The sequence below is a fragment of the Triticum aestivum genome, chromosome 2B (genome assembly GCF_018294505.1).
Source record: "Triticum aestivum cultivar Chinese Spring chromosome 2B, IWGSC CS RefSeq v2.1, whole genome shotgun sequence".
In the NCBI taxonomy this organism is placed as follows: domain Eukaryota; kingdom Viridiplantae; phylum Streptophyta; class Magnoliopsida; order Poales; family Poaceae; genus Triticum; species Triticum aestivum.
Genome location: NC_057798.1, coordinates 148526807 through 148670985, shown reverse-complemented (window position 1 = coordinate 148670985; position 144179 = coordinate 148526807). Strand labels below are relative to the sequence as shown.

Here is a 144179-nt window from a genome sequence, read left to right as displayed (position 1 = left end):
AAGACACAAATCAATCAAAACCCTAATGTCACCTAGATACTCCAATGTCACCTCAAGTATCCATGGGTACGATTATACGATATGCATCACACAATCTTAGATTCATCTATTCAACCAACACAAAGAACTTCAAAGAGCGCCCCAAAGTTTCTACCGGAGAGTCAAAACGAAAACATGTGTCAACCCCTATGCATAAGTTCACAATGTTATGGAACCCGCAAGTTGATCACCAAAACATAGATCAAGTAGATCACGTGAATATCCCATTATCACCACAGATAAGCACATGCAAGACATACATCAAGTGTTCTCAAATCCTTAAAGACTCAATCCGATAAGATAACTTCAAAGGGAAAACTCAATCCATTACAAGAGAGTAGAGGGGGAGAAACATCATAAGTTCCAACTATAATAGCAAAGCTCGCGGTACATCAAGATCGTACCATCTCAAGAACACGAGAGAGAGAGAGAGAGATCAAACACATAGCTACTGGTACATACCCTCAGCCCCGAGGGTGAACTACTCCCTCCTCGTCATGGAGAGCGCCGGGATGATGAAGATGGCCACCGGTGATGGATCCCCCCTCCGGCAGGGTGCCGGAACAGGGTCCTGATTGGTTTTCGGTGGCTACAGAGGCTTGCGGTGGCGGAACTCCTGATCTATTGCACCCCTGGATGTTTTCGGGGTATATGGACATATATAGGCGAAAGAGGTCGGTTAGGGGAGCCACGAGGGTGGGGGCATGCCAAGGGGGGGTAGGGCGTGCCTCCCTGCCTCGTGGCTTCCTTGTTGCTTCCCTCATGTCTACTCCAAGTCTCCTGGATTGCTTTTGTTCCAAAAATAACTCTCCCGAAGGTTTCATTCCATTTGGACTCCGTTTGATATTCCTTTTCTGCGAAACACTGAAATAGGCAAAAAGCAACAATTTGGGTTGGGCCTCCGGTTAATAGGTTAGTCCCAAAAATGATATAAAGTGTATAGTAAAGTCCATAAACATCCAAAACAGATAATATAATAGTATGGAACAATCAAAAATTATAGATACGTTGGAGACGTATCAAGCATCCCCAAGCTTAATTCCTGCTCGTCCTCGAGTAGGTAAATGATAAAAATAGAATTTTTGATGTGGAATGCTACCTAGCATATTTCTCAATGTAATTTTCTTTATTGTGGCATGAATGTTCAGATCCAAAAGATTCAAGATAAAAGTTTAATATTGACATAAAAATAATAATACTTCAAGCATACTAACAAAGTAATTATGTCTTATCAAAATAACATAGCCAAAGAAAGCTTATCCCTACAAAATCATATAGTTTGGCCATGCTTCATTTTTGTAACACAAAATGCTCCCCTTATGCATAACCCCGATGACAAGCCGAGCAACTGGCTCATACTTTTTAACGCGCTTCAGCTTTTTCAACCCTCACACAATACATGAGCGTAAGCCATGGATATAGCACTTTGGGTGGAATAGAATATAATGATAGGGGTTATGAGAGAAGACAAAAAAGGAGAAAGTCTCATATTGACGCGGCTAATCAATGGGCTATGGAGATGCCCATCAATTGATGTCAATACGAGGAGTAGGGATTTCCATGCAACAGATGCACTAGAGCTATAAATGTATGAAAGTTCAACATAAGAAACTAAGTGGGTCTGCATCCAACTTGCTTGCTCACGAAGACCTAGCGCAATTTGAGGAAGCCCATCATTGGAATATACAAGCCAAGTTCTATAATGAAAATTTCCGCTAGTATATGAAAGTGACAACATAAGAGACTCTCTATCATCAAGATCATGGTGCTACTTTGAATCACAAGTGTGGTAAAAGGATAGTAACATTGTCCCTTCTCTCTTTTTCTCTCATTTTTATTTTTTTATTTGGTGGGCTTCTTTGGCCTCTTTTCTTTCTTTGGGCTTCTTTGGCCTCTTTTATTTTTCCTAAAGTCCGGAATCTCATCCCGACTTATGGGGGAATCATAGTCTCCATCATCCTTTCCTCACATGGGACAATGCTCGAATAATGGAAATCATCACACTTGTATTTATTTACAACTCAAGAATTACAACTCAATACTTAGGACAAAATATGACTCTATGTGAATGCCTCCGGCGGTGTACCGGGATATGCAACGAATCAACAGTGACATGTATGAAAGAATTATAAAGGTGGCTTTGCCACAAATACGATGTCAACTACATGATCATGCAAAAGCAATATGACAATGATGGAGCGTGTCATAATAAACGGAACGGTGGAAAGTTGCATGGCAATATATCTCGGAATGGCTATGGAAATGCCATAATAGGTAGGTATGGTGGCTGTTTTGAGGAAGATATAAGGAGGCTTATGTGTGATAGAGTGTATTGTATCATGGGGTTTGGATGCACCGGCAAAGTTTGCACCAACTCTCAAGGTGAGAAAGGGCAATGCACGATACCGTAGAGGCTAGCAAAAATGCGGAAAGGTAAAAGTGCGTATAATCCATGGACTCACATTAGTCATAAAGAACTCATATACTTATTGCAAAAGTTTATTAGCCCTCGAAGCAAAGTACTACTACGCATGCCCCTAGAGATATAGATTGGTAGGAAAAGACCATCGCTCGTCCGCGACCGCCACTCATAAGGAAAACATTCAAAGAACACCGCATGCTTCAAATTTGTCACATAACTTTACCATACGTTCATGCTATGGGACTTGCCAACTTTAACACAAGTATTTCTCAATTTCACAATTACCCAACTAGCATGACTCTAACATTACCACCTTTATATCTCAAAACAATTATCAAGTATCAAATTATCATAGTGTTCAATGCACTTTTATATGATAGTTTTTATTATACCCAACTTGGATGCCCATCATATTAGGACTAGTTTTATAACCAAAGCAAATTACCATGTTGTTCTAAAAGACTCTCAAAATAATATAAGTGAAGCATGAGAGATCAATAATTTCTATAAAATAAAACCACCACCGTGCTCTAAAAAGGTATAAGTGAAGCACTAGAGCAAATGACAAACTACTCCAAAAGATATAAGCGAAGCACAAAGAGTATTCTAATAATTATGTAACTATGTGAAGACTCTCTAACATTTAAGAATTTCAGATCTTGGTATTCTATTCAAAAAGCAAGCAAAACAAAACAAAATGACATTTCAAGGATAGCACACATCATGTGAAGAAGCAAAAACTTAGGTTCAACCGATACTAACCGATAATTGTTGGAGAAGAAAGGTGGGATGCCTACCAGGGCATCCCCAAGCTTAGGTGCTTGAGACTTCTTAGAATATTATCTTGGGGTGCCTTGGGCATCCCCAAGCTTGAGCTTTTGTGTCTCCTTAATTCCTCTCATATCACGGTTTTCCTAAATCTCAAAAACTTCATCCACACAAAACTCAACAAGAACTCGTGAGATAAGTTAGTATAAACCAATGCAAAAACCTTATCATTCTCTACTGTAACAAATCACTATTATTCAACATTTCATACTAAATTTCTCTGCATATTTAATACTCATATCCTCAAATAGAATCATTAAACAAGCAAACATATGCAAACAATGCAAACATAACAGCAATCTGCCAAAACAGTATAGTCTAAAAAGAATGCAAGATTCATCATACTTCCCTAACTCCAAAAATTATGAGAAAAATACTACACTGTATAAAATCTATTAGATATTATGTTTCAAAAAGTTTCAACAATTTATCATATTCTGAGTTTTCTAGGGAATGTTTTCAACATCGATAAACTTTCGGTTTTCAAATAGCAACAAGTATACTTGCAAAATAAGCATGGTAAAGGCCATCATTGACATTTTTATTGAAAATAGAGATGCAAAACATTATTATAAATAACAGAAAGCAAAAACTAACAAAAGAAAATGACGCTCCAAGCAAAACACATAACATGTGGTGAATAAAAATATTGCTCCAAGTAAAGTTACTGATGAATGAAGACGAAAGAGGGGATGCCTTCTGGGGCATCCCCAAGCTTAGGCTCTTGGTTGTCGTTGAATATTACCTTGGGGTGCCTTGGGCATCCCCAAGCTTAGGCTCTTTCTACTCCTTATTCCGTAGTCCATCGAAACTTCACCCAAAACTTGAAAACTTCACAACACAAAACTCAACAGAAAACTCGTAAGCTCCGTTAGTATAAGAAAATAAAAACACCACTTAGGTACTGTAATGAACTCATTATTTATTCATATTGGTGTAATATCTACTGTATTCCAACTTCTCTATGGTTCATACCCTCCGATACTACTCATAGATTCATCAAAATAAGCAAACAACACATAGAAAACAAAATCTGTCAAAAACAGAACAGTCTGTAGTAATCCGTATCATTCGATTACTTATGTAACTCCAACAATTCTGAAATAAATTGGTGGACGTGAGTAATTTGTCTATTAATCATATGCAAAAAGAATCAACCTAAAATCACTCTCTAGTAAAAAATGACAGCTAATCTCGTGAGCGCAAAAGTTTATGTTTTTTACAGCAAGATCATATAGACTTCACCCAAGTCTTCCCAAAGATTCTACTTGACACAAACACTAATTAAAACATAAAAATACATCTAACCAAAGTATAGATGAATTAATTATTACTAAACAGGAGCAAAAAGCAAAGAACTAAATTAAAATTGGGTTGTCTCCCAACAAGCGCTAACGTTTAACGCCCCTAGCTAGGTATGATGATCTCAATGATGCTCACATAAAAGGATAAGAACTGAAACATAAAGAGAGCATCATGAAGAATATTACTAACACATTTAAGCCTAACCCACTTCCTATGCATGCATAGGGATTTTGTGCGCAAACAACTTATAGGAACAATAATCAACTAGCATAGGAAGGCAAAACAAGCATAACTTCAAAACTTTAAGCACATAGAGAGGAAATTTGATATTATTGCAATTCCTACAAGCATATGTTCCTCCCTCATCATAATTTTCAGTATCATCATGAATTAATTCAATAATATAACCATCACATAAAGCATTCTTTTCATGATCTACAAACATAGAATTTTTATTACTCTCCACATAAGCAAATTTCTTCTCATGAATAATAGTGGGAACAAACTCAACAAAATAATTATCATGTGAGGCATAATCCAATTGAAAACTAAAATCATGATGACAAGTTTCATGGTTATCATTATTATTTATAGCATACATGTCATCACAATAATAATCATAGATAGCAACTTTATTCTCATAATCAATTGGAACCTCTTCTGAAATAGTGGATTCATCACTAAATAAAGTCATGACCTCTCCAAATCCACTTTCATAATTATCACAATAATATTCCACATCCTACAAAACAGTGGGATCATTAGTTCCTAAAGTTGACACTCTTCCAAACCCACTTTCATCAATATAATCATCATAAATAGGAGGCATGCTTTCATCATAATAAATATTCTCATCGAAACTTGGGGGACTAAACATATCATCTTCATCAAACATAGCATCCCCAAGCTTGTGGCTTTGCATATCATTAGCATCATGGGTATTCAAAGAATTCATACTAACAACATTGCAATAATGCTCATCATTCACATATTTTATGCCAATTATTCTATGTAATTCTTCTTGTAGTACTTGAGCACAGTTTTCCTTCCCACCATTTTCACGAAAGACATTAAAAAGATGGAGCATATGAGGAACCCTCAATTCCATTTTTTTGTAGTTTTCTTTTATAAACTAAACTAGTGATAAAACAAGAAACTAAAAGATTCGATTGCAAGATCTAAAGATATACCTTCAAGCACTCACCTCCCCGGCAACGGCACCAGAAAAGAGCTTGATGTCTACTATGCAACCTTCTCCTTGTAGACGTTGTTAGGCCTCCAAGTGCAGAGGTTTGTAGGACAATAGCAAATTTCCCTCAAGTGGATGACCTAAGGTTTATCAATCTGTGGGAGGTGTAGGATGAAGATGGTCTCTCTCAAACAACCCTGCAACCAAAAAACAAGAGTCTCTTGTGTCCCCAACACACCCAATACAATGGTAAATTGTATAGGTGCACTAGTTCGGCGAAGAGATGGTAATACAAGTGCAATATGGATGGTAGATATGAGTATTTGTAATCTGAAAATATAAAAACAACAAGGTAACAAGTAATAAAAGTGAGCATAAACGGTATTGCAATGCTAGGAAACAAGGCCTAGGGTTCATAATTTCACTAGTGCAAGTTCTCTCAACAATAATAACATAATTGGATCATATAACTATCCCTCAACATGCAACAAAGAGTCACTCCAAAGTCACTAATAGCGGAGAACAAACAAAGAGATTATTGTACGGTACGAAACCACCTCAAATCCTTTCTAATCGATCTATTCAAGAGTCCGTAGTAAAATAACACGAAGCTATTCTTTCCGTTCGATCTATCATAGAGTTAATACTAGAATAACACCTTAAGACACAAATCAACCAAAACCCTAATGTCACCTAGATACTCCAATGTCACCTCAAGTATCCGTGGGTATGATTATATGATATGCATCACACAATCTCAGATTCATCTATTCAACCAACACAAAGAACTTCAAAGAGCGCCCCAAAGTTTCTACCGGAGAGTCAAAATGAAAACGTGTGCCAACCCCTATGCATAAGTTCACAATGTTATGGAACCCGCAAGTTGATCGCCAAAACATACATCAAGTAGATCACGTGAATATTCCACTGTCACCATAGATAAGCACATGCAAGACAAACATCAAGTGTTCTCAAATCCTTAAAGACTCAATCCGATAAGATAACTTCAAAGGAGAAACTCAATCCATTACAAGAGAGTAGAGGGGGAGAAACATCATAAGATCCAACTATAATAGCAAAGCTCGCGGTACATCAAGATCGTACCATCTCAAGAACATGAGAGAGAGAGAGAGATCAAACACATAGCTACTGGTACATACCCTCAACCCCGAGGGTGAACTACTCCCTCCTCGTCATGGAGAGAGCCGGGATGATGAAGATGGCCATCGGTGATGGATCCCCCCTCCGACAGGGTGCCGGAACAGGGTCCCGATTGGTTTTCGGTGGCTACAGAGGCTTGCGGCGGCGGAACTCCCGATCTATTGTGCCCCTGGATGTTTTGGGGGTATATGGACATATATAAGCGAAAGAAGTCGGTTAGGGGAGCCACGATGGGCCCACGAGGGTGGGGGCGCGCCCAGGGGGTAGGGCGCGCCTCCCTGCCTCGTGGCTTCCTTATTGCTTCCTTGACGTCTACTCCAAGTCTCCTGGATTGCTTCCGTTCCAAAAATAACTCTCTCGAAGGTTTCATTCCATTTGGACTCTATTTGATATTCCTTTTCTGCGAAACACTGAAATAGGCAAAAAAATAGCAATTTGGGATGGGCCTCCGGTTAATAGGATAGTCCCAAAAATGATATAAAAGTGTATAGTAAAGCCCATAAACATCCAAAACAGATAATATAATAGTATGGAACAATAAAAAATTATAGATACGTTGGAGACGTATCAAAGGGCAGCAACAACCCCTTCCCTGGCGCAGCCCCTCCCTCCTCCAACACCTCCTCCTCCTCCGTAGTGCTTGGCGAATCCCTGGAGGAGAACCACAAGCTCCACCATCATGCCGTCGTGCTTTCGGAGCTCTCCCTCAACTTCTCCTCTCCCCTTGCTGGATCAAGAAGGAGGAGATGTCCCCGGGATGTACGTGTGTTGAACGCAGAGGCGCCGTCCGTTCGGCGCTAGATCGGATCTTCCGCGATTTGAATCGCCACGAGTACGACTCCATCAACCGCGTTCTTGTAAGGCTTCCTCTTAGCGATCTTCAAGGGTATGAAGATGCACTCCCTCTCTCTCTCGTTGCTAGCATCTCCTGGATTGATCTAGGTGATACATAGGATTTTTTTTTGAATTATTACTACGTTCCCCAACAGTGGCATCATGAGCTAGGTCTATGCGTAGATTCTATGCACGAGTAGAACACAAAGTAGTTGTGGGCCATGATTTGTTCAATTTTCTTACTGTTACTAGTCTTATCTTGATTCGGCGGCATTGTGGGATGAAGCGGCCCGAACTGACCTTATACGTACGCTTACGTGAGACAGGTTCCACCGACTAACATGCACTTGATGCATAAGGTGGCTAGCGGATGTCTGTCTCTACCACTTTAGTCGGATCGGATTCAATGAAAAGGGTCCTTATGAAGGGTAAATAGCAATTGGCATATCACCATTGTGGTTTTGCGTAGGTAAGAAACGTTCTTGCTAGAAACCCATAGCAGCCACGTAAAACATGCAACAACAATTAGAGGACGTCTAACTTGTTTTTGCAGGGTATGCTATGTGATGTGATATGGCCAAAAGGATGTGATGAATGATTTATGTGATGTATGAGATTGATCATGTTCTTGTAATAGGAATCACGACTTGCATGTCGATGAGGATGACAACCGGCAGGAGCCATAGGAGTTGTCTTAATTTATTGTATGACCTGCGTGTCAATGAAAACGCCATGTAATTACTTTACTTTATTGCTAACCGTTATCCATAGTAGTAGAAGTAATAGTTGGCGAGACAACTTCATGAAGACACGATGATGGAGATCATGGTGTCATGTCGGTGACGAAGATGATCATGTCGCGCCTCGAAGATGGAGATCAAAGGCGCAAGATGATATTGGCCATATCATGTCACTTTATGATTTGCATCTGATGTTTGTCATGTTTACATCTTATTTGCTTAGAACAACGGTAGCATAAATAAGATGATCCCTCACTAAAATTTCAAGAAAGTGTTCCCCCTAACTGTGCACCATTTCAAAGGTTCGTTGTTTCGAAGCACCATGTGATGATCGGGTGTGATAGATTCTAACGTTCGCATACAACGGGTGTAAGCCATTTACACATGTGAAACACTTAGGTTGACTTGACGAGCCTAGCATGTACACACATGGCCTCGGAACACGAGAGACCAAAAGGTCGAACATGAGTCGTATGGTAGATGCGATAAACATGGAGATGTTCACCGTTGATGACTAGTTCATCTCACGTGATGATCGGACACGGACTAGTCAATTCGGATCATGTATCACTTAGATGACTAGAGGGATGTCTATCTAAGTGTTAGTTCATTAAATAATTTGATTAGATGAACTTAATTATCATGAATATAGTCAAAAGGTCTTTGCAAATTATGTCGTAACTTGCGCTTTAGTTCTACTATTTTAGATACGTTCCTAGAGAAAATTTAGTTGAAAGTTGATAGTAGCAATTATGCGGACTGGGTCCGTAAACTGAGGATTGTCCTCATTGCCGCGCAGAAGGCTTATGTCCTTAATGCACCGCTCGGTGTGCTGAACCTCGAACATCGTCTGTGGATGTTGCGAACATCTGACATACACGTTTTGATGACTACGTGATAGTTCATTGTTTAATGCTAAACGGTTTAGAATTGAGGTGCCGAAGACATTTTTTGAAATGTCGCGGAACATATGATATGTTCCAAGGGCTGAAATTGGGATTTTAGGCTCGTGCCCACGTCAAGAGGTATGAGACCTCCGACAAGTTTCTTAGCCTACAAACTAAGGGAGAAAAGCTCAATCGTTGAGCATGTGCTTAGATTGTCTGAGTACTACAATCACTTGAATCGAGTGGGAGTTAATCTTCCAGATGAGATAGTGATGGTTCTCCAAAGTCACTACCACCAAGCTACTAGAGCTTCGTGATGAACTATAACATATCAGGGATAGATATGATGATCCTTGAGCTATTCACGATGTTTGACACCGCGAAAGTAGAAATCAAGTAGGAGCATCAATTGCTAATGGTTAGTAAAACCACTAGTTTCAAGAAGGGTAAGGGCAAGAAGGGATACTTCATGAAACGGCAAATCAGTTGCTGCTCTAGTGAAGAAACCCAAGGTTGAACCCAAACCCAAAACTAAGTGCTTCTTTAACGAGGGGAACGATCACTGAAGCAGAACTACCCTAGATACTTGATAGATGAGAAGGCTGGCAAGGTCGACAGAAGTATATTGGATATACATTATATTAATGTGTACTTTACTGGTACTCCTAGTAGCACCAGGGTATTAGATACCAGTTCGGTTGCTAAGTGTTAGTAACTCGAAATAAAAGGGCTACGTAATAAACGAAGACTAGATAAAGGCGAGGTGACGATATGTGTTGGAAGTGTTTCCAAGGTTAATGTGATCAAACATCGCACGCTCCCTCTACCATCGGGATCGCTGTTAAACCTAAATAATTGTTATTTGGTGTTTGCGTTGAGCATAGACATGATTGGATTATGTCTATCACAATATAGTTATTCATTTAAGGAGAATAATGGTTACTCTGTTTATTTGAATAATACCTTCGATGGTCTTGCACCTAAAATGAATGGTTTATCAAATCTCAATCATAGTGATACACATGTTCATGCCAAAATATATAAGATAGTAATGATATAGTACCACCTACTTGTGGCACTGTCATTTGAGTCATATTGGTCTAAAACGCATGAAGAAGCTCCATGTTGATGGATCTTTGGACTCACTCGTTTTTTTTTTGAAAAGTTTGACACATGCGAACCATGTCTATTGGTATATACGCATGAAGAAACTTCCTGCAGATGAATCGTTTGGACTCACTTGTTTTTGAATCACTTGAGACATGCAAATCATACCACATGGGCAAGATGACTGAAAGGCCTTGTTTTCAGTGAGATGGAACAAGAAAGCAACTTGTTGGAAGTAATACATTTTGATGTGTGCAGTCCAATGAGTGCTGAGGCACGCAGTGGATATCGTTATGCTCTTACTTCACAGATGATTTGAGTAGATGCTAAGTATATTTGCTTGATGAAACACAAGTCTGAATTATTGAAAGGTTCAAGTAATTTCAGAGTGAAGTTGGAGATCTTCGTGATAAGAGGATAAAATGTCTATGATATGATCATAGAGATGAATATCTGAGTTGCGAGTTTGGTACACAATTAAGACATTGTGGAAATTGTTTCACAACTAATACTGCCTAGAACACCATAGTGTGATGGTGTGTCTGAACATCATAGCTGCACCCCATTGGATATGGTGCATACCATGATGTCTCTTATCGAATTGCCACTATCGTTTATGGGTTAGGCATTAGAGACAACCACATTCACTTTAAATAGGGCACCACATAATTCCATTGAGATGACACCGTATGGACTATGGTTTAGAGAAACCTAAGCTGTCATTTCTTAAAAGTTTGGGGCTGCGATGCTTATGTGAAAAGTTTTAGCCTGATAAGCTCAAACCCAAAGCGGATAAATGCATCTTCATAGGACACCTAAAATAGTTGGGTATACCTCCTATCTTAGATCCGGAAGCAAAAGTGATTGTTTTTATAAACGGGTCCTTTCTCGAGGAAATGTTTCTCTTGAAAGAATTGAGTGGGAGGATGGTGGAGACTTGATGAGGTTATTGAACCATCACTTCAACCAGTGTGTAGAAGGGCACATGAAGTTGTTCCTGTGGAGCCTACACCAGTTGAAGTGGAAGCTGATGATAGTGATCATGAAACTTCAGATCAAGTCACTACAAACCTCGTAGGTCGACAAGGATGCGTACTACTTCAGAGTGGTACGATAATCCTGTCTTGGAGGTCATGTTGCTAGACAACAATGAACCTACGAGCTATGGAGAAGTGATGGTGGGCCCGGATTCCGACAAATGGCTCGAGGCCATAAAATCCGAGAGAGGATCCATGTATGAAAACAAAGTGTAGACTTTGGAAGAACTAATTGATGGTCATAAGGCTGTTGGGTACATATAGATTTTAAAAGGAAGACGGAAAATGATGGTAAGTGTAACCATTAAGAAAGCTCGACTTGTCGCTAAGATGTTTTCCGACAAGTTCAAGGAGTTGACTATGATGAGACGTTCTCACTCGTAGCGATGCTAAGAGTCTGTTGGAATTATATTAGCAGTTACTGCATTATTTATGAAATCTTGCAGATAGGATGTCAAAACATTATTTCCTCGATGAGATGCTTGAGGAAAGTATGTATGTGATACAACTAGAAGGTTTTGTCAATCCTAAAAGATGCTAACAAGTATGCAAAGCTTCAGCAATCCTTCTAAGGACTGGAGTAAGCATCTCGGAGTTGGAATATACGCTTTGATGAGATGATCAAAGATTTTGGGTTCATACAAAGTTTGTGAGAAACTTGTATTTCCAAAGAAGTGAGTGGGAGCACTATAGAATTTATGATGAGTATATGTTGTTGACATATTTTTGATCAGAAATTATGTAGAATTTCTGGAAAGCATATAGGATTGTTTGAAAGGTGTTTTTCAATGGAAAACCAGCATTAAGCTACTTGAACATTGAGCATCAATATCTATAAGGATAGATCAAAATCTCTTGATAGTACTTTCAGATGAATGCATACCATGACAAGATTTTGAAGGAGTTCAAAATAGATCGGCAAAGAAGGAGTTATTGGCTATGTTATAAGGTGTGAGTATTGAGTAAGACTCGAGACCTGACCACGACAGAAGAGAGAGAAAGGACAAAGGTCGTCCCCTATGCTTAAGACGTAGGCTCTATAGTATGGTGTGCTGTGTACCGCACCTGAAGTGTGCCTTGCCATGAGTCAGTCAAGGGGTACAAGAGAGATCTAGGAATAGATCACCGGACATCGGTCAAAGTTATCCCTAGTAACTAGTGGACTAAGGAATTTTCTCGATTATGGAGGTGGTAAAAGAGTTCATCGTAAAGGGTTACGTCGATGCAATCTTTGACACTAATCCGGATGACTCTGAGTAGTAAACCAGATTCGTATAGTGGAGAAGTTATTTGGAATAGTTCCAAATGGCCCGTGGTAGCTGCATCTACAAGATGACATAGAGATTTGTAAAGCACACACGGACCTGAAAGGTTCAGACCTGTTGACTAACAACCTCTCTCGTAAGCATAACATGATCAAACCCTAGAACTCATTGAGTGTTAACCACATGGTGATGTGAACTAGATTATTGACTCTAATAAACTCCTGGGTGTTAATCACATGGCGATGTGAACTAGATTATTGACTCTAGTGCAAGTGGGAGATTGTTGGAAATATGCCCTAGAGGCAATAATAAAATGATTATTATTATATTTCCTTGTTCATGATAATTGTCTATTGTTCATGCTATAATTGTATTACCAGAAACCATAATACATGTGTGAATACATAGACCACAACATGTCCCTAGTAAGCTTCTAGTTGACTAGCTCGTTGATCAATAGATGGTTGTGGTTTCCTAACCATGGACATTGGATGTCGTTGATAATGGGATCACATCATTAGGAGAATGATGTGATGGACAAGACCCAATCCTAAGCATAGCACAAGATCGTGTAGTTCGTTTGCTAAGAGCTTTTCTAATGTCAAGTATCATTTCCTTAGACCATGAGATTGTGCAACTCTCGGATACCGTAGCAATGCTTTGGGTGTACCAAACGTCAGAACGTAACTGGGTGGCTATAAAGGTGCACTACAGGTATCTCCAAAAGTGTCTATTGGGTTGGCACGAATCGAGACTGGGATTTGTCACTCCATATGACGGAGAGGTATCTCTGGGCCCACTCAGTAATGCACCATCATAATGAGCTCAATGTGACTAATGAGTTAGCCACGGGATCATGCATTACAGAACGAGTAAAGAGACTTGCTGGTAACGAGATTGAACAAGGTATAGGGATACCAACGATCGAATCTCGGGCAAGTAACATACCGATGGACAAAGGGAATTGTATACGGGATTGACTGAATCCCCGACATCGTGGTTCATCCAATGAGATCATCGTGGAACATGTGGGAGCCAATATGCGTATCCAGATCCCGCTATTGGTTATTTGCCAGAGAGGTATCTCGATCATGTCTGCATGGTTCCCGAACCTGTAGGGTCTACACATTTAAGGTTCGGTGATGCTAGAGTTGTTATCGGAAATAGTATGTGGTTACCGAAGGTTGTTCAGAGTCTCGGATGAGATCCCGAATGTGACGAGGAACTCCGAAATGGTTAGAGGTGAAGATTAATATATTGGACGAAGGTTATTGGTGTCCGGAATTGTTCTGGGGGTACCGGGTGACAACCAGTGTGACCGAAAGGAGTTTCAGAGGCCACGGCAAGTGTTTGGGGGGGCTTATGGGCCAAGGGGAGGGGGCACACCAGCCCACTAAGGGGTTGTGCGCCCCTTCCACCCCATCTCACGTAACCTGGAGAGGTGGGGGTGCCCCCCCTAGGGCAGCCGCCCCTCCCAACTTGGGGGGCATGTTTCCTAGGGGTGGGGCGCCCAAACCATCTAGGGTTTCCCTTGGCCGCCGCCCCCTCCTCTAGATCCATATAGAGGGGTCGGCCGCCTCTCCCCTTTCCCCTATATATAGTGAGGGGGTGGGAGGGCAGCAACAACCCCTTCCCAGGCGCAGCCCCTCCCTCCTCCAACACCTCCTCCTCCTCCTCCGTAGTGCTTGGCGAAGCCCTGCAGGAGAACCAAAATCTCCACCACCACGCCGTTGTGCCGCAAGAGCTCTCCCTCAAATTATCCTCTCCCCTTGTTGGATCAAGAAGGAGGAGACGTCCCCGGACTGTACGTGTGTTGAACGCGGAGGCGCCATCCGTTCGGAGCTAGATCGAATCTTCCGTGATTTGAATCGCCATGAGTACGACTCCATCAACCGCGTTCTTGTAACGCTTCCACTTAGCGATCTTCAAGGGTATGAAAATGCTCTCTCTCTCTCTCTCTCTCTCTCTCTCTCTCTCTCGTTGCTAGCATCTCCTAGATTGATCTTGGTGATACGTAGGAAATTTTTTGAATTATTACTACGTTCCCCAACACATACACCCAATGTTGATGGTTTATTGAATCCAAATCATAGTGATACACATATTCATAATATTGATGCCAAAATATGAAAAGTTGATAATGATAGTGCAACATATTTGTGGCACTGCCGTTTGGGTCATATTGGTGTTAAGCGCATGAAGAAACTCCATGCTGATGGGATTTTGGAATCACCTGATTATGAATCATTTTGATACTTGCGAACCGTGCCTTATGGGCAAGATGACTAAAAATCTGTTCTCTGGAACAATGGAACGAGCTAATGACTTGTTGGAAATAATACATACCAATGTATGCGGTCCGATGAGTGTTGAGGCTCATGGAAGGTATCATTATTTTCCGACCTTCACAGATGATTTGAGCAGATATGGGTATATCTACTTAATGAAACACAAGTTTGAAACATTTGAAAAGTTCAAAGAATTTCAGAGTGAAGTGGAAGATCATAATAACAAGGAAATAAAGTTTCTACAATCTGATCGTGGAGGAGAATATTTGAGTTACAAGTTTGGCCTTCATTTAAAACAATGTGGAATAGTTTGACAGCTCACGCCACCTGGAATACCACAACGTAATGGTGTGTCCAAACGTCGTAACCGCACTTTATTGGATATGGTGTGATCTATGATGTCTCTTACTGATTTACCACTATCATTTTGGGGTTATGCATTAGAGACAACTGCATTCACGTTAAACAGGGCACCATCAAAATCTGTTGAGACGACACCGTATGAACTGTGGTTTGGCAACAAACCTAAGCTGTCGTTTCTTAAAGTTTGGGGCTGCAATGCTTATGTGAAAAGCTTCAACCTAATAAGCTCGAAGCCAAATCGGAGAAGTGTGTCTTCATAGAATACCCAAAAGAAACTGTTGGGTACACCTTCTATCATAGATCCGAAAGCAAGATATTCGTTGCTAAGAATGGATCCTTTCTAGAGAAGGAGTCTCTCTCGAAAGAAGTGAATGGGAGGAAAGTAGAACTTGATGAGGTAATTGTACCTTCTCCCGAATTGGAAAGTAGTTCATCACAGAAATCAGTTCCAGTGATTCCTACACCATTTAGTGAAGAAGCTAATGATGGTGATCATGAAACTTCAGATCAAGTTACTACCAAACCTCTTAGGTCAACCAGAGTACGGTCTGCATGAGAGTGGTATGGTAATCCTATTCTTAAAGTCATGTTACTAGACCATGGTGAACCTACAAACTATGAGGAAGCGATAATGAGCCCAGATTCCGCGAAGTGACGATCGGAAATAATGTAGAATTTTCTGGAAAGCATAAAGGAGAGTTTTAAAGGAGATTTTCAATGAAAGGCCTCGGTGAAGCTGCTTACATATTGGGCATCAAGATCTATAGAGATAGATCAACACACTTGATAAGACTTTTCAATGAGTATATACCTTGACAAGTTTTTGAAAGAGTTCAAAATGGATCAGTCAAAGAAGGAGTTCTTGTCTGTATTACAAGGTGTGAAGTTGAGTAAGACCCAAAGCCCGACCACGACAAAAGATAGAAAGAGAATGAAAGTCGTTCCCTATGCCTCAATCATAGGTTCTATAAAGCATGCCATGCTATGTACCAGACCAGTTGCGTGCCTTGTTATGAGTTTGGCAAGGGGGTACGATAGTGATCCAGGAGTGGATTACTCTATAGCAGTCAAAGTTATCCTTAGTTACCTAAGAGGACCAAGGAAGTATTTCTCGGTTATGGAGCTGATAAAGAGTTTGTCGTAAAGAGTTACATTGATGCAAGCTTTTACACTGATCCAGATGACTCTAAGTCTGAATCTGGATACAAATTGAAAGTGCGGGCAATTAGCTAGAGTAGCTCCATGCAGAGCATTTTAGACATAGAATATTTGCAAAATACATACGACTCTGAATGTGACAGACCCATTGACTAAACTTCTCTCACGAGTAAAACATGACCACACCTTAGTACTCTTTGGGTGTTAATCACATAGCGACGTGAACTAGATTATTGACTCTAGTAATCCCTTTGGGTGTTGGTCACATGGAGATGTAAACTATGGGTGTTAATCACATATAGATGTGAACTATTGGTGTTAAATCACATGGCAATGTGAACTAGATTATTAACTCTAGTGCAAGTGAGAGACTGAAGGAAATATGCCCTAGAGGCAATAATAAAGTTGTTATTTATATTTCCTTATTTCATGATAAATGTTTATTATTCATGCTAGAATTGTATTAACCGGAAACTTAGTACATGTGTGAATACATAGACAAAACATAGTGTCCCTAGTTGCCTCTACTAGACTAGCTCGTTAATCAAAGATGGTTATGTTTCCTAACCATGGACATGTGTTGTCATTTGATGAACAAGATCACATCATTAGGGGAATGATGTGATGGACAAGACCCATCCATTAGCTTAGCATTATGATTGTTACAGTTTCATTGCTACTGCTTTCTTCATGACTTATACATGTTCCTCAGACTATGAGATTACGCAACTCCCGAATACCGGAGGAACACCTTGTGTGCTATCAAACATCACAACGTAAATGCCTGATTATAAAGATGCTCTACAGGAGTCTCCAAAGGTGTTTGTTGGGTTGGCATAGATCGAGATTAGGATTTGTCACTCCGTGTTTCGGAGAGGTATCTCTAGGCCCTCTCGGTAATGCTCATCACTATAAGCCTTGCAAGCAGTGTGACTAATGAGTTACTTGTGGGATGAAGTATTACAGAACGAGTAAAGAGACTTGCCGGTAATGAGATTGAACTAGGTATGATGATACCGACGATCGAATCTCGAGCAAGTAACATACCGATGACAAAGGGAACAATGTATGTTCTTATGCGGTTTGTCCGATAAAGATCTTATAGAATATGTAGGAGCCAATATGCGAATTCAGGTTCCGCTATTGGTTATTGATCGGAGATGTGTCTCGATCATGTCTACATAGTTCTCGAACCCGTAGGGCCCGCACGCTTGACAGTCGATGACGATATGTATTATGAGTTATGTGTTTTTGATGACCAAAGTTTGTTCGGAGTCCCGGATGAGATCACAGACGTGACGAGGAGTCTCAAAATTGTCGAGACATAAAGATTGATATATTGGACCATGTTATTCGGACACCAGAAGAGTTCCGGGTGGTTTTTGGGTAAAAATAGAGTGGCGGAGGGGTTACCAGAACCCCCGAGGGAACTAATGGGCCACCATGGGCCTTAGTGGAGAGAGAGGAGGGCCGCCAGGGCAGGCCCCCCCCCCCTTGCAGTTTGAATTGGACAAGGGAAGGGGGCAGCACCCTCCTTTCCTACTCCCTCTCCCTCTCCTTCCTTCCCCCTCTTTTCCTTGTGGACGAATCATACTAGGACTAGTAGTCCTAGTAGGACTCCCTCTCCTTGGCGCGCCCCCTAGGGCCGACCGGCCTCCCCCTCCCTGCTTTATATACGTGGGCAGAGGGGCACTCTAGGACACACAAGTTTCTCTTAACCGTGTGTGGTGCCCCCCTCCACAGTTACACACCTCGGTCATACCATGATAGTGCTTAGGCGAAGCCCTACGCCAGTAACATCATCATCACCGTCGCCATGTCGTCGTGCTGATGGAACTCACCCTCGTCCTCAACTGGATCAAGAGAACGAGGGACGTCATCGAGTTGAACGTGTGCTGAATGAGGAGGTGTCGTACGTTCAGTACTTGGATCGGTTGGATCGCGAAACGTTCGACTATGACAACCGCGTTAACTAGACGCTTTCGCTTTCGGTCTATGAGGGTACGTGGACACACTCTCCCCTCTTGTTGCTCTGCACCTCCTAGATATATCTTGCGTGATCATAGGATTTTTTTTTGAAATTACTGCGTTCCCCAAAAAGAACCACCTACTCATGTGTTGAGACCAAGACATTCCATTTCAACCACAAGAATCTTGATCTCTAGCCTTCCCCAAGTTGCTTTCCACTCAAATCATCTTCCCACCATAGCCAAATCTGTGAGAGAGAGTTGAGTGTTGGGGAGACTATCATTTGAAGCACAAGAGCAAGGAGTTCATCATCAACACACCATCTATTTGTTGGGGAACGCGATAATTTCAAAATTTTCCTACGATCACGCAAGATCTATCTAGGTGATGCATAGCAACGAGAGGGGAGAGTGTTGTCTATGTACCCTCGTAGACCGAAAGCGGAAATGTTATGACAACGCGGTTGATGTAGTCGTACGTCTTCAAGATCCGACCGATCTTAGCACCGAAGGTACAACACCTCCGCGATCTGCACACGTTCAACTCGGTGACGTCCCACGAACTCTAGATCCAGCCGAGGTCGAGGGAGAGTTTCATTAGCACGACGGTGTGATGACGATGATGATGAAGTTATCGATGCATGGCTTCGCCTAAGCACTACAACGATATGACTGAGGTGGAAATCTGTGGAGGGGGCACAACACACGGCTAAACAATCAACTTGTGTGTCTATGGGGTGCCCCCTCCCCCGTATATAGAGGAGTGGAGGAGGGGAGGGCCGGCCCTCTCTATGGCGCGCCCAAGGGGGGAGTCCTACTCCTAGTAGGAGTAGGTTTCCCCCTTCCCTAGTTGGAGTAGGAGAAGAAGGAAGAGGGAGAGGGAGAGAAGGAAAGGGTGGCCGGCCCCCCTCCCAATTCGGATTGGGCTTGGGGGGTGCCCCCACCTTGGCCGCCTCCTCCTCTCTTCCACCATGGCCCATTAAGACCCATTAACTCCCCAGGGGGTTCCGGTAACCTCCCGGTACTCTAAAAAAATGCCTGAACCACTCGGAACCTTTCCGGTGTCCAAACATAGCCTTCCAATATATCAATCTTTATGTATCGATCATTTCGAGACTCCTCGTCATGTCCGTGATCACATTCGAGGCTCCGAACAGCCTTCGGTACATCAAAACACATAAACTCGTGATACAGATCGTCATCGAACGTTAAGCGTGCGGATCCTATGGGTTTGAGAACTATGTAGACATGATCGAGACTCACTTCCGGTCAATAACCAATAGCGGAACTTGGATGCTCATATTGGTTCCTACATATTCTACAAAGATCTTTATCAGTCAAACCGCATAACAACATACGTTGTTCCCTTTGTCATCGGTATGTTACTTGCCCGAGATTCAATCGTCGGTATCTCAATACCTAGTTCAATCTCGTTATCGGAAAGTATCTTTACTCGTTCCATAATACTTCATCCCGCAACTAACTTGTTTTTCACAATGCTTGCAAGGCTTATAGTGATGAGTATTATCGAGAGGGCCCAGAGATACCTCTCCGAAACACGGAGTGACAAATCCTAATCTCGATCTATGCCAACCCAACAAACACCTTTGGAGACACCTATAGAGCACCTTTATAATCACCCATTTATGTTGTGATGTTTGGTAGCACACAAAGTGTTCCTCTGGTATTTGGAAGTTGCATAATCTCATAGTCTGAGGAACTTGTATAAGTCATGAAGAAAGCTGTAGCAATGAAACTGACACGATCATAATGCTAAGCTAACGGATGGGTCATGTCCATCACATCATTCTCCTAATGATGAGATCCCGTTCATCAAATGACAACACATGTCCATGGTTAGGAAACATAACCATTTTTTATTAACGAACTAGTCAAGTAGAGGCATACTAGGGACTATATGTTTTGTCTATGTATTCACACATGTACTAAGTTTCTAGTTAATACAATTATAGCATGAATAATAAACATTTATCATGAATTAAGGAAATAAATAATAACTTTATTATTTCCTCTAGGGCATATTTCCTTCAGTCTCCCATTTGCACTAGAGTCAATAATCTATATTACATAGTAATGATTCTAACACCCATGGAGCTTTGGTGCTGATCATGTTTTGCTCCTAGAAGAGGCTTAGTCAACGGGTCTGCAACATTCAGATCCGTGTGTATCTAGCAAATCTCTATGTCCCCCTCCGACACTTGATGACAGATGGAATTGAAGCGTCTCTTGGTGTGCTTGGTTCTCTTGTGAAATCTAGATTCCTTTGCCAAGGCAATTGTGCCAGTATTGTCACAAAAGATTTTCATTGGACCTGATGCACTAGGTATGACACCTAGATCGGATATGAACTCCTTCATCCAAACTCCTTCATTCGCTGCTTCCGAAGCAGCAATGTACTCCGCTTCACACGTAGATCCCGCCATGACACTTTGCTTGGAATTGCACCAACTGACAGCTCCTCCATTCAATAAAAATATGTATCCGGTTTGCGACTTAGAGTCATCCTGATCAGTGTCAAAGCTTGCATCGACGTAACCATTTACGACGAGGTCTTTTCCACCTCCATAAATGAGAAACATATCCTTAGTCATTTTCAGGTATTTCAGGATGTTCTTGACCGCTATCCAGTGCTCCACTCCGGGATTACTTTGGTACCTCCCTGTTATGCTTATAGCAAGACATACATCAGGTCTGGTACACAGCATTGCATACATGATAGAACCTATCACTGAAGCATAGGGAATGACTTTCATTTTCTCTCTATCTTCTGCAGTGGTCGGGCATTGAGTCTAACTCAACTTCACACTTTGTAATACAGGCAAGAACCCTTTCTTTGACTAATCCATTTTGAACTTCTTCAAAACTTTATCAAGGTATGTGCTTTGTGAAAGTCCAATTAAGCGTCTTGATCTATCTCTATAGATCTTGATGACCAATATGTAAGCAGCTTCACCGAGGTCTTTCATGGAAAAACTCTTATTCAGGTATCCCTTTATGCTATCTAGAAATTCTATATCATTTTGAATCAACAATATGCCATCAACATATAATATCAGAAATGCTACAAAGCTCCCACTCACTTTCTTGTAAATACAGGCTTCTCCAAAAGTTTGTATAAAACCATATGCTTTGATCACACTATCAAAGCGTTTATTCCAACTCTGAGAGGCTTGAACCAGTCCATAAATGGATCGCTGGAGCTTGCACACTTTGTTAGCACCCTTTGGATCGACAAAACATTCTGGTTGCATCATATACAACTCTTCTTCCAGAAATCCATTCAGGAATGCAGTTTTGACATCCATCTGCCAAATTTCTTTATCATAAAATGCAGCAATTGCTAACATGATTCTGACAGACTTAAGCATCGCTACGGGTGAGAAAGTCTCATCATAGTCAAGTCCTTGAAGTTGTCAAAAACCTTTCGCAACAAGTCGAGCTTTGTAAATAGTAACATTACCGTCTGTGTCGGTCTTCTTCTTCAAGATCCATTTATTTTCTATGGCTTGCTGATCATCGGGCAAGTCCACCAAAGTCCACACTTTGTTCTCATACATGGATACCATCTCAAATTTCATGGCTTCAAGCCATTTCGTGGAATCTGGGCTCATCATCGCTTCCTCATAGTTCATAGGTTCATCATGGTCTAGTAACATGACTTCCAAAATAGGATTACCATACCACTCTGGTGCGGATCTTACTCTAGAAGACCTATGAAGTTTGGTAGTAATAACTTGATCTGAAGTTTCATGATCATCATCATTAGCTTCCTCGCTAATTGGTGTAGGAATCACTGGAACTGATTTCTGTGATGAACTACTTTCGAATAAGGGATAAGGTACAATTACCTCATCAAGTTCTACTTTCCTCCCACTCACTTCTTTCGAGAGAAACTCCTTCTCTAGAAAGGATCCATTCTTAGCAACAAACATTTTGCCTTCGGATCTGTGATAGAAGGTGTACCCAACAGCTTCCTTTGGGTATCCTATGAAGACACACTTCTCTGATTTGGGTTCGAGCTTATCAGGTTGAAGCTTTTTCACATAAGCATCGCAGCCCCAAACTTCAAGAAACGACAACTTTGGTTTCTTGCCAAACCACAGTTCATAAGGCGTCGTCTCGACGGATTTTGATGGTGCCCTATTTAAAGTGAATGCAGCCGTCTCTAAAGCATAACCCCAAAACAACAGCGGTAAATCAGTAAGAGACATCATAGATCGCACCATATCCAATAAAGTACGGTTACGATGTTCAGACACACTATTTCGCTGTGGTGTCCCAGGTGGCGTTAGTTGTGAAACTATCCCATGTTGTTTCAAATGAAGACCAAACTCGAAACTCAAATATTCTCCTCCATGATCAGATCGTAGAAACTTTATTTTCTTGTTACGATGATTTTCCACTTCACTCTAAAATTCTTTGAACTTTTCAAATGTTTCAGACTTATGTTTCATCAATTGGATATAACCATATCTGCTCAAATAATCTGTGAAGGTAAGAAAATAATGATACCCACCACGAGCCTCAACACTCATTGGACCGCATACATCAGTATGTATTATTTCGAATAAGTCAGTAGCTCGTTCCATTGTTCCGGAGAACGGAGTTTTAGACATCTTGCCCACAAGGCATGGTTCGCAAGCACCAAGTGATTCATAATCAAGTGATTCCAAAAGTCCATCAGCATGGAGTTTCTTCATGCGCTTTACACCGATATGACCCAAACGGCAGTGCCACAAATAAGTTTCACTATCATTATTAACTTTGCATCTTTTGGCTTCAATATTATGAATATGTGTATCATCACTATCGAGATTCAACAAAAATAGACCACTCAGCAAGGGTGCATGACCATAAAAGATATTACTCATATAAATAGAACAACCATTATTCTCTGATTTAAATGAATATCCGTCTCACATTAAACAAGATCCAGATATAATGTTCATGCTCAACGCTGGCACCAAATAACAATTATTCAGGTCTAAAACTAATCCCGATGGTAGATGTAGAGGTAGCGTGCCGACGGCGATCAGATCGACCTTGGAACCATTTCCCACGCGCATCGTCACCTCGTCCTTAGCCAATCTTTGCTTAATCTATAGCCCCTGTTTCGAGTTGCAAATATGAGCAACAGAACCAGTATCAAATACCCAAGTGCTACTACGAGCATTAGTTAAGTACACATCAATAACATGTATATCAAATATACCTTTCACTTTGCCATCCTTCTTATCCGCCAAATACTTGGGGCAGTTCCGCTTCCAGTGACCAGTCCCTTTGCATTAGAAGCACTCAGTTTCAGGCTTAGGTCTAGACTTGGGTTTCTTATCTTGAGTAGCAACCTTTTTTCCATTCTTCTTGAAGTTCCCCTTCTTCCCTTTGCCCTTTTTCTTGAAACTTGTGGTCTTGTTGACCATCAACACTTGATGCTCCTTTTTGATTTCTACCTCCGTGGCCTTTAGCATTGCGAAGAGCTCGGGAATAGTCTTGTTCATCCCTTGCATATTATAGTTCATCATGAAGCCTTTATAGCTTGGTGGAAGTGATTGAAGAACTCTGTCAATGACACAATCAACTGGAAGATCAACTCCCAGTTGAGTTATGGTACACAGACATTCTGAGTATGTGTTCACTGATAGAACTATTCTCCTCCATCTTGCAGCTATAGAACTTATTGGAGACTTCATATCTCTCAATCCGGGCATTTGCTTTAAATATTAACTTCAACTCCTGGAACATCTCATATGCTCCATGACGTACAAAACGTCGTTGAAGTCCCAGTTCTAAGCCGTAAAGCATGGCACACTGAACTATTGAGTAGTCATCAGCTTTGCTCTGCCAGACGTTCTTAACATCATCAGTAGCATCTGCAGCAGGCTGGCACCCAGCGGTGCTTCTAGGACGTAATTCTTCTGTGTAGCAATGAGAATAATCCTCAAGTTACGGACCCAGTCCGTGTAGTTGCTGCCATCATCTTTCAACTTAGCTTTCTCTAGGAACGCACGGGCCATTGATCTACAACAACATAGACATACAAAATACTATCTGGTACTAAGTTCATGATAAATTAAAGTTCAATTAATCATATTACTTAAGAACTCCCACTTAGATAGACATCCCTCTAATCATCTAAGTGATCACGTGATCCAAATCAACTAAACCATGTCAGATCATCACGTGAGATGGAGTAGTTTTCAATGGTGAACATCACTATGTTGATCATATCTACTATATGATTCATGCTCGACCTTTTGGTCTCAGTGCTCTGAGGCCATATCTGCATATGCTAGGCTCGTCAAGTTTAACCCAAGTATTATGCGTGTGAAAAACTGGCTTGCACCCGTTGTATGTGAAGGTAGATCTTATCACACCCGATCATCACGTGGTGTCTCGGCACGACGAACTTTAGCAACGGTGCATACTCAGGAAGAACACTTGTACCTCGAAATTTAGTAAGGGGTCATCTTATAATGCTACCGCCGTACTAAGCAAAATAAGATGCATAAAAGATAAACATCACATGCAATCAAAATATGTGACATGATATGGCCATCATCATCTTGAGCTCATGATCTCCATCGTCGAAGCATCGTCATGATCTCCATCGTCACCAGCACAACACCTTGATCTCCATCGTAGCATCGTTGTCGTCTCGCCAGCTATTGTTACTACGACTATCGCTACCGCTTAGTGATAAAGTAAAACAATTACATGTCGATTGCATTGCATACAATAAAGCGACAACCATATGGCTCCTGCCAGTTGCCGATAACTTTGTTACAAAACATGATCATCTCATACAACAATTTATATCACATCATGCCTTGACCATATCACATCACAGCAAGCCCTGCAAAAACGAGTTAGACTTGCTCTACTTTGTTGTTGCAAGTTTTATGTGGCTGCTATGGGCTTCTAGCAAGAACCGTTCTTACCTACGCATCAAAACCACAATGATTTTTCATCAAGTGTGTTGTTTTAACCTTCAACAAGGACCGGACGTAGCCACACTCGATTCAACTAAAGTTGGAGAAATAGACACTCACTAGCCACCTGTGTGCAAAACACGTCGGTAGAACCAGTCTCGTGTAAGCATACATGTAATGTCGGTCTGAGACGCTTCATCCAACAATACCGTCGAATCGAACTATGACATGTTGGTAAGCAGTATGACTATTATCACGCACAACTCTTTGTGTTCTACTCGTGCATATAGCATCTACGCATAGACCTAGCTCGGATGCCACTATTGGGGAACGCGATAATTTCAAAAATTACCTACGATCACGCAAGATCTATCTAGGTGATGCATAGCAACGAGAGGGGAGAGTGTTGTCTATGTTCCCTCGTAGACCGAAAGCGGAAGCGTTATGGCAACGCGGTTGATGTAGTCGTAAGTCTTCACGATCCGACCGATCCTAGCACCGAAGGTACAGCACCTCCGCGATCTGCACATGTTCAGCTCGGTGACGTCCCACGAACTCTAGATCTAGCTGAGGTCGAGGGAGAGTTTCGTCAGCACAACGGCGTGATGACAGTGATGATGAAGTTATCGACCCAGGGCTTCGCCTAAGCACTACAATGATATGACCGAGGTGGAAATCTATGGAGGGGGCACCGCACATAGCTAAACAATCAACTTGTGTGTCTATGGGGTGCCCCCCTCCCCCGTATATAAAGGAGTGCAAGAGGGGAGGGTCATCCCTCTCTATGGCGTGCCCAAGGGGGGGAGTCCTACTCCCAATAGGAGTAGGCCCCCTTCCCTAGTTGGAGTAGGAGAAGAAGGAAGAGGGAGAGGGAGAGAAGGAAAGGGTGGCCGGCCCCCCTCCCAATTCAGATTGGGCTTGGGGGGGGCGCCCCCACCTTGGCCGCCTCCTCCTCTCTTCCACCATGGTCCATTAAGGCCTATTAACTCCCCGGGGGTTCCGGTAACCTCCCGGTACTCCGGAAAACTGCCCGAACCACTCGGAACCTTTACGGTGTCCAAACATAGCCTTCTAATATATCAATATTTATGTCTCGACAATTTCAAGACTCCTCGTCATGTCCGTGATCACATCCGAGACTCCGAACAACCTTCAGTACATCAAAACACATAAACTCATAATATCAATCATCATCGAAAGCTAAGCGTGCGAACCCTACGGGTTCGAGAACTATGTAGACAAGACTGACACTCACTTCCAGTCAATAACCAATAGCGGAACCTGGATGCTCATATTGGTTCCTACATATTCGACGAAGATCTTTATCGGTCAAACCGCATAGCAACATACGTTGTTCCCTTTGTCATCGGTATGTTACTTGCCTGAGATTTGATCGTCGGTATCTCAATACCTAGTTCAATCTCGTTACCGGCAAGTCTCTTTACTTGTTCTGTAATACTTCATCCCGCAAATAACTTATTAGTCACAATGCTTGCAAGGATTATAGTGATGAGTATTACCGAGAGGGCCCAGAGATACCTCTCCGAAACACGGAGTGACAAATCCTAATCTTGATCTATGCCAACCCAACAAACACCTTCGGAGACACCTGTAGAGCACCTTTATAATCACCCATTTACATTGTGACGTTTGGTAGCACACAAAGTGTTCCTCCGGTATTTGGGAGTTGCATAATCTCATAGTCTGAGGAACTTGTATAAGTCATGAAGAAAGCAGTAGCAATGAAACTGACACGATCATAATGCTAAGCTAACGGATAGGTCATGTCCATCACATCATTCTCCTAATGATGTGATCCCGTTCATCAAATGACAACACATGTCCATGGTTAGGAAACATAATCATCTTTGATTAACGAGCTAGTCAAGTAGAGGCATACTAGGGATTATGTGTTTTGTCTATGTATTCACACATGTACTAAGTTTCTAGTTGATACAATTATAGCATGAATAATAAAAATTTATCATGAATTAAGGAAATAAATAATAACTTTATTATTTCCTCTAGGGCATATTTCCTTCACTGTTACCTTTTGGAGAGTGGTGTCTCCTAGATTGGTTAGGTGTCACTTGGGAGCCTTCGTCAAAATTGTGGAGTTGAACCAAGGGTTTGTAAGGGCAAGGAGATCGCCTACTTCGTGAAGATCTACCCAAGTGAGGCAAGTCCTTCGTGGGCTATGGCCATGGTGGGATAGACAAGGTTGCTTCTTCATGGACCCTTCGTGGGTGGAGCCCTCCGTGGACTCGTGCAGCCGTTACCCTTCGTGGGTTGAAGTCTCCATCAATGTGGATGTACGATAGCACCACCTATTGGAAACACGCCAAAAATCTCCGTGTCAACATTGTGTTTGGTCCCTCCAAACGCCTCCCCTTTACCTTCATATGCAATGATTTACATTCCGTTGCTATACTCTTTGAATTGCATGTGTAGGTTGACTGCTTGACTAGTGCTAAGTTGCTAAAATCTGCCAAGAATTAAAATTGGGAAAATGCTAGGTTTTTATTTGGTCAAGTAGTCTAATCACCCCCCCCCCTCTAGACATACTTTCATTCCTACAAGTGGTATCAATGCTTTGGTATCCATTTTCCTTGATCTTCATAGCTTTGGTGATCATAGCCTTGGTTTCACAACCTTGGAGAGTATGGCGTCTAGCGAGGGAAATTACCACCGTAGAGGTCCTTACTTTGATGGTACTAATTTTTCTAGTTGGAACCATAAGATGAAAATGCATATTCTTGGACATAACCCCGCCGTTTGGGCTATTGTGTGTATTGGTTTGCAAGGTGAATTCTTCGATGGGAGAGAACCGAATCGTGAAGCTACCATGGAAGAATTGAAGATGTTGCAATACAATGCTCAAGCTTGCGATATACTCTTCAACGAATTGTGCCCCGAAGAATTCAACAAAATCAGCCGTCTTGAGAATGCGAATGAAATTTAGGATACTTTGATTGATATGCACGAAGGTACCGACTCCATCAAGGAATCCAAGTTCTTTGTGCTTCAAAGTCAACTTGACAAGTTCAAAATGAAGGATGGTGAAGGTGTCACTGAAATGTACTCTAGGCTTGCTCTCATCACAAATGAGATTGTCAGCTTAGGAAGTGAAGAGATGATCGACAAATTCATCATCAAGAAGATCCTAAGAGCCTTGGATGGAAAATATGATACCATGTGCACTTTGATCCAAATGATGCCAAATTACAAAGATCTCAAGCCAACCGAAGTCATTGGAAGAATTGTTGCTCATGAGATGTCACTCAAGGATAAAGAAGAGCTTCACAACAAGTCTAGTGGTGCTTACAAAGCCTCATGTGATGCTCCTACATCATCAAGTGAGAAACAAGCCTTCAATGAAGAATTGAGATTAATGGTGAAGAACTTCAACAAATTCTACAACAGTAGAAGAAAGGAAAGAAGTTCCAAGTCAAGGTCCTACAATGACAAAAGATCTTCTAGTCGTGAGCGAAATTGCTACAATTGTGGAAGACCCGGACACTACTCCAATGAGTGTACGACACCATACAAAAGAAGAGAAGACTCACCTAAAAGGAGAAGCAAAAGGGAAGAATCACCTCCAAGAGAGAGAAGGAGTAGGGATGATCACTATGAACTAAGAACCTCTCGAAGAAGCAAGGATTCGGAAAGGAAGGACAAGTCATCAAGGAGCTACACAAAACAAAGACATCAAGATCATGTTGGTGAATGGGTATCCGGTTCCGACTCCGATCACCACTCAGAGAGAAGTTATCCCTCCGACTTCGAATATACTCAAGATGAAGGTGTTGCCGGTCTAGCACTTGCGTCAACCAACTCCTATGACATATTTGAGTCACCAAATGAAGGATTTGGAAGATGCTTCATGGCTAAAGGCCCCAAGGTATCACACCCCGATTATGTTGATTTCAATAGTGACGAAGATGATTTGCTAGGTGATGATGATTTACTTGTTGACAACTCCACTGATGAATATTATGATTAAAATTCTATTATTCATGCTAATCAAGATGAAATGAATGACAATGATAAGGAGATTGAGCATCTAACTAAAGAACTAAACACACTTAAGTTAGCTCATGAAACTACTTTGGAAGATCATCGAGAACTTTTAAAAACTCATGAGAAGCTATGCTTTGAGAAGCTCAATCTTGAGCAAGAACATGAGTTCTTAAAAGCCATCAACGATGATCTTCGAAATAAAAGGCCGTCTTACATTGTCAAGCGTTTACTCTTGTCTACTTACATGCCACAAGTAAAATCTAGCAATAAGAGTAAGAAAGATTCTTCTTCTAGTAGTAACAATATTCATGCTAAATCCAATATTGTTGCTTCTAGTAGTTCTATTTATTCCGCTAATGATTCTCTTAGCCAAGTTACACTTGAGCAAGAAAATAGCTTATTGAAGGGAATTATAGATAAAGGTGTTTACAAGAGCCTTACCGGAAGTAAACAATTTGAGGAAATTGTACGCAAGCAAGGAAGGCACCGGAAGAATCAAGGTGTTGGTTTTGAACGAAAGTTCAATGCCAATGGATTTGAGTGGGAAGAAGATCAATACACCAAGACGAAGTTTGTTCCTCAATAAGAGAAGTATGATCCTACTCTCTTCAAGGGAACACAAGCTCAAGATGATCTTACACCACAAGACCACAAGCTAAAAGGCAAGGACAAGCTTCAAGAGGAGATTGCTGCATTTGAAGATGCTCCGAAGGCCTTGGTCAAGTGGGTTCCCAAGTCTACATCAAGTTCTACTTCATCAAGTACATCTACAACCCCAAGGAATCCCATCAAGATGATGTGGATCCCGAAGAAGAAGAACTAGAGAGTTCTTGGGGTGATTCCACCAACATACTTCACTCATATTCATTTTGGCAAAGACAAGTTCAAACAACTTCCACATCTTGCACTAGTTCAAGGAGTCACAAACCCTCTTGTTGGTAAGACAAGGGACAAGGTAATCTAATGCATTCATGAACATCCATATGTGTGAGCTTCACTCTATGTCTCTGGATATCTTGTAGCTATTGAAAGTGTAACTCACTCCAATGGATTTCTCCAAATGATCTACATCAACAATAAGCATACACATCTTCAACATCTACATGAAGTCATCATCAACAAAACCCAAGGTTAGTTCATCCCTCTTAGGGGGGATATCACATCTAGGGAGAGCTTTACTCTAAGAATTGGGCTAAAGCAACTCTAATGGTGTGAACACAACAATGCTTTATGTAAAAGTGGTAACCCCACTTGTGCTTAAACGATGAGTATGACCTATGATCAAATGTTCTCATTTGACTCCTAAGTCAATATACTCATATATAGATGACCTAGTCATCGCCAATTGTTTGATAGATGCTAGAGTGATTGTGCATGCTTTACCACATATTGCATTTGCCATTTTATTGTGTGAGCATGTTGATTGCATACTTTTTAAGTCAATATACTCATATATAGATGACCTAGTCATCGCCAATTGTTTGATAGATGCTAGAGTGATTGTGCATGCTTTACCACATATTGCATTTGCCATTTTATTGTGTGAGCATGTTGATTGCATACTTTTCTCATTCGGGGACATCCATTTATTGCTTTGATTGTTTGGCTCTTCTTATTTTGCCAAATGGATGGACAAGAATGCCTAAGAACTTTCTCTAGCTATCTATGCTTTTCTCGTCTCAAACTCTATTCATGCTACATCATAAAGTTTGATCAAGTTAGATTCGAACCCTCTGGGTGAGGAGCACTCGGACTCACCGATTCGTCATAGACTTAAACTTCCAAAACCTCTCGTGCATTTCGATCTGACCGATTCATCCTTTTTGGTCATACCGAGTTCACTGTGTTGATCTAGGTTTTCACTCTCGGTGCAACCGATTAGAACCATTCGGTCACACCGAGTTGCAGTAACCAGTTGCAATTTTGCATCTCGGTGCCACCGAGTTGTTCCACTCGGTCACACCGACAGGGTCAGGATATATATACCGATAGGTCAAATTTCGTAAATTTCTCTGAAACCTATTCACCCGCGCGTATCCTGCTCTGCCGACTCGGGTCTTCGGATCGTCCTCTCATTGCCAGCGACCTCCCGCCGGTGGTCTCCGTCACCGTCAACGGAAATCTTCCCCTATGTTGCCGCCATAGCGAGCTCATCGTCGAGTTAGGGTATGAGTACGACTCTTTGTGCAATATTTTACCTCTAATTCTTAGCACAAAGACAATGCCATGATTCTTACCTCGTATGAGATCAATCTATCCAGAGAAAACTTCCTTTAGATTAGTTTTGATTCAAAAATTTAGGGTTAGGTTTCCGCCGAACTCATCTCGGACCGACCGAGTTGTAGAAATCGGTCTCACTGATTTGGCTTAGGCCATTGCGCTTGTAATTTTCGGTCTGACCAAAAACTGCAAATCCTTGTGACCAAGTACGAATCTGAGTGAAACCCTAGCAATCTCGAGTCACCGAACTGTGTCTCGGTCTAACCGATTCCACTAGTTTAGACTCCAGAGTTGCTTCAGTGTCACCGACTTTAACAAATCGATAGCTCCAAAATGATTTTTGTGGAAAACTAAAACTAAGTTTTTTGACTCATTTGTTTTGCAAAAACTCTACGTGATGCTCATCCACTCTATCTCATCTATAACTATTCACAGGGTCAGTTCTCAGTTTGCAGTGACAAAATGTCTGATTAGAGTGACAGCCAGAATAAGTCCGAGGAGCAAGTGAATCTGAGTGAGGGCACTAGTCCCTCTGGAAGCTATGATGAAGGGAGCAGGAGCACTCCCAGCAACCTGCCTAAGGCAACAACAAGGCAGAGGAAGAAGAAAACCTTAGATTCGGAGGATGGGGATTTTGAAGTTGAGGAGGTAACCTCAAAGAAGAAGGTTATCAAGAAAGAATTTGGCACAACTGCTTCTACAAAGCCAGGTCAGAACAAGAAGGCTCCTGCCAGAAGAGTGCCAATGTCAAAAGCCAGAGCATCAACACAAGAGACTATGGAATTTACTCTTGAGACCAGAGAAGATGGAGATGGAAAGAAAAGAAAGGAAAGGGTCGGGAAAACTATTGCCAGAGTGATTGGAAAGCCATCAATGGTGAGAGATTCTACAGAAGAGGAGGAGGAAGAGCAAGATGCATGTCCTGCCAAGTCTCAAAAGCTGATGGGGGTGCCATCAAGTCTGGGGTTGTTCCTTCAAAGCCCAAGACTGCTCCCAAAGCTCCAGCTCAAACTTCCAAGTCTGCACCAAAGAGAAGCACTAGAAACATTCCTGCTGCAGAGAAGAACAAGGCCCCAGTGCCTGAGATTGAAGAAGAAAAAGAGGAAGCCCAAGTGCTCAGAAAATTAAAGCCAAAGATACCAGATCATGATGACAATCATCCAGTAGCTGAGAATATGAAGGAGAGAAAGGATGCAGGTCTCAGATTATGGAGACGAGCAGATCCCTATGTTGTGAGGAGAAGAATTGTTGTGGACTACATGTTTCACACCAAGGAACAACAGAACTTCTATGAGACTGTGCTCCTAGATAAGAAGCCCATTGCGTGTGACATGAAGTGGGTGACTGGAAAAACATTGATGCCAATGAAGACCATTTTCCAGGAGTGCATGAGAGCTTCAGACTCAATGGAGTTGACACATTTGTGGGTCACAAATTGACCTAGTGGAATGATGAGCTTATCATGCAGTTCTATTCAACAGCTCACTTCTACCCCAATGGCAAGATTGTTTGGATGTCTGAAGGTACTAGGTATCGGTATTCTGTTGTTGAGTGGGCCAAACTCACTAATGCCCCTAAAGAAGCTGAGGAAGATATTGATGTCTATGCTGAGCCCAAGAAAGACCACAACTCCATGGCCAACATGTATAAGGAAATACCTGACAAAGCCTTGGAGACACATAAGCTAGGCTCAGTGTACTATCTGATGTCGGGATTTGGCCACCATGAACACCATTTTGAGGCACACCTTATTGCCCAAATCAGGAGTTCACATGATGATCAGAGGCCACTCCATCAACTTGCTTCAGCTATTTAATTTGCCCCAGAAGTTTAAAGTGATGAGTTTGATTGTTGAGACCATCAAGAGAACAGATGCTGACCAGAAAAGATCATGTGGGTATGCTCCACACATCCAGATGTTGATTAACTCCAAGATGAGCAAAGGTGTATATTTGTTGGGAAAAGAGCACCTTCCCTTGAGGCCTAACTTTGAGGACAACACTATTGTCATGAATGCTAAAGATCCCACATCAGTAGAGGCTCAAGAGAAGATGCAGACAGCAAAAGCTGAGAAGGCAGCCAAGATGCCAAGTCCTGAAGAGGCTTCACAGGTTTTCCTCAAGTCAAAGCAAGATCAACTTGGATATCTTATTCAAGCTACTTTGAGGATTGAGAAAGGTTTGGCCACCCTGACTCGGAATCAAGAGAGCTTGGAAAGGATCATTGAAACAAAGTTCTATGATCTTGACTTGACACTGGTACGCATTGGTGCTATACAAACGGTTTTTAACCCCTTTCCGCGAGGGCATTTGGAACCGTCGCCAAGTGAGTGTGGGTGATAGGCGGGTCCTTCCCACAGGACCTAGAAACCGTCAGGGATATGCCCTCCTGGCACACACGTTCGGCAAAATGAGGTCGTGTGCGACCGGCGAGCGAGCAAATATGGATATATGTACAATAGTGCTAAAAAACAATTATACAGGAGGGACATAAGTACATCCCACACAGTCAGCCCCTGCTAAACGTTTCCGTTCGTATGTACATTCCACACAATCCATCCAAGGAATACGTTTCTGTTAGTATGTACATCCCACATAGTTAATCCAAGAAGTACCAAACGTTTGCGATGTGCACAACATCACAAACAGTCAATAATTTTGAAGCATGTGTGATAAGGTGATTATCACAAACATTTAATAAGAAAGAACTGTGTGTGATGCTGTTGTTAATCGCACACGTTTTTTCTTGGCTAATCGTGTGTGCAGTTGAGATTGATCGCACACGTTTTTTCCTGGCTGATCGTGTGTGCGGTGGAGATTGATCGCACACATAGTGGATCCTAGAAACGTGTTTGGTCTCCACGTCTATCGCAGACGTTTCGCTTTTGCAAACCGTGTGCAGTGTAATCCCTAATTTAAAAATCACATTTTTGAATTTGAAAGTAGGCAATCACTTATTTCATATCCAACCAGGTTTATTACAAATATAGGTTCAACCACGAATGAATAATTCGATGCACGGGTACATATATTGAAGAACTACATAAGCACCAAGTAAAGAATGATGAACCACAGTTGTACTAAAGACTGTAAAGAGAGAGGCGAAAGACATTCTGGTTGCTGGAGAAGCTGAAGCGGAATGCCCATATTGTGCCCTCCTCCATGCGTAATGTGCGCACGACTCTAGGCCAACCCCTTGTGATGGCTGCCCATCCATCCTTCACTGTCTTCATTACGACTTCTCGATGTTCATTGTAGTCTGGATGAAATACTTTAACCTTCATTGCATGTCCACCAATCATGTACTTTGTGAGGTAATCTTGAGTGAACTGCTTCAGGAACCACTGTGAACCAAAAAGATTTAGACATTGTTGTCAAACAACTCATTATGGGCAGTAAAAAGAGAAGGATGCAGAGTTTGTAGTTACCATTCTACATCTCACTGTTGTGTTGGATAGAGCATAAACAAATAATTTGCTTGCCACCATTCGTATCTTTTTGCTAATAATCCTTATCAGTTTCCTCACTTGATGCTTGTTCATGAATATCTCATTGCCCCATACGCAAAAAGGGTCGATGTGTGGATCCTTGCCAAGGGCATGTGTACCTACAAGCAACAAGTCAATATTAGAAGCTAACAAGTGTCCAGGCCTGGATCTATATGCACTACATTATGGAACGACGGGGGAGTACAAGCCGAGGGATGAAGCTAACCTCGGCAGAAAATGGTGGCCACTCCCGTTGTTGTCCTGCATAAGTAGTGGAAAGGCATGATAAGTACGGCAACCTTAAAATCAAACAAATATAGCAAAGGTAAACAATATCATATCCAAATGATAGCTTGAATGTGTTGTTTTCAGCATGCTATTAAAGCATATATAAAATGGAAGGCAATGTTACCGACAGCAGGCTTAATAGCCGTCAAATATTGCAATTGAAACTGGTATTGTTAAAAATGAATAGAACGTAGGTAATGCTTAAACATCACTAGATAAATGTGTAAAACTGAAATAAAGGGCATGTGTTAACTACACCAGGCATAACTGGAACCAAATATAGCCGTTCAAACTGGTATTGATGCAGTCGAGCGGCACAGTTCCGACTTGCACATAATGAACAACACATTGTGAATGACTGAAATAAACAAGGCATAAATGATCAGTATAACAACCAAATATAGCCATTGAAAACTGGACAGAGTCTCACTGGAACCAACCTAACAAGAAAATAAAGATAAATAGGGCATATGCTTGAAAACTAGACAAATGCTCACTGCAACCAACCTAACAAGCAAATACGGATAAAAAAGGCATCTGCTTGAAAACTGGACAAATGCTAAAAAAAGCAACCTAACAACCAAATACAGATAAACAAGGCATATGCTTGATAACTGGACAAATGATCACTGCAACCAAACTAAGACAAAATACATATAAACAAGGCATCGACTCGATAACTGGAAAATGCTCACTGCAACCAACCTAACAACCAACCACAGATAAACAAGGTATCTACTCACTATAAACAACCAAATATAGCCATTCGTGAAACTGAAGTGGACAATTCATACTTAAACATCACATAGTCCTATTAAACAATACATTTTTGCATAACTGAAATAATTAAACATGGCACAGTTATAGCACTGCACAACAAACGCTACTACAACAAAGGGTACGGGTTGGCAAGCTAGAAAAGGTAAGATTTGCTGATAGGATGTTTCCTCACATTTCATGGACGTGATCCTTCCAGTTGGAAGAGCACAGACCCATGGTGGAAGAACCTTTGTGGGTGCCCTCCCCATGGTCGTGGTCGTGGTCGATGAGATCTGACTTGGCAATTGAGGATTCCAAGCCGCCGCCGTAGAACGTGTCCTTCAGAAATGACAAAATGGGCTCAATGGCGTATAAGGATTGCAAATCCTTAACTGCTTGGCGGAGGAGATCGGTGGCAGGGCCGTCGAAGAGATCAATGGTGGTTGAACCAGAGGGGTTGGGGATGGACCATGTAACCAGTGACATGGCCTGCGTGAAGCCGTCGCTGTCGACGAGCTTGATGTCGTAGCCGCTTTCCTGAGATACAGTAATACGCAAGCCCGCTGACATGAAGCCTTCGACATGGCAACATAGTCAATGTCTTCGCCGGCTTCCACGGTGACGTGTTGCTCCGGGATCGACAGGTCGGGGCGAACGGCAGCCACCTCGCCAACGTCAACCGGAGTGGCCATGATAAACCACTTCTTGGCCGAACGCTCGTCGAGCTCCCCGGGATACGTGGTCGAGCTTAGGCTGTGACATTCTGGAGTAGGGGATGTGGATCTAGCGGGGAGGGACACCGCATGCCTCATCTAAAAACTCAGGAGAGTGGGGCGATGGTATGGGAATTGCTGGGTAACCTGAACTTTATTATCTAAGCTAGGAGGAACGAGCAGACCGACATGGGTTGGCGGCGGCACCGGCACTGGCGGCGAGCTAGGGTTCAAGGGGGGAGGGGCGTGTGGGGGACTATGGGGGGGTTGTGGTGTTTGAGGATACGCCACGGCTACTAAAACTTTTAGTAATGGTGGGCGGAGATGGTGGTGGACGAGGGAGGGCGATGGTTCAAATGCCTCGGCTACTGCAGTTTTACTATAAGGTTAGTGCTGGAAGAGTGTGGGTGACGGTTGAAGTATGGCGGCTACTAAAATTTGGGTAAAGGAATTGATGCGTGGCGGGAGTGCCCAAGATCGCGCACGGTCCAATAAGAATATGTGTGTATGATAATAAGGAAAAGTGCCGGAACCGCCGATTTTTGCAACGCTCAAGGCAGGTAGTTTGTTTTTAAATTTCTAGCTAGCTGGTCTATCGCAGATGGTTCATCCTAATTTCTAAATAAACTCACCCACCTTTAGCTTGCACAGTCGTGGTGATTTTACAGCGCACTTGCATCGCACACGGTTAAGCCAGTACCTCCACCATTTGCTCGCACTTGTGCAGTCGTGGTGATTTTACAACGCACTTGCATCGCACACGGTTAAGCCAGTACCTACACCATTTTGCTCACACTTGCGCAGTCATGGTTATTTTACAGCGCACTTGCATCGCACACGGTTAAACCAGTACCTCCACCATTTGCTCGCACTTGCATAGTCGTGGTGATTTTACAGAGCACTTGGATCGCACATGGTTAAGATAGTACCTCCACCATTTGCTCACGCTTGCGCAGTCGTGGTGATTTTACAGTGCACTTGCATCGTGCACGGTTAAGCCAGTACCAGCACCCTTTTGCTCGAGCTTGCGTAGTTGTGGTGATTTTACAGCGCACTTGCATCGCACACGCTTAAACCAGTACCTCCACAATTTGCTCGCGCTTGTGTAGTCGTGGTGATTTTACAGCGCACATGCATCGCACACGATTAAGCTAGTACTTGCACCATTTAGAAACTATGTGCGATGGCTGGTGTGTCGTCGCCTAGCCTTCAATGAGCACTGGCACTGGTAGCGGGAAACCGATGGGAGAAGAGGCGGGAAATCGATTAGGGGAGTGGCGGGAAACGGTAGCCTGTTTAGAAAACATGCAAGAGAAGGAAGCGTGAGCTAGCACGACGCATGCGCACAGTGCTTACCCATGTACTGCATGTGCTGCCAAAAGGACTGAGGGTTGCCGTTCAATCTAGGAGCATCCAACTAAAGGAAATATGCCCTAGAGGCAATAATAAAGTTGTTATTTATATTTCCTTATTTCATGATAAATTTTTATTATTCATGCTAGAATTGTATTAACCAGAAACTAGTACATGTGTGAATACATAGACAAAACATAGTGTCCCTAGTATGCCTCTACTAGACTAGCTCGTTAATCAAAGATGGTTATGTTTCCTAACCATAGACATGTGTTGTCATTTGGTGAACGGGATCACATCATTAGGAGAATGATGTGATGGACAAGACCCATCGGTTAGCTTAGCATTATGATCGTTACAGTTTCATTGCTACTGCTTTCTTCATGACTTATACATGTTCCTCAGACTATGAGATTATGCAACTCCCGATACCAAAGGAACACCTTATGTGCTATCAAACGTCACAACATAAATGGGTGATCATAAATATGCTCTACAGGTGTCTCTGAAGGTGTTTGTTGGGTTGGCATAGATCGAGATTAGGATTTGTCACTCCGTGTTTCGAAGAGGTATCTCTTGGCCCTCTCGGTAATGCTCATCACTATAAACCTTGCAAGCAATGTAACTAATGAGTTAGTTGCGGGATGAAGTATTACAGAACAAGTAAAGAGACTTGCTGGTAACGATATTGAACGAGGTATGATGATACCGACGATCGAATCTCGGGCAAGTAACATACCAATGACAAAGGGAACAACGTATGTTGTTATGCGGTTTGACCGATAAAGATCTTCTTAGAATATGTAGGAGCCAATATGAGCATCCAGGTTCTGCTATTTGTTATTGATCAGAGATGTGTCTCGATCATGTCTACATAGTTCTCGAACCCGTAGGGTCCGCACGCTTAACATTCGATGACGATATGTATTATGAGTTATGTGTTTTTGATGACCTAAGTTTGTTCGGAGTCCCGGATGAGATCACGGACATGATGAGGAGTCTCAAAATGGTCGAGAAATAAAGATTGATATATTGGACCATGTTATTCGGACACTGGAAGAGTTCCGAGTGGTTTCGGGTAAAAACGGAGTGCCGGAGGGGTTACCGGAACCCCCAGGAGAACTAATGGGCCACCATGGGCCTTAGTGGAGAGAGAGGAGGGCCGCCAGGGCAGCCCCCCCCCCTTGCAGTCTGAATTGGACAAGGGAAGGGGGTGGCGCCCCCCTTTCCTACTTCCTCTCCCTCTCCTTCCTTCACCCTCTCCTCCTTGTGGAGGAATCCTACTAGGACTAGTAGTCCTAGTAGGACTCCCTCTCCTTGGCACGCCCCCTAGGGCCGGCCGGCCTTCGCCTCCCTCCTTTATATACGGGGGCAGAGGGGCACCCTAGGACACACAAGTTTCTCTTAACCGTGTGTGGTGCCCCCTTCCACAGTTACACACCTCGATCATACCATCATAGTGCTTAGGCGAAGCCCTGCGCCGGTAACATCATCATCACCATTGCCATTTTGTCGTGTTGATGGAACTCACCCTCATCCTCAACTAGATCAAGAGCACAAGGGACGTCATCGAGCTGAACCTGTGCTGAATGCGGAGGTGCCGCACGTTCAGTACTTGGATCGGTTGAATCGCAAAGACGTTCGACTACATCAATCGTGTTAACTAAACTTTTCTGCATTCGGTCTATGAGGGTACGTGGACACACTCTCCCCTCTCGTTGCTATGCATCTCCTAGATAGATCTTGCGTGATCGTACGATTTTTTTTGAAATTACTGCGTTCCCCAACAGTGGCATCCGAGCCAGGTCTATGCGTAGATGTTTTATGCATGGGTAGAACACAAAGAGTTGTGGGTGATAATAGTCATACTGCTTACCACCAACACCTTACTTTGATTCGGCGGTATTGTTGGATGAAGCGGCCCGGACCGAAATTGCATAACCGCATTCATGAGACTGGTTCTACCGACGTGCTTTTGGACATAGGTGGCTAGCGGGTGTTTGTTTCTCCAACTTTAGTTGAAACGAGTTTGACTACGGCCGGTCCTTGTTGTAGGTTAAAACATCACAGTTGACAAAAAATCGTTGTGGTTTTGATGCGTAGGTAAGAACGGTTCTTGCTAGAAGCCTGTAGCAGCCACGTAAAACTTGCAACAACAAAGTAGAGGACGTCTAACATGTTTTTGCAGGGCTTGTTGTGATGTGATATGGTCAAGACATGATGTGATATAAATTGTTGTATGAGATGGTCATGTTTTGTAACAGAGTTATTGGCAACTGGCAGGAGTCATATGGTTGTCGCTTTATTGTATGCAATGCAATTGCCATGTAATTGTTTTACTTTATCACTAAGCGGCAGCGATAGTCGTAGAAGCAATAGTTGGCAAGACGACAATGATGCTACGATGGAGATCAAGGTGTCGTGCCGGTGACGATGGAGATCATGACGATGCTTCGATGATGGATAATCATGAGCACAAGATGATGATAGCCATATCATATCACATATTTTGATTGCATGTGATGTTTATCTTTTATGCATCTTATTTTGCTTAGTACGGCGGTAGCATTATAAGATGATCCCTTACTAAATTTCAAGGTATAAGTGTTCTCCCTGAGTATGCATCATTGCTACAATTCGTCGTGCCGAGACACCATGTGATGATCGGGTGTGATAAGCTCTGCGTTCACATACAACGGGTGCAAGCCAGTTTTGCACACATAGAATACTCGGGTTAAACTTGACGAGCCTAGCATATGCAGATATGGCCTCAGAACACTGAGACCGAAAGGTCAAACGTGAATCATATAGTAGATATGATCAACATAGTGATGTTCAGCATTGAAAGCTACTCCATCTCATGTGATGATCGGACATGGTTTAGTTGATTTGGATCACGTGATCATTTAGATGACTAGAGGGATGTCTATCTAAGTGGGAGTCCTTAAGTAATATGATTAATTAAACTTTAATTTATCATGAACTTAGTCCTGATAGTATTTTGCAAATTATGTTGTAGATCAATAGCTCGCGTTATAGCTTCCGTATGTTTTTATATGTGTTCCTAGAGAAAACTAAGTTTAAAGATGATAGTAGCAATGATGCGGACTAGGTCCGTGATCTGAGGTTTATCCTCATTGCTGCAGAGAAGAATTATGTCTTAATGCACCGTTAGGTGACAGACATATTGCAGGAGTAGATGCAGACGTTGTGAACATTTGGCTCGCTCAATATGATGACTACTTGATAGTTTAGTGCACCATGCTTTACGGCTTAGAACAAGGACTTCAAAAACGTTTTGAATGCCACGGAGCATATGAGATGTTCCAAGAGCTGAAATTGGTATTTTAGACTCATGTCCGTGTCAAGAGGTATGAGACCTCTCACAAGTACTTCGCCTAAAATATGGAGGATAATTGCTCAGCTAGTGAGCATGTGCTCAGAATGTCTGGGTACTACAATCACTTGAATTAAGTGGGAGTTAATATTCTAGATAAGATAGTGATTGATAGAGTTCTCTAGTCACCATCACCAAGTTACTGGAACTTCATGATGAACTATAGTATGCAAGGGATGACAAAAATGATTCCCGAGCTCTTCGTGATGCTGAAATTGACGAAGGTAGAAATCAAGAAAGAGCATCAAGTGTTGATGATTGACAAGATCACTAGTTTAAAGAAAAGGGCAAAGGGATAGAAAGGGAACTTCAAGTAGAATGGCAAGCAAATTGTCACTCCCGAGAAGATGCCCAAAGCTGGACCCAAGCCTGAAACTGAGTGCTTCTACTGCAAAAGGAAATGGTCACTAGAAGCGGAACTGCCCCAAACATTTGGTGGATAAGAAGGATGGCAAAGTGAACAAAGGTATATTTGATATACAGGTTATTGATGTGTACCTTACTAGTGCTTGTAGTAACCCCTGGGTATTTGATGCTTGTTCGGTTGCTAAAATTAGTAATTCGAAACAGGAGTTGTAGAATAAATAGAGACTAGTTGAGGATGTAGTTATGATGTGTGTTGGAAGTAGTTCCAAGATTGATATGATCATCATCGCACACTCCCTATACTTCCGGGATTAGTGTTGAACCTAAATAAATGTTATTTGGTGTTTGCGTTGAGCATGAATATGATTAGATCATGTTTATTGCAATACAATTATTCATTTAAGACAAAGAATAATTATTCTGTTTACATGAATAAAACCTTCTATGGTCATACACCCAATGTTGATGGTTTATTGAATCTCGATCATAGTGATACACATATTCATAATATTGATGCCAACAGATGCAAATTTGATAACGATAGTGCAACATATTTGTGGCACTGCCCGTTTGGGTCATATTGGTGTAAAGCGCATGAAGAAACTCCATGCTAATGGGCTTTGGAATCACCTGATTATGAATCATTTTGATACTTGCGAACCGTGCCTTATGGGCAAAATGCAAATAAAAGTAGATTGGAAGCAAATATGATAAGAGATAGACCCGAGGGCCATAGGTTTCACTAGAGGCTTCTCTCGAGAGCATAAGTATTACGGTGGATGAACAAATTATTGTCGAGCAATTGATAGAAAAGTGAATAATTATGACGTTATCTAGGCATGATCATGTATATAGGCATCACGTCCATAACAAGTAGACCGACTCCTGCCTGCATATACTACTATTACTCCACACATCGACCGCTATCCAGCATGCATCTAGAGTATTAAGTTCATAAGAACAGAGTAACGCTTTAAGCAAGATGACATGATGTAGAGGGATAAACTCAAGCAATATGATATAAACCCCATCTTGTTATCCTCGATGGCAACAATTCAGTATGTGCCTTGCAACCCTTTCTGTCACTGGGTAAGGACACCGCAAGATTGAACCCAAAGCTAAGCACTTCTCCCATGGCAAGAAAGATCAATCTAATAGGCCAAACCAAACTGATAATTCAAAGAGACTTGCAAAGATAACTCAATCATACATAAAAGAATTCAGAGAAGATTCAATTATTATTCATAGATAAACTTGATCATAAACCCACAATTCATCGGATCTTGACAAACACACCGCAAAAAGAGTTTACATCGAATAGATCTCCACAAGAGAGGGGGAGAACATTGTATTGAGATCCAAAAAGAGAGAAAAAGCCATCTAGCTAATAACTATGGACCCGTAGGTCTGTGGTAAACTACTCACAACTCATCGGAGAGGCAAGGATGTTGATGTAGAAGCCCTTCGTGGTCGATTCCCCCTCCAGCAGAGTGCCGGCGAAGGCTCCAAGATGAGATCTCGCGGATACAGAAGGTTACGGTGGTGGAAATTGTGTTTCGTCTTGCCCCTGGATGTTTTTGGGGTACGTAGGCTTATATAGGAGGAAGAAGTACGTCGGTGGACGCCCGAGGGGCCCACAAGATAGGGGGCGCGCCCTACAGGGGGGCTGCCCTCCCATCTCGTGCGAGCCTTGGCTGCTTCTTGACTTGCATTCCAAGTCCTCTGGATCACGTTCGTTCCAAAAATCACGCTCCCGAAGGTTTCATTCCGTTTGGACTCCGTTTGATATTCCTTTTCTTCGAAATACTGAAATAGGCAAAAAAACAGCAATACGGGTTGGGCCTCCGGTTAGTAGGTTAGTCCCAAAAATGATATAAATGTGTAAAATAAAGCCCGTAAACATCCCAAAGGGGTAATATAATAGCATGGAACAATCAAAAATTATAGATACGTTGGAGACGTATCAGGAGGTTGAGATTTAACTCAGAAGACCACGTCTTCACCTTATTCCCCTTGAGCTAAGGACACCTAGTCCCCGCCCAATCACTCTGGTAAGTCTTCAAGGTAGACTCCCAAACCTTCACAGACTTCGTTCACCGGCAATCCACAATGACTCTTGGATGCTCAAAACGTGACGCCTAACTGGCTGGAGGATTCACAGTCCTCAAGTGTAACAAGTCTTCAGATCATGCGGACAGAAAGACTTCAGTGATGCCAAACACTCTCTGGGCTCTGGGTGGTTTGGGCTTTGTCCTCGCAAGGATTCTCTCTCTCAAAGTCTTCGGAGGTGGGTTGCTCTCAAACGACAAAAGCCGTATCTAACTCTGAGCAGCCACCAATTTATGGTGTAGGGGGTGGGCTATTTATAACCACTGGGCAACCCGACCTGATTTGCCCGAAATGACCCTGGGTCACTAAGGAACTGACACGTGTCGCAACGGTAAGATTTTAAACACATGCGGCAGCTTGACTTGGGCTACAAGTAAAGCTGACTTATCCGACTCTGGATAAGATTTGCTCTCATTGTCTTCGCTCGAAGACATAGGATTTGATTGAGCATCACTTTAGTCACTCTGACTTTGTTCACTTGGACCCCACTTAACAGTGCGGTGGTTCCTATGACTCAACAAAGAAGAAAAGGAAACAACGAAACAACTAAGTCTTCGTGATCCATAGTCTTCACTCAATGTCTTCTCATGTCATAGTCTTCAATGTGAATATCTTCACAGACCACCATTGTCTTCAATGTCTTCACACATTTTTAGGGGTCATCTCCGGTAGGTAAACCGAATCAATGAGGGACTACTACCTGTGTTATCCTGCAATTCTCACAAACACATTAGTCCCTCAACCAGGTTTGTCGTCAATACTCCAAAACCAACTAGGGGTGGCACTAGATGCACTTACACTTCCGTTGTCGTGTCGAATGATTCCTCGAGCTCGGACAACTAAGGCGATGAGGATAAGGAGGAGGCCTTCGATTGGATATCCTCGGAGGAGGAGGAGGGAAAGGGGGAGAAACCCCACGGCGGTGCATGGTGGCGACATTGTGGTCCCCTCCAACCATGGGAGGACGAGGAGCACTTCGTTGTTCGTCCACAACATCTCCTCTGATGAGGAGGATTAGCTTGTTGTTAACTATAATTATACAGTTTAATATATCTATAATTGATGTTGCAGCTAGTTTAATTTTAAGTATCTTGATGTTTTACTGTGAAGTGTTATGTATAGTTATTCACTATATGTGATTTAGCAAATTTTTAATTTGAGTTTGAAATGATTTGTTTGTCTCCAATATATTTTGTTTTTACGGAGTTATAAGAGTCCCGTTGGTTTGATGTGATAAGATTCGTGGATAAGTTTGTGTATTTTTTTAAATACATTAAGAAACATCAATGTATCAAAACAATGCATATACCACTATATAGTATACGATTAACTTTGAATACGAATAAATGGATTAACTCGGTCTGATGGATGAGAAGTGGCAAAATGGAGCGACGTTGGTCATTCAATATCCTTCCATATTCCATTGAATGTTGCCATGTGTATTATACCTAGAAGTATTTGTCACATGAAATACTCCATAAACAAAGCGATGTCTTTATGTCAATTGATTATTTGGTGGAAAAAAGTATATGATTATACAATTTGAATTTTTTGAAACTATAGTTGAAGAAAGGTTTATGGCCAATCACGGCTTTTACAGGTGATCGGTCGGTGATGAGAGAAGCTTTTAGATTCTTATTTGTTTGAGCGCGAAGAATTGATGTAAAAATATTACAAAAATCCATGTACTCATAACATGATATCGAGAAAGTTATAAGATTATGAAAATTCTGATGAAAAAGATTCATACCTATAGTTTTGTAAGATCAAATATATCGACTACAAATCACAGCTAATCACTCCTACAACTTGGCGTCTTTCTTCAATATTGACTAAGTTTTTGGTGAAATTTTATGATGCAACAATTTATTTGTCTTGGGTTTATTATCCCACATCTCCTTTAATGGTGCATAGTATTGTAGACATTCCTACTCATCTCAATGCATACGAAAGCGATGAGTTATTACTTGAAGTTGTTTCTCACATGAAACTTAATTATTTGAAATACTGGAAATAAATGCATATGTTGTATGCATTTCCATTTATCCTGGACCTTACGGCTAAACTTGATATGTTTGCTAATGCACTCAATGTACTAGTTTTGTCCCTACATTTAGATTATTCTGCTTATTTCACTGATGTTCGTGATAAGCTTTCTGAAGTTACGTCAGTATGAACAAAAGTATGTCGGAGTTCAAATGCAATGACCTCCACCAGCACCAACTGCATGAAAAGGGAAAGGAGCATGGAGCAAGATATTTGGTTCTTCCTCCTCTACCTCGAGCTCTTCCACAGGAGCATCAGGTGGCGGGGAGTTAGCGAAGTATCTCAACAACGACAAAGTCAGCTTCGATGAAGATGACGAGGAGGACTTTGACATACTGCAGTGGTGCCCTGACCACAACTTGCATATCCGGTGCTTTCCATATTAGCAAGGGATGTGTTATCAGTACACGTCTCATCGACATCATCGGAGTCTACTTTCAGCCTAGCTGGAAGAATACTTGAGGAGAGAAGAACCAGGCTAACCCAGATATGTTGAAAACATTAATGACCTTGAAAGGTGGGGAACTAGCAGAAGGAGAGCCCAACACACCGCATACAACAAAGAACTGAAGGCACGTTTTGAAGATATTGCCATCGAAGAAGAAGAATAGTTATAGTTGTAGGCCTCCTTTGGTTCATAGGATTGGAAAATCATAGGAATAGGAAAGTCATAGGAAATGAGATGACATGCATCTCAAATCCTATAAATAGGAATAGAAAAAGAGATGCCCTTTGATTCACACCATAGGATTTTTTCCATTGAGTCTAGGCTAATGTTTGTTTTCCTATGAAATGTGGAGGATAGGAAGAATTCCTCCATAGGAATAGGATTTCATTCCTACAAGCCAAAGAGCTCTGAAGGAATTTTTCCTATAGAAATCCTATCCTATGAAAATCCTACAAAATTCCTCCAAACCAAAGGAGGCCGTAGTCTTTGTAAAAAAATGAAGGTCACCCGGGGAGGGGAGGGCATAGGCCCCCACCTGAATAATTTTCTTTTTTCTATTGATTTTTGACACGGGAACGAGTGTTATAAGATGAAAGAGAGTCTTCATAATTTTAATTTTAATTTTGTAATTTAATTTTCCTTTTGTGATCTAGAGCGTGACGTTGTACTTTGTTTCTTTCCCAGACAGAAGGTTTTTAACGAGGCAGCTAATAATAAAGCTCAAGATTTATCCCACATGAAATTCTGCCTCATTTTTAAATTTTCTATATACTTTTCTGAATTGTTATATTTTCTCTCAGCTTTTCTGCATCTTTTGTCGTATTTGGGCAAAACGTGCCTTGGCAGGCTACGCAGGACAGAACATACCTAACATACTGATGGACCGCCTGTGTCGCTAGGGGGCAGTGGTGCGTGGCATGCGGGCCGGCATAGCACAGCGCATGTAGCAAGCGTGCCATAGTGAGTGGTGCCATGCCTGGCAAGTTTAACCCGTGGCGTCTATTTCTCGCATTAAGCGAGACGAACGGGATCTCGCACAATGAGCGGCTACAGTAACAGGCGGGCCCGTTAGCGTATGTTTTCGGAAAAATGGAGTAAAAACAGTGCGCTCGATCCTGGGATCTTCGATGCACTGCTAACCACTGCATCACGATCAATTTCACGTACAATACGTAGGGCATGACTTACTAGAAGGGAAAAGAGTCGGGGTTTTCACACTGGTCCATTTTTCTTTTTCTCTTTTTACTATGTTTTCTTTTATTTATTTTTCTTCATTTTTATTAGGTTTTCTGTGGGTTTTTTATTTTCCCCTTTCTTTTTTATTTCTCCTTTTTTTCATTCCTTTTCATTATCTTTTCATATGTTTGGTTTTTTTTGTTTTCTTCTCCATTTTTTTGTTTGGTTACATTTTTTTCTTCTCCATTTTTTATTTTTTATTTTTTATTTTGTTTGTCTTTTGCTTTCACGGTACATTTTTCGTATGTGTCAAGTTTTTTTAATAAGTGATCAGCATTTTTTGTATACATGTTTCAAGATTGTTTGAACGCTTATCCAACATTTTTTAAATAGTTGTTCTTCAAATAATCATTCAACATTTTTTAATACTTATTCAACATTTTCAAATATTTTTTCAGTATTTTTCAAATACCTGTTCAACGTTTTTAATACTTATTCAACATTTTTAAATACTTGTTCAACATTTTTGTAATACCTATTCAAGACTTTTTGAAATTATTGTTCAAGATAATAAAGAAAATTACAAAAATAAAGCAAAAATCCAGAACAGACAACAAAGAATAAAAATAAATAGGCCGTGGCCTCCCGCGAGTATGGGCCGGCCCATCTGGGGCTCCCCAGGACGGGCCGTGCTGGCCCATCTGTCCAGGTTTGATCTGCGGCCCACCATTGACGGCCCGCTGAATGAACGGCGGCAGCGACGACCGTCCTCTCCTCTCCGTCTCTTCTTCCCCACGCTGCCCTCGCTTTCCAGCCACGCAACGATCCACGCCTCGCTCCCGGCCCCGCGCCTCCGCCGTCCTCGCTCGCCCCGCCGACTCCGGCCGAATCCGCCGGCCCGCTCCCGCCGGCAGTTGAAGCGCAGATCGGACAGGTGCGTCTCCTTCCGCTGCGGGCGAATCTAACAGCCCCCCCTTGCGTCTGAGTAGCGCGCCGAACGGCGGAAATTGCTCGGGGACGAAGCATCTAGCGTGTTTGTGTTCGTGGTGGCTGAAAATTATTCCGCGAGGCGCTAGTTGTTGGGGGGAAGAACTCGGGGAATTGCTGATTTCGGCGGGCCTGTACTATTTGTTTGTTTATCTTGTATAAATTCAGTCTTCAGGGGAATCAGTCCTTTCCACCACCACCAGCTGAAATTAATTACTAGTAGTAAAAAGAAAGTGTTCATCCTGGCATACCTTGCTTACCTTTTGGTCACATTAAAATGTAAGATTTGCCTACAAGGTACATAATAATAAGCTGAAAAAAGGATACTAAAACCTGCACGCTCAATAACATCTTAAGGATTTTGCTACAATAGGTGAAATATACATGGCGCCATGACTGATTGAAATAGCCAGTGTGTTAGCTGCTCCTACTGCAGGACTTGTTGCTGCTTTTCCAGCAGATTGCACTTCCCGTGAATATCTTCGGTTTTCACATGTCCAAAGAAAAATCCCATGATCAACAAAATTGTCAATACGCTGTTAAGACGCAAATCTTAGATAATGATCTGACAACGCGTCGAGTAGTGAAGATTGTTTGAGATAGGTATAAGCATGTTATCCCCCTTGGCTGATGATTCTAGGCATATCTCTCTGATGCAGGCTTGCAAGCATGTATATTCGAGTCAAGCGGAACAAGACCACCTACTTCATACAGTGTGATCCAACAGAGACAATTTTGAATATCAAACAGAAGTTGCAGTCAATAACGGACCACCCTCCTAATAACCAGAGGTTGATCTTGTTGGCTACCAACAATATATTGGATGACTCCAAGACGCTGGCTGATCAAAAGGTACCAATATATGTTAGTTATCGGCAAGCACATTTGCCTACTGTTGACAGAGGAAATTATGTTCTGTAGGCATGGTACAATTTGATTTGTGTAGCCTTAGTTTATTAATTTTATTTCCAGATCAAAGCCACCATTCAGCTTAACCCATTTTTTACTTCCATGAGTTAAATTGATTTTGATACTTGTGCAGGTGGAGAATGACGCCGTTGTTGCATTGGCATTGAGAAAAGGTTCTGTTCTATTATCACCTGGCATGATGTTTGACACTTGCGTACTCAGTGTTTAACTTGTCTGTTTTGAGCTATTGATTTGTGTTCCTTCTGTTCTGATGCTGAGTTGTGACCTGTCATAATTTTCATTTTTGTAGCAATGGTTGTTGCCACCAGCAGCTTCTTTTGTAGAAAGTGGCTTTATCAAGAATGATCCTTTTTATTATTTTTCTGCAGTACATCATAGGTCATCATTCTCCAATAACTAGCAAAACCTGTTTTACAAAACTGTCGGTGCAACAAATTGAATTTTTACATCCTTCTTGCTCTCTATTAACTTGTGGTTCATTTCCTTCACTGTAATAAATGTATAAAAGCATTAAAGCTGAAATGCAACCTGAAGGACATTTGCAGTTGTCTGCCTGTAAATACCATGCCGGAGCAAAGCAAATGACAACTTTTTTGTACTATGCCATGGTGGTTACAGACTACAGTGCATAGATTCATGTTCTCTCTAGAACAATGCCATGTGCCTAATTCTAATTTACTCTTGAAAAGGATGGTGATTTGTAATTCTAACCAAGCTTTACTAGTTCTGTCGTTTGTCCGTTACTCCTCTATAGCTGCTGCGTTTTTCAAACTTGCTGACTTTGTAACATTCCGTTTCCTTTCACCAGATAACGAGTTCGAGGAGGTGTCCATCGCCGACCCGAGCGATTTCATGGCGTCCTCATGAGGCCGGCCGGCCGGCCCGCCGTCCCCCCCTACCCAACCCATGCAAGGACGGAGCGCTGTCAGCGGCTTCCCCGAAGCAGATCATGTTGCTTGCTTGCTGCTCTAGCCTCTAGCCTCTAGGATGTTGCTCGCTTGTGTGATTGTGTCCTTGCTATTAAAGACCCTAAACAACCGTTGGGGATGGCATTTAGTTTGGATTTGGACATTCCAGCCGATACGTGTGCTCCCACCACCCACCGGGGCGTGTCCTGGCGCTCTGACCTACCCGTCTTTTGTACCGGCGCGTGAATGAACACGGGCATGGGTGGCGAGATCCGTTGGTGGTGACCGGTGATTGGGATCCCACCACCTAATGCTGTGTCATGCAGGTCCTGTTGTGTTTGCCAGTTGGTGTGTGCTAGGGACTATATTATCGGTCTGTTTGCGGGAATTCCAGCTGGTTCGTGTCGAAGGTTATTCTTATCCTTGCCGTTGCTGTTTATGTGGATCTGAGATGGTTTTCATGTGGACTCTGGAGCGTGCATTTTCTGGGTTCGGCGCCCGCACTAGTATCCCATTTTCTCTGTCGCATAATATAAGAGCAACCATGCCCTTACAAACTACTCCCTCCGTGCATAATATAAGAGCGTTTTTGACAGAGAGGATAACAAAGTCATCATATTCACAACCTCTTCATAATTTTTGAAGGCTGTGGAGATGCGCAAACAGAGGGTCGACATAATGCGTTCTTCATAACTTTTCTTTTCCGTTTTCTTCTATCTACTCTATTACTACAATTTAGATCAAACAGTTCCACAAATATTATTATAAACCATTGGACTAAAATAAAGAATGGTTGAGCCAATATTATTACAAACCATCATGGAGGCAGTGGCGGAGCCAGGATATCTGGATGAGGAGGGCCGAGCGTTCTTAACTCTTGTTGGAGAGGGCCATTCCATCAAAATACACCATTTTAATAGCAAAAAAATCAGTGTTTACATTAGTGCTAGGCCTAAATTAGTGACATTAGTGGGGGGGGGGGGGCAGGATCCTTGCTGGTCCCCCGGCTCCGCCACTGCATGGAGGCGAGCTGGGCCAAATTGTGGTTGTCCGGGAGCAGAGGAGGCACCAAGTGGTGGCGGCGCGATGATGTGGGCCACAACGGAAGGGAATGCGCATCCAGGAATGTCCGTGGCGCCAAGACAGGAATGATCGTGGCGCCAAGATTTAGGTGGATATAAGCCATATCGCCTCGCTCAACCGTCAAATATGAAGGCTTGCGGGCTCGATTTGGAGTTGCCTAAAAAATATGGCGCATGATGATTATTCTGCTAGATGCGCTTTTTCAACCAGAATCGTAGTACCGGCGGTTAATAGGGCAACCAAATCTATACAATGACTCTCCTAGAGTTGCATTTAGACAGACAATATCATTGATAGATAATGTATCTATCACCCCACAGAAATTCAAATCCAAGCACGATGGGTAATAATATTTTTAACACGTATGATCGCAGATGCTCACCCCAATGAACGTGCACATGTACACGCTACACCTATGAGCACCTTCGTGATACTGAGTGGACACAACATCTTGAGACTGACGAAGTCATCACATACCCCTCATATTCGAAGGGGAAAATCTCCTTCAACTGAACAAATATTGACAAAAGACTAAAATAAATTCAGAAAAATACGATCACCAATGTCAAATCTAGTACTTAAACTAATGGGTAGAAGAGAGAGAAGAAGACATCTAGCTACTAGCTATGGACCCTTAGGTCTGTGGTAAACTACTCATGCATCATCGAAAGGGCAACAAGTTTGGTGTAGAAGCCCTCCGTGATCGAATTCCCCTTCGGCAGAGTGCCAGAAAAGGACCCAAGATGAGATCTCACGAGAACAGAAGCTTGCGGCGGCGGAAAAGTATTTTGATGTGCCCTTTGATGTACGGGGAATATTTGGATATTTATAGAGCTAGAATTAGGGTTAGGAGAGCTACGAGGGGCCCACAAGCTTGCAGGGCGCGCCTTGTGAGCTTGTGGCCCATTCATGGCTCTCCTGGCCTCCTCCCGAAGCTTCGTTGTTTTCAATTTTAGAGGATAAAGTAGTAGAAGAGAATCAGGTAGCTTGTGACAAATAAAGTATTAAAGTATGGCATGATTACAAATAATCGGTGTACTCCCTCGTTATAAGGCGTGTAAGCTTTTGGCATAAAAAATTAGCATAAAACTAGTCACAAATTACTGAGCCATCGTTATAGAAAGTTTTCTCATGATATCCTTTAACAAATGTGGTTGGCTGATCCACGAGTAACAATGGTTAGCTTACGTACGTTGACCGTACAAGAGAGAACATCTCTAGCACTAATTAAACGAGAGTTGGTAGTGTCGCCTCCCCCTCTCATTTTTCCCTCCCCACGCCTCCCTTCACTTTGGTTTTTGGGTAATTTATGTCACACAAAAAAAACCAACGTAGGTAGGGTAATTTAGAATAATCAATACAAAATCACGTCATGCATTAACTCAATCATATCAAATAAAATCAATTCTTACCAAAATCTCAACTCAATCAAAAACTTTCTTTGCCTTTTCCTACCCATACCGAATCAAATCTTATCAAAATGTAAAACAAATTTAAAACTTTCCTTGCCTTTTCCTACCCATACTCAAATCAAATCAATTCCTATCAAAATCTAGAATATTGTGTGTGTAAGGTGTACATTGGGCACAATTAATGTAGAACCACTAGAATATTTGCGCCCCGTTGCAATGCACATGCAAATAGGTAATCAGCAGCAAAGTCTAACACGCCTTAGATTTTAAGATTTTCTGAAAAAACTTGAGTGTCTAAGATTTTGAAAGTACTAGCCATAAAACCACCGATTCGTCGGGATTAGTCGTTTGCACCAAATTGAGCGTGGCGACATTTTGAAACCCAACATGACCTACATTTATGTTTAGAAAGAAACAAAGAGATAAATGAAGATGTGAATAGTACGCGGATTTACCATTCATGGCGAAGTTTGAATTTGGCTGCTAGTAGCTACTAGTAAGCATGCACGTGCAACGCACGTCTCAAACGTAAACCAGGTGAGATTCATATAATATAAAAAAATAATTGTTTTTAAAAATATAAATCAAATGGATACACAATGTTTGATGTCGCTCAAATTGTATTTTCAAAAGTGAGACACAATAGTGGTTATGTTGCTTCATAGAGTAATCGCAGGAAAATATTCTCATTTATAAAATCAGCAATTATTTATTAATGCAATAATATAGGCTTGTAGTGTAGTCTTCTCTTTGATTGTAGCCAGGAAAAAAAAAGTATAAACTGACTTACGGTGCAATTATATTGTTCAACATGCTTAATTCTTGAATCTTATTTTATTCTACTAATCTGCGTAGCAAAGTATATACTTGTACTAATTTGGATAAAATTATATATATTTTTTGGTTGTGTGGATTGCCAAAATTATATAGCTACCTACTCTGGATAATAGGAAATAGAAGATGATATGTGACTACAACGACTTCTATATAAAATAAAGATAATTTACATGAACTAATTGAAATGTAAAAGGGCTAAAAGAAATCCAATAATTATCATGATAGAAATTATTTATCCGATTTTGTATATGTTTATGCGTTGGCAACCATACTAATTACAATGATTTAAGACGCTCTGTGCGTACAGAAACTGAAATGAGTTAGGAAGAAAAATAAAGATGGAAGGAACAATATTCCAGAGTATTTGTCAAGCTTAACCTTATCAAGCTTTCAGGCCAGCTTCTAAATTACAAAAAACATGATGAATCCTCAAATAAGAAAGAGCCAACAATTTGGAACATGCTACAAAACTGGTGAAGATAGAAAGCATTCATCCTCTTTTTCCTTGTCGTAAGGAGTAGCTTCAGCATACATTTGTAACAGTGTAATACCTGATCTGGAAAAGTTATTCATTATTATTATTAGAGGAAAGAGGCGCCGCAGACAAAGAAAAAGAAGCGGTGCAAATAAGGCCTTAAACAGTATGTCTTCAAGTTTGATGACTGCAGATATGTTGGATCATTTGAACCTGCACAAGTATATAAGAATAAATATATGTGGCAAAATAGCGGTATATGGTTTCTCTGTCATGAAACAAAATAAATCCGACTGATGTGCATGATGGCGGCAGGAGGCTTGCGATTAGCTTCCTAATAGGATGGATGCGTCCGAGATAAGTTTTTTAATATGATGGATTTGTCTGAGATTAGTTTCCTAATAGGATGGATGCACTCTGATTTAGTTTCCTAGAATATGATGCACCCGTGATTATTAGTTTCCTAATGTCCCAGGCGTGGAGTTTCATATTTTCCTCCACGTGGAGTACGGTCAGTCAATGTACATTGCTAAGTGCACACAGAAAATGGTTTAGGTTAAGGCTAACCGTTAGATTGATTTTAGTGGGCCTAATCGTGCGGTAGTATCGGATCTGTGTACGCTTTGTGGGGTGTGCTTAAAGAAGTTCTTATTTGATTGTTTAATAGTAGTATAGATTTGTCAAGCTTAACCTTATCAAGCTTTCAGGCCAGCTTCTAAATTACAAAAAACATGATGAATCCTCAAATAAGAAAGAGCCAACAATTTGGAACATGCTACAAAACTGGTGAAGATAGAAAGCATTCATCCTCTTTTTCCTTGTCGTAAGGAGTAGCTTCAGCATACATTTGTAACAGTGTAATACCTGATCTGGAAAAAGTTATTCATTATTATTATTAGATAAAAGAGGCGCCGCAGACAAAGAAAAAGAGACGGTGCAAATAAGGCCTTAAACAGTATGTCTTCAAGTTTGATGACTGCATATATGTTGGATCATTTGAACCTGCACAAGTATATAAGAATAAATATATGTGGCAAAATAGCGGTATATGGTTTCTCTGTCATGAAACAAAATAAATCCGACTGATGTGCATGATGGCGGCAGGAGGCTTGCGATTAGCTTCCTAATAGGATGGATGGTCCGAGATAAGTTTTTTAATATGATGGATTTGTCTGAGATTAGTTTCCTAATAGGATGGATGCACTCTGATTTAGTTTCCTAGAATATGATGCATCCGTGATTATTAGTTTCCTAATGTCCCAGGCGTGGAGTTTCATATTTTCCTCCACGTGGAGTACGGTCAGTCAATGTAAATTGCTAAGTGCACACAGAAAATGGTTTAGGTTAAGGCTAACCGTTAGATTGATTTTAGTGGGCCTAATCGTGCGGTAGTATCGGATCTGTGTACGCTTTGTGGGGTGTGCTTAAAAAAGTTCTTATTTGATTGTTTAATAGTAGTATAGATTAACTTTATCAAGCTTTCAGGTCAACTTCTAAATTACAAAAAACATGATGAATCCTCAAATAAGAAAGAACCAACAATTTGGAACATGCTACAAAACTGGTGAAGATAGAAAGCATTCATCCTCTTTTTCCTTGTCGTAAGGAGTAGCTTCAGCATACATTTGTAACAGTGTAATACCTGATCCAGAAAAAGTTACTCATTATTATTATTGAAGGAAAGAGGCGCCGCAGACAAAGAAAAAGAAGCGGTGCAAATTAGGCCTTAAACAGTATGTCTTCAAGTTTGATGACTGCAGATATGTTGGATCATTTGAAGCTGCACAAGTATATAAGAATAAATATATGTGGCAAAATAGCGGTATATGGTTTCTCTGTCATGAAACAAAATAAATCCGACTGATGTGCATGATTGCGGCAGGAGGCTCGCGATTAGCTTCCTAATAGGATGGATGCATCCGAGATAAGTTTTTTAATATGATGGATTTGTCTGAGATTAGGTTCCGAATAGGAGGGATGCATTCTGATTTAGTTTCCTAGAATATGATGCACCCGTGATTATTAGTTTCCTAATGTCCCAGGCGTGGAGTTTCATATTTTCCTCCACGGTGGAGTACGGTCAGTCAATGTAAATTGCTAAGTGCACACAGAAAATGGTTTAGGTTAAGGCTAATCGTTAGATTGATTTTAGTGGGCCTAACCGTGTGGTGGTATTGGATCTGTGTACGCTTTGTGGGGTGTGCTTAAAGAAGTTCTTGTTTGATTGTTTAATAGTAGTATAGATTAACCTTATCAAGCTTTCAGGTCAGCTTCTAGATTACAAAAAACATGATGAATCCTCAAATAAGAAAGAGCCAACAATTTGGAACATGCTACAAAACTGATGAAGATAGAAAGCATTCATGGACGCGGCTAATCTGCACCCGAGCTCATATGCTCCCGCATGAACAGTAAAATAAAAAAAAATAAAAAAATAAAAAAATTCCAAATTTTTTTTGAGTGAAACATTGACGAAAGTTCTAAGTGCCTGCAAAAATTTGTCATGAAATCACATTCCTAGAAGGCGTGGCAAAAAAAAACAAAAAAAGTACTCTGAAAAAGCTACTTTCAAACGCATTTTGAAGCAATGAATTTGTTTTTTTTTTGCCACGCCTTCTAGGAATGTGATTTCATGCCGAATTTTTGCAGGCACATAGAAATTTTGTCAATGTTTGTCTCAAAAAAATTGGAATTTTTTGAAATTTTTTTAATTTTTTTTTCGATTTTACTGTTCATGCGGGAGCATATGAGCTCGGGGTGCAGAATGGACTTTTCGAGCATTCATCCTCTTTTTCCTTGTCGTAAGGAGTAGCTTCAGCATACATTTGTAACTGTGTAATACCTGATCCGAAAAAAGTTATTCATTATTATTATTAGAGGAAAGAGGCGCCGCAGACAAAGAAAAAGAGGCGGTGCAAATAAGGCCTTAAACAGTATGTCTTCAAATTTGATGACTGCAGATATGTTGGATCATTTGAAACTGCACAAGTATATAAGAATAAATATATGTGGCAAAATAGCGGTATATGGTTTCTCTGTCATGAAACAAAATAAATCCGACTGATGTGCATGATGGCGGCAGGAGGCTCGCGATTAGCTTCCTAATAGGATGGATACATCCGAGATAAGTTTTTTAATATGATGGATTTGTCTGAGATTAGGTTCCGAATAGGAGGGATGCACTATGATTTAGTTTCCTAGAATATGATGCACCCGTGATTATTAGTTTCCTAATGTCCCAGGCGTGGAGTTTCATATTTTCCTCCACGGTGGAGTACGGTCAGTCAATGTAAATTGCTAAGTGCACACAGAAAATGGTTTAGGTTAAGGCTAACCGTTAGATTGATTTTAACAGGCCTAATCGTGCGATGGTATTGGATGCGTACACTTTGTGGGGTGTGCTTAAAGAAGTTCTTGTTTGATTATTTAATAGTAGTATAGATATAGATATAGATATATGGGTCGATTTTTGTGGGACTGGACTCAGATGTGAAGCTTCAAGGCGTGGCGGATGCACATTACGTTGACGATTTCGTTTGCGTGATTTTCTCATTTGCTTCTTGGTAATTCGCCGGGTCGACGGTCCGTGTTACTTGTCGAAGCGCCAAATCCTTTTCGTGTAAAAGAAAATTCAGCAAACAAGCAGACACGCCATCAGGTGGCTTGGGCGCACACAATCTTCTGTTTCTTTTTTCTTTTCTTTGACAATTGGGTGAACACAATCCTGCTATGATCTGGTAATTGCAAATAAAAAATAAAAAAAATATCCTACTATGATCTGGTGCGAGAAGTTTGGTAAATCACAACCTATCCATGGAACAACTGGTGCGCGACACTTGGAGAAGGATGATGATGATGTGTCGGTGAAACGCCGAGCATCGCGGGTCAAGCCGTCGCTCGACCCGAGAGGACGGACCAGATCCACAATACTGTACTGCCTGAGACCGCGTTGTGCAGAAAAAAAAAAGTCTCGAGGCTGCCGGCACCATCATCAGAACCCCCTTGTTTATAATCCCCTAAAAAAAACCTGGTTTAATCGACGGTCCACCAAGACCAGGCGCAGCGGCGAAGCCCAGCTCATCGACGGCCCCCCTCTTCATTTACTCCGCCTGCACTTTGTGCATCAAAAAAGGCAGGCGGCAGCCGGGCTTACCAGACTGCCAATTCCTCCGCATTAACTAATTTCCTTTTCCCCGCAAAAAAAAAAAACTAATTTCTTCTTCTTCTTCTTCCCCGTCGGTCGTTGGCTGGTTCACACCCTTTCCAATAATCAAACTCTAAACCCGTTCCTACCCCATTCCCTTCCTTCTCCTTTCTTCCTTAAAAAACAAACCCGAGCTCGTTCGTACTCCATTATCTCCCTCGTTCCTGCTGACGCACCAGCTGAGGTGAGGGAGGGAGGGCTGCTCGTGTGACTCTTCTCTTCCGTTCCGTTGGGATCTCTCCTCCTTTTTAGGCTAGCCTTCCTCAGCTGCCTGTCTGTCTTGTGCGGGGAAGCAAAATCTCACCTGGGTTCGTCTTCCTCGGCCGCCTCTCGCTCGCCGGCCGGCTTTGGGTTCTTCGCCGCTTCGGAGCTCGAATCCGGCCCGCGGGTCCCTGATTCCGTGCCGCCTCAAGTCCTCGGCGGGAGATTCGTGCCGGCATTTCCCGGAACGCTCGCTCGTCGCCGCTCTCTCTCTCTCTCTCTCTCTCTCTCTCTCTCTCTCTCTCTCTCTCTATATATATATATATATATATATATATATATATATATATATATATATATATATATATATATATATATCTCTTCCGCCATTTCTCGGTGCCAAATCCTGCTCCGGGGTTTCTCCCCCTCCCCAGCCTAGGGTTCTCCTGGTTTCCCGGAAGCATCCCTTTCGGCAGAGTCTTGGTGCTTTTCTTTTCTTGAAATTAGCAGTCTTGGTGCTGGTATGTACTCTTACGAGTTCTTTTTCTTTTTCTTTTTCTTTTCTTTTTGCGGGACTATTTTGCTGGGTTTGCTGACTACTACATGAATCTGTAATTTACCTACCAGGATGCGCGGTGATTCATATTCATCCACCGCACATGGCGAGCTGCCGCCGCTGACATCCATGACCACGAGGAGGACTCGGCATGTTACTCTGCTGCTGTGCGCGAGCAGGAGGACCAGAAACCGGCCCACGCACTAGAATCTTCTTCTGCTACAGACTTCCAGTCACACAATGGTACCGTACCACTGCTCTCCTTCTGGATTTGGTATTACTATTTACGAGTATTTGTTCATTACTAGTAACAGTATCTCACCATGGATTTGGTGCTATTTATTTGTTCAGTATTAGCAACTGTATCTCACCATGGATTTGGTGCTATTTATTTGGTCAGTAGGAGTATCATCAACAGTATCTCACCATGGATGGATTTGGTAATAACTTGCAGCACCCATACCCGCTCAAAGGCTCCAAGGGGGCGTCGTTGCCGCCGCGGCCGACCCTCGTCTTCCTCATCGCGCTCTTTGGCCTCTACGTGTGCTACCTCTCCTTCAATCAGATAAGGATGGAGAGCAAGCATGTGGAGGAGAATGGTGCGCAAGAACAAGATGAACATGTTTGCACAAGGCCTTATGTTCCAAGTGAGGAGCTGCCCTACGTGCACTTCCCAAAGCCAAAGGGTTACAGCAGGTAATTTCCCTCTCAGGACAGGATGGATAAACTCTTTATTGGCACGGCATCCCCCTTTTGTGTATGTTGATTTTTCTGACACATGTAGCGGTGTTGTACTTCTTACCATAGGGCGGAATGTTCGTGTAATCCTGTTCGGTTCTTTGTGATCGTGTCGATGCAAAGATCGGGAAGTGGATGGTTCGAGACATTGCTAAACAGCCACCCTAACATCAGCTCGAATGGCGAAATATTTAACAGAGTGGATAGAAGACAAAATATATCGTCTATCGTACAAACACTCGACAAACTGTATGACCTGGACTGGCTCACAAGTGCAGCAAAGAATGAGTGCACGGCTGCATTTGGATTCAAGTGGATGCTAAATCAGGTATTTACACCTTACCTTTTTCTTGCCCCATGTGAAATATTCGAAGATTCAGCATTTCTTTCGTAGTCCTGCTGCTTTTTTCGTAGTCCTGCTGCTTTTTCACCCGTGACTTCAGAAATTCTACGCTTTGAAGCTGAGCCTTGCCATAGTTACGTATATTGAAACCTAGTCTAGTTATTGTGGATGGAAATATGGAGAGCAGACTGGTCTTATGATCTGGTTTGCTTGCCAAAGGTTCAGATAATGTTGAAACTGCAGTTAAGAGTTTTAAAGTGTACCACACCATAACATGCCTGCATTTCTCATATGTCAGTGCTCTGTCATGTCACGTTAATGATACCAAACTTTTCTAAAAGCCAGGTTGGTCAATCATGATTATTGATGTTGATGTTTGTATTGTTCAGTGTACCATTGGCATTAACAACATTATGCCTAGTGATAACAAATGAAAAAAAAATCTATGTCATTAACTGCTACCGTTGTGTTTTCCAGGGCTTTATGGACCATCATGATGATATACTTAGTTATTTGAACAAGAAGGGTGTCTCTGTGATATTTCTCTTCAGGAAAAATACATTACGCAGGCTTATCTCTGTGTTGGCCAACAACTATGACAGAGATGCAAAGCAGCTGAATGGAACCCACAAATCTCACGTTCACTCGGAAGAAGAGGTATCATCGATGCACAGATAATTCCAGTAAATTTACTGCAATGACTTTGCTCTGTTCCCTCACGTTTTTTCGCATAAATGCGGGGCACTTGTTTTCTTACCCTGGTTCTGAAACCCTACAGCTAAACTACCTCTTTGCTGATATGGAGCTCTGAAATGCTAAAATCCTAAAACTAACTTTGAACTTTTCGTGAAACTTTAATCTTCTGCTTTTGCATTTAGAAATATTGTAACGCCAGTGTCAATAATAGCCGGAAGGAGCAGAATAAAATGTTAAAACAGTGATCACTGATACACTTCCTCTCTCTTTTGAACAACCATCATAATTGACTTTTCATTTGCAACCTGTTGGTCATACTGGCTAGTGCTTTCATCTGATCAGTCTATTTTGTTCTCTGCCAGGCCGAGATACTCGCAAAATTCAAACCAGAACTGGACGTGTCAACCCTGGTTTCAAACATCAGGGATGTCGAGAAGTACATGGGAGACTGCTTGGACAGCTTCAACACGACACGGCGCATGATCCTCTACTACGAGGACATAATCAGAAACAGAAATGTACTGGAGCAGAACTCATTTGGATGTCCTAACGAAGTACCGATAGATTACGGTTTACCTTAATAGCACGTCTCTGTCTCTGTGTGTGCAGGCATTATTCCAGGTGCAGGAATTCCTCGGCGTTCCGGTGAGGAAACTGGTGAGCAGGCAGGTGAAGATTCATACGCGCCCTCTTCCGGATCTTGTCAGGAACTGGGAGGATGTGAACAGCAGACTCAACGGGACAGAGTATGCCCGTTTTCTCGATGGCGCAGATTACGTGAAGTGATGCGTTCGGTAATATATGGTACGCACACTCGTGCGTATTCGAGAAGAAGTAATGCGTTCGGAATTCTGATGTAGGTTCAAGATCATTTGCAAGGGATTCTTCAGACCACAGAGTAGTGGAAGTCTGTAGACCTGTAGTCTCCAGAGGATTGATTATTTTGTACAATGAGGTAGTTAAAGTGCATGAAGCTTAGAGATCGATATATGGAAATAATAGGGCAAAACTGTACAGTTTTTAGGCTATGTCTTAACATATTTTCAGCGGTTCATTACTTCCAGACCACACAGAGTAGCTCAAAAATGCTGACATCTGGTGATGGTGTATTTTTTGGTCTTCTTCAGCTACATTTCTTCCCTTCTTTTTATGCTTTATACGGACAAATCTGTGAGCTACGAAGTAACTCACTATTTGAATTCAAATTTGGATAATACATATTGAAAAGAGTTATTGTAAACAAAGGTGTATATTTCTCAGTACAAAGGCTAGGGTGTGTTTGGTTTTAAGCCCAAGTATGCCTTCCCAGCAAAAAAAAAAAAGACAAGTTTGCCTTTACCAAATATTTGGCTAGCCAAAATATTGGTTTAGTTTTAGTATTACCCAGCGAATGTCAGATGGGAGGGGTGGCAAGCGAACATCATTTGATGCTAGTTTTAGTTGCGAGTAAAGATCAAACGGAGAGCGGTGGCAAGCGAACACCATTTGATGGCAGTTTTAGTTGTGAGTAAAGATCAAACGAGGGCAATTTTATTAAAACAAAGATGCCTTCTCTAATGAACCTGCCTCGCAACTAAAAATGGCACCTAAAACATTCGCAAATGCCAGCCTCCCTGGCCGTTAACTAAAAATGGCACCTAAAACATTCGCAAATGCCAGCCTCCCTGACAAACCTTTGCCAGTTAACAGTGTCTAAACCTGGGAATAGTTTGTAATCCAAACTAAACCCAGGCCAACCCATGCATGTACAAGTCCAGCGCTCAAGCTAAACCAAACCAGATTGCAAATGGTACAATCCAAACCAATCCAAACTGTATTTATTTTCAAGCCAAATCCCTCCAGACCATTTTCTACATATAGTTTGAACCCAAAGTTTCAAACTATGGTTTTGTCAGCAGCAACTGGAACGTTGGACTTAGACCCCAAACTTGACATGTACGTACAAAACTACGAAACGCATGAAGCACGTACGAACAGCGGCTAGCTTGGTGTGTGCTTGGTCTGAAGATTTCCGTGTACGTAGTCCGTGCGTGCACCAGAAGAGCAGATGGTGGCGCCGTCCGCGGAGACGGTGGCCTGTCGCCGGCTGCAAGACCTTGCCGGACATGTGCAAGACCCTTTGGCAGATCGCGGTGCCGATGATCTTGACCGGGGTCTTCCAGTTCCTCATCGGCTTCGTCACCGTCGCCTTCGTCGGCCACATCGGCAAGGTCGAGTTCACGGCCATCTCCATTGTCAACAACATCGTCCAATGCCTCGGCTTTGGGCTCCTCATGTTCTGCATGAAGGAGTTGGCTTTTGTCACCGTAGATATCGGTGCTGGCTGGGTGATACACGCACTCATGTCGCGCGGCGGCTGCTCCCAAACCTAGTGCCAGTCTTGCGTGACGTGAGGTCGATCGAACTGGTCGCTAGACTGGGTTTTATCCATGGACTAAAATGGTCTGAGGCCAATTTGTCTGTGTCCAGACCAAACCAACCCAATCTATTAATTACAGAAGGCCACACCAAACCAAATTACAATAGAGGCTCAACCCATTTCAACCAAACCAAAGCAGTCCAACAGGAAAACCAAATTAAAACTATGGTTTCAGACCAAACTATTCACAGGTTTAACAGTGTCCTTAAATTTTGGCTGCCAATGAGTTGGCCAACATTGGCAAGAAAAATGAACTAAAGTGCAGAAAGAGTTATAGGAGAAACTTTTGGTCATGACTCAATTTGGTAGGGTAAACTTTGGCCACCATCCAAACAAAGCTGCCAGTCCATTGTTCATCCTTGGAATCGACAAAATTTCACTGAAAATGATGGACACGTGTCCCAAGAGTTTACAGTTTGTACACAGAAAAACGCTGCGGATCAACACCGGATTAACTCCTGCAAAATCCTTGTACAAGAAGAGCAAACGCTAGCAAGAACATGTTTACACGTAACAGCTACAACATCATTAGGCTCAAACGACAGCTAACGGCGTGTGCTTGGATCACAATCTTTGACCCTATTGACGCCTTCGCTTAATTCTCTCGAGAGCGCCCAGCTGCTGCTCGTTGTTCTCTTGAGCACTAGAGCTTTCCTCTCTGCTCTCCGCGGCTCTCTTGCCGAGCTCGCCAAACACGGCTTCAGGAACAGCCCTCTCCGCGATCTGGACATCGTCCTCCTCGTCGCTCTCTTCGTCCGGCAGCTCGATGTCCTCGTTGTTAGCAGCAGCCTGTTGCGTGCTGCTCTCGGCCCGCGCCTCTACTCCGGCACTAACAAAGTTCATCATTCTGTTTGCGGGAGTCGTGCTGCTGCTCGGAGCTGCTGCTGCTGGCGCCGGGGATGGTCCAGAAGCTAGCTGCCTTTCTAAGGCCGCCATCTCATCCTGCGGGACACCGGCACGCGTCAGAGTGTCGACCGCCTCGTCCATGTTTAGCCTCTGGTCCCTTTGCATCAGGTACTCCGGAAGGATGAAATGAGTCTGCACATGGCACAAGTACAGCGTCAGTTTACAATGCAAGGATGTCCATTGATGCCAAACTGTCTGTTGGGCTGTGTCTTATCTGTATTTCAGTGTGTGTGTGTGTGTGTGCGCGCGCTTATGGCCCATGTGGCCCATGTGGCCCATGTAACCCTGCAGCCTATATATGTGCTGCCCCCTTGTACAGGAAACCCTAACTCCAATAGAATACAATACCAGGCCATCTTTCTATCCCAGCCGCCACCCCTCTCTCCCCTGATTCTACATGGTGTCAGAGCTTGGGTTCCCAATCCCAGCAATGGTGATGGTGGTTGGCTGGTTGTGCTTGCTGGCGATTGTCTGAGAGGAGAAGGCTTGTGTGGAAGAAGGAGAGGTGGAATCCCAGATCTGAGGGGAGGAGGTAGTAGAGAGGTGAAAGTGGGGAGCAGTGGTTGCTGGAGGTTGCTAGTGGTGTGATTCAAGATTGGAAAGATGGGGGACAACCAGGGGTTGGTAAAGGCAGGGGTTGGTAAAGGCGTTGGAGAAGCTAGCTGAGCTCATCACTGTCAAGGCAGAGGGTGTGGCTTCCCCAGGTGCGCTTGTTCCTCAGCCTGAGGTGATACAGAGAATAGAACTGATGCCAAATGAAATCAAGATGGAAGGGGTCACAAACTACCTAAGCTGGTCCAGAAGGGCATTGCTAATATTGAGGACAAAGGGGCTGGAAGGCTATGTCAGAGGGGAAGTAGATGAACCGGCGAACAGGGCAAGTGAAGAGTGGAGTGGAGTGTCATTGACTCTCTGGTGGTGGCATGGCTGCTGAACTCCTTGACCCCATCCATTGCAGCAGCCGTGGAGACTCTTCCCCATGCAGTAGAGGTATGGAAAACCCTGGAAACATTGTACTCCGGGAAAGGGAACATAATGCTTATGGCGCAGATTGAGGATAGAGTAAATGAGCTAAAACAAGGGGATAAGTCGGTGATGGAGTATGTAGCAGAATTGCAGCATTTGTGGGCTGACTTAGACCACTATGATCCATTGGAGTTACCACATTCAGAATGTATAGTTGCTACTAAGAAGTGGGTAGAGCGTAGGAGAGTGATGAAATTCTTGAAGGGACTTAGCTCAGAATTTGAAGGAAGGCGTGCTGGGTGTTTCATCAGCCAAAGCTCCCCTCGCTTGAGGAGGCAGTTGCAGCAATGGCACAGGAGGAGGTCAGGTTGAAGTTGACCAGGACTGGAGAAGCGAATGCATCTCGCTCAGCATTTACTGTGTCTGAATGGAAGGAGACAAGAGAGTGCTTCAATTGTGGAGAGAAAGGTCACATAAGCATCAATTGCACAGCACAACGCAGAGAAATACGTGGTAGGGGAAGAGGTTACAGCCGAGGTGGATACCGGGAAGTTAGAGGCAGAGGTAACTCGAGGGGTTCGAATTATTCCAGTGGCTTCAAAGCAAACTTGGCTAACTTGGCAACGCAAGAAGAAGGGACGTCAACAACCTCTCAAGGGGAGACGAAGAGTAGAAGCCAGGAGGACAACACCTTCGGGAACTTTGCCCACTTTGTCTACACAGGGGAAGGTAACTTTGCAAATGCATCTATATCCACACATGATTTCCTTCCAGATTGGATATTAGATTCTGGAGCATCCAAGCATGTTGCGGGTACCTCAACTGAGTTTGAATCATATACTCAGTACCCAATTACACATTGTGAAACAATACAAACTGTTGATGGCACCTCACAACCGATTAAAGGAGTTGGATCAGTTCAATGTACACCCACTATTAAATTATCTGATGTATTACATGTTCCAGCTTTTCCTGTGAACTTGCTTTCTCTAAGTGCTTTGATTGATCAGATAGATTGCCGAATAACTCTTGATAAGAAAATATGTTTGATTCAGGAGAGGATGACTGGAAGGAAACTTGGGACAGGAACCAGGCGTAGTGGATTGTGGTATATGGATCGTGATGTGTCTAGGTCTGGTGCTAGTCCTATTTTGGCTGTACTAGTTGGAGTAAGTGAGACAATGGCGATGATCCATCACTGTCGCATGGGGCATATGGCTTTTGATAAGATGAGTAAGATGTTTCCTGATGTAATGCGTGGAGTAGACAAGAGTAAGCTTGTGTGTGATGCATGTGAATATGCAAAGCACACAAGAATCTCATATTTGAGTAAAATATGCAAAGCACACAAGAATCTCATATTTGAGTAAGGGGCTAAGGAGTATATCCCCGTTTATGCTGATTCACTCTGATGTGTGGACATGTCCTGTTGTTTCTGTTAGTGGAATGAAATATTTTGTGACATTTATAGACTGCCACACTCGCATGACTTGGGTGTACCTCATGCGACATAAAGATGAGGTATTCCAATGTTTTCAGGAGTTTTATGCCTATGTGCGAAACCAATTCAATGTGCAGGTGCAGGTGATCAGATCTGACAATGGAACTGAATATGTAAACAAGCAATTTGGAGGTTTCCTGTCAGCACAAGGCATAATGCACCAAACATCATGTCCAGATACCCCTGCTCAGAATGGTGTTGCAGAAAGGAAAAACCGACACATTTTAAAAGTGGCTCGATCACTTATGTTCACCATGAATGTGCCAAAATTCTTGTGGAGTGAAGCTGTCATGACTGCAACGTTCCTGATCAACCGGATGCCTTCAAAAATGCTTGGTATGAAGTCCCCATGTGAGATGCTATTTGGGGAGAACAAATTCTCAGTTCCTCCGAAGTTATTTGGGTGCACCTGCTTCGTTAGAGATCACAGACCAGCAGTGGGAAAGCTGGATCCACGAGCTGTAAAATACATATTTGTTGGATATCCTGCAGGGCAGCGAGGCTATAAGTGTTGGAGTCCTGCTGAAAGGCGCACATTTGTAAGTATGGATGTCACCTTTCGAGAATCTGAGCCTTTCTATGGTGAGAAGACAGATCTCAGCACTTTATTCGAAGAACTTGACCACTCACAATCTATGCAGGGTGGTCAAGAGGGGGAGTGCAACTTGAGTGGTGAGTGCAGCACCAATGGCGACAAGGAGCAGCCAATACCAACCCCGAAAATAGTGGGATCCTTCATTCCAGTTGTAGTTGATGGGGCTGAACAGCAGAGGTGGCAGAGACCAAATGAGGAAAGGAATCCTCAGGTGTATACAAGAAGGAAGAGAGGTGTGGAGGAACAAGTGCATGAGGAGCAGTCAAAAGAAACTATGGAACAGGGGGAGCAGTCAGAAGAAACTCAAGCGACAGGAAGCTCATCTGAAGTGGAGTCATATGAAAATTCAAGTACTGAAGAAGCATCACCTAACCTGCCAATTGCTCTCAAGAAGGAAGTAGCAAGGAAAACTTTGAGCAAGGGCAATCTTGAGCATGACATCAGTAATTATGTCACCTATGAAGCCCTATCACCTTCATTTAGAGCATTTGTCGCATCACTTCAAGCCGTGATTGTTCCTAAAGACTGGAAAGAAGCAAGACAAGATCCAAAGTGGTGTGAAGCCATGAGGGAAGAGTTGGAGGCCCTGAGAAAGAACAAAACATGGGAGCTAGCAAATCTTCCATATGGGAAGAAGGCAGTCAGTTGTAAGTGGATCTTCACAGTGAAGCAGAATCCTGAGGGTAAGGTTGAGCGTTACAAGGCAAGACTGGTAGCCAGAGGGTACAGCCAAACGTATGGTATTGATTATGACGAAACATTCGCCCCAGTTGCAAAGATGAGTACAGTGAGGATTCTAATCTCATGTGCAGCTAACTTTGGATGGCCACTACACCAACTTGATGTAAAAATGCCTTTTTACATGGAGATCTACAAGAGGAAGTCTACATGGAAATTCCTCCTGGACTTTCTACACCTGGGACTGTTGGGAAGGTTTGTACATTGAGAAAATCTCTCTATGGTTTGAAGCAATCGCCAAGGGCTTGGTTTGACCGGTTCAGGCAAGCAGTTTGCAGTATGGAGTATAAACAATGCAATGGAGATCACACTGTTTTCTATAAACATTCCAAGCAACAGATTACTATTCTTGCAGTATATGTGGATGACATCATAATAACGGGAGACAATGAAGAGGAGATTGGAAGACTAAAGAAATGCCTAGGCAAAGCATTTGAAGTTAAGGATCTTGGTCAGCTAAAATATTTCCTGGGTATCGAAGTTGCAAGATCAAAGAGGGGAATAGCCCTGTCTCAGCGGAAGTATACCTTAGAGCTCCTAAGTGATATGGGAATGCTTGGATGTAGAGCAGCCCCAACTCCCATTGAACAAAATCACAAATTGACAGCACAGATGGGTGAACAAGTTAACAAAGCAAAATATCAACAATTGGTTGGCAAACTTCTGTACTTGTGTCACACTAGACCAGATATTACATATGCAGTAAGTGTAGTAAGTAGATATATGCATGACCCCAGAAGTGGACACCTTGATGCAGTCTATAGAATCATGAGGTATCTAAAGGGCAGCCCTGGTATGGGACTCTGGTTCAAGAGTAATGGCCATTTGAATGTTGACGGTTATAGCGATGCTGATTGGGCTAGCTGTCTTGATGATAGACGATCAACCTCTGGCTATTGTGTGTTTGTTGGTGGAAATTTGGTATCATGGAGAAGTAAAAAACAACCGGTGGTGTCAAAATCAACTGCAGAAGCTGAGTATAGGGCAATGTCTCAAGGGCTGAGTGAGATGTTATGGGTAAGAGGCCTTCTGCTTGAGCTGAAAGTGCTCAGACAAGATCCTCTGAATGTGTGGTGTGACAACAAATCTGCAATCAGCATTGCTAATAATCCAGTGCAACATGACAGAACAAAACATGTGGAGATAGACAGATTCTTTATCAAAGAGAAACTGGATGCAGGAATCATCAAGATAACTCATGTGAGCTCTGGACAACAAGTCGCCGATTGTTTGACAAAAGGTTTGGGAACCAGGGAGAACAATCTTGCTTGTGACAAGATGGGCATGATAGATATCTATCATCCCTCTTGAGGGGGAGTGTTGGGCTGTGTCTTATCTGTATTTCAGTGTGTGTGTGTGTGTGTGCGCGCTTATGGCCCATGTGGCCCATGTGGCCCATGTAACCCTGCAGCCTATATATGTGCTGCCCCCTTGTACAGGAAACCCTAACTCCAATAGAATACAATACCAGGCCATCTTTCTATCCCAGCCGCCACCCCTCTCTCCCCTGATTCTACACTGTCTATAGAGTTGATCCATGTGACATACCTGACTGCGGCTAGCCGCCACTGTACGCTTGATGCGAAGCATCTCCCTGAATGTATCTTCATTACCGTGTTGGATCTCAAAGTCGTTCCATTTTTTCCAGAACTCTGGATGAGAATTTGGATCAGCATAATTGGAGGCGTGGATATAAATAGCCCGGGAACGGTCGATTTCTCCAAGATTTCTTTCAAGTTCCGCAAACTTCATGCACATCACCATAACATCTTTGTCTGGGAGACCAGATTCTATAGCTTGCTGCAAAGATGATAAGAAAGCCAGGAATAAAGTTAGTACATGTATTACCACTAAAACATCTGTCGATATTGTGGGAGCAGGCAGGCTAAATCTAGAGTATGAAGTGCAGAGAAAATAACAACTGAACTTTTTTATACACAAATTTGGCCATTAGAGGGAGCATACAATATTCATGTGTTATGAACTATTGCAACTAATCAGCAAACAAGAATAAGAAGGTAGGGCCAATATAAATATATTCCATTTGCTATGCCACAAATCCACAAAATTGGATCTCAGAACAAGGACTTAAAAATGCCAATCCAAAAGCAACATTATAAAGCAAGAACAGGAAAGCAGAGACAAACCAAGATAATACGCTTACCTCGTATATTTGTCTAGTCCTTGGAACACCGAAAAGTTCAGCAGCACGTGCAATGTATATTTCATACATACTCATCTTTTCAGTGTTGGGAACAGCCCTTACAGCTTCATCATATACATTCATGGCACGTTTTGCGAGGCCATAGTCTTCCTCCAGTTTAGCATATTGCAAATATAAGGCCTTCTTTTCGTGCGGCGGAGCCTGAACCAAAGAAGCAAAATGTAAGTAACAAGAAAATTTATGGAACATGATATTTTAGATGAGTATGTGATGCAGGAAAAGAACAGGTAAGAATGTTTTCTGTCTAAATAAGCAAGTAAGTGCACATATAATCGCATAATAAGAAGCGGCAACAGAAGGTTCTGAGAGAAAACAGGAAATCAACAAGTGCAAATATAGCAAAGTACAAGCAACAATGATATCACATCACAAGAATTCTTATGACCTTGTTCTTAAGAAGCGAAGCAAAGACAGAATTTGTGATCAGATAAAAAAAAGGGCAGATAAAAAAAAGGGCAGCCCGGTGCACGTAGCTCCCGCTTGCGCAGGATCCAGGGAAGGGTCCGACCACTTTGGGTCTTCTGTATGCAGCCTTTCCCTGCATTTCTGCAAGAGACTGTTTCCAGGACTCGAACCCGTGACCTCATGGTCACAAGGCAACAGCGTTACCACTGCGCCAAGGCTCACCTTCAGAATTTGCACCAGTCTAGAAACGTAATTTGACACATGCAAGTTGGTAACACCTCTAGTTACACGCAGTATAAGTAGACCGATGACAAATTCAAGGGACAAGAGAATTTATTTACCTTTTCGACAGCTTCCGTGAACAGCTCTCTTGCCCGCTCTAACTTGCTTCGCTGGTACCTCTTTACAAACTTTGTGAGGTAGGTCACCCAAATATCCTTAACATGGGGATACTTGAATATTTTTACACCTCTTTCATACACTTTAAATGCATCTTCGAAATATTTGTTCTCCTGCAGAGGAAGAAAATAGTAAACAACCATTGTAGATCAATTGGACAAGTCTACTTGAAACTTCAAAAGTATGTACTTTGAGCAAAGATCCTACCTCAAGAAGAAATGCGTAATTAAGAATTATTTGAGGAGTGGCAATTCTTAAATCTAATATTCTCTCATAAACAGCACGGGTTGTTTCCAACGACCCAAGGCTCTCCTCCAGGTCAACATAGATACTCCATAATTTCAGAGATTTATGTAATTTCAGCTGGACCGGCTCGTCACCCTCGGCGGCAGCTGAAAATGTAAATTGTCAGCAAAAATGGTTTGCCAAATATACAAGAAATCAACACAACTGAACAAAATAAATTATACCTCGCCTCTTCACCTCAACAGAGGGCTCTGCTGTGGCTAACCTCATCAGCTCAATTGCCTTGTCAAAATGTTGGTTGCGGAGCTCCATTTCGGCCCATTCACACCAAATAGTAGCCAAGTGGTCCACTGCTTTGTAGTTCACTTGTGTGGCCTTTTTAAAGATATCTTCAGCACTATCTAAGCGGTTATGTTTCTCATACATCTTTGCAAATGCCACCCATAGAGTATGAGGCTTCCCAACTGCCTTCATTGGGTCCACAGTTTTCACAGCCTCGACATATGTCGCTACTTGCTTCGCGGGATCCTTGTCAAAAAGTTTCACCCTCCTGCACATATTATTGCACTGTTAGACAATTCAGTCAAGTTGGAGACCACCTAAAATGCATACTAGGCTGAGAAGTAAAAGAAAAACTAGACAGGGTATTTTCACATTCCATGGCAACTTTAAATAAGATTTGAGAGTCGCTACCACTAAGTAATTAGGAACTTGTCCGTGAGAATAAATGCAATGGATGGATTGATTTATATTCAATATTAGTGGCTTAATGTAAGTCAAGCAGAACCGATTGATAAATCAAGGTGCTATATCAAATCTCACCTGTGCCACTCCTCCACATTATGTGGATTCTGTCTCAACAGGACACTGCTAAGGAGCTCTGGTCTGCGATCCAATAGCCGCTCAAACCTTGCCAGCCTCAAATCAGTGTCATCTTCATCATTCAACCAACACGCTGCAAGTTCCTTCTCTAGCTTCTCTACCTTATTCTTCCTGCCCCCTTTCTCACCCTCATCACTCTCCGCAGCCCCGTCCTCTTCAGCTGCCTCCAGCTTTGCCGCAAGCATACTCTGCTCAAATTGTGTATAAGCCTCAAACACCACACTGAACTCCTGCACTGTCATCACTGAAGAAACCCCCTCTTCGAAGACGTCTCTTGCTTTCTCATAGAGGGTCCTCCTGACATAGTAATCAGCGAGCGAGGTCCACAACTTGCCAACCTCGTCGGTGAACTTGCGTATCCCGCCCCGCAGTATGGCATCCACCTTGAGCCCTGCGACCTCATCAGCATGCTTAGTGAGGATGTCGCAGAGCTCGAGCCAGAGCTGGTGCCTGGTCTTCCCCTTGACAGAGCGGAAGCCGTCGTCGTTGAGAACAGAGGCCAGGCGGTCAGCTGCCTCCTGCCAGCGTTCGGCCGAGACGAGGAACTCGATGAAGTCCTCGGCGTGGGAGGGGTCGAACTGGAGGTAGCGCCTGAACACGCGGAAGGACGTCTCGACGGGGCAGGCCGGGAGCGAGGCGAGGCGCAGGTAGAGTGGCCAGATGCGGTCGTGCTGCGTGACGGGCAGCGCGCGGAGGGCGCGGTCGAAGTTGCGGCGGCCGCGAGTGAGCAGGCGCTGGTCGAGCAGCGAGGTGAGGTAGAGGACCCAGACGCGCGGCATCTTGTGCATGGTGGCGAGCGCCCGCTCGAAGGTGTTGTTGAGGGAGGCGTAGGCCGGGTGGGAGATTGGGTGCGGGCGCACGTGGTCGAGGCGCTCGCGGAGGTAGGCGTGCCAGAGCTTGTAGCTGCCGGGGAGCGCCTTGAGCGCGCGCTCGTAGATGACGGCGCGCTTGGCGAAGGGCGCGGCGGCGCGGGCGACGAGGTAGCGCCACCACCCCTTGAGCTTGAAGGGCTCCCGCAGGATCTCCTCCTCGTAGGGCAGGTCGTCCTCCGTCGGGTAGAGGTCCGGCGAGATCCCGGCGAACGGGAGCGCGGCCGCCTTCGCCGGCGGCGCCACCTCCACCGGACCCGCGGCGGCCGACGGCATCGTCGCAGCGGGGCGGGCTTCGGGCCCCCGATTCGCTAGGGTTTAGGATTTGGGGACGGGGCGATGCGGAGGCGAGAATTGCAGCGAGCGAGACGACGGCCGGGTGGAGAGGCTGCGTGTACGTACCAGGCCGGCGCGGGCTCTCGGTGCCTCTTTGTTTGTCGTTTCGGGCCCGTTGGACTTCGTGTGGGCGGAGGATGGATTCATCTTCCCCGAGGCGGCGGCTACCGCAGCGGGTTGGGCCGAGCCGCACAGAACAACCGGCGTGGCTGAGCTTTTTTTTTTCACAAACACTACGTTTAGGATTAGTAGGGTCCTAAAAAAAGTATATATGGTAACCAAAGGGCTAACCTGAAAGGTTGTCTATGTACTCCCTCGTTCCATAATTCTTGTCGTGTCAAAATTATAGAACAGAGGGAGTATAGTGTTTATAATAATAAGCATATAATGCATTTAGAAGTTGTTATTCTGACCATTCCGAGTTCTTTTCTTAGAATACATGTAATTTAATTCATACTCATAATAATTACAGATACAATGCTTTAGATCCAAGAACCAAGAGATTAAAAAGTAATTTCTACAGCTAAAAATTACAATAAAGTCTAGTAGAGGTATCTTCTCCGCGTTATCAATCATTGCAAGACGAAAAATTTCTAAGACTTCAGAGACTGATACTCGGTCATCAGGATGAACCTGATTATCAACAAAGATTTTTGAAAGTCTATTGAGTCATCCATCCAGAAGTACATGGAAAGACATAACCGGACTTGGTCCGAGAATAATCCCAAGAGCAAGCTATCGAACCACAAGATCATCACTACATCATCGAGGAAAGATCTCAATTCCACAAATAATCAAATCACCAAAAGCAACATGACACAATAACAAAACTCATAATATTTGTATAAACATGTCTACGAGGTCAAAAAATCCTCTGGCCCATGGCACCGCCACGGTAGAGAGAGAAAACGTATCCACAAGAGCACTACTATAAAAGACGTTGACGAAGGCAACAACAAAACTCCAGTCGGCGCCTCTGTCTCTCTCAAACACCTACTTCCTCCATTCCGAATTACTTGTATTAGATTTGTGTTAGTGTTAGATACATCCATATCTAGAACAAATCTAAGACAAACTTTTTGGTATGGAGGTAATGCTTAGCAAGCCCCCCGAGTCCTCCTATACTGCGAGTAATGTGCCTAATCGCAAGGTTGCGTGCACTCGCGCCCTTAATAGCCCTTTGCACCCTATAGCAGTTCTTTTATTTAACAGTTTTTTAAGAGAATGTGAAAAACTGTTCACAAAACTTGTAAAATATTCACTTAAAAAAGTGATTTCTGACAATAAATCATGAACTTAAAAAATTCTCATAAATTTAAAATATATTTTGAATTATAAAATGTCCACATTTATAAAATGGTCATGGAATATTTTAAACCTGTTTTAGAAAATGTTTACTAGTTTTTAAAAAATGTTCATGAAATATTTAAAAACATGAATTATTTTAAAATTTTAAGAAAATTTTCATGGTTTTTTGTAAAGAAAAACACATAAAACTGAAAAGGGAATCAAGGGAAAGGATATAAAATAATTAAACTGAGAAAGCAAAAAAAAAGACAACCAAGGCATGCAAATCCACCGAAAAGAAGGAACGAGCAAAAAAGAAAATATTGTCCAAAACATACTGAGCTAGCCCAACTACCGTCGCAGCGGTGGACGTTTATTCGTTGTTCGTGTGGTTAGCACGAATAGGATTCACTAATTATCCCTAGTTCTCCTCAGTACTGCCGTACTTCGTTATGTCTTTCCAATTGATTTCTTTTTCAAAAAATAACTCTTACAAATTGATGGGGTATAAAAAATATTCATGTTGCAAACATGACGTCTTGGTGTGGCCACACCAGAAAAGGTCTCACAAAGAAAGAAAAGGCGTGGTAAGCCACAATCAATCATGAGATACGTGCTTCGGTCGATCCAGGAATCAGGATTGCTAACATGCCCATGGGTACAAATGGTGGCCGTCGGAGGAGGACTCGATCAAGGTGAACGCACACGGTGCTATGTGGAAAGCTCGGGATAATGATACTGGAGGAGCAGTCTTGAGGGACCATCATGGAGGGTTCCAGGCAAGGATATTCCATTTTTTCCCACATTGTCGATCTAGAGCTTGCTAAGTTACTGGCAGGCAGACGCGGTATTCAATTGGCGACCGATATTGGGGCCAGAAGTTGACTCTGGCAATCGACTCGCAGGCGGTTGTCCACAAGACCAACGCTACAAGGAGGGGCATCCCGGCTTTATGGCCATATTGTTGATGAGGTGAAGGACTTCTCAAATATTTTGAAGAGTTCAGGCTTAAGTAGGTGCGGCGACCGGCGAGTAAAGTTGCACATAGTTTAGGTAGAGAAGGTTGCTTGAATAAGCTCCGTAAGACTTGGTTCCATGTACCGCTGAAATGTGTTAGCTCGGCGATGTCCTCGTGTCACCTTAATTGCAACAATAACCAAAAATACATGAACATGGGTAAGCTCCGTAAGACTTGGTTCCATGTACCACTGAAATGTGTTAGCTCAGCGATGTCCTCGTGTCACCTTAATTGCAACAATAACCAAAGATACACCAAATTTTCACTTAGTGGATGGCGTGCAAGGTGGTGCATGATGAATACAACAATTTTCTTCCCCGATGAAAGAGGTGCTCCTACTACTATTAGTCCCGCCACGTACCCTAAACCGTTCAGGAATACTAAGTGGACTAAGTAGATCTGACGATGGGATTAACAAGTAAACAACGTCTCCAAACGGCAAAGGGGTTGACGAGGGAGCACATCAAACTCGAAGGGAGTGCAACTTACACACACACACACACATACACACACACACATCACTGTCCAATGATTGCAAAGTCAAATCATTAATAATGAAGGTAGGGATTGCCGAAAGAGAAACATGTTATCTTTACCGACAAGACGATTATGTGTTATGTCCAAAATTAACCTTTGATAACAATCAACTATATGTAGGTTACCACTTATCTTACACGGTTCAAAAGAAAAAAAACTGATATCGTATCAGTAGATACTCATCTATTTGTTGTGATATTTATAACTATCAGTTAACGACATATCGCTTACCACCAAAGCTTGAGCTCCGAAAATCAAATTCACTTCATGTGTATGAATTGAGTGTGTTGTCCACACTTTCTTAAGGCAATCAAACGAGTGCCATCGCCTACCTGAACATTTTCGTTAACCAATGCCGAAGACATCTACATGAGCTTCAAAACAATAGTATCCATGTATTTGAAGTCACAAAATCAACAGCTTGATTTCTCTCCAAACTGTCATAGGAAAAGCACAGCTGATCACAGTGCTCCATAGAGTTCGTGCAAAGTCAAACCAACTTTGCACACATATATGGAGGATCCACGAACGTGGACAGGTTACTCGAGCTCATCCCAGTTGACTGTCCAGCAGGCGGGCTGAAGCTGGCGCGTGGCACCGACCACACGAAGTCAAATTAAAACCATAAGCTAGCAGGCAAAGCAAGGATCACAAGGGACACGCAGAAAATCCTTGGATATTCGCTGCCTGATCGCTGCCCCCCCTCCATGAACGGGTTGGTTCCTTTGAAGCAATCCCCAGCTAGCCTTTCTATCTCGTGGTCACGGAAATCCATTGGTTTTCTTAAGCGACAGCGTTCGCTGGCGTCTCATTTTCTTAAGTGAGAGCGTTGGCCTCTTGTTGGTCACGACGTATGCATCACAAGAACACCTCTCCCTGTCTTGAAGGGTGCGTCTATTTTTATTTCTCTACTATATCATGCGATGGGTGAGTTTCTAGATAAGATTCCTTGGTTTTATTGAAAATTGATCATTGACAAAACACGAGTATCACAAAATAGTACACAGGGGGGAAGAAAAGTCTAATGGCGGAGTAGGCCTTGGAGCACCACCAGTGTATGGAGGCCAAGTTTTATTTTCCTCCATACCATTTTTTGTTTCCGGTTGGGGCCAAAAGAACTGGTTTTCAGAAAATTAAAGAAAATCAGGTTCTTTCGCCTTGAAATAATCTAAACGAGTTTTGAATTCACCTTTTTTCTTGCGTTGAAAAATGTATCTATTTTGGCCTATCTCTAGCACCCATCTTTTCCCCAAGCCGGGGGATCGAGTCCTCTCAGTTGTGCCCTCTATTTTTTGGGGCAGAGACATTAATACCCAAAATAATAGCACGCATGTGAGGGCCTTGATTCCATGACGTGGAGCATAATACTAGAAGTTGTTTTCACCGGGGAAAGAATCGGTTTGTGTCACAAGATGCATACGCATACTATATGATCCAGTGTAGATTTTAAATTAAAAAATTTCAAAGCAAAGTCCAGTGACAATATGTCTCGACATGTAACGATATCATCGGTTATTGATCGGTTTCCAAAAAAATTGCTCGAGAAGAAATATAATTTGCTAGGTATACTTTATGAAACAATTGCTTATTTAACACTATCTTAAATTTTGTTTCCTTACTTGACACTGAAAAAATTATTCTTCCCTACCTAACAACGAGTCTAAATTCTATGTTCTTTATGACACTTTCGTCCGTTTTAAGCCTAATTGACACTTGAAAAGACTCTTTTACCCCTCATGTGTGGTGTATGTGTTAGCAATAATCTTGACTTTGGATTAGAAAAAGGTGGTCATAGGAGTACAATCTAGTTTGGCTAGCTGATCGATTGAGGTCATGTAGTCCGGTTAGGACATTGTCAAGTGCCTATACTAGGTTAGTACGTGTACGTCAGGGAGTACTAGTTCTACGTGAGTTAGATTAGATGGTGTCCGTGTCCGGCTAGCTTAGCTAGTTTAGGCCTTGGTGCGTGTAGGTTTACGATTGAGTTTTTTTTCCTTTTTGATCGGATTTACGATTGAGTTGGGTTGGTGGCTGCATATTACTCCCTCCGTCCCATAATGTAAGACGTTTTTTGACACTACACTAATATCAAAAAGTGTCTTACATTATAGGACGAAGGGAGTAGTATAACACAGCCAAGGCATAGAAAAGTTGTGCCGTGTGGAAAAAATAGAAAGGAAGATAAATAGCAAAAAAGGCATGACGAATGTCGTTGGCTATCTGTTTTTTGTCCGCGTGCGTTCGTCGTGTTTTGATGTGATCGAACAGTGTGTCTGTGAGTAGTAGCATACACACACAACAACGTATGCACATATAGCAACACACATGCACGCGCGCACACACACAACACACACGCATGCGGCGCGCGCGCACACACGAGCAAGACACACACGCGCAGCAGCGACACACGCACACACACAACACACACGCATGCGGCGCGCGCACACACGAGCAAGACACACACGCGCAGCAGCGACACACGCACACACACAACACACACGCATGCAGCAGCACACACACACACAACACAAACACGCAATAGCACATATCATCAGTAGCACAAACATACCACATGATGGGCAAAACGGTCTTTTCAGGTGTCATTTAGGCTTAAAATGAATAGAAGTATCATAAAAGGCATAAAATTTAGATTCGTTGTTAAATAGGGAAAAAACATTTGACGATGTTAAATAGGGCATAAAATTTAAGCATGATGTTAAATAAGGAATTTTTTCATACTTTATTGGGCTTTGGAAGGTGTTTTTAATATGTTTCTCATGGTCATTTGTTGCCGAAACACTTCCATACTTACCTTAGGATTAGTTTGCAGTTGCTTAAGTGTGATGAACTAAGGTCAGTTTATAATCCACTATGAGTAATATAGATGAAAACAAGAAAATGTTGGTTAACCAAATAGAAAAAGAGAAATGATTCAACCCGATCTATTGATTGGACCGTGTTGTTGCGATTATCTCCTTAGCCTGCTTCTTCTCTTACTTCTTTCTCCATCCATTGACGTAACTCCTCCTCCTACTCCATATATGCTTCTTTTCCTTGCCCACTTCTCCTTCAATTGTTTCTCTTCGTCGTCTTGTATAGAGTTCACGAGTTGAGTTGGTTGCCCCTGTCTCATGGTGAAGCTTATGTTGGATATCTAAGAGCACCTACAACTCTCAAATCATCTCTCATATGCTCGCGGATGCGTCCGGTCAGTGACCGGACAGAAGAAAGAAGGAAAAAATTAACCCAACCAGACCCCTCATATCTTTCTTATATGTCTGGGCTGTCCACGAACCCTCATATCCATCTCAAATATGCGAAGGATATGAGGGCTCGTGGACATGCCCGGGCGGCGCGCTCGGTCAATCCGCCACATATATAGGACGCGACCTCACCTGGGACCACCTTTTCTCTTTCTTTAGTCATTCTTTTCTTTCTCCCTCTTCATATCCACCAAGTGCAAGACTGAACATATGAGGAAGAAAAAATGAATTATGACTGCGCGGGTGAATAAATAGGGGTTCAAAATGGACACGCCCGGTCACTGACCGAGCGCGTCCGCGGGCGTTTGTGGAGTCGAATTAGAGGCACGTGGCTGGAGATGCTCTAAATAAAACTCACATGTTTGAGCTCGGAGAAGATGGTTCGCAGGGTGGATGGATTCAGGCCCACCAGATTTCGTGACAGTCTCTACCCGAGCGACACCTATTACATGCCATGTAATGAAAAGGGTAAAAATTTGTTGCGCAAATAAGATTATCAACACCCACCGCAATGTCAAACACAACCTTAGAGAAAACAAAAGTCTTCCAAAGTCCATCATAAGCCCTATATTTCCAATTTCCAATATACAGTGGACCTGAACATAAAACAACCAGCCTGCCTCGCGCCTCAACCCTCAAGCGGCCTGCAGATCTTTCCCTTCTACTAGAGCAGCCGTAGGCGAATGTTCCATTCCAGTTTCCCTCTTCTCAGAGAGGACAGCAGAGGCGGAGCTCGAGCTCTCTCGCAGCTCGCGGCCATGGCCCCCTCCTGCGGCGCCGCCGTGCCGTACACCCTCCTGGGCGCGCTCCTCAGCGGCGGCGGCGGCGGCGGGTCGTACGCCCCGTCCTGGCCGGCGTGCGGCGGCCGCGCCTTCCTCCGCGACTACGCCCGGCGCGGCACCAACGCGATGCTGTGGCTGGGGCTCCTCGCCGTCACGTGGGTCCTGCTCCGCCGCATCGCCGCGCTCCTCCGCCTCTGGGCCCTCGGCTCCCGCCTCCCCGGCCCACCCGCGCTCCTCGCCGATCCCGGCCTCGCCGCCGTCTGCCGCGCCGGCGGCGACATCACCGGTAGGCTCACCGCGCCCCTCCCCCAGTTTCTGCGTAACTATGATTTTGGTGGTTGCGTTTGATTGTATTATACTATTGGATTGGTGGTGGCTCTGGTGGGTGGGGACTGGGCTGGATTTCGCGCGAGCTCGTCCCCTCCACGTTCTAGGATCTTCGGCCTGGCCTTGTTGCGATGCTCGAGTGTCACTGTTCGATCGGGAGCTGTATGCGATTGCTGCAGTTTGATCCAGATTTGGTCACGCCTCCTTGACGCGCGTAATGTTCAGATTTGCTTTAGCTGAGCTGTTGATCTGGGCATATCCATTTGATTGTTCGAGGTCGTTAAGGTGGTTGGTTGATTGCAGCTCTGTTTGCTGGCAACGGTATTTGGTTATTTAGCTTTAAAACTAGTGTTAAGAACTGGAGATGATTGATACTTTGTCAGCACTAGCCGGTAGGTACACCCAGGGAATGAATGATTAGCACAGTTGACCTTATTTTGAAAAAAGGTTACAGGGTTTGCTGATTATGTGGTGATCAGGTAGATATTGGATGCTCAATTTTGATTATACTAGCTAAATGCTTTGTACGTTGCTGCGGAGATTTTATTGTATTAAGTATCAACTGCATGCGTTGTTTAACCATCAGTCCACAACTTTGTGTGAAACTAGATGATACCCCGCACGTTGTTGCGGGAATTGTAGCAAGGATAATGGAATATGTTAGACAAATGAAATATAAATTATTTGGATATACTTGTTAGCCATACCATTTCTTGGCTAAAATAAAACCATTTCATGAGATTAAACAATGCACAACTGTCTAGAAAAATATAAAAAATTTCCTTTCAAAAATATATTAATATTGGTGGTTTCAGTTCCACTGACAAAATATCATGGCCCCGCCAACCATTTATGCATGGAAAACATCTTGCCCACGATGTTTATCCACATGAATTTTGGCTTTCAAATAATATGTAACTTGTTTCATTGTAATATTTTTAGGTTCATGCAAGACTAATGAGAATTGGATGGGAAAATAGGCTGGCCTTCCTTCAACTATTTTTGTATCATCTTCCTTCAACTATTCAGACCTATACTTGTCAACACTCTCCGGTGCGCATATATGTGGAAGTAACTCACAACATTAAAACATGAGAATGATTGGAAGAGAACTAATCCATACAAAAGCTTTTTTACACCGTAATCTAGACAAAAGTAACCTGCAACATCAATATATTTCGATTATTCTGAAATATGTGGGGAGCAATGAGACCAGCCGTGAATCATTCATGCAAATTTTATACCTACAATATATATGCAAGGTCAAGTTACCTATATGGGTGACACTAATTTAAGTACTTTCTGAGGCAAGCAAAGCCCGAGATTAAAGAACACCTATTCTTACTCTGTCACTGCAAGAGCAGCAAGACAAGCTGGATGGCTCGTCGGGCTCCACGCCGAAGCAAAGGAAGGAGGGGCTGGACGACGGGTAGCAGCAAGATCTATGGAGGAGATGTGACGGGCGTGGGATGGGTGTGGAGGGCATCATCCGCTGCCGGCCGAAGCCGATGCTGGCCGTTGGGAAGTAGATGGCCGGGAGAAACCGAGGCGCAGCACCGAGAAGTGCTGCTCGTGCCGCTGACGCGCTGTAGGTTTTTCGGTGGCGCTGTACGCTGCGCCGTGGTCGGGGGAGGCCGATGCCGGCGACGCGCAGCAGGCGTGTAGCGGCACCATCCAGGCGTGGTGGGCGAGATCAAACTCCATCTTTGTTGATGAGGTTGTGTGCACCGGAGCTCGAAGGGAACTGCAGATTCAAACATCCGTGTTAGATGCCGACTAAAATAGGAGGATCATATAAAAATGTGGTGGAGAGGTGATGGTAATACTAATCGATACGATGCATCTTTGCTTCTCGACTGCTCGTCTGAATAGTAAAGGACTCGTCGCTTCAGTTACCAGGGCATATAGCCACATATAAAAGAAACAAACCGGCGAAAAAATGCACCACCGAAGCGATGCGTTGCGGAAGGTAATAGCGGCCGGTGTGGAATCATCTACAGTCTATAGGGAAAACGTGCAATGGCTGAAAGGATAAAAAAACTTGATGATGTGGCTGATTAGCTGAGGTGGATGGCTGCATGTTGATTGCTGATGTGGATAGCTTGCATGTCAAGAGAAATATGTTAGTGGGGATGAACTATTTAGGTATTATAGATGAAAAGTCGCGAAGTATACATCAATCAAATGAAAATACATCATGATACATGAGTGCTACATAGAATGCACGGCAATTGTGGCACTTTTGCCGGAAGAGGAAGTCAAGTTACTTTGCTAAGTTATATTCACGCAATGAAAAGCCCATCATGTTAGTATACTTCGCCATGTATTCCAATTTTCCTTGAAATGAGTACTTTTCGGTTTCGCAGAAGAACTTTCTAAGAAAAAAGACCTGCTGTTGTGCATTGTAATATTAAACATTGTAGGCAGCTGGTACAAGCCACTTTTTTGTTGTTGAATTGTCCTTTCCCATCCCATGCAATCCTATATTTATGGCTATTGCATTCCTTATCTTTTCAGGGTTGGTTAGCATGTGCATAAATCTGGAGCGGCATAAGCTAGCCCAGTTCAACTCTGTAGGACCCATATTATTCAAGGCTAAAGCACATGGTCCATCAAATGTTTTGTATAGATAATAGTTTGTTTTATCTATACAAAAAAAGATAGTAGTCGGTTTTATCTCTACAAAAAAAAAAGATAGTAGTCGGTTTTAGAGCTTCATGCACAATCGTTGTGCATTTTAGCAGATTTATTACAGCACATTTCCCTTTGCGCTTCATTATTTTATTGCTTGACTTCTTATCAAATGTTCCTTCGACTTGCTTTATTTGCAGGCTATCTATCAAAATTGCATGGCAGTTTTGGACCAATTGTTCGATTGTGGTTAGGACCATCTCAACTACTTGTGTCAGTTAAAGATGCTTCCCTAATCAAAGAGATGCTAACAAAAGCTGAAGATAAGTTACCACTGACTGGGAGGACATATAATTTAGCTTGTGGAAGACTTGGCCTATTCATTTCCTCATTCGAAAAGGTATGTTGTTGATGTGGATATCTGTAGTATTACTCTTTCTTTTGTCTTGCCATATGTGTTACTATGCTAGTTATAATCGGTAGATGGTACATATCATTATTGCTTTGATCTTGTGTTTACTTCTTTTGATGCTCTTGTCCTTCTTTTCAGGTCAAAAGTACCAGGGAATCACTGAACGTATTCTTGAATGGAAAACTTAATGTTGCTGCCATTAAAAGTTCTTTCAAGATCATTGAAGCTGTTCTCCATAGAACCAACCCTACTAAGGACATGGATTCTCTGGACTGCAGATCTTTTTCCCAACACATGGCATTTAACATCATTGGTGCAGCTCTTTTTGGTGATGTCTTGTTTGATTGGTCTGATGCTGCAGCATATGAGGAGCTTCTGATGGCTGTTGCAAAGGACGGCTGCTTCTGGGCTTCGTATGCGGTTCCTCCATTTTGGAAACCTGGTTATAGGAGGTACCGGACCCTATGCACTAAGCTGAAGACCTTAACAGAAAGCATCATCAGAAAATCCATAGACCAAAATGGTGAACTTAGACATAACAATCTGAGCTCCTGTAAGATAAGTGAAGGGGTGGTAAAAGATCCAGTTAGATGTACTTCTCTGCTAGATGGGATGATATCAGGTCGTGGTTTCGATGGGGCTGTGCAAGGGCCTCTCAGTTCAGAAGAAGAAATATGTGGAAATATTGTGGGTTTGATGCTGCATGGAATTTCCACGTCTGCTAACTTGCTCTGCAACATTTTGACGAGACTTGTCTTGTTTCCAAAGCTGAAAGACCAGGTACATGTTTTAATTTCTCTGTTGCAAGTTGTCCTGGTTGCTCTTTGTCTGATGTTAACATAGGTGCTTCTTACCGCCTTCTTGTCCGTATGATGAAATGAACATATATGTTCTAAACAGGTCACATGGTTACATAAGTTTCATAGCCCCCCATTACTTTCCATTTTTATTCATTGCTTCTACCCCACTGTATATTATTTTGAATTCTTGGTAGTCTCAGGGTTATATGTCGTGTGCATAATAAATCCTTTTCTAATTTGTCTGACTTGGGTGAAGTGACCTTTACTCCATCTCCACATCAACTAAAATGTTTTTGTCAGTGTGTGTTTGAGTTTATACTGTTTAACTTTGACTTACAGTTGCTGCTTCTTTGGACAGCTGCACGCAGATATTGTTGCTGTTCACACTGAATCATCTGAGCTGGTGATGGACGATGTGCTTAAGATGCAATTTGTACTTGCCACTGTTTGTGAATCTGCTCGCCTTTTGCCTGCTGGACCTCTTCTCCAGCGATGTTCAATGCAACACGGTACACATGCTTCTTAAGAAAGAAAAATCTTCAGCAACACTGAGCTTTAGAGCTTGTTTACTTGTATGATTACATGGTCTTATCATTCATTTTTAAAATTGTTTACATGTTCCTTATGTTGAAATTATGCCTTTATCCTGAATTTCATTTGCACATCTAGCTGCAAGAGAGATCAATTGTTACTTATTCCTAGTATGTGTTTGCTATGTTATTGATCTCCCTTTGATTTGAATTGCAGATCTGACTCTCAAATCTAGCATCACTATACCAGCTGGAGCGATATTGGTTGTTCCTCTGCATCTCGTGCAGATGGATGCTTCTATATGGGGAAATGATGCTTGCCAGTTCAATCCTAGTCGTTTTCTCCAGAAGGACATCGATCTTGGAGGTTTCTCCCTCCCTCCCTCATTTTACTTCGACGTCTAGGTCACACCTCCTTATAATATAGTGCAATTAAGTAGCAAAAGTTATGTATTGATGGGTATTGCATTTCATAAATTTCAAATAGAATTCCATTCATGTCAAGGAAGGTTTCTATTCAGCACAAGTACTTGGTCATAAATACTGAGAATTAACATAGCACACCAATCTTCTGGAGAATTCATGCTTACCTATATCTGTATTTGTCATAAATTTGTTAGATCTTCAAAAACCTTCTTTGAGATCTTCTGGGAGGATAGTTCCATGTACATTGCTTCTATTTCATTTATTTCATGCAAAGATGAGACTCCTATTTCTTTTCTGACTCAGTTTTCTTATTTTACTTAGGAATATTAGCAGCGCATAAAGGCTCAAATGGGATCAAGCTTTTCACCGAGCGTGATAAGTCTGACTCATTTCTTCCATTTGGTTCTGGGAATCGAGCATGTGTTGGGCAGAAGCTTGCAGTTCTTGGGATCTCTATGTTGGTTGCCTCTCTTCTCCACAGCTACGAGGTTTGTTGCGATAACTGTTGTGCCTAATTCCATGGTACATCTGCTGGTTGCCTTCTTGTTTTATGCTCACATCAGCTCTTTTTTGGAACATGCAATGCCTTGCATAACTTTGTTCATATGGGCGTCATGAAAGATGAAACACAGTAACCAAATGTTCAGAGTGTTGGCAGTTCTTTTGGGCCTGGGATTTTTTTGACTAAGTAGATGGGATCTTACGCTCTTGAGCTACAGAGTATGACCCCTCGTAATTTGTGTTCTAAATTTCTAATATTAATTTGGAAACTCTTAACTTGCAGGTGCAGCCTCAACCAGCTTTAACCAAAGAAATGGGCTTGGCAGTTGACAGCAGCAACCTTCGCCATCTTCCCAACCCCAAAATCATCCTCACAAAAAGAAAGATCTGAAGCAAGAGTTCAGTGATCAAACTTTGACGCCTTACCTCATGCATTTACATGTTATTTTTTTACTGGTGTTGTACCAGGGTATGATGATCTCTAGTCCGCTCTCCTACCGTCGTTTCAACTGCGCTGAAGTTTGGAAAAGGTGCTACTTTGCGACCGTGGAAGGTTTTTTCCTCTAGATTTTTTACAGCCCCGATGAGCCTTGTTACACCTAGTTGTTATTAGCGTTTTGAGGCGCTCTGGGCTGTGGAATCACGGGAGGTGTTGTTTACCGACGTGCATATAAACCGATAGTTTTCTGCAGTTTTTTCTTCCGGTGTTTTCTCTTCCCCTGTGGAGGACTGTAAGTCTGTAATGTCTGTCCGTCCAATATATGATGACATATTGTATGCTGTATCATACACAAATTGTGCATTATACGTATATCGTCAGGCTGTTGTCTGAAAACGTCTCGTTTAAGTGTTTGTGTTCTGATGGAACTCTCATGTTGACCGCTAAGTAGGGATTGGAACCTGTCATCTTTCGTTGTTGTCTGGCAGTTCTTAGTTTGTGGTATCTTCTTTAACATTTGGTACGGGTCTTGCATTACAATCAAAGATTCCAAAACATGATAGGATTAGCATTACCTTCACAATTCTACATAAAGACTTGAAACATGGTATGATCAGCATTTTCAGACAAGAGGCATTGAACATCTCCAGGGCTATTTTCTCCTTTGAAATGCGTCGAGGCAGACTCCCAACAAAGAAACAGGTCTGATAGTTTGAACTCTAAAGTCTGTTTTCAGTTCATGACACCGCTAAAAACTTAGGGATGCAGAACGGCGCCCAATACGCCCCGCTATGAAGTCAAAACAAATCAGGTTATTTATAGCATTTTGTTAGCGATGTACTACTCCGTTCCTAAATATAAGTCTATATTCATCCATATGTAGTCCAAAATCAAATCTCTAAAAAGTCCTATAATTAGAAAAGAAGGGAGTAGTTCAGTTTGAACCAACTCCCCGTTTTGCAGGCTTATGCGGAACGCCGCCCTGCATCCCTATAAAAACTGCTGCTGAAAATTATCTGCGCAGGGAAACACACCCCATCTGAAGACACATTGTTATATCCAGTATACAGGAAGACACACGCTTATCTGTTGTGACTGAGAGCCTTCCAAAATTCCAACATTGAGCTAAAGAAAGTAAGAATGATTAACCTGACACTAAAGAGCAGAATAGAGAAAAAAGAAGTTGACGGCACATCTCATGGCAAGGTAAATATTTCCAGGTTTAATCAATCTACACGATGACACCGCAGGATCAAACACTCTTGCACAGTACAGGTAAAGTTGGGACGGCCACCGATCGAAAAACCACTGGACATCTCTTACAAGAGTTGCATGGCAATGGAAATTCTACAGTGAGAAAGAGAGAAACAAGCCGTTCATAAGTAAACTACACCGAATACAAAACACACATTCAACAACCACAGCTCGCATTCAACTACCACCACTGTTTGGAAAAATTATCTGCGCAGAGGACTGGACCCCATCTGTAAGCTGCTTGACAATTGTTTCCTGCTCACCTTTGTCCGCCGGACAGAAACCTCCTCTTGGAATGTTCATTGAATCGCAGTCCACGCATGGATATTTATCTTCTTTGAGAAGAACCGTCTTCAAGTTTGAAGCTCGCTCCATCACGGACCTTAAAAAAGAAATTTGTTGCTCTAGGGGCCTAAAGCCAACAAATTCAAGCTCTCTCAGTTGCCAAGTTTCAGAGCTTGTGAACTTAGGCATGCTCCATGACGGCTTCGTTCTTTGAGCCTCGTAACCTGTCGTTGTTCTCAACTGCTCATCATCCTGGCAAGCATGGTCCCATATCTGCATGAGGTATCGACGCATTCAGTACAACACGATCATGGCCACACATACTTATCTGTTGTGAGAGCCTGTTCTGAATCCCAAAATGTATGTTATGTGTGATACATATATTAAACTAAAGAAAGTAAAAATGAATGACCGGAAAAGTACCCGCACAGAAAATATCTCAACGGATGGAGCAGCTTCAAGGAGATTTATTGTCCATAACAGGTCAAAATCCACAAAGATGCCACAAATAGACAGCTTCCTTAGCTGTTTGAATGCATGGCAGAGTTGCTTTCCTTCGGGTTGTATCCAAAGCCTTTCTCCTTCGAAATCCAAAGTAAGAGTATGGATGTTTCTGGTACCATGTAGAACCTGGCTCAGACTAAACTCCTGATGATCAATGGTTGCACCACAAATAAGGCCCAGCACCTTGAGGGATGGAACAGAACCAAAACGCAAGGGGGCCTCGAAACAAAACCACTCGTCCCAACTTAGATGCTTCAGTTTTGGTAGGCAGAGCACCTCAATTCTCCTCAAGCAGGACATGCGGACTTCAAGGATTCTGAGTTTGGAATCTGGTGCATTTATCTGCCACACTGAAGAGTCCCCAACATCACAGTGGGACAGAGATAAATGCTTGAGTTGCTTGCAGGAGTCAAACAGGAGGTGTTGCATATCCCACTCAGCAAACCGCACATTATACAGACGGAGCTTTGTGAGGCACTGAAACACACTAGGATAGGCTGTTAAAAACCCATCGACGGCCAGGGCTTGCTGTAGCATATAATCATGTTCAGTCTCTAGGATCCTTCTCATCAACAATTGCAAGGCACAGGTTTTTTACTACCCCGCAATCAATCGTGTCGCGAGCCAGTGAGCCAATCTCAAGTGCGTAATCGCCGGTCACATAGAGCTGAAGGCTTAGCCTTTTGATGATGGTGGATTTGCTGTTTGGGTCAGCCAAGAAACTCCTAGTTGCTTTGGTTAGACGTGACATTGCTTGATCCATGTGATGTGCTGCAATGGGTTCCGGGCATGAATGGGGCAGAAAATTCCAGACACGAAGGTTGAGCACAGGAAGCAACCATGGCAAATCTCTCCACCGCTTTGACAACACGCTAGTTCGTGTTGCCGTGGCTGTGTCAACTCTCACCAAGATAGATAATAATATGTCATCAGTCAGCATGCTGAGCCTATCTTCATGCTTTGTTCGCTGCAAAGTAAAAATAATAATATCAGCAGTTAGTGAATGGCCTTGTTGCACGAATCATGATATTCAAGGAGTAAAGGAAAAGCAATAGTAAGTTAGAGCAGCTACTGCGGTAGACAGGAAACCTAAGTTAGAGCAGCTACTGTGGTATAGCTGAAGTGGTTGTGCAAATAATTTGATTCCAGGAATGATCTGGCCAATCTGCCAATAGCCCAATAACCTGTGCTCCTTATTTGGTGCACGTTGCCAAGAAAGCTACAACGTGCAAATCTGTCAACAACTCGTGCTCCCTATATTTTTTCACAAATGAATGGGCAGTCCAGGGTCAAGAGTTCTGATTATTCTGGGATCAAATTGTACTTAGCAGTTAGCAGCAACAAAATGCCTGGCAGAATCCTTTTCCAGTGTTCAGAAAATCTTTGGGTTTCTGGCTTCCGTTGTTTGAATCCATGAGTAATCCACTAATCTGGCGGTCAAAACCCTAATGCGCAATGTACCAAACACACACTTACAGTTACTCGTGAAACAGCTATAAGAAGGACATGCCTAACTACTTCCAAGCTAAGGTCTCCTTTGGCTCATAGGATAGAAACTAGCACATATGCCCGTGCGTTGCAACGGAAAACAAAATTAACATGCATTTAAATTTAATAAAAGTTGTATGTGCAAGCACAGTTGTGCTTCACTACAGAAAAAAAATTGCTAATTTGTTTCACTCACAAGATGCCCATATTTTCCATGCACGTCGGCTCTTATGTCCTCTGTTTGGTCAGGTGTTATTAGGCCTGGGTCCACTTAAGCACGTCCATATTTGCTCTTATGTGTTATACTCCCTCTGTTCGGTCGGGTATTATTAGGCCGGGATCGGGTCCACTTAGCAACGTCTATATTTGCTCTTATGTTATACTCACTCTGTTTGGTATGGTATTATTAGGCTGGGATCAGGTCCACTTAGCAGAGTCCATAGTTGCTTTTATGTTATACTCACTATGTTAGGTCGGGTATTATTAGGCCGGGATCGGGTCCACTTGCTGCGCCCATATTTTCCACACAGGCCATCGTCCGTATGCAGGATTTAATTGGCACATCTGTTTCCCACAGAATCCCGAGAGTGGAATTTAATTTTAATGGACCCACTCTTTACCCTCTGCTACTAATCCATTAGGCTGATTGTTGATTTTAACTCACAACCGTATTTAAATTGACAGGTCTAGATGAAAGAAAGCAAGGTGGGACTATGTAATAGCTGAAGAAACTAATTGAGCGGCTAGTGTGCTGGGAGGGTAGGTTGGCCGGATTCGTTGGGCCAGCGCGGTCGATTGATGTCCCGAGGCCCAAGCAGGCGATGCGTGGTTAGTCACGCGAGCCTCCAATTAAAACGATCAGCATCCCCTAAAAAAGATTTAAAAACGATCAGCACCAAAACCTGGCACGTTTTCTTTTCTTGGGACTTTCCAAACCTGTCACGTGTAGTATCGAGCGGAGTTGAAGCCGAACAACATCATCAATCTGGCTTCTAAGTGGACGTTTATGTTTGCATGATGGACGATCCTTTCTTTTGGCAACCGACATATGAAGCAGTCCGGTTTGAGCCAAAGCTCGAACGCAAAGATGATGTCATCTTTCCTTAAGATGGAAAGCCAATTCGGCTAGACGTAGTGCAGCAATCCAACACGTAAGAGATTGCATATGCGAGACTGACATCAATTTACATTAGGAAATACAACTTAATTTGTGGCAGAAAACGGTTATTTAATTCACACATGAGATTCAACTTAAAACTAAGAACATACACAGGAGTCTATCACACGACCATGTGTATTGAAAGAAACATATAGTTAGTCGTAATCCTCTAGGACACATGCACATTACGTGGACTGCGGGTTGAATCTCATAAAGACCAAGGAAGTTAATACAAAAATGTATGACGGACCAAGAATATCTCCTCCCTTATTTATTAGTAGGTATAGACATTATAGGAATAGGAAACTTGTAGGAAATGAGATGTCATGTACCTCAAATCCTATGAATAGGAATAGTAAGGAAGATGTCCTTTGGTTCACATCGTAGAGTTTTTTCCATTGAGTCTAGGCTAATGTTTGTTTTCCTATGAAATGTGGAGGATACGAAGAATTCCTCCGCAGGAATAGGATTCTATTCCTACAAACTAAATGACTCTAAAGGAATTCTTCCTATAGAAATCCTATCCTATGCCATTCCTTCAAACCAAAGGAGGCCTGAATGAACTGTAAAAATCACTACTAATCAGAGAGTCCAAGTCAAACCGCTGGAACCTAGAAGTACACACATGACAAGCAGAACCAAGAACGATCACCGAAGGGCAATGCCGCTCCTTGCCCAATTGGCCCATCCCAGGCCGCCTCGGGAGGTCGCAAATTATTTGGCTCCATGAATGATCTGGCCAATCTGCCAATAACCTAGTAATCTTTATCTGGTGCACATCGCAAGAACAAGGTGCTAGCCTTTATCTGTTCAGAAATGAACGAGAAGTCCAGGGTCTGGATCCAGACTCGACAAGAGCTCTGGTTATTCCAGCATCAAACTGTACTTGGCAGTTAGCGGCAATAAAATGCTTGGCAGAATCCTTTTCTCAGTGAAACGGCTACATGAAGGTCACGCCTGACTAATTCCAATCTTAAGAATGTACACCACCTCGCCCAAAATTACCAACTACCGAGTGCAGATCAAACGGCTAAAAGCAGAACCGGGAACAGTTACCGAAGAACAACGCTGCTCCTTGCCCGATTGGCCCATCCCAGGCCGCCGTCGAGGGGTCGCTCCCGCCCTGGCGATGTGGCGCCCTCTCGCGCGGACTCCCGCCGCTCCTCTCTCCAGCCGGCCGGCGTCCCCGCCACCGTCGAACGCTGCTCCCCGCTAGCGCACTCGCCGACTCGCGACGCACCGCAGAGCCTCCGGCTCCTCGGCGCGTCCCCGGGCGCCGCTGCGCCTGGAATTTCGTGGCTTCTCGTCTTTGCTTTCTCAGTTTTTTTAGGGGATTGCTTTTTTTTTTTGAGCGTATTTTGATTTTTGAGGGGATTGCTTTGCTTTCACTCAGTTGCTCTGCTGGGCCTTGGGCTGGGCTGTTGTGTGCGGGCCGTGGCGCTGCTGCTGTGGGGTGAGGTCCGGGAAAATAGTCCCACCTCGCCCGCGGAAGGAATGCAGACCGGGTAGATGGTTATATAAGAGAGCGTGGGCTCAACGGAGACAGCACGCAGCTGCGTGGTGAGCACAAAGCGAATTATTCTTTCGCCTTTTACTAAAGAATACTGTGTGCACGCCACAATAAGCAGCATACCTTAATTTTTATAGGGTGCCTCTTCTTTGAAGTGGCCCCACCAAATTGAAATTGCAAAAATTAGTTTCAAAGATTCTGTGCTCACATGTGAAGTAGCTGCTACTAGCAAGCTTTTTGTAACTTAAAAATACAAAAAAGGAATCATCTCTTAAACATGGTGATGTTTTATGTTTGTCCATATGAATTGGTTTTTATGATGAACACTTTGTTGCGGTTCTTATGGATTTCTTTCCACATCCTTTTACGCATTGAACAACTTGATTTAGAGTTATATGTAGAAAATATCTTGCAGTAGTTATATGTAGACAGCTTGATTTAGAGTTCAATAATTTCTAGACAGCTTGATTTAGAGTTCAATAATTTCTAGACAGCTTGATTTAGTAGAAAATGCTTGCAAAAGTTCCTAGACGATTAGGATCATTCATGGAACCTCCCTGGCAGTAGAAAAATAAATGAAATGATGATATTGATTTGACAAAGGACATTTAAATTTGTTAAATGCTAGATTGACGGTACATTTGTCAAAACAAGCGCCGCATCAACTGCCATTGGCAAACCCGCATGCCAAACCCCTATAGGGTATTAGTTCATGGGGCATATGTTCATTTTAGAAGTACATACCAAAGAAAATATATTATCCTGTTTTGTCTGTAAGCGACATGGACACACACAAGAAAAGAGCCCACTTGTAACTGTAAGAAAGGGAAAAATTATCCCAAAATTGTCTCGGATGCGGTCAAAGGGCTTTGTTCTAACGAAAACGACGCTCAAGGCGATTTTTATAACAACACATAACTGAATAGTATACATGAAAGGTAAAGCCGAAAACAAATAGCTTGACTCAGCAAAGGGCAGAAGTGTTAATAAAAACTACAGAAGATATGTCCAGGGCTCAGATGAGCTCTGGTGTGAACAGTAAATTCGTTAAGAATTCAAAAACTTTTTTTTTCTTTTTGTGGTGAAAGATGCTTCAGTGCTTGATGTCCGTGCCAATTTTGATGAAGTTTGAACATTTGAGAAGCTCTATGTGAAAAAAAATCTGGCCTGTAAGAAAGTTTGAAATTTTGCACTGTTTGGAGGTCATTTTGTCTTTTTTGCCACGGTCTCCTTCAATGACCAAACTTCATAAAATTTGGCACGAGCGTCACGCACTCAAGCATATTGCACTACAAGAAAAAATAGTTTTTTTTTTGCCATTTTTAACAAATTCACTGTTTATCGGGAACAGATGAGCCCAGGCTCGGAAATAAATTACCAAGTCATATGCCACTTACAAATAAATTTGAAAAAAGCTATAAGTTATCTCCTCTCAAAGAAGAAACACACAATGTTGCATTGATATACCCCAACGAGAAACTGAACGAACAATGGCAAAAAAGAACAAAAGAAAACTGAAGTTCTAGCCTTGGTCTGGAAGTTCAAATATGCACTTCAGTAATGAACATTACCCGAAATATGCATAAAGCGTCTGATAACTGTGGTGAAAGGCAAATAGTTAGAGAAAATTTCATCCAAAAACTCATCCTGGGTTCTATAGTGCACGAGGCACAGTTAGATAAAATCTGAACTGAAGTATTCGTTGTAACAGCGAAAGTACCTTTCTACACCCAGAAGGAAATGCTCCTGGTGTGAACATAAAATCAAAAAAAAAGAAAAAAAATCAAAAAAATTGAATTTTTTTGTGACATACTTTCACAAATGTTTGTTGTGCATACAAAATTTCATCCCGAAATCACATTGGTGGAAGTCGCGCCAAAAAAAAGTCGGAGCTCCAAAAAGCTTTTGTAAGTAACATTTTCAGAGCATCGATTTTGTATTTTTTACCATGCCTTCCACCAATGTGATTTTGCGATGAAATTTTGCATGCACAACAAACATTTGTAAAAGTATGACACGATTTTTTAAGGATTTTTTGAATTTTTTTCGAATTTGTTTGATTTTACTGTCCACATCGGGAGCATTTGCTCCTGGATGTATGTAGAAACTCCATGTCCTTGTAACAGTGACTACTACGTACGAGTACATCACATTCATGTTTCTTGGAGTGAATAGTATAAAACTACCACAATTCGCGTTAGGGTTCAGAAAACTACAAAAAATTGTTTGTGACTAATAACTAACAGAATCGGTGTCGGCTGTTTCAAAAAACCCAAATGGTCGAGTGCTTTTCCAGTGATCGTGATCATGATAGTTGGGGCCCACGTGTAAGATAATTAATCAGTTGACCACTTGTTTGACCGTTAATTGACGCACGGGGCCCACATGTCAATGTCCCTTACTCTTTAATTAAAAAAATCTCATGTAATTTTTTCTTTAACCCCTTGTTCTTTTATAAATTAAAAAAATGTGTCCTTATTTTTACAGAATAACCCCTACAAAGATTAAAAAAAGTGATCGGGTCCCTCAATCATTTCTCAAAAAGCAACCGAGTCCCTGTATAAGTTAGCCGTGGCTGTGGCCAGCGGCCGTGGTTGTGGCCGGCAGCCATGGCGGCGGCCAGTCCAACCCAGCCCGTGGTTGTGGCAGCCGTGAGCGGGGGCGCCGCAGTGAGCCCTCTTCTAACCCCTCGAGCGTCCCGCGCACCTCCTTCATGGCGGCGGTGTGGCCGACCATGGTGCCGGGTCGAGGTGCTGGTCCATGGCGGTGCCGGCTTGAGGTGGTGGTGCCAGCTTTGGCGCGGAGGCGGGTGAGGGAGTCCTGGATTAAGGGGTCCTCGAACAGCCGGACTATGTACTAGTGCCGGACTGTAGGACTATGAAGATACAAGATTGAAGACTTCGTCCTGTGTCCGGGTGAGACTCTCCTTTGCGTGGAAGGCAAGCTTGGCTATTCAGATATGTAGATTTTCTTCCCTGTGACCGATTCTGTGTAACCCTAGCCCCCTCCGGAATCTATATAAATCGGAGGGTTTAGTCCGTAGGACAACAACAATCATAATCATAGGCTAGCTTCTAGGGTTTAGCCTCTATGATCTCGTGGTAGATCAACTCTTGTAATACTCATATCACCAAGATCAATCAAGCAGGAAGTAGGTTATTACCTCCATAGAGAGGGCCCGAACCGGGTAAACATTATGTCCCCCGCCTCCTGTTACCATTAGCCTTAGACGCACAGTTCGGGGCTCCCTACCTGAGATCCGCCGGTTTTGACACCGACATCGGTGCTTTCATTGAGAGTTCCACTGTGTCGTCACGGTAAGGCTTGATGGCTCGCCTTGTTATCAAGGACAACATCACCTCTGGGGGAGCCCTGGCTTTAGGCCAAACTCTCCGACTAGGCGGCTTCGTCATGACCACCCGCTTGGCCGCCGCGCCGACGATGACTTCTCGGGTAATCAAAAACAGCCTCCACGTCAGCTTGGAATACACCGAGCAGATGGATCCAATGGAGCTCTCGTCCTTGAATGAGCTCTTGGATCGCATCGCTGCCTTGGGAGTCGCTACGGACTATGATCGGATCGGGCTTAAACCCGACCAAAGAGAGATTAACTCTCCGCCGGTCACCCATCAGATAGCGGTGGTGGAGGAGCAATGCAGTGATTCTTCCTCTATTTTGAGGACGAACTACGTCCGGATTCCCGAGCTCTTCGAGCCGGATACCCATCTGCGGGAGGACATGACCCAGACTCCGAACTTAGTATAGGACAGCGGGCCAGAAAAATTGGGCAACATCCTAGCGCCCGAACTGCCAAGTTCGGAAGCTCCTCCGCCCCTGGGTCTCAGATCGGGTCAGGGTTCGAACTTAGATCTACCCACCCACACAGATACAAGAGATCTTTCCCACATTAGACAAGAGCCCCAAGAAACAGTACATCACTTTTGGTCCAGATTCCTCCTTGTAATGAGCAAGGTCAAGGACTGTCGCGAGGAAGACGCAATCTCATTCTTTTGCAAAAATTGCACGGACAAGGGAACCCTCAACGCTATAAGTCACCGTGACATAACACACTTCGCTGACTTGGCGGCCATAGTACAGAAGTGCTGTGCGATAGAAAGCGCCTGGAAAACCCAATCAAAATTCTGGGACCCTTCGGCCCTCACTAAACCCCTCGTCCAAACTAAGAGGGTGCACTCTCACAAGTCACCCGATCCAATTACAAAGAAACCAAAGCCCACTATAGGGCATGGAACCGTATTGGAGGGATGGCTCAATGGGCCATGCAAAATTCACACCACACCGGATACCATACCAACGCATAGCCTCAGAGCATGTTGGATACTTCGGCAGGTGGCCAAGAGTGGCGAGGATCTCCTCATTAACGATACCGTAGAGCATCATCCCGTGGAAAACAACGATACAGTATTAACAGTCTTTGGGACTTTCGCCTCAAATAACAGGCGCAAGAGGGCACTCCGCAGCCTCGCCGAAGTCTGTGACGTTGCAACAATAGATCCATGGAACGACACGGCCATAACTTTCAATGCTCGTGACGAACCTCAATTTCGAATAGTCCGAGCACCAGCCGCTTTGGTTCTTAGTCCAATTGTGGACGGCTTCAGGCTTACTAAAGTGCTCATGGACGATGGCAGCGGATTAAACCTCATCTACGAGGAAACTCTCAACAAAATGTAAATAGATAAGAGCCTCATTGAGCAAAGCAGCACAACCTTCAGAGGAATTATCCCTAGTCGGGAGGCACAATGTGCGGGAAAAATCACACTAGATGTGGTATTCGGCACGCTAGAGAATTACAGGTCCGAAGAAATCACATTCCAAGTGGCCCCGTTCAGTAGCGGATACCACGCCCTTTTAGGACGGGATGCATTCACGAGCTTCCAAGCTATACCCCGTTACGGGTACATGAAGCTCAAGATGCCCGGGCCCAATGGAATCATCACTCTAGCCAGTGATCCAGACGTGGCACTGCATGCCGAAAACAAAATCGCCGCCCTGGCCCTTGAGGCATTATCCGAAGCCCTCGCGGCCGAAGAACTAACCACGCTGCACTGCACAGTGGACAGGGACGATGTGGTACTCGACAAATGATCCAAGTCCACCTCTTTCAAACCAGCGGACAAAATAGTCAAATTCCAAGTCCACCCAACGAACTCTACGAAAACAACATCCATTGGGGCACAGCTGAACCCCACAATAGACGCCGCACTGCGGGCGTTCTTGCGCGAAAATTGGGACATCTTCGCCTGGCACCCTTCAGACATGTCAGGTATCCCACGCAAGCTGGCCGAGCATAGCCTAAACATACTGAAGGGATACAAGCCGGTCAAGCAGACTCTTCGGCGCTTTTCAGAACCTAAACGACAAGCCATGGGAGAGGAACTAGCCAAGTTACTCGAAGCCGGATTCATCAGAGAAATAAAACACCCGGACTAGCTAGCAAACCTGGTGATGGTACCAAAGAAGGACAGATCCTGGCGCATACGTGTCGATTTCAAGGACCTCAATAAGGCTTGCCCCAAGGATCCGTTCCCTCTCCCCCACATCGATCAAATCATCAACGCTACCGCAGGACACGACTCATTGTGCTTCCTCGATGCATACTCCGAATACCATCAAATCAAGATGGCAGAGTCCGATCAAGCAGCAACGACATTCATCACTCCATACGGCCCCTTCTGTTTTAAGACCATGCTTTTCAGGCTAAAAAATGCCGGTGCAACCTATCAACGCATGATTTAGACATGCCTAGAAACACAAATGGGCAAAACAGTTGAGGCATACATAGATGACGTGGTCATCAAAACCAGACACGTCGAGTCTTTAATAGACGACATAAGGCTTACGCTCGACAATCTATGAACATATGACATCAAGCTCAATCCGGAAAAATGCGTTTTTGGCGTTCCTGCCGGAAAGCTCCTGGGCTTCATTGTTTCCAATAGAGGAATTGAAGCAAATCCGGCTAAAATCCGAGCTCTGTCACAGTTGGCTACCCCAACAGACCTCAAGCAAATCCAGAAGTTAACTGGATGCGTGGCTGCCTTAAGCCGCTTTATCTCCCGATTGGGAGAAAAGACACTACCTCTCTATCACCTCCTTCGACGCATCGAACACTTCGAGTGGACGGATGCGGCTATGGCCGGACTGGAAGAAATAAAGGCCCTCTTGGCTAGCAATCCAATCCTTGCCGCACCAAACATCGGCGAACCCATGCTGTTATATATAGCTGCAACGCACCAAGTTGTCATCGCAGTGCTCGTCGTCGAACGAGAGGAGGACGGACATAAGTCCCCGCTTCAAAAGCCGGTATATTACATGTCCACTGTCCTCACACCATGCAAGTCACGGTACCCACACTATCAAAAGATAGCATACACGGTCTTCATGGCATCCCGAAAACTACGACACTACTTTCAAGAGTGTTCAATCACGGTGGCCTCCGAAGTAGCACTCAACGATATAATAAATAACCGTGATGCCACGGGCCGGATTGCTAAGTGGGTTATCGAGCTCCTCCCGTTCGACATCATATACAAACTACGGCGAGCCATTAAGTCACAAGTACTGTCTGACTTCGTCGCTGAATGGACAGAAGCCGAACTCCCTAAAGAGTATGGCCCGTACTCCAATTGGATCATGCATTTTGACGGCTCTAAGATGCTGGCTGGTCTAGGAGCGGGCGTTGTCCTGACATACCCCACCAGAGATACAGTCCAACATGTACCCCAAATATTATATACAGACTCCAACAATGCAGCCAAATACGAGGCTCTGTTGCATGGTCTTCGGATGGCAGTCTCCATGGGCATTCAACGCCTAGAAGTGCGTGGGGATTCAAACCTCGCAATATCTCCAATAAATGGAGACTTTGACGCCAAGGACCCGAAAATGGTGGCCTACCGCAATGCCGTCCTCAAGATGCCAGCTCGGTTCGAGGGGCTTGAATTCCATCATGTGGTCTGAGAAAACAATCAAGCGGCGGATATCCTCGCCCCCATTGGCGCTAAGCGCGACCCCGTCCCATCTAATATCTTCTTGGAAAGGCTGTTCAAGCCATCCATGGTGTGGCAAGGGGAGACCGGCAATACTAGTCCGGATCCGACCACAACCCCAGTTCCCGAACACACTGACATAATCAGAGGCTCCGCCACTGAAATAACGCCTTCGGCCCACGTGATCATGGCTGTCATCGCACCATGGACATAACCCTTCTTAGCCTACCTAAATAGGCAAGAACTCCCTGAGGACCAAAACGAGGCACATTGCATTGTGCGGCGCTCTAAAGCCTATAAGGTCCACGAGGGAGAGCTTTATAAGAAAAGCGCTACCGGAGTGCTCCAAAGGTGCATCTCCGAAGAGGAAGGGCGGCAGCTCTTGGCCGAAATTCATGCTGGACTCGGCAGCCACCACACCGCAGCTCGGGCCCTTGTAAGCAAGGCCTTCCGTACAGGTTTCTACTGGCCGACAGCCCAAGCAGACGCACAAGACCTCGTCCAACATTGCGTCGGTTGCCAGCTTTTTGCAAATCAAAGCCATATGCCACCTACCGCTCTACAAACAATCCCCATAACTTGGCCCTTTGCGGTCTGGGGGCTTGATATGGTTGGACCCCTTAAAGGAGGAAGCCATAAGAAAAAATACTTGTTGGTCATGGTGGATAAATTCACCAAATGGATAGAAGCCAAACCAGTTAAATCGGCCGAATCCGGACTAGTGATAGACTTCATATCAGGGGTCATACACCATTACGGTGTCCCCCACAGCATCATCACCGATAATGGCTCCAGCTTCACAGCCGACGAGGTGAAAACTTGGTGCGGAAACATGGGCATTAAGCTCAATTACGCCTCCGTCTATCATCCCCAAACAAACGGTCAAGTCGAACAAGCAAATGGTCTTATTATGAGCGGCATCAAACCCAGACTAGTGTGATCCTTGAAGGAATCAGATACGCACCGTGTCGAGGAGCTCGACTCCGTATTATGGGGGCTGCAGACCACGCCGAATCGCACTACCAGATACACACCATTTTTTATGGTGTACGACGCAGAGGCAGTATTGCCCTGCGATATCATTCATGACTCACCTCGAGTGCGCATGTACGAAGAGAGAGAAGCCGAGCTTGATCGGTAGGACAGTTTAGATGCCCTGGAGGAGGAGCGTGACGTCGCAAAAGCCCGTTCCACATTCTATCAGCAGCAGGCTCAAAGGTGTCAAAGCAGAGAAGTACGGGCCAAAACTTATAACGTTGGCGAATTCGTTCTACGCCTACCGGAGAATAAAAAGGACAAGCTCAAACCCAAGTGGGAGGGTCCCTTCATCATTGATGAAGTTCTCACCGGAGGAGCGTACCATCTGCATGATGCATCAGATAATCGACTCGAGCCGAACCCATGGAATGCGGCCATACTCCGAAGATTCTACGCCTAGTGCTGAACTCTGTGTTCGTCTCCTTACCTCCGCCTTTCTTTTTTAAGTTATATCTTCTTTCTTTCTTTTTTATGGCCTTACAGGCTTTAAGTGTGCCTCGACCACACACCCTTGCCGCATGATGCGCGCTCAATATACCTGGGGGCTTCTTATACAGAAGCTTAATATAATTATCTTTCGGGTTTCATGCTCACTACATATGTGTCACTTTTCCATATGTACCTTTTCTTCGCCATTATATGCATCGATATGACTTAAGTTTTGTCCAAGCTGGGTTGCCTGGCTCCTGTGTTTATGCCCTACGTTCCCGTTAGTTCAGCTAGGGCATAAGGGGAGCACCTCTGCGATTGTTACTGCCGGGTCAGCCGGATGTGTACCTCAGACTGGGTGAAGCCGAAAGCTAGCGTTCTTAAGGGAATATTCGGTCGATGAACAAAAGATGTTTCTTACCTATTACAATATCAGCCCCCAGATGTTTATATCCTGCATCACTTTTCGCAGTTTGGACATGCACATTAATGCATGCGTGCCCAGGGAAAGGAACCCTTAACCGAACTATTCTCCCTGGAAGATGTTTCTTACTATCCATGTAATATAATATAGCTAGTTGGGTACTTGTCTGTTCAAGAACTTATGACCCCTACGCCTGGTTTCCACGCGTACCCCGGTTTTACATAACTGAGTGGGTATTCGGATACACTCCGAACTGTCGGGTCCAGAGGTTGAAGCGAAAAGGTCCGCCATGACAAATGATTTACAATCCGTCTAGGGACAAAATATGTCATTTGAAGTACACAGTCACTTAGACTGACTAAATTCTTCTTCTATGCCATCCAGCAGGCTGTCTAGCCTACAATCCTGTTGGGAATACTTTGCGGCTAATCCTACCTGGTCATATACCAGACTAACGGGGATCTCTTTCCCATCTGACCCTACAGGTCTGACCTCGGCCATGTGATTCGGGTCAACCTTGGTGTACCACGTTTTCACCATGGCCCAGGCTTCCCTCGCACCTTGTCGGCAGGCCGATATCGTCCATAATCGGAAGCGCCGCCGTGCTCCCTTGAGCATCTCTACAAGCTCCCCCATGCCTCCTGGCAGGGAGGCAGATGGCCACAAGGTCTGGGCAATACCCTGCATCACCTGCCGAACTTGTTCGTGCAGTTGTGAAAGCTCTTGTAGCAGATCGCCTGCGGATCCGGGCATCTCCTCTTCAGGACGACCTGTCAGCATACCTACAGGCATAACTCTGTTAGCCCATTTCTTCGCCGAATTATATAAAGGTTCGTTTTAGCACATACTAAAGATGCTGCGTCGAAGCCTCTTGTTCTCCTTCACGGAGTCTGCAAGCTGGGCCCAAACATCTTCCAGTTCAACGCCCAGCCGGGTATTGGCATCCTGGAGATCGTTTTTCTCTCGCCTAACCCATGTAAGCACGCGCTCGCCAGCCTCTAGCTGTCGTTGAGCATGTTGCTCATCCTCTGGTACGATCTCCGGATTCACTCCAAGATTGTCTGCAGAATCTATTATTAGATTTGCGAGCATGCCGAATACTAACTGGTACACGTCATTACATTTTTTGATCATGACAAGTATTACCAGATGAGGCCTTCTTGGAATCCTCCATTCCGGCAACTGCGGCCCGTAGCTGGGCTTTGCACTCCTCCAGCTCTTGAGACAAATGGGTATTCTTCTCCGTAAGAACCTATGCATACAATGATCCTTAAATCAGTTGTGCCAACTGTTTCAAGTCTCAGGGGCTACTGATATATATAATTATCAGATTTTTCTTACCCGTATATCCTTTAAATACTGGTCTGTGGCTCTAGCAAGCCCATCTTGAGCAGCTCGAATGTACGTGTCTCCCGAGTTGAAGGCATTAAACACCTCTTCAGAGAAGCTAGGGTCGCGGAGTACGGCCCGTTGATGCCTGTGGTTCATGGCGCTCTCCACTTTGGAGTTTGTAGCGGATATTCTATCCGCATCCTCTATAGGAGGACCATTTTGACATTGTCCCCACATTGGCCTCCGCCCTTGAGTCAGGTTCTTGAGTCCGGCTGGTGGAGGCGTGGCCGGCAGGATCTCCGGTCACAGTCCGGCGAGCACTCTTTTCTGCCAGGGGACAAGGGACATTGTTATATTTTAAAGACGATAGTCACGGAGAAGGTTTTAAATCATACCTCTGCAATAGCGTCTCGGTCCTGACCGCCTTCCTTTTAAGCCTACCCGGCTTGGGTGCCCCCTGTTGGTGAGTCGCCGCGGGTTCGGCACAGCGCCCCTATGGCCTTCCCTATAAAGCGCAAGACGAGTGCCGTGGGTAAGGTGTAAAGAAGGGATCCTTCTCGGAAGTCAGGATTCCGGTTTTACTTACATGTGAGGCAGGGAGGAGGCTGCTACGTCTTGAGCTTGCGTTGGTTTTCCTCGAAGAGGAGAGGGTGATGCAGCAATAGTAGCGTAAGTATTTCCCTCAGTTTTTGAGAACCAAGGTATCAATCCAGTAGGAGGCTCCTCAAAAGTCCCACGCACTTACACAAACAAACAAAGAACTCGCAACCAACGCAATAAAGGGGTTGTCAATCCCTTCACGGCCACTTGCGAAAGTGAGATCTAATAAAGATAGTATGATAAGATAAATATATTTTTGGTATTTTATAATATAGATGCAAAAAGTAAAGATGCAAATAAAAGTAGATTGGAAGCAAATATGATAAGAGATAGACCTGGGGGCCATAGGTTTCACTAGTGGCTTCTCTCAAGATAGCATAAGTATTACGGTGGGTGAACAAATTACTGTAGAGCAATTGATAGAAAAGCGAATAATTATGAGATTATCTAGGCATGATCATGTATATAGGCATCACGTCCGCAACAAGTAGACCGACTCCTGCCTGCATCTACTACTATTACTCCACAAATCGACCGACTCCTACCTGCATCTAGAGTATTAAGTTCATAAGAACAGAGTAACACATTAAGCAAGATGACATGATGTAGAGGGATAAACTCGAGCAATATGATATAAACCCCATCTTGTTATCCTCGATGGCAACAATACAATACGTGCCTTGCAACCCTTTCTGTAACTGGGTAAGGACACCGCAAGATTGAACCCAAAGCTAAGCACTTCTCCCATGGCAAGAAAGATCAATCTAGTAGGCCAAACCAAACTGATAATTCGAAGAGACTTGCAAATATAACTCAATCATACATAAAAGAATTCAGAGAAGATTCAAATATTATTCATAGATAAACTTGATCATAAACCCACAATTCATCGGATCTCGACAAACACACCGCAAAAAGAGTTTACATCGAATAGATCTCCACAAGAGAGGGGAGAACATTGTATTGAGATCCAAAAAGAGAGAAGAAGCCATCTAGCTAATAACTATGGACCCATAGGTATGTGGTAAACTACTCACAACTCATCGGAGGGGCAAGGATGTTGATGTAGAAGCCCTTCGTGGTCGATTCCCCCTCCGGCGGAGCATCGGCGAAGGCTCCAAGATGGGATCTCGCGGATACAGAAGGTTACGGTGGTGGAAATTGTGTTTCGTCTGCTCCCTGGATGTTTTTGGGGTACGTAGGCTTATATAGGAGGAAGAAGTACGTCGGTGGACGCTCGAGGGGCCCACAAGACAGGGGGCGCGCCCTCCTATCTCGTGGGAGCCTCGGCTGCTTCTTGACTTGCACTCCAAGTCCTCTAGATCATGTTCATTCCAAAAATCACGCTCCCGAAGGTTTCATTCCGTTCGGACTCCGTTTGATATTCCTTTTCTTCAAAATATTGAAATAGGCAAAAAAACATCAATACGGGCTGGGCCTCCAGTTAGTAGGTTAGTCCCAAAAATGATATAAATGTGTAAAATAAAGCCCATAAACATCCAAAAGGGGTAATATAATAGCATGGAACAATAAAAAAATTATAGATACGCTGGAGACGTATCAAGCATCCCCAAGCTTAATTCCTGCTCGTCCTCGAGTAGGTAAATGATAAAAAAGAAATTTTTGATGTGGAATGCTACCTAGCATAATTCTCAATGTAATTTTCTTTGTTGTGGCATGAATGTTCAGATCCAAATGATACAAAATAAAAGCTTATAAAACATAAAAATAATAATGCTTCAAAGCATACTAACAAATAATCATGTCCTATCAAAATAGCATAGCCAAAGAAAGCTTATCCCTACAAAATCATATAGTTAGGCCATGCTTCATTTTCATTACACAAAATACTCCCATCATGCACAACCCCGATGGCGAGCTGAGCAATTGTTTCATACTTTTTAACGCGCTTCAGCTTTTTCAACTCTTACACAATACATGAGCGCAAGCCATGGACATAGCACTACGGTGGTATATGGTGGTGGTTGTGAGGACAAAAAGGGAGAAGATAGTCTCACATCAACTAGGCGTATTAGCGGGCTATGGAGATGCCCATTAATAGATATCAATGTGAGTGAGTAGGGATTGCCATGGAACAGATGCACTAGAGCTATAAATATATGAAAGCTCAACAAAAGAAACTAAGTGGGTGTGCATCCAACTCGCTTGCTCACGAAGACCTAGGGCATTTTGAGGAAGCCCATCATTGGAATTGTAAGTGCATCTAGTGCCCCTTAGTGATTTTGGTGTATTGAAGACTTATAGGTTAAGTAACTGATGCGTTTGTGAGTGTACACAGGTCTATAAGTCTATGAGGAGTTTGATATTTACAGAGAAAGTCGACCCCTAAAAATGAAGTTTTTCGACTGAAGACTTTGATATTCTGAAGACTTTCTGAAGACTTTGAAAGTGAAGAAATTGGTGTGACCTTGAAGACTTGGTATTGACTTGAGGAACATGAAGCGTGAAGACTTTTGTTTTCGTAGTTTCATTTTCTCTATCTTGAGTCATAGGAAACACCGTACTGTTAAAGGGGGTCGAGGAAATACTAAGGAAAAATTTCCATGTGATGCTCAACTCAAAATCCTACACCTACCAATCCCTTCGAGTGAAGCCATTGGAAATCTCATACAGTTCAGTCAAATTGTTCAGTGACAGAGACGCAGTTCTTCTGGTCACTGAGGACTTTGCTCTGAATAAGGAGTTAGGAATTCGCCAGTGCGAATTGCCTACACAGTGAGGAACATGATAGCCCTGAGGAATTTGAGAGTCAAATTTCCGACCGTTGCTGTGCTGCGCGCCAGCTGTCCAAAATATCCTATCCACCTAACGGTCATATCATTGAAGGGCATTTATGTCTTATCATGCCGGGCTACTCCCTAGGCTATAAATAGCCGCCCCCTACAACCACTAGTTGGTTGGCTGCTCCGAGAGAACTTGACACTTGTCATTTGAGAGAAACCCATCCTCCGAGGACTTTGAGCGAAAATCATCAAGTGAGGAAAATCCAAAACCAAACCCCCACAAACCCAAAGTGATTGAGCATCACTGAAGAAATTGATCCTGCGTGGATCCGACGCTTGTTACCTTTGAAGACTGTGCTTCTTCTAGACGGTTAGGCGTCAAGGTCTAGAGCATCCAAGAGGAATTGTGGATCGCCGAGTGACCAAGTCTGTGAAGGTTTGGAAGTCACCTGAAGACTTACCACGAGTGATTGGACGAGGCCTGCGTGGTCTTAGTTCAAGGAGAATATGGTGAGGACTGGGTGTCCTGAGTTGCGGCTCAGAGACTGGGTGTCCGGGACTGTGTGTCCTTGAGTTTAAATACTCAGCCGCTCCAACCAGACGTACAACTGAGACAGCAGTTGGAACTGGTTTACCAAATCACTGTCTTCACCAACTAACTGGTTCTATTTCCTCAACCCTTCCATTTCCTCATTACTGTGTTGAATGTTGTTCATATCTGTGCTTGAAGACTTTGACTGAAGACTTTCACAAATTCCTGAGTTCAATTTCTTCAGTCTGTTTGTCTTCATCTAGTTATCCTGTGTTTACGCTTTCTGTACTCTGTGCTAGTCATCATTTCATCATGATGACTATGTGTGTATCCTGTTATGTTTACTTCTGAGTACTTATTCCGCTGCTAGTAGTTCTTTGCTAAGGAATTTCCTCACCGGCAAATTCCTCAGTGAAGAATTTATAAAAATCGCCTATTCACCCCCCTCTAGTCGATATAACGCACTTTCAATTGGTATCAGAGCAAGGTACTCCCTTGTTCTGTGTGATTTTGGTTTAACCGCCTGGAGTTTTAGTTATGTCGACCGCAGGTATGATCAAGGTCTCGGCTGGGTGTCCTACCTTTGATGGAACGGACTACCCCTACTGGAAGAACAAGATGCGAATGCATCTTGAGGCAATTGATAACGATCTCTGGTATGTTGTGGAAAATGGTGTCCCCACTGTCACTCCCTCACTGAACGCTACCGATGTGAAGAGATTCAAACAACTCGATTCTCAAGCGAAGAATATCATATGTGGTCATCTGAGCAAAGGACAGTATGGAAGAGTGAGTGCTTTGGAAACTGCTAAGCTTATCTGGGATAGGCTGTCCAAAGTAAATGAAGGAGTTTCAACTCAGCGTGACTCTCGAGTCGATGTTCTTCGGAATCTCTTCAACCGCTTCAAAAGACTCGACAATGAGAATGTCCAACAAACCTTTGATCGCCTCACTGACATCTCAAATGAGCTTCAAGCCCTTGGTGCCACTGACTCCACCGACAAGCCTGATGAAGATAATGATGGCTACGCTCCCACCTTTGCTTCATGGCGAAAGGTGCTAAGGTACTCAAATACAACTCCTCTGACTCTAGTGAAAACGAATCTGATGAGGATCTCAAGCCCAGCTACTCTAAACTTGCTAAAATTTCTGTGAAACAACAACGGGCTCTTGAAAAGGTTCAAAACATGCTAGATAAAAGTGATGATATGTTGGGTGAAGAAATGGATCGCACTAAAGCCTTGACTGAAAATCTTCAGAGACTTTAGTCTAGGTATGATAACCTTCAAGGTCATCATAACTCTCTCTTGTCTGATCATGAGAAACTTTCTTATGAATTTCTTCAAGAAAAGCAAGACCACGAGAAACTTTCTTTGAATCTCTTCAAAGAAAGGAAGATCTTGAAAAGCTAAGAGTGTGTTATGAAGATCTTCAGAAGGAGCACGATTCATTACTAGCTCAACAAATCAGCGCTTCTCAGGAAGAATTTGTTCCTCCATGCTTAAAGTGCATTGAACGTGAATCTGCTAATTCTTCACCTGAATGTTCAAATTCTTCAAATGTTACAAATTCTTCATCTGCCTCTGCTATCACTAATTCCTCATCTGAGGACATTGCTAATATCACCGACAATGCAGGGCTGAAGGAATTGTACATGACAGGCATGTACAAAAGCCTCAAAGGGCATCAGACACTTTGTGATGTGCTCAAAAAGCAGATCCTCAACAGAAACCCTAGGAAAGAGGGTATTGCCTTTGAGAGGAAACTCAATGCTGATGGAACATATTGGAAGCCTGAGCAGTACCCCAAAACCTCATGGGTTGCTGCAAAGGGACCTCCAGTTGATCCATCTAACTTATCTGGCTTTACATGTGAATCTCCTCATTCTTCTGATGAGTCACTTGACTCCAACTATAAACTGTTCAAAAATCAGAATGGTGAAGTATTTGCTAGATATGTTGGCACTAACTGCAGGAACGGTTCCCCTATGAAGAAAATCTGGGTTCCCAAAAGTTGTGTTGAAAGTCTTCAGGTGAATGTCCTCATGACACCACCTGTGAAGAACCGGAACCCCAGATCAAATTCTTCATATGGACCAAATTCTTCATATGGATCAAATTCCTCAACTGGATCAAAGTCCTCATATGATTATCATCGTGCTAACAACTCTGTCTCGCAGGGTAGAGCTAAGGGCTATGAATATGTGCATTATTCTTCAAACTATTATGTTCATAAGTCCTCGAAGAATTACTCTGCTTATTCATATGCTTACCCTAACCCCTCTTATGTGAAGCGAAATGGTTTGGCATCTTTGCCACCTTTCTCGCATGGTGCTCGCAGGATGATGAACTCTTTGCCACCCCTCCAGATGTGGGTGGTGAAGAAAAAGAAGTAATCTCTTCTGCAGGGTCAGGTCTCCAGACGTGCTCTAACGTCTGAAGAATTTGCTGGGGACCTGACAAAAATGCCTGAAAGGACGCAGGCGAATCATGATGAAATGAACTTTCATTTCACACGTCCTGATACTTCTATATTTGTTTACTGCTTGATAAAATTCATCTGATGAACTTGATATCATATTCTTCACTGATGAAGCATATGAGATTGTAAGCTACACTAATTCATCTGCAGGATGATCAACCCAAAACCACTGAATGGGTCCTCGATAGTGGATGTACAAATCACATGACTGGTGACAAGAATCTATTGATGGATGTTCCCTTATCACCGTCACCTCTGAAGCATATCATCTTTGCTGACAAAGGCAAAAGTCAGGTATTGGGTCTTGGTAAGGTTGCTATCTCTAAGGATAAGCACATGGACAAAGTCATGCTTGTTGAGTCCTTAGGATACAATCTCATGTCAGTCTCAATGCTTTGTGATCTTGATATGGTTGTTGTCTTTGGCAAATATCGCTGTGTTGTGATTATGGAAGCTGACAATTCCAAAGTCTTCGAAGGCTTTAGGAGAGGAGATCTGTATATTGTTGATTTCTCTATAGGACCACAACCAGCCGTGTGTCTACTTGCAAAAGCTTCAGAAGGCTGGCTATGGCATCGACGACTTGGTCACGCAGGCATGAGGAATTTGAACACGCTTGCAAAGAAGAAGCATGTCATTGGCATTGAGAATGTCAAATTCCTCAAGGATCACTTATGCGGAGCCTGTGAGGCTGGAAAAATGACCAAGGCCAAGCATCCAGCGAAGACTATCATGACCACTACCCGTCCATTCGAATTGCTTCACATGGACCTCTTCAGACCTAATCATTATTCAGCAGTCACTAATGATGCATCTCTATATGGTTTTGTCATTGTTGATGATTATTCTCGATATACATGGGTACACATTGTTACTTACAAACATGAAGTGCAGGAAGTCTTCAAACGATTTTCCTCGAGGGCTTCAACCAACTTTGGTGTGAAGATCAAGCATATCAGAAGTGACAATGGAACTGAGTTCAAGAATTCCGGTCTTGATGCATATCTTGATGAACTTGGTATTACTCATGAGTTATCTGCTCTCTATACTCCTCAGCAGAATGGCGTCGTGGAGCGCAAGAACAGAACTCTTGTTGAGATGGCTTGCACTATGCTTGATGAGTACAAAACGCCTCAGCGTTTTTGGATTGATGCAATTGATACTGCTTGCCACATCATCAACAGAGTATATCTTCACAAATTCTTCAAGAAGACTACCTATGAACTCCTCATTGACAAGAAACCCAATGTGAGTTATTTCAAAGTCTTCGGTGCTAAATGTTGGATTAGAGATCCTCACCACAACTCTAAATTTGCACCGAAAGCACATGAAGGTTTTATGCTTGGTTACGGAAAGGACTCGCACACCTACAGAGTCTTCAACATTGTTCTTCACAAGATTGTTGACACTGTAGATGTGCGGTTCGATGAAACTAATGGCTCGCAACGAGAGCACCTACCTTCTGTGTTAGATGAACCAGCACCTGAAGATGCTATCAAGCTCAAGGCAACTAAGGATGTCATTCCGACTGAAGAATCTGCTGAAGAATTCATTCCGGTTCATGAAGAACGTCGAGCTGATGCACCTGAAGAACATGATGAGGAAAATGGTGCTGAAGAAAATGCTGATCAAAATCCTCAGCGACAACCAACTCATCCACGCGTTGCAAAAGAAGTGCAAGTGGAGAAGATCATCGATGACATTAGCGCACCAGGTCCTCTCACACGCTCAAAAGCATCACATTTATCTAACTTTTGTGGGCACTATGCTTTTGTCTCTATCACAGAGCCCACTAAGGTAGATGAAGCATTTCTGGAGCCAGAGTGGATTCAGGCTATGCAAGAAGAATTACATCAGTTCGAGCTGAACAATCTCTGGGAATTGGTCAATCGCCTAGATCCTCGCAAGCATAATATCATTGGCACAAAGTGGATCTACCGCAACAAGCAAGATGAAAATGGCCTTGTGGTGAGGAATAAGGCACGACTAGTAGCTCAAGGCTACACACAGGTTGAAGGAATTGATTTCGATGAAACTTTTGCACCTGTTACTAGACTTGAGGCTATTCGCATTTTACTTGCCTATGCTAACCATCATGATATCATCTTATATCAAATGGATGTGAAAAGTGCATTCCTCAATGGTAAGCTTGAGGAAGAAGTATATGTTGCTCAACCCCCAGGTTTTGAAGATCCAAAGAATCCTGACAAAGTCTTCAGACTCAATAAGGCCCTCTACAGCCTCAAGCAAGCCCCTCGGGCGTGGTATGATACATTGAAGGAATTCTTCGTGAAGAATGGCTTCACACCCGGTTCACTCGACCCTACTCTTTTTACTAAATCATATGATGGTGAACTGTTTGTGTGCCAAATATATGTTGATGATATTATCTTTGGCTGTACTAACCAACGTTATAGTGATGAATTTGCCTATATGATGAGTGAAGAATATCAAATGTCTATGATGGGAGAGTTGAAATTCTTCTTAGGTCTTCAAATTCGTCAGCAGCGCAATGGCATATTCATATCTCAGGAGAAATACCTCAAAGATGTACTAAGGAAATTCAGCATGCAAGATTGCAAAGGCGTCAAAATTCCTATGCCCACAAATGGCCATCTATGCACTGATGAAAATGGTATTGACTTTGATCACAAGGTATACCGCTCCATGATTGGTTCTTTATTGTACTTATGTGCATCTAGGCCAGATATAATGCTTAGTGTTTGCATGTGTGCCCGATTTCAAGCTGCACCGAAGGAATCACACCATAAGGCTGTGAAGCATATTCTTCGATATCTAGCTCACACACCAACACTAGGATTATGGTACCCCAAGGGCTCTGCTTTTGATCTCATTGGATATTCTGACTCTGACTATGCTGGTGATCGTGTGGACCACAAGTCAACATCTGGTACTTGTCATTTCCTCGGACGATCTTTGGTCTGTTGGTCCTCGAAGAAACAGAACTGCGTATCACTGTCTACTGCTGAAGCTGAATACATTGTTGCTGGCTCTTGCTGTGCTCAACTGCTTTGGATGAAGCAAACCCTCAAGGACTATGGCGTCAACGTGAAGAATGTGCCTCTCCTCTGCGACAATGAGAGTGCCATCAAGATTGCTCACAACCCAGTTCAGCACTCGAAGACTAAGCACATCCAGATTCGTCATCATTTTCTTCGCGATCATGTGTTGAAGGGCGACATCTCCATCGAGCATGTGAAGACTGAAGAACAGCTAGCTGATATCTTCACCAAGCCCTTGGATGAGAAGAGATTTAGCAAGTTGCGGTGTGAGCTAAATATCTTAGAATCTTCGAATGTTCTTTGAAAAGGACACACATCCTAACCCTTATGCAGAATTGATGACTTAGATGTGCAACACATGAAGAAACGTTTTTCTTCAATCAATGAAGAATAACACTCTAAGTGTGAAGAAATTAATGAAGAATTTGATTCTCAGAACCCTACGACAATTGTACGCGGTGTCTGAAATCATCATTCTTATACGGTGGGTTACGCCACCACAAAAGTTGAAAATCTTCAATTTGAGTTTTTCCTCATTTTTGAAATTCTTCAGTTTTTCAAATTCTTCAACTTTGCAAAATCTTCACTGGTTCCGTCGTTTTTCTTCATTGGCTATATATATATATATGAGTTTATGTCCTCTACAGCATTCACTTATTGCTATTTCTTCAAGTTGCGATTTCTGCTAAGTGAATGTGATCGGACCCTTCCCCCTCTATGCTATACTCAACCCAATCTATTCACAAATTCTTCATGTGCGTTCTGATTGAAACTCGTTCAAAATCTTCACTGTGTCCTTGTCAGCTGAAGAAACTGCGAACGAAATTTTAAAACAAATCTTATCCAGATTTTCGGTTTTACCGCTCAAACCGTTCCACATCCCATGATGCATTATTTTATTCACCCACGATCTTACACGATCTCATCTGCACAGTACGTGGGTGACACATGTCGCGTGAAGAAGAAAGGGCAGGGGCATGTTCGTCCCAAAATCTTCGGGCGAACAGTTTTTACCGTGGCTATAAATACCCCTCTCCCTTCCTTACTTCATTTACTCCGCTCGGTCGCTGTCTCTCGCTCGAGCTCTCCTCAAACCCTAGCACCGCCGCTATTCCATCGCCGTCGGTGAGGAAGAGCTTCACTGCCTCGACCTCGTCGCCGTCGTACTCGCGCCGGCTGCGGAAATCTTCACTCCGCCGCCGCCGTAGCTGTCTCCCTCTGCCAAGTTAGGGCGTGGGAGATCTAACTTGACGAACTTCACCATGGTTCATCTCTGTTCGTCGTGTTCTTCAGTTCAGGTAATTAAAAGTCACTTTTATTACTCGCTTTGATTCTCAAACTTTTCTGAAAATCTTCAAAGGTGTTTTATTCTTCAAATCTTCACATATGAACACCTCACACACTGTATGCTCTTGATCCATCTCTCTAAGCACTCAATTCTTCAAGATTCCTCAATTGTGCGGATTTTCGATCTGTACAACTCTGGAACCTAAGACAAGAACGCTTAGTGAAATTCCTCAAGGCTCAACTGGTCAAATTCCTCAAAACTTTTCTTTTCGAAAAACCTTCTGAGAACGCATATGACCTCTCCAAATTCCTCGCACCTACACTCTGTTCACAGGTACTCATGTCCGCTGCTGAATCACTAGGTTCTCATCAACTTAACTCATTTGCAGCGTTCCTTGAAGAAAAACTGCATACTTCTTCAGAGTGTTCAATTGTTCAAATTCCTCATCTGAAGAAAATGGGAGAAGGAAAGAGACCGCAGAAAGGAGGAAAGAAACCGGAGGTCATGACTGCCTTCGAGATCCCTGATGAAATATACAAAGATTATTGCACACCTGATGAAGCCAAGTTTGGCAAAGAGAACAAAAATCAGTGCAAAGTGCGCATTCAGAGGATAGAACGAAGATGGGCACGAGAATGGAGGGAATATCGCTATGTTACTCCAAAGTACATGAAGAAATTCGCCTTAAACCCTCCATGCCCAAGAGCTCCATTGGCACCTGGCCAAGTCGCTGATCCCACCAGCATCAAGCGTGGTGAGGACTTTCCTGAAGAATGGTCTAGGCGTCAAGCAAACTGGCAGGACAAGCCAAGGAGGCAGTGAGGAAATTCAATGAGGATTCTGCTGCTGCTACTGCCGCTGAGACCTCGGTCAAGCCGAGGAAATCAATGCCGAAGAAGCCTGCTCGCAAGCCAAGTGCTTCACCATCAGCGCCCTCACGGCCCAGTTCCTCAGCCGCGCCCTCATGGCAAATTCCTCAGAGTTCTGCTGCTCCACCAATGCCCTCAGCAGCTCCCTTCAAGTCCTCAACTCCTGTGCATCTGGCTACATGTCAAAGGACTCAGGGTTTCTCGATTGCTTCTGGTGTCTCAGCAAGTTCCTCAGCTGCACCAATGTCCTCATCAGGCCCCACTCTGCTGAAGACAAAAGCAACAGCTGGACGCGGTCCTCGGCCAAGTCCAAGAAAGAAACAGGTTGCTTTCCACGTGCCCTCTGATGATGAGGCTTCTGATGAAGAACTTGCAGAAATCATCAGAGACAGACAAGCAAAGGCCGCTAGAGCCAAAGGAACACTTGTGCCTCTGCTTTTGGATCCTAAGAAGATCCTTGACTTCATCGACTTATGGCATCAGGATCCAAACACTCCAATGCCTGATCTGCCTCTGACTCCTGGTCAAAGTCATATGCTGACCCATTTCATCGCTGAAGAGAAATGGAAATTTGAAAAGGCTCGTGAGATCAAGAGAGCACAAGCTAGAAAGGAGAAGCTTCTGAAGAAGAACATCATCAGACTGACTCTTGAAGAACTTCTCAAGGCTCAATCTGAGATCCAAGCCCTCAGCAAGGATTTCGACGCATACAATGCTGATTGGCAAGGAGCCAAAGTGAGATTCGTCAATTTGACGAAGAAAATGACAACTGTTGCAGCCCCATCGCAACAAGAAAATCCTCAGGCTACAGACTCTGCTCAGCCTGCTGAAGAACATGCCAGCACTGCTGATGACTTTCAGCCTGCTGATGAGAATACAAGTTCTAGGGCTGATGACTCCATTCCAGCCGTTGAAGAAATTCCCAGGGCATCCACTAGTGGTGCGCCTGAAGAAACTGAAGAGATTAGGGCAACTGCACCAGTTGCGCCTGAAGAAACTGAACCACAGTCCTCAGCTCCTCCTGCGCCAACACCAACTCCAATTCTTCCTTCTGCCTATGAAGTGAAGAAGACCAAGGCTGCAGAGCGAGCTGCAGTGAAGAAAAAGAAGGCATCAGCTGCGTCAAATTCTTCGGCCATGAAGAAAATGAAGCCAATGACCAGCTCGCTTGAAAATCCCATTGATGCCGTTCCCATTTCCTCCATGTCATCTAAGGATATTGTTCCTTATGGAGAAGACTACAAGATCCCAAGCGGATCTGATGAAGAAAATCATTCTGTTGCTACATCAGAACAGTTTGATGAAGAAATTGAAGTGGAAGCATTCCCTTCAACGCCAGTCGTTTCCTCACCTATGCCTCAGTTCACAGCTGAAGAGGCTGGTGTTGAGGAAATTGAAAAAGAAGAAGAAGACGTGGATATTGGGTGCACTACACCAGTGATGAACGATGACTTTTGGGAAAGTCAGCATCCCAATACTCCTCTCTTCACCCCCATTCAACAAATTCCTCAGTCCCCGGCTACAACTGTTCAAATGGGCTCTGAAGAAACTCATCCCACATCGTCTGTTCATGAAGAAATTCCAGCCGCTAGTGCTGAAGAACCTGCTGCTGATCCTCAAACTGCACAAGAAGAGGAACCAGAAATTCCTCAGCCTGAAGCACCTGAGATCGCGATTCCTGAGGTTGTGCTGAAATCACTGACACCCCTCTGCCCAAACCGAAGAATCCGTTCTCGAGCAAGCAAAAATTCAAGGCTGAAGACTTCTTTTCTGAGCATGTGTTCTTCACTGATTACAATCCATATGACTCTGCTCGCATAAGGAAAAGACGTTTCTGGACTGCTACTCAAGACAACTTCTATTCCTCAGTGCTCTTTGACAAGGACAAACTCTTCGATCATGAGCATATACCTCATGTGGATATGGAATCTCTGCCATGCTTCAAGCCAGTTCTCCGAGTTATTCACGATGCAGGACTACTGAATTTCTGCACTGATATCTGTGATTGGAATGAAGAACTCATTCTTCAGTTCTATGCCACTTTGCATATCACCGGAGATGCTGAAGATGTCAATTCATGGGTGCTAGATTGGATGACAGAAAACACTCACTACAAGGCACCAGCAACTGAATTGCTTCGTGTCCTTCCTCTTGATCCTCCCCATGACAGTGCACGTTGCATCTACAATGACCGCGAACTGACAGATCATTATATGCAAGTGCTTATGAAGCCTTTGAAGCCAGGGCAGGCCCCTCGAACCAAATTCCTCGTCAAGGAACTGCTGTATGTGCCTCGGACTGTCTATCGAATCCTAACGAAGACAATGAGTCCTATCAAAGGCCACGACTCAAATGATGAAGATGTCGTTGGCATCATGAAGAACATGCTTTTCAACATCATTCATGCGTTCCCGTCAACTTCCATGATTTCTTCATGAGGACTCTGGCTAATGTTGCAATGTCACCTTTTGAGCTGAAGCCCTATGCGCCTTGGATTATGAGATTCATAAGGGCAAGATCTTCACTGAATTACAAGGCTGACACTCTGAACCATGGTAGCTACTTGCCACCCATTGAAGTCCTCAAGCGACCAGTTTCATCATCTGATGATAAGGGCAAGGCAGCTGCTGTGATCGATGAAGGCACTCGTCCATTGGATGGTCAATTCCGTCTAGCTACATCTTACTCCACCAATGACGATTCTGCAACACATGACACTGCCGCAAATACCTCAGCTAAGCAAAATCCTCAAGCCACAGCACCCAGGGTGATGACTGACCGTGAGTTACTCCTCAGTCTTCATCAGAAGGTTGATCGCAATCACAAATGGGTGAAGCGTCAATTTGCTGCAATTCTTCACAACATGACCTCAACCCATAATGCAGTGAAGAAAAATCAGTATCACCTTCATGAAACCCTCAACCGCACCTGGGCTATTCTTACTCATGTATATTCCGCGGAAGAACTGAAGAATATGGGTCTCCAGGAAGCATTTGACTGGTCTGCACCACCTCCGAAGAAATTCAAGAGAGTCAAAGTTCCTGATCTGGTGTCCAGTTCTTATTCTTCATCGCGTGAAACTGATGAACATGAAGATTTGAACGACACTGCGGCAGGCCCTACTTCAACGACCAACCCCGACAACGCTGGCGCTCCTCCGTCAACTTGAAATTCTTCAGGGGCGTTAGTCCTCAGTTTCGATCCTTTTGGTCATTTGATGAAAAAGGGGGAGAAATCTGAGTTAGTCTTCAAGCGGGTTTATATTATGGTCGTTTTGTTAAGTTACAACTCTCGTTCTTCCGAAACCTTTTATTGGATCGAGTTGTAATCTTAAATCCGATGGTGCCTTGATACTTTTGGTCGTGCTCTGATGCTTTTGATGCACTGAGCTCTGAAACTTTTTGATGTGCTATTCTGCATGCTTATTCCTCGTTAATATTATTGCACGCATGCTGAATCTCATCAGGCACCATATTTCATCATGCATTTCAAATTCTTCATATTATATATCAAATGCGTGTATGAATTACAAGATATAGGGGGAGATCTCCATGATTCAATTCTTCAAATGTGCATTGCCTCAAAAGCAAATTCCTCACTATGCACATATTCAGGGGGAGTACTTCTATATCTGGCAATCAAATTCCTCAATATCAGTATTTACACTTCATATGTTTATCCCCGTTGAAAACTTAACCTATGTTGTCATCAATCACCAAAAAGGGGGAGATTGTAAGTGCATCTAGTGCCCCTTAGTGATTTTGGTGTATTGAAGACTTATAGGTTAAGTAACTGATGCGTTTGTGAGTGTACACAGGTCTATAAGTCTATGAGGAGTTTGATATTTACAGAGAAAGTCGACCCCTAAAAATGAAGTTCTTCGACTGAAGACTTTGATATTCTGAAGACTTTCTGAAGACTTTGAAAGTGAAGAAATTGGTGTGACCTTGAAGACTTGGTATTCACTTGAGGAACATGAAGCGTGAAGACTTTTGTTTTCGTAGTTTCATTTTCTCTTTCTTGAGTCATAGGAAACACCGTACTGTTAAAGGGGGTCGAGGAAATACTAAGGAAAAATTTCCATGTGATGCTCAACTCAAAATCCTACACCTACCAATCCCTTCGAGTGAAGCCATTGGAAATCTCATACAGTTCAGTCAAATTCTTCAGTGACAGAGACGCAGTTCTTTTGGTCACTGAGGACTTTGCTCTGACTAAGGAGTTAGGAATTCGCCAGTGCGAATTGCCTACACAGTGAGGAACATGATAGCCCTGAGGAATTTGAGAGTCAAATTTCCGACCGTTGCTGTGCTGCGCGCCAGCTGTCCAAAATATCCTGTCCACCTAACGGTCATATCATTGAAGGGCATTTATGTCTTATCATGTCGGGCTGCTCCCTAGGCTATAAATAGCCGCCCCCTAGAACCACTAGTTGGTTGGCTGCTCCGAGAGAACTTGACACTTGTCATTTGAGAGAAACCCATCCTCCGAGGACTTTGAGCGAAAATCATCAAGTGAGGAAAATCCAAAACCAAACCCCCACAAACCCAAAGTGATTGAGCATCACTGAAGAAATTGATCTTGCGTGGATCCGACGCTTGTTACCTTTGAAGACTGTGCTTCTTCCAGACGGTTAGGCGTCAAGGTCTAGAGCATCCAAGAGGAATTGTGGATCGCCGAGTGACCAAGTCTGTGAAGGTTTGGAAGTCACCTGAAGACTTACCACGAGTGATTGGACGAGGCCTGCGTGGTCTTAGTTCAAGGAGAATACGGTGAGGACTGGGTGTCCTGAGTTGCGGCTCAGAGACTGGGTGTCCGGGACTGTGTGTCCTCGAGTTTAAATACTCAGCCGCTCCAACCAGACGTACAACTGAGACAACAGTTGGAACTGGTTTACCAAATCACTGTCTTCACCAACTAACTGGTTCTATTTCCTCAACCCTTCCATTTCCTCATTACTGTGTTGAATGTTGTTCATATCTGTGCTTGAAGACTTTGACTGAAGACTTTCACAAATTCCTCAGTTCAATTTCTTCAGTCTGTTTGTCTTCATCTAGTTATCCTGTGTTTACGCTTTCTGTACTCTGTGCTAGTCACCATTTCATCATGATGACTATGTGTGTATCCTGTTATGTTTACTTCTGAGTACTTATTCCGCTGCTAGTAGTTCTTCGCTAAGGAATTTCCTCACCAGCAAATTCCTCAGTGAAGAATTCATAAAAATCGCCTATTCACCCCCCCTCTAGTCGATATAACGCACTTTCAGGAATATACAAGCCAAGTTCTGTAATGAAAAATTCCCACTTAGTATATGAAAGTGACAACATAGGAGACTCTCTATCATGAAGATCATGGTGCTACTTTGAAGCACAAGTGTGGAAAAGAGATAGTAGCATTGTCCCTTCTCTCTTTTTCTCTCATTTTATTTTTTTCCTTTTTTTCTTTCTTCTTCTTTTCTCCTTTTTTTTCTTTGTTTTTTTCTTTTTGGCCTTTCTCTTTTTTTTCTCATTTTTTTCTTTTTGTAAAGTCCGAAGTCTCATCCCGACTTGTGGGGGAATCATAGTCTTCATCATCCTTTCCTCACTAGGACAATGCTCTAATAATGAAGATCATCACACTTCTATGGATTTACAACTCAAGAATTACAACTCAAAGCTAGAACAAGATATGACTCTATATGAATGCCTCCGGCGGTGTACCGGGATATGCAATGAATCAAGAGCGACATGTATGAAAATTATGAAGGTGGCCTTGCCACAAATACGATGTCAACTACATGATTATGCAACGATCAATATGACAATGATGGAACGTGTCATAATAAACGGAACGGTGGAAAGTTGCATGGCAATATATCTCGGAATGGCTATGGAAATGCCATAATAGGTAGGTATGGTGGCTGTTTGAGGAAGGTAAATAAAGGGTTCATGATACCGGCGAAAGTTGCGCGGTAATAATAAAGGCTAGCAAAGTGGAAAGATGAGTGTGCGTACATCCATGGACTCACATTAGTAAAAAAGAACTCATATACTTATTGCAAAAGCCTACTTAGCCCTCGAAGCAAAGTACTACTACGCATGCCCCAAGAGGGATAGATTGGTAGGAAAATACCATCGCTCGTCCCCGACTGCCACTCATAAGGAAGACAATCAAAAGAGCACCTCATGCAACAAATTTTTCACACAACTTTTACCACACGTGCATGCTACGGGACTTGCCAACTTCAACAAAAGTATTTCTCAATTTCATAATTACCCACTAGCATGACCCTAACATTACTACCTTTATATCTCAAAACAATTATCAAGCATCAAATTGATCATAGCATCCAATTCTCTTCCTATGATAGTTTTCATTATACCCAACTTGAATGCTCATCATTCTAGGACCAACTTTGTAACCATAGAAAATACCATGCTTTTCTAAAAGACTCTCAAAAAGATATAAGTGAAGCATGAGAGACTAGCAATTTCTTCAAAATTAAGACACCACCGTGCTCTAAAAGATATAAGTGAAGCACTAGAGCAAAAACTATCAAGCTCAAAAGATATAAGTGAAGCACATAGAGTATTCTAGCAAATTGTAATCAAATAGGCTTCTCCCAAAAGGTGTGTGAGGGAGTCCCGGACTAGGGGGTGTCCGGATAGCCGAACTATCATCATCGGCCGGACTCCAAAACTATGAAGATACAAGATTGAAGACTTCGTCCCGTGTCCGGATGGGACTTTCCTTGGCGTGGAAGGCAAGCTTGGCGATGCGGATATGTAGATCTCCTACCATTGTAACCGACTCTGTGTAACCCTAGCCCCCTCCGGTGTCTATATAAACCGGAGGGTTTTAGTCCGTAGGACACAACAACAATCATACCATAGGCTAGCTTCTAGGGTTTAGCCTCCTTGATCTCGTGATAGATCCACTCTTGTACTACCCATATCATCAATATCAATCAAGCAGGAGTAGGGTTTTACCTCCATCGAGAGGGCCCGAACCTAGGTAAAAACATCGTGTCCCTTGTCTCCTGTTACCATCCGCCTAGACACACAGTTCGGGACCCCCTACCCGAGATCCGCCGGTTTTGACACCGACATTGGTGCTTTCATTGAGAGTTCCTTTGTGTCGTCACCAATAGGCTCGATGGCTCCTTCGATCATCAACAACAACAACGCAGTCCAGGGTGAGACTTTTCTCCCCGGACAGATCTTCGTATTCGGCGACTTTGCACTGCAGGCCAATTCGCTTGGCCATCTGGAGCAGATCGAAAGCTACGCCCCTGACCGTCAGGTCAGATTTGGAAGTCTGAACTTCACGGCTGGCATCCGCGGAGACTTGATCTTCGATGGATTCGAGCCACAGCCGAGCGCGTTGCACTGTCACGATGGGCATGATTTAGCTCTGCTGCCGGACAGTGCCCTGGAGGCCGCACACGAGTCCGCTCCGACACTCAATTCGGAGCCGGCTGCGCAGATCGAGGACGGGTGGCTAGACACCGCCTCGGGGGCTGCAACCTCTACGGCGATGGAGCCGAATACGGACCTTGTGCCTTGTGAAGCTCGTGACTCCGAGGTGCCGGACTCCTCGCCGGACTCCGAACCCCCCACGCCCCTTCCAATCGAATCCGATTGGGCGCCGATCATGGAGTTCACCGCTGCGGACATCTTTCAACACTCACCTTTCGGTGATATCCTGAATTCACTAAAGTATCTCTCGTTATCAGGAGAGCCCCGGCTGGACTGCGGTCAGGATGGTTGGGATGCGGACGACGAAGAAATTCAAAGCCCACCCACCACCCACTTAGTAGCCACTGTCGACGATCTAACTGACATGCTAGACTTCGACTCCGAAGACATCGACGGTATGGACGACGATGCCGGAGACGACCAAGAACCAGCGCCTACTGGGCACTGGAAAGCCACCTCGTCATATGACATATACATGGTGGATATCCCAAAGAATGGGAATGGCGAGGGAACAACGGAGGAAGACCACTCCAAGAAACAGCCTAAGCACCGGCGTCAGCGGCGCCGCTCTAAATCCTGCCACAGCAAGAATGGAGATTCCGGCACCGGAGATAATAACACCCCAGACAGTGCCAAAGACAACCCCCTCCAGCAAGATTCAGCATAGGAGGACGGAGAAGCCACCCCTCATGAGAGAGAGGCATACGAAGAGGTAGAGGATGATAATTACATGCCTCCCTCCGGACACGAGGCAAGCCTCGACGACGACGAATTCGTCGTGCCTGAGGATCCCGTCGAACAAGAGCGTTTTAAACGAAGGTCATGGCCATGGCGAGCAGCCTCAAGAAAAAACAGCAACATCTTAGAGCTGATCAAGATCTACTAGCCGACAGATGGACTGAAGTCCTTGCGACCGAAGAGCATGAACTCGAACGCCCCTCCAAAAGCTACCCCAAACGCAAGCTGCTCCCCCGATTAGAGGAGGAGGCATATAAACCTGCATCACCAGCGCACAATACGGCTGACCGACCACCTCGTGGCCGCAACAGAGAGGCCTCTAGGCCCTCCACTAGAACCGTACCCCGGCATCGCTCGAAAAGCACAAAGCCACAGGGGAACGCTCCGGACTTGCGAGATATATTGGAGGATAAGGCAAGACAATCAAGATCGATCTACAGATCGCGTGGGCGCCCCATGATACGCGACGATAACCGTCGCGCCGGATACAGCAAGTCCGGCCGGGCCGAACACAGTAGACAAAGCTCGTTTGAGCTACGTCGTGATATAGCCCAATACAGAAGCGCCGCACACCCACTATGCTTCACAGATGAAGTAATGGATCATCAAATCCCCGAAGGGTTTAAACCCGTGAATATTGAATCCTATGATGGCACAAAAGACCCCGCGGTTTGGATCGAAGACTATCTCCTTCATATCCAGATGGCCCGCGGTGATGACCTTCACGCCATCAAATACCTCCCACTCAAGCTTAAAGGACCAGCTCGGCATTGGCTTAACAGCTTGCCAGCAAAATCAATTGGGTGTTGGGAAGACCTGGAAGCCGCATTCCTTGATAACTTCCAGGGCACGTATGTGCGACCACCAGACGCTGACGACCTAAGCCATATAATTCAGCAGCCAGACAAATCGGCCAGACAATTCTGGACACGGCTCTTAACTAAGAAAAATCAAATCGTCGACTGTCCGGATGCGGAGGCCCTCGCGGCCTTCAAACATAACATCCGCGACGAGTGGCTTGCCCGGCACCTGGGACAGGAAAATCCGAAATCCATGGCAGCCCTCACATCAGTCATGACCCGCTTCTGCGCGGGAGAGGACAGCTGGCTTGCCCGCAGCAACAACCTCAGTAAAAATTCTGGCAGTCCGGATACCAAGGACCGCAACGGTAGGTCGCGTCACAACAAGCACAAACGCCGCATTAACGGCGACAATACTGAGGATACGGCAGTCAATGCCGGATTCAGAGGCTCCAAACCCGGTCAGCGGAAAAAGCCATTCAAAAGAACTACTCCGGGTCCGTCCAATTTGGACCGAATACTCGACCGCTCGTGCCAGATACACGGCACCCCGGAAAAGCCAGCTCATCACACCAACAGGGACTGTTGGGTATTCAAGCAGGCAGACAAGCTAATTGCCGAAAACAATAACAAGGGGCTTCATAGCGATGACGAGGAAGAGACCCGACCGTTGAACAATAGAGGACAGAAGGGTTTCCCCCCACAAGTGCGGACGGTGAACATGATATACGCAACCCACATACCCAAGAGGGAGCGGAAGCGTGCACTCAGGGACATATACGCGATGGAGCCAGTCGCCCCGAAGTTCAACCCATGGTCCTCCTGCCCGATCAGTTTCGATCGAAGGGACCACCCCACCAGCATCCGCCATGGCGGATTCGCCGCATTGGTTTTAGACCCAATCGTCGATGGATTTCACCTCACCAGAGTCCTGATGGACGGCGGCAGCAGCCTGAACCTGCTTTATTAGGATATAGTGCGCAAGATGGGCATAGACCCCTCAAGGATTAAACCCACAAAGACGACCTTCAAAGGCGTCATACCAGGTGTAGAGGCCAATTGTACAGGCTCAGTTACACTGGAAGTGGTCTTCAGATCCCCGGATAACTTCCGAAGCGAGGAGTTAATCTTCGACATAGTTCCGTTCCGCAGTGGCTATCATGCTCTGCTCGGATGGACCGCGTTTGCAAAGTTCAACGCGGTGCCGCACTATGCATACCTCAAGCTCAAGATGCCAGGCCCTTGAGGAGTCATCACGGTCAACGGAAACACTAAACGCTCTCTCCGAACGGAGGAACATACAGCGGCTCTCACGGCAGAAGTATAGTGCAGCCTCTTAAGGCAATTCTCGAGTCCGACCGTTAAGCGACCGGACACGGCTAAACGCGTCCGGAGTAACCTACAACAAGACCACCTGGCACGTTCCGAGCACGCGTAGCAATGCGGCCCCAACCCCAGCCCTTGCAAAATTGCAAGACTGGTTCTTCGCGTACATCATTACGCTCTGGAGATACCATGGGCATAGGGGGAGGGGCACGACCACGACAGGCCCAGAATGCGGCTTAACCACACTAGGGGCTCCCAAGTGTGTCATCCTTTTTTTCCTTTTTCTTTTTTTTCTTATCCACAGGACTCCGTTCACCAGAGGCCCTGTCCGGCAGTAGACCTGCCGAACTCACGATGCAACAGCCAAGGAAAGAGAAAGGCTACGACGAGTATCCAGGTGGTCTCCATTACGAGCATTAAATCTGTTTTATAGACCATTCCGTAGCCTACCCCTGGAGGGGGACATGTTTAATAGTCCCATCCCTTGCTTACCGCACTATTTGTATCGTTCTGCATTCATGGCAGTATTTCTTGAATAGACAATGCATCGCTTTTTGCTTATAATTGCATTTCTTTCTTATACATATGTTCATTTATGACATGTTGCATCCGTACACTTTGGTACGGCTATATACACCAGGGACTTAAGTTCCCCACATCATGGTGTGATAAGTCCGAACACTTTCACAAGTGCGGCACCCCGAACTTATAGCATTATATGCATCGGCTCCGAATCATGTCTTGGGTCAATAGTTGGGTTTGCCCGGCTCCCATGTTTTGGTACCTTACGTTCCGTTGTATCGGCTAAGGTAGCGCTGGGAGAACCACTGCGATTGCGCCCCAGTTGAGCTGGGCGAGCGCCTCAGTGGAGAAAGCTAAAACTGACCGTCATGATGAGGCGAGAGCCGGTCGCTGTTCGAGAGGTTTTTTCGAGTCCCTAAAGACTTATGACGCTTAGAGCAAGGAACCGGCCTTGTCCGGTCCAGGCGTGGATAGCGCCCCGAATTCGGCCTTCCGAACACTAGGGGCTTCGCCGAAATTTAAAATTATAGAATTCTATGGCTAAGTGAGAGTGTTCAAGCACTATAAGTCCGGTTGCCTTGTTCGTTGTGTTGAACGCCTCCCTAGATGGACCCAAAAACGGGAACAAGAGCGCTCAAGTTTATCCTGAACACCCTAGCACTCGTGGCATGGGTGCTGAAGCCGACGACTTGCCATCTCTCAGATTTGATAAACGGCCGCACAGAAGGTAATATTTTAAATTAACAAGCGTTGCTTAGCGCATATGAACAAAGTTTTTGGCGCACAGGATAACAAAATGCGAGTCTACTCAAATATTACATCTTTGGAGCACTCACCCGCAATAATGCGGGCACCCTTCAGGATACCCTTATAATACATCTCGGGTGTGCGATACTCCTTGCCCGGCGGTGGCGCGTCCATCACAAGCTTCTCAGCATCCATCCTGCCCCAGTGCACTTTAGCACGGGCAAGGGCCCGACGGGCACCTTCAATGCAGGCGGAGTGCTTGACGACTTCAACCCAGGGACACGCATCCACCAGCCGCCGCACCAGGCCGAAGTAGCTCCCAGGCATGGCCTCTTTGGGCCATAGCCGAACTATAAGGCCCTTCATGGCCTGTTCGGCCACCTTGTGGAGCTCGACCAGCTGCTTCAGCTGGTCGCTAAGGGGCACCGGATGTCCGGCCTCAGCATACTGAGACCAGAATACCTTCTCCGTCGAGCTCCCCTCCTCGGCTCTATAGAAAGCGGCAGCATCGGACACGCTGCGGGGCAGATCTGCAAACGCTCCTGGAGAGCTCCGAATTCGGGTAAGTAACAGGTAATTCACTTTAACATGCTTGCTTTGCATGAAGAATGCCTTACCCGCCGCTATTTTCTTCAAATCCTCGATTTCCTGGAGGGCCTTGTGGGCATCGGCCTTAGCGGCTTTGGCACTCTCAAGAGCCGACGCAAGCTCGGACTCTCGAGTCTTCGAGTCACGCTCCAAACTCTCGTGCTTTTCCACGAGAGCCTGGAGCTCTTGCTGTACCTCCGCCACCCGCGCCTCCTGCTTCTCTCGCTCGGCTCGTTCCGGGGCCGCATTGCGTTCGGCCGCGGACACCGCCTCCTTTAGGGTTGCCACCTCGTTCGTGGCCCCTGGAGTACCCACGTTATCCTTATTATTTCTCTTGTAACCAAATCCTTTTCTGTAAGGTACAACTTTAATACGGTGTTACTCACCTTCCTTGTCCTCGAGCTGCTTCTTGGCACGACCGAGATCGCTCTCGGATCGCTCGAGGCTCTGCTTCAAGGTATTGACCTCCGCAGTCAGTGCGACAAAGGTCAGCAGCGCAGCCTGCATTCCCATATGGACATATTTTTTAAGACTCCTGCGTATATCTTTTTAGAGCCTCAGTCCGGATTTTGTTTCCGAACACCGAACCGAGCATTAGGGGCTACTGTATATGCGGTATTATATTACATATCTTAAAATTCTTACCTCAAAGCCTGTTAGAAGGCTGCTGCAGGCCTCGGTCAGCCCGCTCTTGGCGAGCTGAACCTTCTGAATCACCGCACTCATGATAGTGCGGTGTTCTTCTTTGATGGAAGCACCGTTGAGCGCCTCCAGCAAGTTATCCGGCGCCTCCGGTTGGACGGAGGCCGCCGGTGTCACAGTCTTGCCCTTCTTATGAAGGGGCCACCCGCCGGACTCCGGAACCACTACAGGTTCCGGTGCGGAGTCTGGTGCAAAGTCTGGGAGGTTGCCCTGCGGCACCTCCGGGGCCTCCTCCTCCTGGTGGGTCCCTTCCCGGGATCCCACCTCGGCGTCATCAGCATCACGGGGGGTGGAGGCGGTCAGAAGAGAATCCATATCCAACGTGCCCAAGGACCCGCTCGACGAAGCGGGAAGATCGTCCTTGGGCGGACTGCAGGGTTGTATGCGGCATTAGAAAGACACCATGCGACAAAAAGAAAAATTATAAATCATCTAGGAGTCCGGATACTTACGATCTCGCCAGGGGCTTGGCCCTTGAGGGCCACTCCTCGTCGCCGTCGCCGACGTTGGCGGAACAGTCCGGGGGAAGGGTCCTTCCCTTCTTGGACCCTTCGGCCTCCCTCGTTGGCTAGGCCTTCCTCTTCTTCTGTTCCCCCGCTGGGGGAGAGGCCTCTTTCTTCTCCTCCTCGTCCTCGTGGGAGGAGTCCGCCTCGGAGTCATCGGACGATGAGTCCGATACCACCTGACGCCGGGAACTCCTTCGGGTTCCCGTGGCCTTCTTCTTGGCCTTCTTCTCCGGCACTACGTAAAGTGCCGGGACCAGCAGCCCTGTCAAACGGGCATCCGCTGGGTCTTCTGGAAGGGGAGCCGGACAGTTAACCTGTCCGGATGTCGCCTGCCAGGCCTGTTAAAGGTATTGGGAGTTTAGATCCCGCATAAAGTCAAAACATGAAAAGCAAGTGTCCCATAAAGGATAACATGGCTTACCTCGCCAGCCGGACGCTGCGAGCTGAATCCGCGATCTTCGGTAGCGGATGCGGGAGCTTCGGCGCCCTTGAACAGCACCCTCTAGGCATCTTTGTATGTAGTGTCGAAGAGCCCGCTCAAGGTCCGGTGCTGTGCCGGATCAAACTCCCACAAATTGAAGTCCCGTTGCTGGCAGGGGAGAATCCGGCGGACGAGCATGACCTGGATCACATTGACAAGCTTGAGCTTCTTGTTCACCAGGGTTTGGAGACAGGACTGGAGTCCGGTTAGCTCTTCCGAACTACCCCATAGCAGGCCCTTCTCTTTCCAGGAGGTGAGCTGCATGGGGATGCCAGATCTGAATTCGGGGGCCACTGCCCATTTAGGGTCACGCGGCTCGGTGATGTAGAACCACCCCGATTGCCACCCTTTGATGGATTCCACGAAGGCGCCCTCGAGCCAAGTGACGTTGGGCATTTTGCCCACCATGGCGCCTCCGCACTCCGCTTGGCTGCCCTTCACAACCTTTGGCTTGACATTGAAGGTCTTTAGCCACAAGCCGAAGTGGGACTGGATGCAGAGGAAGGCCTCGCACACGATGATAAACGCCGAGATATTGAGGATGAAATTCGGGGCCAGATCGTGGAAATCCAGGCCGTAGTAGAACATGAGCCCCCGGACAAAGGGGTGGAGTGGGAAGCCCAGTCCGCGGAGGAAATGGGGAAGGAATACCACCCTCTCATGGGGCCCGGGGGTGGGGATGAGCTGCCCCTCGTCGGGGAGCCGGTGCGCGATGTCGCTGGACAGATATCCGGCGCTGCGCAGCTTCTTGATGTGCCCCTCCGTAACGGAGGAGGCCATCCACTTGCCTCCCGCTCCGGACATGGCTGGAGAAGGTCGAGGTGAGATGTGCGGACTTGGGCGCTGGAGCTCGAGTGCGCGGAGATGGATAAGCAAAGGAGGAAGAAGGCGTAGGTAAAAAAGGTGGATCCTTATCCCCTTATATATGGGTGGACGATACTATGCGTCCCCACCGGCCTGGTAAAACTCGCTTATCTCCCAAGCGCCGCAATCAATGGCGCGGTTGGGTTACCCACGTCCGTATTGATGGGAATCCCGGAATAAGGGTAACACGATCTCTGCTTCGACAAGACGTGCCAAGGAAACCGCTTCGCTAAACGCGCTGAGGTGGTATAATAAAAACGATTCGAGTAAAGCTTGGTTGTGGTGTGACGTCACGCCACAAAATACGCCAGCAGATTGAACTTGTGTAAATATTATTCTCTCTACGGTGGTATGTGGAATTTATTTTGCAGAGCCAGACACTATCCTGGTGTTCACAATCTTCTATAAATTATTCCAAGGAGGAACCCGCCTTGCAATGCCGAAGACAATATGCGCGCCGGACTCGTCGTCATTGAAGCCTGGTTCAGGGGCTACTGAGGGAGTCCCGGACTAGGGGGTGTCCGGATAGCCGAACTATCATCACCGGCCGGACTCCAAAACTATGAAGATACAAGATTGAAGACTTTGTCCCGTGTCCGGATGGGACTTTCCTTGGCGTGGAAGGCAAGCTAGGCGATGCGGATATGCAGATCTCCTACCATTGTAACCGACTCTGTGTAACCCTAGCCCCATCCGGTGTCTATATAAACCAGAGGGTTTTAGTCCGTAGGACACAACAACAATCATACCATAGGCTAGCTTCTAGGGTTTAGCCTCCTTGATCTCGTGGTAGATCCACTCTTGTACTACCCATATCATCAATATCAATCAAGCAGGAGTAGGGTTTTACCTCCATCGAGAGGGCCCGAACCTGGGTAAAAACATCATGTCCCTTGTCTTCTGTTACCATCTGCCTAGACGCACAGTTCGGGACCCCCTATCCGAGATCTGCCGGTTTTGACACCGACAGTGTGTATAGCAAGGATGATTGTGGTAAACTAAAAAGCAAAGACTAATATAATACACGATGCTCCAAGCAAAACACATATCATGTGGCGAATAAAAATATAGCTCCAAGTAAAGTTACCAATGAACGAAGACGAAAGAGGGGATGCCTTCCCAGGCCATCCCCAAGCTTAGGCTTTTGGCTATTATTGAATATCTTGGGGTGCATTGGGCATCCCCAAGCTTAGGCTCTTGCCACTCCTTATTCCATAGTCCATAAAAGCATTACCCAAAACTCTAAAACTTCACAACACAAAACTCAACAGGAAATCTTATAAGCTCCGTTTGTGAAAGAAAACAAAACCACCACATAAGGTACTTTAATGAACTCATTCTTTATTTATTTTGGTGTTAAACCTACTGTATTCCAACTTCTCTATGGTTTATAAACTATTTTACTAGCCATAGATGCATCAAAATAAGCAAACAACACACGAAAAACAGAATCTGTCAAAAACAGAACAGTCTGTAGCAATCTATAACTAACGCAAACTTATGAAAATCTAAAAATCCTACCAAAATAGGAAGTCCTGGACAATTTATTTATTGATCAGCATGAAAAAGAATTAACACAAAAGCACGTTTCTGTGATTTAAAAAAATTATATTCGTGCGCACAAAGTTTCTGTTTTTAAGCAGAATCAAATCAACTATCATCATAGGTTATCCTATAGGTTCTACTTGGCACAAACACAAATTAAAAGATAAAAACACATCTAAACAGAAGGTAGATGCAAGATTTATTACTAAACAGGAGCAAAAACAAAAAACATAAAGAAAATTGGGTTGCCTCCCAACTAGCGCTATCGTTTAACGCCCCTAGCTAGGCATAAAAGCGAAGATAGATCTAACGAGTGCCATCTTTAGCACTAAATTCATAAGTAGCCCGCATGATAGATTCATAAGGTAATTTTACTTTCTTTCTTGGAAAGTGCTTCATGCCTTTCTTTAATGGAAATTGGAATCTAATATTCCCTTCCTTCATATCAATAATCGCGCCAATCGTTCTAAGGAAAGGTCTACCAAGAATAATAGGGCAAGAAAGATTGCAATCTATATCAAGAACGATAAAATCTATGGGCACTAAATTTCTATTTGCAACAATGAGAACATCATTGATCCTTCCCATTGGCTTTTTAATGGTGGAATCCGCAAGGTGCAAATTTAAAGAGCAATCATCAAGATCATGGAAACCTAGAATATCACATAAAGTTTTCGGAATCGTGGAAACACTAGCACCCAAATCACACAAAGCAAAACACTCATGATCTTTAATTCTAATCTTTATAGTAGGTTCCCACTCATCATTAAGTTTTCTAGGTATAGAAACTTCCAAATTAAGTTTTTCATCATAAGATTGCATCAAGGCATCAACAATATGTTTGGTAAAAGCTTTATTTTGACTATAAGCATGAGGAGAATTAACAACAGAGTGAAACAAGGAAATACAACCTTCTAAAGAACAATTATCATAATCAAATTCCTTGAAGTCCGAGATAGTGGGTTCAATACTTTTTAAAGCTATGACCTCTCCAATCTCACTTTTACCAAATTTAGCATCAAGATCTAAAAACTCCGAATTCTTGGGATGCATTCTTGGCAAAGTTGACTCATCATCAGTCCCATAATTATCAAAATTCATATTCCAAAACATAGATCTAATAGGAGAAGCATCAATCACTTTGAGATTTCATCATTATTTTCATCGAAACTAGAAGAACACGCCTTTATAAAGCTATCTTTTTTAGCACGCAATCAAGCAGTTCTTTCCTTGCACTCGCCAATGGAAATTCTCATTACTTTGAGAACTCATTGATATCATGCTTAGGAGGAGAAGATCTAAGTTTAAGAGAATCAACATCAAGCGAAAGTCTATTAACGTTCCTAGCCAAATCATCAACTTTGAGTAACTTTTCTTCAAGCAAAGCATTAAAATTCTTTTGATAAATCATAAATTCTTTCACACTATTCTCAAAATCAGAGGGCATCTTATTAAAATTACCATAAGAATTATTGTAGGAATTTCCATAATTATTAGAGGAATTACTAGGGAACGGTCTAGCATTAAAGTTTCCTCGATAAGCATTGTTTCCAAACTATTCCTACCAACAAAATTCACATCCATAGATTCATTATTATTCTCAATCAAAGAAGACAAAGGCATATCATTGGGATCAAGAGGAGTATTTTTAGTAGCAAACAATTTCATAAGTTCATCCATCTTTCCACTCAAAACATTGATTTCTTCTATATCATGCACTTTTTTACTAGAAGATCTTTCGGTGTGCCATTGAGAATAATTAGCCATAATATTATCAAGAAGTTTTGTAGCATCTCCTAATGTGATTTCCATAAACGTGCCTCCCGCGGCCGAATCTAAGAGATTTCTAGAAGCAAAGTTCAAACCGGCATAAAATTTTTGTATGATCATCCATAAATTCAAACCATGAGTAGGGCAGTTGCGAAGCATCAATTTCATTCTTTCCCAAGATTGGGCAACATGCTCATGATCAAGTTGTTTAAAATTCATAATATCGTTCCTAAGAGTGATAATCTTAGCGGGAGGAAAATACTTAGAGATAAAAGCATCTTTGCACTTGTTCCAAGAATCAATACTATTTTTAGGCAAAGACGAAAACCAAACTTTAGCACGATCTCTAAGTGAAAACGGAAATAACTTCAATTTTACAATACTGTTATCCATATCTTTCTTCTTTTGCATATCACACAAATCAACAATGTTGTTTAGATGAGTAGCGACATCTTCACTAGGAAGGCCGGCGAATTGATCTTTCATAACAAGATTCAGCAAAGCAGTAGACTCAACATCATTAAGAGGAACAATCGGAGTACTAAGGAAATCATTATTATTGGTATTCGAGAAATCACACAATTTGGTATTATCTTGCGCCATGGCAACAAGTAATCCAACACACAAGCAAACAGAAAAAGGCAAGCAAAAAAGAGGGAAGGAGATTGGGAAAGAGAGGGCAAATAAAACGACAAGGGTGAAGTGGGGGAGAGGAAAACGAGAGGCAAATGGCAAATAATGTAAATGCGAGGGAGATGGGTTTGTGATGGGTACTTGGTATGTCTTGACTTGAGCTAAGACCTCCCCGGCAACGGCGCCAGAAATCCTTCTTGCTACGTCTTGAGCTTGCGTTGGTTTTCCTCGAAGAGGAGAGGGTGATGCGGCAATAGTAGCGTAAGTATTTCCCTCAGTTTTTGAGAACCAAGGTATCAATCCAGTAGGAGGCTCCTCAAAAGTCCCACACACCTACACAAACAAACAAAGAACTCGCAACCAACGCAATAAAGGGGTTGTCAATCCCTTCACGCCCACTTGCAAAAGTGAGATCTAATAAAGATAGTATGATAAGATAAATATATTTTTGGTATTTTATAATATAGATGCAAAAAGTAAAGATGCAAATAAAAGTAGATTGGAAGCAAATATGATAAGAGATAGACCCGGGGGCCATAGGTTTCACTAGTGGCTTCTCTCAAGATAGCATAAGTATTACGATGGGTGAACAAATTACTGTCGAGCAATTGATAGAAAAGCGAATAATTATGAGATTATCTAGGCATGATCATGTATATAGGCATCACGTCCGCAACAAGTAGACTGACTCCTGCCTGCATCTACTACTATTACTCCACACATCGACTGACTCCTGCCTGCATCTAGAGTATTAAGTTCATAAGAACAGAGTAGCACATTAAGCAAGATGACATGATGTAGAGGGATAAACTCAAGCAATATGATATAAACCACATCTTGTTATCCTCGATGGCAACAATACAATACGTGCCTTGCAACCCTTTCTGTCACTAGGTAAGGACACCGCAAGATTGAACCCAAAGCTAAGCACTTCTCCCATGGCAAGAAAGATCAATCTAGTAGGCCAAACCAAACTGATAATTCGAAGAGACTTGCAAAGATAACTCAATCATACATAAAAGAATTCATAGAAGATTCAAATATTATTCATAGATAAACTTGATCATAAACCCACAATTCATCGGATCTCGACAAACACACCGCAAAAAGAGTTTACATCGAATAGATCTCCACAAGAGAGGGGGAGAACATTGTATTGAGATCCAAAAAGAGAGAAGAAGCCATCTAGCTAATAACTATGGACCCGTAGGTCTGTGGTGTTGGAAATATGCCCTAGAGGCAATAACAAATTAGTTATTATTATATTTCCTCGTTCATGATAATCGTTTATTATCCATGCTATAATTGTATTGACAGGAAACTCAGATACATGTGTGGATACATAGACAACACCGTGTCCCTAATAAGCCTCTAGTTGACTAGCTCGTTGATCAATAGATGGTTACGGTTTCCTGACCATGGACATTGGATGTCGTTGATAATGAGATCACATCATTAGGAGAATGATGTGATGGACAAGACCCAATCCTAAGCCTAGCACAAAGATCGTGTAGTTCGTATGCTAAAGCTTTTCCAATGTCAAGTATCATTTCCTTAGACCATGAGATTGTGCAACTCCCGGATACCGTAGGAATGCTTTGGGTGTACCAAATGTCACAACGTAACTGGGTGGCTATAAAGGTGCACTACGGGTATCTCCGAAAGTGTCTGTTGGGTTGGCACGAATCGAGACTGGGATTTGTCACTCCGTGTGACGGAGAGGTATCTCTGGGCCCACTCGGTAGGACATCATCAAAATGTGCACAATGTGACAAAGGGGTTGATCACGGGATGATGTGTTATGGAACGAGTAAAGAGACTTGCCGGTAACGAGATTGAACAAGGTATCGGGATACCGACGATCGAATCTCGGGCAAGTACTATACCGCTAGACAAAGGGAATTGAATACGGGATTGATTGAATCCTCGACATCGTAGTTCATCTGATGAGATCATCGTGGAACATGTGGGAGCCAACATGGGTATCCAGATCCTGCTGTTGGTTATTGGCCGGAGAGTAGTCTCGGTCATGTCTACGTGTCTCCCGAACCCGTAGGGTCTACACACTTAAGGTTCGATGACGCTAGGGTTATAAAGGAAGTTTGTATGTGGTTACCGAATGTTGTTCGGAGTCCCGGATGAGATCCCGGATGTCACGAGGAGTTTTGGAATGGTCCGGAGGTAAAGATTTATATATGGAAAGTTGTTGTTCGGGTTTCGGGAAAAGTTCGATTTTTTCCGGTATTGTACCGGGAAGCTTCCAGAAGGTTCCGGAGGATTCCGGAGGGGTCCGGAGGTCTGGAAAATGTTCCACCACGTCCAATACAACAGCATGGGATGTAAGGGGGCGCCCTAGCCTTAATGGGCAGGGGCACCAGCCCCCCCAAGGCCCATGCGCATGGGAGAGGGGAAACCCTAAGGGGGAGGGCCTCCACTTGACTGGGGAGGCACTCCTCCCCCCTTTGGCCGCCGCCCCCAACCCTAGATGAGATCTAGGGGGGGCCGGCCCCCTCTCTCCCCACCTATAAATAGTGGAGGGGTGGGAGGGCAGCCGCACCCAAGTTCTAGCACAACCCTCCCCCTCTCCCAAGTCCTCCTCCTCTCCCGCGGTGCTTGGCGAAGCCCTACAGGATTGCCATGCTCCTCCACCACCACCACGCCGTCGTGCTGCTGCTGGACGGAGTCTTCCCCACTGAGGGAGTCCCGGACTAGGGGGTGTCCGGATAGCCGAACTATCATCATCGGCCGGACTCCAAGACTATGAAGATACAAGATTGAAGACTTCATCCCATGTCCCGATGGGACTTTCCTTGGCGTGGAAGGCAAGCTTGGCGATATGGATATGTAGATCTCCTACAATTGTAACCGACTCTGTGTAACCCTAGCCCTCTCCGGTGTCTATATAAACCGGAGGGTTTTAGTCCATAGGACGGAAGAACAATCATACCATAGGCTAGCTTCTAGGGTTTAGCCTCCTTGATCTCGTGGTAGATCCACTCTTGTACTACCCATATCATCAATATCAATCAAGCAGGAGTAGGGTTTTACCTCCATCGAGAGGGCCCGAACCTGGGTAAAAACATCGCGTCCCTTGTCTCCTGTTACCATCCGCCTAGACGCACAGTTCGGGACCCCCTACCCGAGATCCACCGGTTTTGACACCGACATTGGTGCTTTCATTGAGAGTTCCTCTGTGTCGTCACCGATAGGCTCGATGGATCCTTCGATCATCAACAACAATGACGCAGTCCAAGGTGAGACCTTTCTCCTCGGACAGATCTTCGTATTTGGCGGCTTTGCACTGTGGGCCAATTCTCTTGGTCATCTGGAGCAGATCGAAAGCTACGCCCCTGGCCGTCGGGTTAGATTTGGAAGTCTGAACTTCACGGCTGACATCCGCGGAGACTTGATCTTCGATGGATTCAAGCCACAGCCGAGCGCGCTGCACTGTCACGATGGGCATGATTTAGCTCTGCTGCCGGACAGTGCCCTGGAGGCCGCACATGAGTCCGCTCTGACCCTTAACTCGGAGCCGGCTGCGTAGATCAAGGACGGGTGGCTAGACACCGCCTCGGGGGCTGCTACCTCTACGGTGATGGAGCCGAATACCGACCTTGTCCCTTGTTGTCACGCCCAATATGCGACCCTATCCAAGAGGAACTCGAAGGTCCCACCAAGGATAGACCCGCATATTGAAACACTTTTGCAAGGTGGATATCATTACATCAACATTACATAATAGATGGGGATACATACAAAAGGCATACAATGCCACACGAATACAACAATACAACATACAAGAACAACATCCGACTACGGATGAATCATAGATAGAAACTCAAACAATATCCACCCTGCTAGCCCAGGCTGCCGACCAGGAACCTATCCCCTGATCGAAGAAGAAGCAGAAGAAGAACTCCAAACAAGCAAACATCGCTCTCGCGTCATGATCATCGCAAAACCTGTACCTGCAACTGTTGTTGTAGTAATCTGTGAGCCACGAGGACTCAGCAATCCCATTACCATGGGTATCAAGACTAGCAAAGCTTAATGGGAAAGGAAAGGGTAAAGTGGTGAGGTTGCAGCAGCGACTAAGCATGATATGGTGGCTAACATACGCAAATGAGAGCGAGAAGAGAAACCAGCGGAACGGTCGTGAAGCTAGCAATGATCAAGAGGTGATCCTGAACACCTACTTACGTCAAACATAACACAGAAACCGTGTTCACTTCCCGGACTCCGCCGAGAAGAGACCATCACGGCTACACACACAGTTGATGCGTTTTAATTTGGATCAAGTGTCAAGTTACATATAAAGTTTATTAGATTCGGAGCTACGACCAAGATATATGAGCAAAACAAGTTAAGCATGGCATTGATGCAAAATGCGTACAAACATCAAGCAAACACACCAAAACAAGGATGCAACATGATAATATGAAGCTACATGCAAAACCAAGCAAGTTTCATATAGAGCACACTCAAAACGGAGCAACGGTTCAACACATACACTCTATACAAGTCATAGCAACAATCTGTCCATAACAGCAACTAGGCATATTACAAGCATCAAAGCAACAAGCTACAGCACCCCAACATAATAACAAAAGGCATGAGCATGAAGTACAGGTAAAGCAGAACAAAACATGAACACTGAGCTATCTCCAGAAATCACTAGAACATGTTCAAAATGACATGATAAGATTGCAAATAATAACAGTTTCAGACTTTGCAGAAATAACATCAGGTTGCAATGTTTAGAGCAAGCAAACAACATGTTACAGGAACTTATCATGGAAAACAAAGGCATGGCATGATACTACTAAATGCGTAGATCAAAAAACCCTTACTGACCATGAGCCAAAAAGGATCAGAAGATATGATGGCACCCATGTAAACATGGCAAGTTATATTACAGATTCATACATGGCAGGAACAACAATAAGTAAGCATGTTGGTGAGCTTGAACCACTCACCATAGAACATTACATGGCATGGCAAGGAAACCAACAGCAAGAAGACATGTTTTTGAAGCTATACATGGCAAGAGCAAGTTCATAGGGTGCATGGATCACTAGAAAAACACATGGGAACTAGTGAACTTAATGTTAACAGGCTGACAGCAACGTTATGAAGCAACTTTAGAGCAAGATAACAACATGATACAACAGGCTATAAATTCAACCAAGGGCATGGATGGATAGGGCATAACATGTAGATCAAAACATGTTTATAGAGCATCTCCAGATTATGCATAGAATGATTAGTAGAAGCATGTTAACATAGCAACAAAATATAACAGAATCTGTCAGGAAAACAGCAACAACAACTACCCTACTTAACCAGCTTGATACACTCAGCACACAACTCAAAAAAATACATGGCATACACCCCTGGAAAGATGGCATGGTATAGATCAACATACATGTAGACATCAACCTCATAGGATGCACACATCAATCATGGCAAAAATGACAAATGAGCAAGTTATATCAGTTTCAGCAGGTTAACAGCAACATGCACTCTTCCAACAGCATTTCGGGCATCAAGATGAACTCAAATGAAAAAGATGCAATGGAATGAAATGAAGTACTCATCGAGGCGAACAATTTGACATATTACACGCACGAAACGGAGCTACGGATGCAGAGATATAGCATGACGAACATGGCATGAAAATATTACAGAAATCCGGGGACTTGGTTGTTTCGGGGTCAACCTCTGGATTGCACGGTTTACGAGGTTCGCCGGAGAACCTCGCCGGAGACGACGGAGATGGCCGGAGAGGCTCGGGGAGGCCAGGAGGAGGCGGATCCGGGCGGCGCCGGCCCGGATCTGGCCGGAGGAGACGAGGGGGCGGCGCGGGGACCCGGGGTTCCTGCCGGCGGCGAAGCTCGACAAAGGACGACGGCGGGGGCGACCGGGGCGCCGTCGCTCGAGGCGCGGAGCCTGCGGCGGTGAGGCGCCAACTTGGGGGGGGGGCGTGGGGCGCGGAGGAGCTCGGGGCGGCGCCGAGATGGCGCGGCCGGAGCCGGCAGAGGCGATGCAGGCGGCGGGGAGCGAGGCGCAACGGCGGGGCGCTCGCTGGCGGCGGGCGCGAGGTCGCCGGTGGGAGAGTTCCGGTGGCGGGGAGCGGCGCTGGGGCGCGGGCCCAACGGGCGGGCGGCGGCAGCGGCCAGGGCCCGCGCAGGCCCGCGATGGGCTCCGCGGGCCGACGGCGAGGGGGCGGCGGCGATGCCACGTGGCGAGCTCGGACTGGCTGGGCGCAGCGGCATGGATGTGTCCGGCTCCGTCCGGACATGTCCGGCGGCGGAGAGGGAGCGGGGCTAGGGTTTGGACCCGAAAATGGAGGGGGAGAGGGCGTTTTTATAGGTGGAGGGAGTTAGGAGAGTCCAAATGAGGAGCGGTTTTCGGCCACGCGATCGTGATCGAACGACCGAGAGCATGGAGGGGAGTTTGGTGGGTTTTGGGCCACTTTGGAAGGGGTGTTGGGTTGCAAACAAAAGAGGCCTTACGGTTACCCGGTTAACCGTTGGAGTATCAAACGACCTCCAAATGGCACGAAACTTGACAGGCGGTCTACCGGTGCTATACCAAGGCCGCTTGACAAACCTCGGGACATTCCAAGAAAGTTTAATACCCGCACACGAAAAGAGAGAAGAGGGGGACACCGGATGACATAGGAGCGCCGGATTGCAAAACGGACAACGGGGAAAAGGCTCGGATGCATGAGACGAACACGTATGCAAAATGAAATGCACATGATGACATGGCAAAATGCAACACGCAAGCAAATGACATGGCAATGATGATGAATAACTGGCAGACACCTGGCGCATCGAATCCGGGGCATTACACTTGTGAAGCTCATGACTCCGAGGTGCCGGACTCCTCACCGGACCCCGAACCCCTCGTGCCCCTACCAATCGAATCCAATTGGGCGCCGATCATGGAGTTCACCACTGCGGACATCTTTCAACACTCAACTTTCAGCGACATCCTGAATTCGCTAAAATATCTCTCGTTATCAGGAGAGCCCTGGCCGGACTGCGGTCAGGACGGTTGGGATGCGGACGACGAAGAAATTCAAAGCCTTCCCACCACCCACTTAGTAGCCACTGTCGACGATCTAACCGACATGCTTGACTTCGACTCCGAAGACATCGACGGTATGGACGACGATGCCGGAGACGACCAAGAACCAGCGCCTACTGGGCACTGGAAAGCCACCTCAACTCACGACGTATACATGGTGGATACACCAAAAGGAAGCGATAACGAGGAACAACGGGACGCGGCGAAGGATAATTCCCCCAAAAAACAACCAAAACGGCGACGCAAGCGCCACCCGAAGTCCCGCCTCGATAACAACAGCACCCATACTGACCCAGCGTAGAGCAGGGCGAACCAGTGGACGATGAACATGCCACCAAGCAACCATCCGAACAGGATGAATTGGACGAGCAACCCATCCCCGACGAAAACAACAGTCCAGACGATCTCACGCCGGACACATCACCGGAGCATAAGAACCTTCAAAAAAGGCTCGTCGCCACTGCAAGAAGTTTGAAGAAGCAGAAGCGAAAGCTCAAAACAGCGGAAGACGTACTCAGATTGATATGGAGCAAAGTACTCAAGACCGCAGATAAATACGGCAATAGTCACCAAGCAAAGAGCTACCCGAAGCGCAAGCTGTTGCCCGAATTTGACGAGGAGGCCGTAGAGCTCCCATAGTCAAAAAACAAAGAGGCCGCCTGGCCGGATAGACGACCAGATGACAGGCTAAGAGCGGCAAGCGGCGTCGCACACAAGCCGGCACACGATCCACATAAGGATCCTCGCAAAAAGGATGGCCCGGTTAGGTCCATCTATGGGCCAAAAAAGAAGGCTCCAGGAAGCAACACAACATGCCGAGTGTTCGAAGATAACGGCACACCTAAATACAGGGGCGCCGCACACCCACTATATTTCACCGATGAGGTACTGGATCATGAATTTCCAGCGGGATTCAAACCCGCAAACATAGAGGCATATGACGGAACAACAGATCCCGGAGTCTGGATTGAGGATTATATCCAACACATACATATGGCTAGAGGAGACGATCTCCACGCCATAAAATACCTACCCCTCAAGCTCAAAGAGCTAGCTCGGCATTGGCTCAAAAGCTTCCCAGAAAATACCATCGGAAGTTGGGAAGAGCTCGAGGATGCGTTTCGAGCAAACTTTCAGGGAACTTATGTCCGCCCTCCGGATGCAGACGATTTAAGTCACATAACTCAACAGCCCGGAGAGTCAGCACGCAAATTCTGGAACAGGTTCCTCACCAAAAAGAACCAAATAGTCGACTGTCCGAACGTCGAAGCCTTAGCAACCTTTAAACATAACGTCCGAGACGAATGGCTCGCCAGACACCTCGGCCAGGAAAAACCAAGAACAATGGCCGCGCTAACAAGCCTCATGACCCGCTTTTGCGTGTGGGAAGATAGCTGGCTGGCAAGATGCAGCACCAGCGACCCGAGTACATCCGAGGTCAGGGCTGGAAATGGGAAATCACGACGCAGAAAAGATCAGTGCCGGAAAAAGGAAAATGGCCCAAATAGCACGGCGGTCAATGCCGGGTTCAAAAGCTCTCGGTCGAATAACAAAACACTGCCTCTTAAGGACAACAATGACGAGCTATCTAACCTAAACAAAATCTTGGATATGATATGTCAAATCCATAGTACCCCCGGGAAGCCCGCAAACCATACCCACAGAGATTGTTGGGTCTTCAAGAAGTCCGGCCGACTTAACGCCGAACACAAGGGGCTCGACACACCAAGCGAAGACGATGACGAACCCCACAAGCAGCACGCCGGAAAACAGAAGACTTTCCCACTAGAAGTCAAAACAGTGAACTCACTTCATGTGATAACAAGGAAAAATAGTGCGGCACCTGCTAAAGCACGCGCCGCACGGTCCACCCTAGCGGAGTCCCGAAATTGGATTTCAAAACCACTTACTTTCGACCATCAGGATTACTCCAGAAGTATTGAAAATGCAGGAGGGACTGCTTTGATATTGGATCCCATAATCGACGGACTACAATTCACACATGTCCTAATGGATGGCGGCAGTGATATAAACAATGCTATACCAGGACACCATCCGCAGAATGGGGATAGACCCTACAAAAATTCGCCATAGCAGCACTTCCTTCAAAGGAGTGACGCCAGGCCTTTATGCCAATTGTACAGGCTCTGTACTACTAGAGGTTGTGTTCGGTTCATCCGACAACTTCTGTCGCGAAAAGCTAATCTTCCATGTCGCCCCATTCAAAAGTAGCCATCAAGCACTACTGGGACGCGAAGCTTTCGCCCGCTTTAACGCAATACCGCATTACGCGTCTCTTACACTTAAAATGCCCGGTCCACGCGGCATAATCTCATTAAAGGGTAACTCCGAGTGTTCCTCGGCCACAGAAAACGTGAGACTGCCTTGACAACCACACACTAATCCGGCCCTGCTGATTAAAGCCCCTAAAAACAGGTCATTCAGACCTCGGATACGGTTAGGCGAGTCCGGTATAAATAAACAAGGGGCTTCCCAGCCGCATACCTCTTTAAAAGGGGCTGCACGTATGAACAATTGAGAGCCAATAAAGCTCAACTTTATTCATCTTCCAAATCATACTCTGTCTTAAATACATTTTTTGCATGATATTTTTTCCAAACTAAGTTCTTCTCTTTTATAGATGAACCACGTGCTACACCTGTCCAGGATATAGCACAACGGAGACACGGGCGCAGACGTGTAGCAGGGACCCGTTGCAAGGATTCTTTTCAGATTAAGACCTTGCGTAAACCTTTCTTACTGTCTCTTGTTGTGGTTTCCTACCATAACCGAGGAGGAGGCTGGCGTTTTGGCATCGGCCGCATCAGAAGTTCTCGCCCGTACCTGGACACTAGGGGCTTAGGGCATCGTTCTGCCCGTTATCATAAAGACCGAATACCTCAGGGAGTGTTCGGCGTCTCGAGTTAGGCCTTATATGCATCAGCTCCGAATCATGTCTTTGGTCAAATGTTGGGTTTGCCTGGCTCCTGTGTTTTGCTGCCTTACGTTCCGCTCCATCGGCTAACGCGGCACCAGGAGAACTGCTGCGATTGTGCCCCGGTTCGTCCGGGCGAGCACCTCAGTAGAGAAAGCCGAAAACTGACTGTCATGATATAGCGAGAGACTGGTCAACCACTCGATCGACTACTGGAATGTTTAGAATTCCTCCACTTTGACGAAGGACCGCTTCCCGGTCAGGCACACACGCGCCCCGAGTTCGGAGAGCGCGATGCCTCTAGGGGCTATATAGTAGCCCCACCATCGAGCTCCTATGGCTAAGTGAAAGTGATAAAGCATTATAGTCCGGTTGCCTAGTTTGCTATGCTATCACCTCCTTCAAAGGACCAAGACGTTGGATTAAGTGTGAAAATGCACTTTTTTTGCAAACACCCCCGCACCATGTGCGTGGGGGCTGAAGCCAAAGACTGCCATCTTTCAGGTTATACATACATATACATTAACGGCCGCACAGGAGATATTTCAATACTTGAACGGACAAGTATAAAAAGCCGTTACATTATAAATATGGTTTCACAAATCATACATGTCATTTGGACATAACATTTTTCGAGCACTGCGACTCTATTAAACGAGCGCCCTGCAGGACTTCCTCAAAATAGTGCTCGGCGGGTAATCGGCTTTTGCCCGAACCCCGGGATGCAACATCGGTGGCATCCATCTCCGCCCAGTATGTCTTAACA

The 144179-nt window shown here is 44.1% G+C and overlaps 4 protein-coding genes, 1 long non-coding RNA gene, 1 other non-coding gene and 1 pseudogene across 7 annotated transcripts; 5 read left to right on the top strand and 2 right to left on the bottom strand.

Annotated features, from left to right (window-relative positions):
* The first annotated feature begins 48664 nt into the window (after positions 1-48664).
* On the top strand, positions 48665-51228 carry LOC123043996 (ubiquitin). The gene is made up of 4 exons (XM_044466610.1): positions 48665-48856; positions 49569-49761; positions 49952-49991; positions 50648-51228. The coding sequence occupies exons 2-4, from the start codon at positions 49579-49581 to the stop codon at positions 50704-50706; spliced, it is 282 nt and encodes a 93-aa protein (XP_044322545.1). The 5' UTR covers positions 48665-48856; positions 49569-49578; the 3' UTR covers positions 50707-51228.
* Positions 51229-59330: 8102 nt separating this feature from the next.
* LOC123043994 (nodulation protein H) lies at positions 59331-62349 on the top strand. Of its 2 annotated transcripts, XM_044466607.1 has the most exons (7): positions 59331-59480; positions 59587-59758; positions 59970-60211; positions 60323-60581; positions 61074-61253; positions 61655-61810; positions 61902-62349. In XM_044466607.1, the coding sequence occupies exons 2-7, from the start codon at positions 59756-59758 to the stop codon at positions 62076-62078; spliced, it is 1017 nt and encodes a 338-aa protein (XP_044322542.1). In that variant the 5' UTR covers positions 59331-59480; positions 59587-59755; the 3' UTR covers positions 62079-62349. The 2 variants fall into 2 exon arrangements, with proteins under 2 accessions (XP_044322542.1, XP_044322541.1); XM_044466606.1 differs by lacking the exons at positions 59331-59480; positions 59587-59758 and having other exon boundaries at positions 59928-60211.
* A 1714-nt stretch (positions 62350-64063) lies between these two features.
* Positions 64064-73833, bottom strand: LOC123043992 (pre-mRNA-splicing factor SYF1). The gene is made up of 7 exons (XM_044466605.1): positions 72514-73833; positions 71916-72241; positions 71653-71837; positions 71388-71558; positions 70582-70782; positions 69966-70217; positions 64064-64749 (listed from the first exon to the last, which is right to left on the bottom strand). Exons 1-7 carry the CDS (start codon positions 73716-73718, stop codon positions 64291-64293), a joined length of 2799 nt encoding a protein of 932 aa, XP_044322540.1. The 5' UTR covers positions 73719-73833; the 3' UTR covers positions 64064-64290.
* On the top strand, positions 64758-66989 carry LOC123043993 (uncharacterized). The gene is made up of 2 exons (XR_006419779.1): positions 64758-66312; positions 66639-66989. It is a non-coding gene; the product is annotated as an uncharacterized lncRNA (long non-coding RNA).
* A 6716-nt stretch (positions 73834-80549) lies between the features above and the next one.
* On the top strand, positions 80550-87079 carry LOC123043991 (probable cytochrome P450 313a4). The gene is made up of 7 exons (XM_044466604.1): positions 80550-80951; positions 83824-84023; positions 84174-84815; positions 85194-85344; positions 85583-85732; positions 86113-86279; positions 86576-87079. The coding sequence occupies exons 1-7, from the start codon at positions 80567-80569 to the stop codon at positions 86681-86683; spliced, it is 1803 nt and encodes a 600-aa protein (XP_044322539.1). The 5' UTR covers positions 80550-80566; the 3' UTR covers positions 86684-87079.
* Positions 87080-87901: 822 nt separating this feature from the next.
* On the bottom strand, positions 87902-92766 carry LOC123043990 (F-box/LRR-repeat protein At2g29930-like; annotated as a pseudogene).
* Positions 92767-92972: 206 nt separating this feature from the next.
* On the top strand, positions 92973-93091 carry LOC123047715 (U5 spliceosomal RNA). The gene has a single exon (XR_006423089.1). It is a non-coding gene; the product is annotated as a U5 spliceosomal RNA (small nuclear RNA).
* Positions 93092-144179: the final 51088 nt, after the last annotated feature.

Excerpts from the sequence above, each read along its gene's own strand:
- LOC123043996 (XM_044466610.1), top strand. The coding sequence starts at position 49,579 with ATGTATATTCGAGTCAAGCGGAACAAGACCACCTACTTCATACAGTGT. Across the intron at positions 49,762-49,951 it reads AGACGCTGGCTGATCAAAAG|GTGGAGAATGACGCCGTTGT; the intron begins GTACCAATATAT and ends ATACTTGTGCAG. Across the intron at positions 49,992-50,647 it reads TGCATTGGCATTGAGAAAAG|ATAACGAGTTCGAGGAGGTG; the intron begins GTTCTGTTCTAT and ends TCCTTTCACCAG.
- LOC123043992 (XM_044466605.1), bottom strand. The coding sequence starts at position 73,718 with ATGCCGTCGGCCGCCGCGGGTCCGGTGGAGGTGGCGCCGCCGGCGAAG. Across the intron at positions 71,559-71,652 it reads ATTACGCATTTCTTCTTGAG|GAGAACAAATATTTCGAAGA; the intron begins GTAGGATCTTTG and ends CTTCCTCTGCAG. Across the intron at positions 70,218-70,581 it reads GGACTAGACAAATATACGAG|CAAGCTATAGAATCTGGTCT; the intron begins GTAAGCGTATTA and ends TCATCTTTGCAG.
- LOC123043991 (XM_044466604.1), top strand. The coding sequence starts at position 80,567 with ATGTTCCATTCCAGTTTCCCTCTTCTCAGAGAGGACAGCAGAGGCGGA. Across the intron at positions 84,024-84,173 it reads TCATTTCCTCATTCGAAAAG|GTCAAAAGTACCAGGGAATC; the intron begins GTATGTTGTTGA and ends CCTTCTTTTCAG. Across the intron at positions 86,280-86,575 it reads CTCTTCTCCACAGCTACGAG|GTGCAGCCTCAACCAGCTTT; the intron begins GTTTGTTGCGAT and ends CTTAACTTGCAG.
- LOC123043994 (XM_044466606.1), top strand. The coding sequence starts at position 59,943 with ATGGATGGATTTGGTAATAACTTGCAGCACCCATACCCGCTCAAAGGC. Across the intron at positions 60,212-60,322 it reads AAGCCAAAGGGTTACAGCAG|GGCGGAATGTTCGTGTAATC; the intron begins GTAATTTCCCTC and ends TTCTTACCATAG. Across the intron at positions 61,254-61,654 it reads ACGTTCACTCGGAAGAAGAG|GCCGAGATACTCGCAAAATT; the intron begins GTATCATCGATG and ends GTTCTCTGCCAG.